At 58.3% G+C, this 132,807-nt stretch overlaps 3 protein-coding genes across 3 annotated transcripts; 1 reads left to right on the top strand and 2 right to left on the bottom strand.

Annotated features, from left to right (window-relative positions):
- Window positions 1-25,585: 25,585 nt before the first annotated feature.
- PTGIR (prostaglandin I2 receptor) lies at window positions 25,586-40,226 on the top strand. Its single transcript, XM_054009628.1, has 3 exons — window positions 25,586-25,689; window positions 26,248-27,122; window positions 39,332-40,226. Exons 2-3 carry the CDS (start codon window positions 26,277-26,279, stop codon window positions 39,560-39,562), a joined length of 1,077 nt encoding a protein of 358 aa, XP_053865603.1. The 5' UTR covers window positions 25,586-25,689; window positions 26,248-26,276; the 3' UTR covers window positions 39,563-40,226.
- Window positions 40,227-62,168: 21,942 nt separating this feature from the next.
- On the bottom strand, window positions 62,169-73,506 carry CALM3 (calmodulin 3). The gene is made up of 6 exons (XM_054009802.1): window positions 73,403-73,506; window positions 67,331-67,361; window positions 65,991-66,134; window positions 65,381-65,487; window positions 65,115-65,250; window positions 62,169-63,506 (listed from the first exon to the last, which is right to left on the bottom strand). Exons 1-6 carry the CDS (start codon window positions 73,403-73,405, stop codon window positions 63,478-63,480), a joined length of 450 nt encoding a protein of 149 aa, XP_053865777.1. The 5' UTR covers window positions 73,406-73,506; the 3' UTR covers window positions 62,169-63,477.
- A 4,133-nt stretch (window positions 73,507-77,639) lies between these two features.
- LOC128826382 (protein jagged-2-like) lies at window positions 77,640-98,167 on the bottom strand. Its single transcript, XM_054009636.1, has 13 exons — window positions 98,086-98,167; window positions 95,535-95,837; window positions 87,501-87,564; window positions 86,973-87,227; window positions 86,679-86,739; window positions 85,495-85,625; window positions 85,057-85,176; window positions 84,014-84,127; window positions 83,002-83,115; window positions 82,156-82,202; window positions 81,132-81,308; window positions 80,530-80,632; window positions 77,640-79,875 (listed from the first exon to the last, which is right to left on the bottom strand). Exons 1-13 carry the CDS (start codon window positions 98,143-98,145, stop codon window positions 79,562-79,564), a joined length of 1,863 nt encoding a protein of 620 aa, XP_053865611.1. The 5' UTR covers window positions 98,146-98,167; the 3' UTR covers window positions 77,640-79,561.
- Between the last annotated feature and the right edge of the window lie 34,640 nt (window positions 98,168-132,807).

Here is a 132,807-nt window from a genome sequence, read left to right as displayed (position 1 = left end):
AAATGGGGTTCCTTGGTCGGTTAATATCTCCTTCAGTAGCCCCATTCAGGCAAAGATCCCCACCAGCTCTTTGGCTATAGTTTTAGAGGCCGTGTTCCGCAGAGGGACAGCTTCTGGGTAGCGAGTAGCATAGTCCAAAACAACAAGTATATGTTGGTGGCCCCGAGCCGTCTTCTCCAGGGGTCCCACTAGGTCCATGGCTATTCTCTCGAAGGGGACCTCTATGATGGGAAGGGGTACTAAAGGTGCCCTCAAGTGGGGATGGGGACTGTGCAGCTGACACTCCGGGCAGGAGGCACAGTACCTCCGCACTTCATGTACTCCGGGCCAGAAGAACCGTCGTAGGACTCGTGCCAGGGTCTTCTCTACCCCCAAATGCCCCCCAAAAAGATGACTATGAGCAAGACTTAATACAGCGTTCTGGTGTTTTTGAGGTACTAAGATCTGCTGTACCTTCTGCCCCTGTACTGGTGCAACCCGGTATAAGAGATCCTTCTTCATTATGAAGTACGGTCCTGGTCCCTGGGTTTTCCCTTCCACGGGGACCCCATCTACTTCAGTCACCTCCTTCCTAATGTTGTCATACCTTGGGTCTTCTGCCTGGTCCTGTCCAAAATTTCCTCTCCCGGGGCTAATCTGCCCAAGATCTAGGGGGCCAGTCTCTGTTGCCTCTACTGGTTCAGAAGCATTAGGGTGGGGGTCAGACTCAGGTGCTTCTCCCTCCTGTGTGGCCTCCTTTTCAGCTACGCGGGTCCGCCTACCTACAAGAGCGACCCTCTGGCTTTGGGTCAGTATTCGGGTTCCCAAGGCCTTAGCTGCCCTTCTTTCCCTTTTTGTCTTTCTACCCTGTCTGGGAGTGGAGAACACATCTGGGGATATTTCAGAGAAGATTGGGGGTTGACAATCTGCTGTGGATGCCTCACCAATTTTAGGGTCCCCATCTTTCTCCAATCCCCCTACTGGGAGTAAGTTTCCAAACCCTGGGAAGTCCCTCCCTGTGAGCACCGGCTATGGGAGTTTAGGGGCTACACCTCAGTAGTGTTCCCTTGGATCTCGATTTTTACTGGGATGGTGGGGTAGTAACTAACTGTCCCATGGACGCATGTTATCCCCGTACGTTTAGCCTGCAGCAGCTGACTTCGCTTCACGAGCTTCCCTGAGATAAGCGTGATAGCACTCCCTGAATCAACCCATGCCGTGGTCCCTACCCCATTTAGTTTCACTGGTCTGGTATACATATGTGGGGTTAGTGAGACCCCCACAAGGTGGATTAGGGAGCATGGATCTGCCCAGTTCCCCAGGTTACACTGCATAGGCTCCTCAGCATTGGGACACCGTGCAGCTATGTGTCCCCACTCCCCGCAGGCATAACATCTGTATGGAGCCCTAGGCGTTCCCCGGTCTCTTGGTTTGGGCAGTCTAACATCCCGATCCTCTTCTCCCTCAGTGCTCCGACTCTTTGTGGCCTCTGATGGGCCTTCAGCCTCTCTCTTTTTCCACCTGGGCCCTCCTGGTGGCCCAGTCACCCGAACTTTAGGGCTTGGTGCTGCTAGTTTAACCCGGGGTGCCTCTTCCTTAACTGGTCGGGTCAGCTCCCTTGCTGTCCTTCGCCTCTCTACCAGGGCGACAACCTCGTCATAGGTGGAAGGTTCGTTCTGGCTTATCCAGGCACGAGGTCTGGTGGCAGTCCCCTCATGTATCGGTCGATGACCAGAACCGCTAGTATCTCTTCTGGACTCCGGGACTCTGTTTGCAACCACTTTCGTGCGAGATGGATGAGGTCATACAATTGGGACCGCGGGGTTTTGTCTTCCTGGTACCTCCAACCGTGATACTGCGGGGCCCGCACTGCTGTCGTTACCCCAGATCTGGCCAGGATCTCTGCTTTCAGCTGGGGGTAGTCTGCTGCAGCCTCTTCAGGCAGATCATGGTAGGCCTTCTGGGCCTCCCCACACAGGAATGGGGCAAGGATACCAGACCACTGATCTCGAGGCCAGGCCTCCTGTAGGGCTGTCCTCTCAAAGGCCAGAAGGGATGCCTCTACATCATCCTCCCATGTCATTTTCTGCAGCCAACGGCTGGCCCATATGAGACACGTCCCAACATGGCCGCAATTCAGCTCTGTAAGGGACTTTACCTGGTTTACCAGTTCCCGCAACATAGCTTGGTCTTGAGCAGCCTGGTCCACCAGCAGCGATTAGTCTCTTGCTGCAGCCACACTGCCTCCTGTTGGGCGGCTGCCTGGACACGGGTAGCCTCCTGCTGGGCCACCATGGCTTGTATCAGTGCCCGCACTACGTCCTCCATTGTGGTGGGGAAAAAATAAACTCTCTCCCTTTTTTTTGTTATTTTTGTTTATTTTTTTTTTTAAATCACCCTCCTTCTTCCACCACGCTGTGCACCCCAAGATCCCACCCCTGACACCAGTGTGACAAAGTTCCTCCTCCATCTTGGTGGGTCCTGCACTTATTGGCGGATTTTCTTGCCTCAGAGATTCACCATGTGGGTTGGGGAACAGCCCAGAGACCTTCCCCTCTGGAAGAACCCACAGTCCAGGCCAATTGGGAGGTTTGGGGGGAACCCGGGCCCACCTCTACTCCGGGTTCCAGCCCAGGGCCCTGTGGACTGCAGCTGTCTCTAGTGCCTCCTGTAACAGCTGCATGACAGTTACAACTCCCTGGGCCACTTCCCCATGGCCTCCTCCAAACACCTTCCTTATTCTCACCACAGGCCCTTCCTCCTGGTGTCTGATAACGCTTGTGCTCCTCAGTCCTCCAGCAGCACAGCACAGCACTCGCTCTCCCTCTCAGCTCCTTGCACCTCTTGCTCCCAGCTCCTCACACTCGCACCACAAACTGAACTGAGCTCCTTTTAAAACCCAGGTGTCCTGATTAGCCTGCCTTATTTGATTCTAGAAGCTTCCTCTTAATTGGCTCCAGGTGTCCTAATTAGCCTGCCTGCCTTAACTGGTTCTAGCAGGTTCCTGATTACTCTAGTGCAGCCCCTGCCCTGGTCACTCAGGGAACAGAAAACTACTCATCCAGTGACCAGTATATTTGCCCTCTACCTGACTCCTATACCCCACTGGTCTGGGTCTGTCACAATAGATAGATAGATAGATAGATAGATAGATAGATAGAGGGGGTGTATGGGGATAGATAGATAGATAGATAGGGGGGTGTATGTAGATAGATGATAGAGGGGGTGTATGGGGATAGATAGATAGAGGGAGTGTACGGGGATAGGTAGATAGAGGGGGGTGTATGGGGATAGATAGATAGAGGGGGTGTATGGGGATAGATAGATGCGGGGTGGGTATGGGGGTAGATAGATAGATAGATGTGGGGTGGGTATGGGGGTAGATAGATAGATAGATGATGGGGTGTATGGGGGTAGATAGATGCGGGGTGGGTATGGGGGTAGATAGATAGATAGAGGGGGGTATATGGGGATAGATAGATGCGGGGTGGGTATGGGGATAGATAGATAGATAGATGATGGGGTATATGGGGATAGATAGATGCGGGGTGGGTATGGGGGTAGATAGATAGATAGATGGGTATATGGGGATAGATAGATGATGGGATATATGGGGATAGATAGATGCGGGGTGGGTATGGGGGTAGATAGATAGATAGATGATGGGGTATATGGGGATAGATAGATGCGGGGTGGGTATGGGGATAGATAGATAGATAGATGATGGGATATATGGGGATAGATAGATGCGGGGTGGGTATGGGGCTAGATAGATAGATGATGGGGTATATGGGGATAGATAGATGCGGGGTGGGTATGGGGGTAGATAGATAGATAGATGATGAGGTATATGGGGATAGATAGATGCGGGGTGGGTATGGGGGTAGATAGATAGATGATGGGGTGTATGGGGATAGATAGATGCGGGGTGGGTATGGGGGTAGATAGATAGATAGATGATGGGGTATATGGGGATAGATAGATGCGGGGTGGGTATGGGGGTAGATAGATAGATGATGGGGTATATGGGGGTAGATAGATGCGGGGTGGGTATGGGGGTAGATAGATAGATAGATGATGGGGTATATGGGGATAGATAGATGCGGGGTGGGTATGGGGGTAGATAGATAGATGATGGGGTATATGGGGGTAGATAGATGCGGGGTGGGTATGGGGGTAGATAGATAGATGGGTGTATGGGGATAGATAGATAGATAGAGGGGGTGTATGGGGATAGATAGATGCGGGGTGGGTATGGGGGTAGATAGATAGATAGATGGGTATATGGGGATAGATAGATGATGGGGTGTATGGGGATAGATAGATGCGGGGTGGGTATGGGGGTAGATAGAGAGATAGATGTGGGGTGGGTATGGGAGTAGATAGATAGATAGAGGGGGGTATATGGGGATAGATAGATGCGGGGTGGGTATGGGGATAGATAGATAGATAGATGATGGGGTATATGGGGATAGATAGATGCGGGGTGGGTATGGGGGTAGATAGATAGATAGATGATGAGGTATATGGGGATAGATAGATGATGGGATATATGGGGATAGATAGATGCGGGGTGGGTATGGGGCTAGATAGATAGATGATGGGGTATATGGGGATAGATAGATGCGGGGTGGGTATGGGGGTAGATAGATAGATAGATGATGAGGTATATGGGGATAGATAGATGCGGGGTGGGTATGGGGGTAGATAGATAGATGATGGGGTGTATGGGGATAGATAGATGCGGGGTGGGTATGGGGGTAGATAGATAGATAGATGATGGGGTATATGGGGATAGATAGATGCGGGGTGGGTATGGGGGTAGATAGATAGATAGATGATGGGGTATATGGGGATAGATAGATGCGAGGTGGGTATGGGGGTAGATAGATAGATAGATGGGTATATGGGGATAGATAGATGATGGGGTATATGGGGATAGATAGATGCGGGGTGGGTATGGGGGTAGATAGATAGATAGATGGGTAGATGATAGAGGGGGTGTATGGGGATAGATAGATAGAGGGAGTGTACGGGGATAGGTAGATAGAGGGGGGTGTATGGGGATAGATAGATAGAGGGGGTGTATGGGGATAGATAGATGCGGGGTGGGTATGGGGGTAGATAGATAGATAGATGTGGGGTGGGTATGGGGGTAGATAGATAGATAGATGATGGGGTGTATGGGGGTAGATAGATGCGGGGTGGGTATGGGGGTAGATAGATAGATAGAGGGGGGTATATGGGGATAGATAGATGCGGGGTGGGTATGGGGATAGATAGATAGATAGATGATGGGGTATATGGGGATAGATAGATGCGGGGTGGGTATGGGGATAGATAGATAGATAGAGGGGGGTGTATGGGGATAGATAGATGCGGGGTGGGTATGGGGGTAGATAGATAGATAGATGGGTATATGGGGATAGATAGATGATGGGATATATGGGGATAGATAGATGCGGGGTGGGTATGGGGGTAGATAGATAGATAGATGATGGGGTATATGGGGATAGATAGATGCGGGGTGGGTATGGGGGTAGATAGATAGATGATGGGGTATATGGGGGTAGATAGATGCGGGGTGGGTATGGGGGTAGATAGATAGATGGGTGTATGGGGATAGATAGATAGATAGAGGGGGTGTATGGGGATAGATAGATGCGGGGTGGGTATGGGGGTAGATAGATAGATAGATGGGTATATGGGGATAGATAGATGATGGGGTGTATGGGGATAGATAGATGCGGGGTGGGTATGGGGGTAGATAGATAGATAGATGATGGGGTATATGGGAATAGATAGATGCGGGGTGGGTATGGGGGTAGATAGAGAGATAGATGTGGGGTGGGTATGGGGGTAGATAGATAGATAGAGGGGGGTATATGGGGATAGATAGATGCGGGGTGGGTATGGGGATAGATAGATAGATAGATGATGGGGTATATGGGGATAGATAGATGCGGGGTGGGTATGGGGGTAGATAGATAGATGATGGGGTATATGGGGATAGATAGATGCGGGGTGGGTATGGGGGTAGATAGATAGATGATGGGGTATATGGGGATAGATAGATGCGGGGTGGGTATGGGGGTAGATAGATAGATAGATGATGAGGTATATGGGGATAGATAGATGATGGGATATATGGGGATAGATAGATGCGGGGTGGGTATGGGGCTAGATAGATAGATGATGGGGTATATGGGGATAGATAGATGCGGGGTGGGTATGGGGGTAGATAGATAGATGATGGGGTGTATGGGGATAGATAGATGCGGGGTGGGTATGGGGATAGATAGATAGATGATGGGGTATATGGGGATAGATAGATGCGGGGTGGGTATGGGGATAGATAGATAGATAGATGATGAGGTATATGGGGATAGATAGATGCGGGGTGGGTATGGGGGTAGATAGATAGATGATGGGGTATATGGGGATAGATAGATGCGGGGTGGGTATGGGGGTAGATAGATAGATGATGGGGTGTATGGGGATAGATAGATGTGGGGTGGGTATGGGGGTAGATAGATAGATAGATGATGGGGTATATGGGGGTAGATAGATGCGGGGTGGGTATGGGGGTAGATAGATAGATAGATGGGTATATGGGGATAGATAGATGATGGGGTATATGGGGATAGATAGATGCGGGGTGGGTATGGGGGTAGATAGATAGATAGATGATGGGGTATATGGGGATAGATAGATGCGGGGTGGGTATGGGGGTAGATAGATAGATGATGGGGTATATGGGGGTAGATAGATGCGGGGTGGGTATGGGGGTAGATAGATAGATGATAGGGTGTATGGGGATAGATAGATGCGGGGTGGGTATGGGGGTAGATAGATAGATAGATGATGTGGTATATGGGGATAGATAGATGCGGGGTGGGTATGGAGGTAGATAGATAGATAGATGATGGGGTATATGGGGATAGATAGATGCGGGGTGGGTATGGGGGTAGATAGATAGATGATGGGGTATATGGGGGTAGATAGATGCGGGGTGGGTATGGGGGTAGATAGATAGATAGATGGGTATATGGGGATAGATAGATGATGGGGTATATGGGGATAGATAGATGCGGGGTGGGTATGGGGATAGATAGATAGATAGATGATGGGGTGTATGGGGATAGATAGATGCGGGGTGGGTATGGGGGTAGATAGATAGATAGATGTGGGGTGGGTATGGGGGTAGATAGATAGATAGATGATGGGGTGTATGGGGGTAGATAGATGCGGGGTGGGTATGGGGGTAGATAGATAGATAGAGGGGGGTATATGGGGATAGATAGATGCGGGGTGGGTATGGGGATAGATAGATAGATAGATGATGGGGTATATGGGGATAGATAGATGCGGGGTGGGTATGGGGGTAGATAGATAGATAGATGGGTATATGGGGATAGATAGATGATGGGATATATGGGGATAGATAGATGCGGGGTGGGTATGGGGGTAGATAGATAGATAGATGATGGGGTATATGGGGATAGATAGATGCGGGGTGGGTATGGGGGTAGATAGATAGATGATGGGGTATATGGGGGTAGATAGATGCGGGGTGGGTATGGGGGTAGATAGATAGATGGGTGTATGGGGATAGATAGATAGATAGAGGGGGTGTATGGGGATAGATAGATGCGGGGTGGGTATGGGGGTAGATAGATAGATAGATGGGTATATGGGGATAGATAGATGATGGGGTGTATGGGGATAGATAGATGCGGGGTGGGTATGGGGGTAGATAGATAGATAGATGATGGGGTATATGGGAATAGATAGATGCGGGGTGGGTATGGGGGTAGATAGAGAGATAGATGTGGGGTGGGTATGGGGGTAGATAGATAGATAGAGGGGGGTATATGGGGATAGATAGATGCGGGGTGGGTATGGGGATAGATAGATAGATAGATGATGGGGTATATGGGGATAGATAGATGCGGGGTGGGTATGGGGGTAGATAGATAGATAGATGATGGGGTATATGGGGATAGATAGATGCGGGGTGGGTATGGGGGTAGATAGATAGATGATGGGGTATATGGGGATAGATAGATGCGGGGTGGGTATGGGGGTAGATAGATAGATAGATGATGAGGTATATGGGGATAGATAGATGATGGGATATATGGGGATAGATAGATGCGGGGTGGGTATGGGGCTAGATAGATAGATGATGGGGTATATGGGGATAGATAGATGCGGGGTGGGTATGGGGGTAGATAGATAGATGATGGGGTGTATGGGGATAGATAGATGCGGGGTGGGTATGGGGGTAGATAGATAGATGATGGGGTGTATGGGGATAGATAGATGTGGGGTGGGTATGGGGGTAGATAGATAGATAGATGATGGGGTATATGGGGGTAGATAGATGCGGGGTGGGTATGGGGGTAGATAGATAGATAGATGGGTATATGGGGATAGATAGATGATGGGGTATATGGGGATAGATAGATGCGGGGTGGGTATGGGGGTAGATAGATAGATAGATGATGGGGTATATGGGGATAGATAGATGCGGGGTGGGTATGGGGGTAGATAGATAGATGATGGGGTATATGGGGGTAGATAGATGCGGGGTGGGTATGGGGGTAGATAGATAGATGATAGGGTGTATGGGGATAGATAGATGCGGGGTGGGTATGGGGGTAGATAGATAGATAGATGATGTGGTATATGGGGATAGATAGATGCGGGGTGGGTATGGAGGTAGATAGATAGATAGATGATGGGGTATATGGGGATAGATAGATGCAGGGTGGGTATGGGGGTAGATAGATAGATGATGGGGTATATGGGGGTAGATAGATGCGGGGTGGGTATGGGGGTAGATAGATAGATGATGGGGTATATGGGGGTAGATAGATGCGGGGTGGGTATGGGGGTAGATAGATAGATAGATGGGTATATGGGGATAGATAGATGATGGGGTATATGGGGATAGATAGATGCGGGGTGGGTATGGGGGTAGATAGATAGATAGATGGGTATATGGGGATAGATAGATGATGGGGTATATGGGGATAGATAGATGCGGGGTGGGTATGGGGATAGATAGATAGATAGATGATGGGGTATATGGGGATAGATAGATGCGGGGTGGGTATGGGGATAGATAGATAGATGATGGGGTATATGGGGATAGATAGATGCGGGGTGGGTATGGGGGTAGATAGATAGATAGATGATGGGATATATGGGGATAGATAGATGCGGGGTGGGTATGGGGCTAGATAGATAGATGATGGGGTATATGGGGATAGATAGATGCGGGGTGGGTATGGGGGTAGATAGATAGATAGATGATGAGGTATATGGGGATAGATAGATGCGGGGTGGGTATGGGGCTAGATAGATAGATGATGGGGTATATGGGGATAGATAGATGCGGGGTGGGTATGGGGGTAGATAGATAGATGATGGGGTGTATGGGGATAGATAGATGCGGGGTGGGTATGGGGCTAGATAGATAGATGATGGGGTATATGGGGATAGATAGATGCGGGGTGGGTATGGGGGTAGATAGATAGATAGATGATGAGGTATATGGGGATAGATAGATGCGGGGTGGGTATGGGGGTAGATAGATAGATGATGGGGTATATGGGGATAGATAGATGCGGGGTGGGTATGGGGGTAGATAGATAGATGATGGGGTATATGGGGATAGATAGATGCGGGGTGGGTATGGGGGTAGATAGATAGATAGATGGGTAGATGATAGAGGGGGTGTATGGGGATAGATAGATAGAGGGAGTGTACGGGGATAGGTAGATAGAGGGGGGTGTATGGGGATAGATAGATAGAGGGGGTGTATGGGGATAGATAGATGCGGGGTGGGTATGGGGGTAGATAGATAGATGATGGGGTATATGGGGATAGATAGATGCGGGGTGGGTATGGGGGTAGATAGATAGATAGATGGGTAGATGATAGAGGGGGTGTATGGGGATAGATAGATAGAGGGAGTGTACGGGGATAGGTAGATAGAGGGGGGTGTATGGGGATAGATAGATAGAGGGGGTGTATGGGGATAGATAGATGCGGGGTGGGTATGGGGGTAGATAGATAGATAGAGGGGGGTATATGGGGATAGATAGATGCGGGGTGGGTATGGGGATAGATAGATAGATAGATGATGGGGTATATGGGGATAGATAGATGCGGGGTGGGTATGGGGGTAGATAGATAGATAGATGGGTATATGGGGATAGATAGATGATGGGATATATGGGGATAGATAGATGCGGGGTGGGTATGGGGGTAGATAGATAGATAGATGATGGGGTATATGGGGATAGATAGATGCGGGGTGGGTATGGGGGTAGATAGATAGATGATGGGGTATATGGGGGTAGATAGATGCGGGGTGGGTATGGGGGTAGATAGATAGATGGGTGTATGGGGATAGATAGATAGATAGAGGGGGTGTATGGGGATAGATAGATGCGGGGTGGGTATGGGGGTAGATAGATAGATAGATGGGTATATGGGGATAGATAGATGATGGGGTGTATGGGGATAGATAGATGCGGGGTGGGTATGGGGGTAGATAGATAGATAGATGATGGGGTATATGGGAATAGATAGATGCGGGGTGGGTATGGGGGTAGATAGAGAGATAGATGTGGGGTGGGTATGGGGGTAGATAGATAGATAGAGGGGGGTATATGGGGATAGATAGATGCGGGGTGGGTATGGGGATAGATAGATAGATAGATGATGGGGTATATGGGGATAGATAGATGCGGGGTGGGTATGGGGGTAGATAGATAGATGATGGGGTATATGGGGATAGATAGATGCGGGGCGGGTATGGGGGTAGATAGATAGATAGATGATGGGGTGTATGGGGGTAGATAGATGCGGGGTGGGTATGGGGGTAGATAGATAGATAGAGGGGGGTATATGGGGATAGATAGATGCGGGGTGGGTATGGGGGTAGATAGATAGATAGATGATGAGGTATATGGGGATAGATAGATGATGGGATATATGGGGATAGATAGATGCGGGGTGGGTATGGGGCTAGATAGATAGATGATGGGGTATATGGGGATAGATAGATGCGGGGTGGGTATGGGGGTAGATAGATAGATAGATGATGAGGTATATGGGGATAGATAGATGCGGGGTGGGTATGGGGGTAGATAGATAGATGATGGGGTGTATGGGGATAGATAGATGCGGGGTGGGTATGGGGGTAGATAGATAGATAGATGATGGGGTATATGGGGATAGATAGATGCGGGGTGGGTATGGGGGTAGATAGATAGATAGATGATGGGGTATATGGGGGTAGATAGATGCGGGGTGGGTATGGGGGTAGATAGATAGATAGAGGGGGGTATATGGGGATAGATAGATGCGGGGTGGGTATGGGGGTAGATAGATAGATAGATGGGTATATGGGGATAGATAGATGCGGGGTGGGTATGGGGATAGATAGATAGATAGAGGGGGGTATATGGGGGTAGATAGATGATAGGGTGTATGGGGGTAGATAGATAGATGATGGGGTATATGGGGATAGATAGATGCGGGGTGGGTATGGGGGTAGATAGATAGATAGATAGATGATGGGGTATATGGGGATAGATAGATGCGGGGTGGGTATGGGGATAGATAGATAGATAGAGGGGGGTATATGGGGATAGATAGATGCGGGGTGGGTATGGGGGTAGATAGATAGATAGATGGGTATATGGGGATAGATAGATGCGGGGTGGGTATGGGGATAGATAGATAGATAGAGGGGGGTATATGGGGGTAGATAGATGATAGGGTGTATGGGGGTAGATAGATAGATGATGGGGTATATGGGGATAGATAGATGCGGGGTGGGTATGGGGGTAGATAGATAGATAGATAGATGATGGGGTATATGGGGATAGATAGATGCGGGGTGGGTATGGGGGTAGATAGATAGATGATGGGGTATATGGGGGTAGATAGATGCGGGGTGGGTATGGGGGTAGATAGATAGATAGATGGGTATATGGGGATAGATAGATGATGGGGTATATGGGGATAGATAGATGCGGGGTGGGTATGGGGGTAGATAGATAGATAGATGATGTGGTATATGGGGATAGATAGATGTGGGGTGGGTATGGGGGTAGATAGATAGATAGAGGGGGGTATATGGGGGTAGATAGATGCGGGGTGGGTATGGGGGTAGATAGATAGATAGATGATGGAGTATATGGGGGTAGATAGATGATGGGGTATATGGGGATAGATAGATGCGGGGTGGGTATGGGGGTAGATAGATAGATGATGGGGTATATGGGGATAGATAGATGCGGGGTGGGTATGGGGGTAGATAGATAGATAGATGATGGGGTATATGGGGATAGATAGATGCGGGGTGGGTATGGGGATAGATAGATAGATAGAGGGGGGTATATGGGGATAGATAGATGCGGGGTGGGTATGGGGGTAGATAGATAGATAGATGGGTATATGGGGATAGATAGATGATGGGGTATATGGGGATAGATAGATGCGGGGTGGGTATGGGGGTAGATAGATAGATAGATGATGTGGTATATGGGGATAGATAGATGCGGGGTGGGTATGGGGGTAGATAGATAGATGATGGGGTATATGGGGGTAGATAGATGCGGGGTGGGTATGGGGGTAGATAGATAGATAGATGATGGGGTATATGGGGATAGATAGATGCGGGGTGGGTATGGGGGTAGATAGATAGATAGATGATGGGGTATATGGGGATAGATAGATGCGGGGTGGGTATGGGGGTAGATAGATAGATGATGGGGTATATGGGGGTAGATAGATGCGGGGTGGGTATGGGGGTAGATAGATAGATAGATGGGTATATGGGGATAGATAGATGATGGGGTATATGGGGATAGATAGATGCGGGGTGGGTATGGGGATAGATAGATAGATAGATGATGGGGTATATGGGGATAGATAGATGCGGGGTGGGTATGGGGATAGATAGATAGATAGATGATGGGGTATATGGGGATAGATAGATGCGGGGTGGGTATGGGGGTAGATAGATAGATGATGTGGTATATGGGGATAGATAGATGCGGGGTGGGTATGGGGGTAGATAGATAGATGATGGGGTATATGGGGGTAGATAGATGCGAGGTGGGTATGGGGGTAGATAGATAGATAGATGGGTATATGGGGATAGATAGATGATGGGGTTTATGGGGATAGATAGATGCGGGATGGGTATGGGGGTAGATAGATAGATAGATGATGTGGTATATGGGGATAGATAGATGCGGGGTGGGTATGGGGGTAGATAGGTCCCACCAGCCCTGTGTTTCGTCCCACTGAAGGGCAGCTGACACAGGGCTAGCGGCCGGGTGCTCAGCCCAGCCCAGCCCCGCTCTCCAGGAAGGCCCCCCCAGATTGAGCCAGGACGGCTGGTTAATAACACTGCCCATTTCCCAGCTGTGCTGAGACGCTCCTGTGGGTGGCGGGAGCTGATGCCTTTAAAGGGCAAGTGGTGCCAAGTACTCTGCTGTTTAGCTCACGTCCTGAGGCCTCGGAAATGACTGTGCTGCTGGCTGGGGTGAGGGGGAGGCTCCCTGCAGGGCAGGGCAGGATGGTGATGTGGCGGCGTTGGGACTGAAAGTACAATGGTGTGTGGAGGGGGCGTGTGTACGTGCGTCTGCGTGTGCATGTGCGGGTGTGTCTCTGCATGTGCATGTCTGCGTGTGTCTATGCGTGTGCATGTATGTGTGTGTCTGTGCATGTGTGTCTGTGTGCGCACGGGTACATGTGTGTGTGCATGTCTGCGTGTGTGCATATGTATGTGTGTGTGCATCTGCGTGTCTGTGAGTGTGCATGTGCGAGTGCACACACGCGTCTGTGCACATGCATGTGTGGGTGTGCTTGTGTGTGTCTGCAGTGTGGGTGTGTCTGTGTGTGCATGTATCTGTAAGTGTGTCTGTGTGTGTGTGTGTGTCTGTGCATGTGTGTGTGTGTGTGTCTGTGTATGTGCATGTATCTGTAAGTATGTGTGTGTGTCTGTATGTGTTTCTGTAACTGGGAGTGCACGTCTCTGTGTGTGTGTGGAGGGCTGAACACGACTGGTCCGTCAGAGAAGTGGTGACAGTCACTAGCTAAGAACTAAAAGGGACAGGCTCCCCATTGACCGTGGGGGGATGAGGAGGGGCTCAGAGCCAGCGGGGTGGGCGGCAGCGCGGTGGAGGCGTCTAGCCGTGGCGATAGGGCCTGGGGGCTCAGATCTAGAGCCCAGCACTTCTATCCTATGGCTGAGGTGCCAACCCAGCCCCATTGGGGGATGCGTCCGATGGCGGGGACCCGGAGCGGAGCCGGGTGGGTTCGCAGAACTCTGGAGCGGGTGGAATCCAGCCCCTCCATTAACCGGGGCACGGCACCTCTGGGTTTATTCACTATCTGTCTCAGGCCTATTTGCCTTGTTATTCCATGTGGACTCACCCGGCCCCAGTGCCCTGGGTCAGAGCCCCTGGCTACAGCTCTGGAGACGCTAACTGCTCTGTGGGCAAACAGCTTGCAGTCAGGAGCTGGCCTGGGTCATCAGCAACTGGAAACGGGGTGCCCACCCTCCCAAAGGCCTCTGATCCCGGACCCCCTTCATTCTCCCGGCCTTGGGCCGCTCTGCTCTGGAGCTCACCCCAACCCCAAGCCTTCCCAGGCCCCTTTCTCTGCTCCAGACCCCCCCCGCATTTCTCCCTCTCCCCTAGATTCCCGCTCGTTAGCGCTAATCGCCGTTGGCTCTCTGCCCACACCTTGCACCCCGCTCTCGAGAGCCCTCCCCACAGAATCCCAGCTCTGCCCCACATACTCTGGCGGCTCTAAACTGGGCAGCGCCCTCCCCTGTCCTCTGGGCGCCTCGTCGTCTGCCCAATTCAGCACTTCTAAGTGATCCACAGGGACCTAGGGCTTCACGCGATGCCGCTATGCCACGCACACACAGAGGCTAAGGTAGACCCCCCCACCTGATCCAAAGGCCCAGCCCCTGGAGGTTGAGAAGAATCCCCATTAGCTGCTGGCAGTATAGAGTCTCTGACCCATGGATGAATGTATCTGATCCCAGGTGGTAGAGGGCTGTGATGTGCTGGGGCCACGCGTGCTGGCTGAAGGCTGGCTCGCCCTGGGCTGTAGCCCGAACGCAGCACCGCCACGGGGTTGGGCTCCTGGCCGAGGTTACTGTTGTACCAATGCAATGGAGGTGATAATTTTTAGGCAAATAAAGAGAAGTTAAAGCCAATGGGGGCAGGAGACTGGGGGCGGGGGGGGGTGAGGAAGGGGGAGGTGTCGGAATCTCACTGCTGGGAGGGTGCGGTGGGAAAGAAGTCAGGAGAGATAAGGGGGCTGTTTACACGGCCCTGAACGGCTCTATTCTGGTACATTGTGCCAGCCTGCAGCATGCAGATTCAACCACTGGACGAATCCTGTGCCCGCCGGCTAATGTGGGGGGGCATGGAGGGATCGCCAGCTGCCGTGACAGGGTGTTGCGGGAAGCCAGGAGGGGAAAAGAAAGGGGCTTTTTTCGCTGTTTTTTTTTTTAAACATTACTGATTCAGGGCTCGGCTGTTGCTATGGGCAGATAAGGACCAGGTAGGAAATACCAAAGAACTGAAATCAGAGTGGCAGGGGGTTTTCCTCCCCACTGTTCAAATCGCTTCCTTTTTGTTAATGCTGATTTCACTCAAATGCTCAAAGCCATTGGGAGAAAAGCTCTCATCGTTAAAGATAGGCGGAGTTGCCATGAAGTCATGCCCAGTTCGCACTGGGTTTGAGTTTCAGTGGAGCTACTCGTGGTTCACACTGGGTTTGAGTTTCCATGAAGCTACTCCTGGTTCACACTGAGTTTGAGTTTCCATGAAGCTACTCCTGGTTTACTCTGGGGTGAGTTTCCATGAAGCTACTCCTGGTTCACACTGAGTTTGAGTTTCCATGAAGCTACTCCTGGTTTACTCTGGGGTGAGTTTCCATGAAGCTACTCCTGGTTCACACTGGGATGAGTTTCCAGTGAGTTACTCCTGGTTTACTCCAGCGTGAGAGGAGAATGGGTCTCTGGGTCATAGAATGCTGTCCCTCCTCCCGACCTGGGTGTCTGTGGTGTGCGTAGTTACATGTGGCAAACGGGTTGCATCATATTTCCATCCCCCTCCGCCCTCCCTGCCCCCAGCAATTGGGCTATCGCTGTTAAACAGCTGCTGGGCTCCACCCCAGAGGTGTTGTAGCTCTGTAAGAAGCAAAGCTCTGTGGGGATGTATTAGGCCAGATCCCCAGTTGGATTAAATCAGCCATTGCTGCATTGGGGCCAAAGGGGTCAGATCCCCGGCTGGTGTGAACGGGCGTCTTTCCGTTGGACATACTGGTCTAGCCCCCCCACAGCTGGGGCACGTCGACACAGTTGCACGGGGGTCAATAGCGCTATCCAGATTTTTACCAGCTGAAGAACTGATCTACCGTCTGCAAAGCACTTGGCGGTTTCTTCCGCTGGGGCTGTGCTGCAAGCATACGAGATGGCATGGTCATAAATCTGAATACATAAATGATATTGTCAGGAGTGACTCAACACACTCTGGGGCCCCAAGCCCTCTGACTGTGTGGGGGGCAGAGAACTGGCCAGGACTCCTGGGTCCCATCCCTGCCTGGAAAGGGGGCTGGGGACTGAACGGTATGAGCAGGAGACTGAGATCCAGGACTCCTGGGTTGTGCTCCATGCTCTGGGAGGGGAGTTCGGTCTAGTGATGAGAGGGGGTGGCTGGGAGCCAGGATTTCTGGGTTCTAGCCTCTGGGAGGGGAGTGGGGTCTAGTGGTTAGAGCGGGGGGGGCTGGGAGCCAGGATTCCTGGGTTCTGTTCCCAGCTCTGGGAGGGGAGTGGGGTCTAGTGGTTAGAGCAGGAGACAGATCCAGGACTCCTGGTTTCTATCCCTAGCTTGGGGAGTGGGGTCTAGTGGTTAGAGCGGGGAGGGGGGGCTGGGAGCCAGGATTCCTGGGTTCTGTTCCCAGCTCTGGGAGGGGAGTGGGGTCTAGTGGTTAGAGCGGGGGGGCTGGGAGCCAGGACTCCTGGGTTCTGTCCCCAGCTCTGGGAGGGGAGTGGGGTCTAGTGGTTAGAGCAGGAGACTGAGATCCAGGACTCCTGGGTTCTATCCCTAGCTCTGGGAGGGCAGTGGGGTCTACTGGTTAGAGCAGGGGGGGCTGGGATCCAGGATTCCTGGGTTCTATCCCCTGCTCTGGGAGGGGAGTGGGGTCTAGTGGTTAGAGCAGGGGGGGCTGGGAGCCAGGATTCCTGGGTTCTAGCCGAGGGGAGTGGGGTCTAGTGGTTAGAGCAGAGGGGCTGGGAGCCAGGACTCCCAGGTTCTAATCTCAGCTCTGCCGTGAGATCATGGGCAAGTCCATTTCCACGACTGTAAATGAAACTATTGTTATATCTCCTGGGGGGGAGTGGGAAGGAACTTGCTGCTTAATTATTTAGTGCCCATAAACATCCAGCTTCAAGCCACGTAACACGAGGCCAGATTCCCCCTCCCCTCAGCCCAGCCCCAGCTGGTGTCAAGCGTGCTGCCCTGCGGAGCTGGGTGGGTTTACATCAGTGGGGGATTTGGCCCCGTCGCTGGAGGGGAGAGCAGCTGGGTGGCTGCAAGCCAGCTTTGGCGGTTCCAGGGGCAGCGGCTGGCTCCGGGAGATAGGCCTGGGAGCGAGCGTGCCTGGCTCAGCCGCCCACGCCATGGGCAGAAGGAGGCTGCGGCTTTTATCCAGGCTTTTGGGGGGGTGGAGGGGAAGAGTGATGGCCCCCACCAGCTCTGGGCAGAGGGAGTTTCTGCTCCCCTGCCACAATACAGCTCCATCTGGGTCTGCTGGGTTCAGGGCTTCCCCGTCTGCACCTCGGCACCAAGAGGCAGGGATCTGGTGCTGTCTGCCTGCTTGTCCCTCGTCAGGTTAGGGAGGGGCTGGGGGGGAGGACTCCTGGGACCTAGCCCCACCTCTGGGAGGGGTGTGAGGTCTAGTGGTTCGAGTGGGTGGGGGGACTTGGAGTCAGGACTCCTGGATCTATCACCAGCCCTGGGAGGAGAGTGGGGTGCAGCGGTTAGAACCCACCGACTGGGAGTCAGGACTCCTGGGTTCTTTTCCTGACTCTGCCCCAGTGTCCCCAGGTGTATGGATGATCTTCAGCATACTCGTGGGGAGCAGATCTTCGGCTGGTGGAGGGTTCACACTGGCTGAGGGTCTGGCCCATCAGTGCTGGCTTCTGGGGTGCTATATTCCAGCACTGCGCGCGGGCACAAACTGGACACATAAATCACCTGGACAACATGTACGTGGGGCTTCCTTTCTGCGGAGCTGGGTCAGCACGGTTCTGCTGCATTACTAGGTTTGTCTCTGCTGAGCCGGGAGTTTCCACCCTGATTCCCCATCTCGCCATCAGGGTGTTTTTTCTGCTACTCAGCCAGAACTTTCTTGGGCTTCCTTGGCTGGGGTGTGGAGCTGTGGGATAAGAACATAAGAACGGCCAGACTGGCTCAGACCAAGGGTCTGTCTATTCAAGTAGCCTGTCTCTGGCAGTGGCTGGTGCCAGATGCTTCAGAGGGAATGACCAGAATAGTGGCAATTATGGAGTGATCCATCCCTTGTTGTACAGTCCCAACTTCTGGCAGTCAGAAGTTTAGGGACACCCAGAGCATGGGGTTGCGTCCCTGACCATCTTGGCTAATAGCCACTGATGGACCCGTCCTCCAGGAGCCTAGCTCATTCTTGTTTTGAGCCCAGTTATACTTCCTTCACAACATCCCCTGGCAAGGAGTTCCACAGGTTGACAGTGCGTTGGGTGAAGAAACACTTCCTTTTGTTTGTTTTAAACCTGCTGCCTATTATGTTTTGGGGGTGACCCCTCGTTTGTGTGTAATATGAAGAGGTAAATAACTCTTCCCACTTCATTTTCTCCACACCAGTCATAGTTTTATAGACTTTGTTCATATCTCCCCCTCGATTGTCTCTTTTCCAAGCTAAACAGTCCCCGTTTTTTTAATCTCTCCTCACATTGATCATTTAATCATTTTTGTTGCCCGTCTCCGTACTTTTCCCAGTTCTATCATCTCTTTGCTGACATGGGGGTGACCAGAACGGCACGCAGTATCCCAGGTGTGGGCACACCCTGGATAGCAAAGGGATGGATCCAGGACCTGATCATGCCCTGGACAAAAGCAGTGCGGAGACCAGGCTCTGGCCCTGTAAAGGGGTTGTAAATTCTGCTCAATTTAAGGCCTCTTCATGCAGCCCAGGAGGCCAGAGCCTGAATGAGAATCGAGCGCCAAATTCTTTTCATGTCTCTCCATCAATCAATCCAGCTCTTGGCATGCCTTGACTGGAGGGATAGCTCAGTGGTTTGAGCATTGGCTTATTAAACCCAGAATTGTAAGTTCAATCCTTGAGGGGGCTATTTAAGGATCTGGGGCAAAAATCTGTCTGGGGATTGGTCCTGCTTTGAGCAAGGGCTCCCAAACAGCATCAACATTTTCTGTCACTGGATGACATCCAAACGGCCGCCCACTCCCCCCACGGTGGCTTTTTCTGGGCCAGGGCTCCTGGGGGATGTCCCCTCCCACAGAGCAGGCTGCGTCTAAGACTATTTTCCCTTTGACTCTAGTTTACTAAGAGGAAACTCATTTTGGAATTTTTCATTCGTCCAACCAAAGTTGGTGCCTTGGTTTTCCCCAGTTGGTCAGCTCTGACACTGACCTTGGCAGGTCTCCCCTAACTCTGGGCCTGTTTCCACTCCCACCCTTTGTCGATGTTGACTGTGAGATCTTTGGAGCTGTCTATGTGTGTGCAGACGCGGAGCAGCAGGGCCCCAGATCTGAAAGTGTGTACATATGTGTGTACACACCCGCGTGTGCAGAGCCCAGCACGACGGGTCCCTGATCTCAGTCACTGTGTGTCCGGGCAGCATTCGGCACAACGCGGCCCCGATCTCGATCACTGTGTGTCTGGGCAGGACCCACCAGGATGGGACCCCGATCTCAGCTGGGGGCTTTCAGTGTTACCGTAATCCACTTAATAAATAAGACTCATATTTCTGGATCTCTCTATTTTACCGTATATGTCAGATGGTCCAATGAATCCATTAAATCTGACTATAAAAACTGTCTGGAGCCCATGGAAGCACCACACCATGGCTGCTGGGAATCTGTCTCCAGACCAGGGCAGGTATTTGCTGACTCACCCTCTTCCCCCATGGCTGAATGGGGAGATGCTCTCTGGGTCCCTGGGTACCACAGGAACCCCGCCCCTCCCATGATTAGGCACAGCTGAGCCTGGCACAAAGAGTGCTTAATCTGGATTCCCAGGCACCTTCCTCCCGCCACCATCAAAGAGCGGGGTGCTGGGAGCCTCCTCTGTGACTTCGTTGGAAAGATGCCATGGGCGGGCTCTGGGGAATGGGCCCTCTAGAGGGTGCTGGCTCTGATCCAGCCCCTGGGTGGTTGGACGAGGGCTGCGGGGAGGGAGAACTGGCTGGCTCTGTTGGCTGTGGGGGAAGGGTGGAGAATTGAATCTGGCGCATTTGATGTTTCCATGGAATCTGCTGATAAAAACCAGGCTCTGGAATATTGGCAGGGCATGGGCGCAGAAGGGGGTCCTGGGCCAAAACCTCAGCTGATGTCAATCGATGTTAATCTATTCAAGGGACTGCAGAGGGGCTGGGGATTTGGGTCGTTGACTGCAACGGCGTGACACCCCTTTGCACTAGCTGGAGATCTGGCCTCGCAGATTCCAGCGGAACCGGATTGATCTACATCAGCTGGGGCTCAGGTTTATTGGGGTGCGGGGATGTACTCCAGGGTCAAATGAAGCCTGGCTCCGAAGAGACATCAAAAATACCAAATGCTTGAAAAATGCTCAGGGTTTCCCTTGGATGAATCTTGAACGGATGGCATTTCTCATTTTGAAAACACACCGTAAATTAAGTATGGAACGGCATTAACAAGTGCACCAGGCTTAAGGTAGCATTCAGTATTTTGCAACACACCATGTCTTATTTACCATACATCAAACTTGATATACAGCTTTGATAACGAAGGTGAAAAATTGTTCCCTTAAACACAAAATATATCTACAGGAAGCACAAATTCCCACTATGTATGTTTACAAGTATGGTTTTGGGTAGTAGACGATAACTATAAATAACCCCATGAGCATGTTTTTGATATTAATAACCAACTTTTCAGTTTCTTTGGAATAAATGTGGATGGGGGAAGGATTTGACTGGTCTGAACCACCCCGTTTTTAAACTTTAAATGGTCAGCCTATGGATGCAAACAGAGATATTACAATGAGATGGGTATATCTCTTGGATCTATAAAAGCCTTCCTCTTTTATAGGTGGGGCATGGGTCACTTGCTGGACGATTCTCTGCACCTTGAAGTCGTTAAACCACAATTTGAGGACTTCTATGGCTCAGACATAGGTTAGGGGTTTGTTACAGGAGTGGGTGGGTGAGATTCTGTGGCCTGCGTTGTGCAGGAGGTCGGACTAGATGATCGTAATGGTCCCTTCTGACCTTAAAGTCTATGATTGCGACATCAAAATAGAAAATGTGGAGTCCAGAAAGCCACGACCTCCCCCCGCGCGCAGTTGTCTGGAGTCAGAAGGGATCTGATGGTGAATGCAAGAAACTGACGAGGATGCTGCCTCTCCCTTTCCACAGTCTCCGCTTTCCATCCATCCTCCCTCTCCGGCGTTATCCACCTATCCTCCACTCTGAGCTGCGGCTCTGGGCACACGGTTCCTTCCAAGTCGCCCACGCCGCGTTCCCTCCGGGCGGCTGGTTACGGCCCTGCGATCCTGCGGCGGGAACGTGGCTGGGATGCCGGAGACCTTGGCTTTCTTTATATCTTGGCCACTGGCCTGCGGGGTGACCTTGGGCAGGTCCCGTCCCTGCTCTGTGCCTCAGTTTCCCCATTTTACAGATGAGACCTCCTTTGAAAAGTGCTTTGAGACCCAGTGGTGAAAAGAGCCAGGGATTGTTATTAGCTAACCCTCCATCCACATACCCCCCGTCTCTCCCTCCCCATATACACCCATCCATCGAGCTCTCCCCTCATACACACCCTCTGTCTCTCTCCCCCATACACCCCCTCTACCCCCGCATGCACCCCTCTCGATCCCTCTCTCCCCCCTCCACCCCTGCACACACCCCTCTCGATCCCTCTCTCCCCCCCTCCACCCCTGCACACACCCCTCTCGATCCCTCCCCCATGCACCCCCTCCACCCCTGCACACACCCCTCTCGATCCCTCTCTCCCCCCATGCACCCCCTCCAACCCCGCACACACCCCTCTCGATCCCTCTCTCCCCCATGCACCCCCTCCAACTCCGCACACACCCCTCTCGATCCCTCTCGCCCCATGCACTCCCTCCACCCCCGCACACACCCCTCTCGATCCCTCTCTCCCCCCTCCACCCCTGCACACACCCCTCTCGATCCCTCTCTCCCCCCTCTACCCCCGCATGCACCCCTCTCGATCCCTCCCCCATGCACCCCCTCCAACCCCGCACACACCCCTCTCGATCCCTCTCTCCCCCCATGCACCCCCTCCAACCCCGCACACACCCCTCTCGATCCCTCTCTCCCCCCATGCACCCCCTCCAACCCCGCACACACCCCTCTCGATCCCTCTCTCCCCCCCTCCACCCCTGCACACACCCCTCTCGATCCCTCCCCCATGCACCCCCTCCACCCCCGCACACACCCCTCTCGATCCCTCTCTCCCCCCATGCACCCCCTCCACCCCTGCACACACCCCTCTCGATCCCTCTCTCCCCCCATGCACCCCCTCCACCCCCGCACACACCCCTCTCGATCCCTCTCTCCCCCCATGCACCCTCTCCACCCCGCACACACCCCTCTCGATCCCTCTCTCCCCCCATGCACCCCCTCCACCCCGCACACACCCCTCTCGATCCCTCTATCCCCCCATGCACCCCCTCCACCCCGCACACACCCCTCTCGATCCCTCTCTCCCCCCATGCACCCCCTCCACCCACCACACACCCCTCTCGATCCCTCTCTCCCCCCATGGACCCCCTCCACCCCCGCACACACCCCTCTCGATCCCTCTCTCCCCCCATGCACCCCCTCCACCCCCGCACACACCCCTCTCGATCCCTCTCGCCCCCCATGCACCCCCTCCACCCCTGCACACACCCCTCTCGATCCCTCTCGCCCCCCATGCACCCCCTCCACCCCTGCACACACCCCTCTCGATCCCTCTCGCCCCCCATGCACCCCCTCCACCCCCGCACACACCCCTCTCGATCCCTCTCTCCCCCCATGCATCCCCTCCAACCCCGCACACACCCCTCTCGATCCCTCTCGCCCCATGCACCCCCTCCACCCCCGCACACACCCCTCTCGATCCCTCTCTCCCCTCATGCACCCCCTCCACCCCCGCACAAACCCCTCTCGATCCCTCTCTCCCCCCATGCACCCCCTCCAACCCCGCACACACCCCTCTCGATCCCTCTCGCCCCATGCACTCCCTCCACCCCCGCACACACCCCTCTCGATCCCTCTCTCCCCCCATGCACCCCCTCCACCCCCGCACACACCCCTCTCGATCCCTCTCTCCCTCCTCCACCCCCGCACACACCCCTCTCGATCCCTCTCTCCCCCCATGCACCCCCTCCAACCCCGCACACACCCCTCTCGATCCCTCTCTCCCCCCATGGACCCCCTCCACCCCTGCACACACCCCTCTCGATCCCTCTCTCCCCCCATGCACCCCCTCCAACCCTGCACACACCCCTCTCGATCCCTCTCTCCCCCCATGCACCCCCTCCACCCCCGCACACACCCCTCTCGATCCCTCTCTCCCCTCATGCACCCCCTCCACCCCCGCACACACCCCTCTCGATCCCTCTCTCCCCCCATGCACCCCCTCCAACCCCGCACACACCCCTCTCGATCCCTCTCGCCCCATGCACTCCCTCCACCCCTGCACACACCCCTCTCGATCCCTCTCTCCCCCCATGCACCCCCTCCACCCCCGCACACACCCCTCTCGATCCCTCTCTCCCTCCTCCACCCCCGCACACACCCCTCTCGATCCCTCTCTCCCCCCATGCACTCCCTCCACCCCTGCACACACCCCTCTCGATCCCTCTCTCCCCCCATGCAACCCCTCCACCCCCGCACACACCCCTCTCGATCCCTCTCTCCCCCCATGCACCCCCTCCAACTCCGCACACACCCCTCTCGATCCCTCTCTCCCCCCATGCACCCCCTCCACCCCCGCACACACCCCTCTCGATCCCTCTCTCCCCCATGCACCCCCTCCAACTCCGCACACACCCCTCTCGATCCCTCTCTCCCCCCATGCACCCCCTCCAACCCTGCACACACCCCTCTCGATCCCTCTCTCCCCCCATGCACCCCCTCCAACCCTGCACACACCCCTCTCGATCCCTCTCTCCCCCCATGTACCCCCTCCACCCCCGCACACACCCCTCTCGATCCCTCTCTCCCCCCATGCACCCCCTCCAACCCCGCACACACCCCTCTCGATCCCTCTCTCCCCCCATGGACCCCCTCCACCCCTGCACACACCCCTCTCGATCCCTCTCTCCCCCCATGCACCCCCTCCAACCCTGCACACACCCCTCTCGATCCCTCTCTCCCCCCATGCACCCCCTCCACCCCCGCACACACCCCTCTCGATCCCTCTCTCCCCCCATGCACCCCCTCCAACCCCGCACACACCCCTCTCGATCCCTCTCTCCCCCCATGCACCCCCTCCACCCCCGCACACACCCCTCTCGATCCCTCTCGCCCCATGCACCCCCTCCAACCCCGCACACACCCCTCTCGATCCCTCTCCCCCCATGCACCCCCTCCAACCCCGCACACACCCCTCTCGATCCCTCCCCCCATGCACCCCCTCCACCCCCGCACACACCCCTCTCGATCCCTCTCTCCCCCCATGCACCCCCTCCACCCCCGCACACACCCCTCTCGATCCCTCTCCCCCCATGCACCCCCTCCAACCCCGCACACACCCCTCTCGATCCCTCCCCCCATGCACCCCCTCCACCCCCGCACACACCCCTCTCGATCCCTCCCCCCATGCACCCCCTCCAACCCCGCACACACCCCTCTCGATCCCTCTCCCCCCATGCACCCCCTCCACCCCTGCACACACCCCTCTCGATCCCTCTCTCCCCCCATGCACCCCCTCCAACCCCGCACACACCCCTCTCGATCCCTCTCTCCCCCCATGCACCCCCTCCAACCCCGCACACACCCCTCTCGATCCCTCTCCCCCCATGCACCCCCTCCAACCCCGCACACACCCCTCTCGATCCCTCTCTCCCCCCATGCACCCCCTCCACCCCGCTCTGGGGGCCCCCTCCCTGGCTGCGCGGCAGTTCGAGCCCCCGCGCCCGGGCCAGGATGCGCTGGGGGCCAAGGGCCGCTGCCCCGAGGCTGATGTTGGCAGCTGGTCCCCGCCCCCCCCCCCAGCTTCAAGAAAAGGAAACAAGTGGGCAGTGGCTGCCCCGCCCCGGGCCGGCTCCTCCCCGCCCCGCAGCCGGGACAGGAGCAGAAGCCGCTTCCCAGCCGCCGCAGGAGAGTCCCGGGCTGAGCCGAGCCGGCGGCGTCTGCAGGACGCGGATCTCTGGGGATCCCACGCGGACGCGTCTCATCCACAGGTGCCCTACAGCCTGGGACAGAACCCAGGCGTCCTGGCTCCCATCCCCCCACCCTGATCTAACCACTAGACCCTGCTCCCTTCCCAGAGCCAGGGACAGAACCCAGGAGTCCTGGCTCCCGGCCCCCCCACCCTGCTCTAACCACTAGACCCTGCTCCCTTCCCAGAGCCAGGGACAGAACCCAGGCGTCCTGGCTCCCAGCCCCCCACCCTGCTCTAACCACTAGACCCTGCTCCCTTCCCAGAGCCAGGGACAGAACCCAGGTGTCCTGGCTCCCAGCCCCCCACCCTGCTCTAACCACTAGACCCTGCTCCCTTCCCAGAGCCAGGGATAGAACCCAGGTGTCCTGGCTCCCAGCCCCCCACCCTGCTCTAACCACTAGACCGTGCTCCCTTCCCAGAGCCAGGGACAGAACCCAGGAGTCCTGGCTCCCATTGCCCCCTGCTCTAACTGCTCCACCCCGCTCCCCTCCCACACTTGGGATAGAACCCAGGAGTCCTGACTCCCAGACACCCCCCCGCTCTAACCCATTAGACCCCACTCCTCTCCCTGTGCTAGAAACTGAACCCGGGAGTCCTGCCCCGCCGATGCTCTTCCTGCAGAAGCGCTCGGAGCTGTCCTCCCTGGAACCCCTGGCCGACCTGTGCGCCAACACCACCCAGCTGCAGGAGGACGGCAGCCCGGTGATGAGCTCCCTGATGTTCTCCGCCGGCGTGGCCGGCAACGTGGTGGCGCTGGCCATCCTGGGCGTGCACCGCAAGGAGCTGCGTACCAAGTCCTCGGCCTTCTGCATCCTGGTGACCGGCCTGGCCGCCACCGACCTGCTGGGCACCTGCTTCCTCAGCCCCGTGGTCTTCGTCAGCTATGCCCGCAATGCCTCCCTGCTGGGCCTGGTGGAGGGCGGGCGGGGCCTGTGCCAGCTCTTCGCCTTTGCCATGACCTTCTTCGGCCTCGCCTCCATGCTCATCCTCTGCGCCATGGCGGTGGAGCGGTGCCTGGCCATCAGCCACCCCTACTTCTACTCCCAGCATAATGGGCGCGGCTGGGCCAAGCTGGCGCTGCCGGCCATCTACGTCTTCAGCGCCCTCTTCTGCTGCTTGCCCTTCCTGGGCGTGGGACAGCACAAGCAATACTGCCCCGGCACCTGGTGCTTCGTGGCGATGGCGACCAGCCATCCGGGCACCACCGCCGCCTTCTCGCTCACCTACGCCACCCTCATGGCCTTCCTCATCCTCGCCATCTTCCTCTGCAACGGCTCCGTCATCGTCAGCCTCTGCCAGATGTACCGCAAGCAGCGGGCCCGGCGCGGGTCCCTGGGGCCGGCCCAGCGCCGCCGGAAAAGCTGGTTCAGCCAAGGCGAGGAAGAGGTGGATCACCTGGTCCTGCTGGCCCTCATGACTATCATCTTCGTCATCTGCTCCCTGCCCCTCACGGTAAGTGCCGGCTCTGGGAGGAGAGCGGGTTCTAGTGGTTAGAGCAGGGGGCTGGGAGCCAGGACTCCTGGGTTCTATCCCCTGCTCTGGGAGGAGAGCAGGGTCTAGTGGGTTGAGTAGGGTGGGGGGCTGGGAGCCAGGACTCCTGGGTTCTATCCCCTGCTCTGGGAGGAGAGCAGGGTCTAGTGGTTAGAGCAGGGGCTGGGAGCCAGGACTCCTGGGTTCTATCCCCTGCTCTGGGAGGAGAGCAGGGTCTAGTGGGTTGAGTAGGGTGGGGGGCTGGGAGCCAGGACTCCTGGGTTCTATCCCCTGCTCTGGGAAGGGACTGCGGTCTAGTGGTTAGAGCAGGGTGGAAGGGGACTGTGAATCCTTGGGACCCTGGAGGGCACTGGGGAGTCTGACCCCCTGGGTTGGGGAGGCTGTGGGTCATTAGGCTGAGGATGCTCCTAGGGAAGGTTGGGCGTGTGGGGAGATTGTGAGCCCGTTGGGGAGAGCTCCTGGGCTGGGGTCCGGGGAGTGGGCTTGGGGAGGCCATGAGTGCCCCAGTATTTGCGGTGGCACTCGCTGGGATCAAAGCGGCGGAGGCCCCTCGTCCCACCAGGCCCCAGATCTGTCGAACGCTCGATCGCTTCCGGTCGGGCTGCCTGGGCCAGGCTCCGAGCTGCTCTGGGCATCCCTGGGCTCCCGTCCCCAGGGATGGGACACGGGGCCAAGACAAACACAGCTGGGCTCAGTTCCCAGGCTCTGTTTGCCCACAGGCCCAAGGTGCTGCTTGCCCCCTCTCTCCCCTGGCTTTCCGACATCACACTCCCTAGATAGGGACACTGCCCTGCTGGCACCCCCAGGCTTACCTGGGGGGAGGTTCTCAGGGATGTTATAGGCTCCTGCGGCGGGCGGGGGGGATGGTCAGGGTAGGTTCCTGAGGGGGTGGATCCATTGGGGAAGGGGGTTGTGACTCTTGTGAGGTGTTCTGTAGGCTCCTGGGGGTGTGTGTGGATCCACTGGGAGGTGGGGTTGTCAGGGATGCTGTAGGCTCCTGCGGGTGTATCCATCGGGGAGGTGGGCGGGGGGTGTGAGGCAGTCTATAGGCCTCTAGGCTGAGTGTAGATCCGTTGTGGGGGTTGTCAGGGATACTATAGACTCCTGGGAGGGTGGGTCCCTCATGTCTGTGTCTGTGTCTGTGTGTGTCAGGGATGATGTAAATTCCTGGAGGGGACAGTGGGATTCTATCAGGAGGAGGGCTGTCAGAAAAGGACGGAAGAATCCCATGCAGTGCTACAGACTAGGGACCGAGTGGCTAGGCAACAGTTCTGCAGAAAAGGACCTAGGGTAACAGTGGACAAGAAGCTGGATATGAGTCAGCAGTGTGCCCTTGTTGCCAAGAAGGCTAACTGCATTTTGGGCTGTATAAGTAGGGGCATTGCCAGCAGATCGAGGGACGTGATCATTCCCCTCTATTCAACATAGGTGAGGCCTCATCTGGAGTACTGTGTCCAGTTTTGGGCCCCACACTACAAGAAGGATGTGGAAAAATTGGAGAGTCCAGTGGAGGGCAACAAAAACGATTAGGGATCTGGAGCACATGACTTATGAGGAGAAGCTGAAGGAACTGGGATTGTTTAGTCTGCAGAAGAGAAGAGTGAGGGGGGATTTGATAGCAGCCTTCACCTACCTGAGGGGGGGTTCCAAAGAGGATGGAGCTCGGCTGTTCTCAGTGGTGGCAGATGACAGAACAAGGAGCAATGGTCTCACGTTGCAGTGGGGGCGGTTTAGGTTGGATATTAGGAAACACTGTTTCACCAGGAGGGTGGTGAAGCACTGGAATGGGTTCCCTAGGGAGGTGGTGGAATCTCCATCCTTGGAGGTTTTTAAGGTCAGGCTTGACAAAGCCCTGGCTGGGATGATTTACTTGGGGTTGGTCCTGCTTTGAGCAGGGGGTTGGACTAGATACCTCCTGAGGTCTCTTCTAACCCTGATATTCTATGAAAGCTGTAGACTTTTGGTGGGGTGAATCCATTGTGTGGGGGTTGTCAGGGTGTGTGCGTGTGTGTGACAGGGACGCTGTAGGCTCCTGGGGGGAAGGGGGTCTGTCAGGAGGGGGTTTGTCAGGAATTCGATAGGCGCCAGGAGGGGTAGGTCTGTCGGGGAGGGGTTGTCAGGGAAGTTATAGATGCTGGGGAGGGGCCTAGAGAAGGAGCAGCAGGTGCTGTGGACAGCAGGAGACTGGGGAAGGGCCCTCATGGGCTCTTCATAAACCCAGGAATCCACTACCCCAGCACTGCAATGCAGCCACTTCTGGGGCGGGCCATGGTAGCCAATTAACACTGTCATCTATCCCCCTGCACACCCATCCATCCCTCATTCATTTATCTAGCTGCCTAGGTATATCCACCCCCATACACACCTCTCCGTCTGTCTCTTGCTAAGTGTATTTGTCCACCAAGGTACAAACAGAGGGGATATGATGGATGGGTGATTGATAATACTGCAGATGGATGGATGCCTCGAATTAAGATTTTTCACATGTGTCTGCAGTTGAGGAGCTGTGTGAGAAGGCAGACTCATAAATGGAGACAGCCCAGGTTGCTTGAGGCAGGGAGCGTCAGACCCATTGGAGTGTCCTCCTTAGACTCCAGGGTTAACACTCAATGAGCAAATTGATACTAGAGACGTTCACCCCTTGTGGAGCCAGAGGCTCAGGCTGCCTGCAGACTCAGGCAGGCCTCGCAGCCTCAAGTCACGCATGGGAAGTTTTCTTTGTCACCCTGCAGGCGAGGGGTGGCTGGGCTGTGATCCTTCTAAGCGGCATGCAGATGCTGTGGTTCTCTGCCATGTGAGGCCCTTAAGACGCAGCCGACTGCACTGACAGCTTTGCTTCTGCTCCTTCTCTTTCCTGGGAATACAGGGGCGGGGGCGGCCGGGGGGGGCAGATTCCGGGCAGCTGAGACTCCCTGCTGCGTATCCGCAAATGACCGGAAATCAGGATTTACATCTTGGCATGAGCCTTTTCTGGGGAGGTGGGGGCGATTCTGTGATCCGCAGGGGAAAGGATCAGAGATTTCAGGTTCAAAATGGGGATGGGACTTGTTTAAAATCCAGCAGAGGGAAGGGGAGATCTGGAGTATTTTCCTGATCTGTTCTGTTGAAATCTTTCAGCAAACAGCTGTGGGTTGGGGGAGGCAAGTCCCATCTCCACTAAGAACCAAGCGGTTGCAACAGGAAGTTTCCAGGGGCGCCGGGATCCTGTGGCGCCAGGTGTCCCAGGCGCTGGGGACCAGGTCTTAGGTCGGGTCCAGCTGAGTTCACACCACCTGCCGGGGTTTCCCTAGTGTGACTGGGTTCTCCCACAATGCAATGAGTCTCTCCGGGGCTACTACCCCCAAATCTCTTGGGCCTAGGTGCAGCTGGGATCCCAGAATGCACCAGTGCAGCCCCTGGTGAGAAGGCCTCTGTGCTGATTTGAGGGATGAGAGTCAGGGTCGGGAATCTGAAAGCGGGGGGGTTGGGGGTGCTGTCCCCCTCCCAGCTCTTGCGGGGAGCATACGGGCCTGATCCCCTCCATAACTCCACCGACTTCAGTGGGGTGCTGAGGGGGCCGATATCAGGGTCATGCTCATGGGGGAGGCCCCAGTGCACATCGGATCCAGGAGCGAGTGCAGGTGCCAGTGCCCTGGCATAGGCCCTCATTGCCCACCGGATCCAGGGCTTCGAATCCTGCTGTGCTCCTGGTCTAACAATCAGAAAAGCAAACCCTGGGGGTGATTGCCAGGCAAACAAGCCGCTTATTGTTCCCTGATTGTTAAACCAACAGCGGGGCAGGAAGGCGCCGGGACTGGTTTGCAGGGAGCTCCGGGCTGCGGGGGAGCAGCGTGCAGGTTAGAACGGCGGTTCCCAACCTCGCTGACCTGTCGCGACCCAGTAAATCGCTTTAGTGCAAAAATCACCTGGCAAAATATTTCTTGCGTATACACGCAGTGCACTGTGCAGACCGCAGCAGCATCTCCTGCGGCTCCCGGCCCATGGGGCGGGCTGGCGTGGCAATCTCTGGGGCGGCTGCGCTGCTCAGGTTTGGCCCAGCGGGCCCCCCCCCCATGGGGCCAGGTGGGTAAAGTTTGTGTGAGTGGCATCGTGAGCTGGCACATGGGGCCACAGTACCACTGGCTGCCCCCTGCCATCATGACGGAGTGGGTGGCTGGGCCATCCTTCAGTGGCCCTGTGCACCAGGCTGGAGCAAGGAGCCGAACCTAGCCAGCCTGCGGGTGGGGTGAGCTCTGCAAACAGTCCCACAGGGCCTCCTGACTTGACACCCCTCCCTTGCGACCTTTGATATGTTCTGGGTCGCGACCCACAGGTTGGGTTCTGTCCCTAGCTCTGGGAGGGGAGTGGGGTCAAGGGTTAGAGCAGGGAGGGCCAGGAGCCAGGACTCCTGGGTTCTATCCCCAGCTCAAGGAAAGAGTGAGGGTCTAGTGGTTAGAGCGGGGGAGACTGAGAGCCAGGACTCCTGGGTTCTGTTCCCGGCTCTGTTGGGTGGCTTTCGGCAGGTCACTTCCCCATGCCTCCCCCCCCCCCCCCATTTATGAAACAGAGATGGCAAAGGCGTGGGGGCCCCTGACGTTTACAAAGTGAGCGAGGGCTCTGGGCTGAGAGATGGCACGTTAGTACAGAGTATTGTCCAACCCCATCCGCGTGTGTGTGTGTGATATCACTGTTGCTTCCTAGTGGATGAAATCAGAACTATTCATCCATGTGTCGTAGCCCCTGTACTGCTCCCAGCTGATGGTGATTTCCCTGTAGCTCAGGCACTGGACATTTGGGCTTTAGAAGCTGGTCTGATCAACTGCAGTGGCTCTGTAGCCAGGAAGGGCTGTGGGCTTGTTGCAGTGTTTGCTGTGGTCCCGGTGGCTCATGGGACTCCGTGGCCTTCCCTGAGGCCCTTTGAGCAAATGCTGCCATGGGGCATCTCGCAGAACGCGGCTCCTAACACATTCCTCGTCCTTCCAAACCCTCCCTGCTCTACCGTGCTTATCAGCCGCCCGGCGCTGATAGCGTGCATTGGCCGGCCCCACCCCATGTTTTCTTCACCTGTTTCAATATTGCCTTTCTGTCCTATCGCTTCCCCCGGCTAGCTTCCAGCACTCCGGCAACACGCAACAACTCCACGGCAGGCCCGATTCCCAGCCTGAGCGCCTCTGGAGTCCTCTGAGCGATGCAGATTTACTCCAATCTGGCCCGAGAACTAATGGGATTGGGGCCTCTGCTCCCCCATTGCCTGGGCATGTCCAGAATCCCCAACGTGCACAGATCTGCCTGTCTCTGCCGTCTCTCCCAATGTGATTCATCCTTTCCTCGTTGGGTTCAGTTTTCCTCCTCAGTCTGTAAATTACAGCCAGGCCTCGGTTTTCACCGTTCGTTTTCTTGCCTTTCCAGGCTGAGCCTTTAAATAGAGAGGGCGAGGATCACAGGGCCTGAGGCCGGTCTCCTCTACGCCATCTGGGCCCCACTTCCACGCCTGTGGGGCGAGCAACGGGGGAGCTGCGTGTGTAAGGTGCAGGGCAGAGAAGAAATACGCCCCCCCCCCCGTGTGAGTGTGTGGGAGCATGCCTGTGTGTGTTCGTGCACCCCCGTGCGCGCGCGCATCTGGACGGGCGGGGGTTTACGTGTGTGCGTGCGTGCACGTGTGTGTACGTGCACCCCCGTGCGCGCGCGCATCTGGACGGGCGGGGGTGTACGTGTGTGCGTGCGTGCACGTGTGTGTACGTGCACCCCCATGCGCGCGTGCATCTGGACGGGTGGGGGTGTAGAGTGCACATGCGGGCATCTGTGTGCGTGTGACTTAATTTGATTCCTTCCTTTCTGGTGGTTGTCCTGGTTTCGCTTCCGCCCCCTAGTGTGCACATTGCGCTCCCCTTGCACACTCATGTTGGTGCAAGTGACACTTCTTGGCCACATGCACTGGCTTCCTCTCCCGTTCCGCAGCCTCTGGGCTTGATTCTGATCTTACGCCCCCTTCTTCCTTATCACTCGAGCGTCACTGATTTCCTTGGGGTTCTGCGTGTTTTCCCCCGGGGCGACTGAGGTCAGCAGCTGACGGAGGGAGCTGAGATACCAATTCCTTTGCAGCCACGTTCTGCTCTGTTTCTCTTTCCCCATCGATCACGTGTGGTGTGCGTCTGGGCTCTCCCTGGGGTATGAATCACTCTCTTCCTTAAACGAGCTGGTTACAGAGCAGGCATCGAGAGACGTGAACCTGCAACTCTGCTGATTTGAGTGGAGTCACTCCTGGCCTGCGCCGCCGGGAGGTGAGAATTAGGCCCCCGGGTTTCCGTGCCGTTATTTCTGATTTACACTGGTCTATGTCCTCTGTGGAGCCGTTCTGGATTTACATGGGGCCTGCTGATTCCCATGGAGTTACTGCTCATTCACACCCTGTTGTGCGATCCGGATTGTGGCCCCGTCCCTAAAAAAAAAAAAAAAAAAAAAAGAAAGAAAGAAACGAACAAAAGTCACACGATTAAAAGTCATGAAACTTTCACAGTTAGAAACCTTAACCCCCCTCCGCCTCCCTGACCAACCGCCCTGTTCTCACCACTTCTGCTCTTTCCTTGATGGATTTTCTTCTCGTTTTTCCTCAGCCAGTGCCATGAGAATCGGTCAGTTTCGGGTCTCTCGAGTCCATTTCTGGCCGGTTTCATTTCAGACCCGCTGGGCCCTCTGCTCTCCTTTCAAAGAAGGGAATGTTTATTTACAATCGGCTCCTGCTTAAGAAGGGAACTTGGCTGGGGACTGATGGGAGCTGTCCGCCCAGCTAGCAGCCGTGCGGCATTGAATTTAACGAGGCGTCTGGCATTAAATTTAACAAGGCTGCGTTATTAAGGAGGCAGCAGGCGAGGGGGTATATGGGGCAGTGGAGTCCTAGAGTTCAAGGCCAGAAGGGACTGTGACTAGAAGATCTAGGGTCTCTTCTGGACTTGAATGCTATGAAAGTCCCATTCAGACTCCCATCACCTGCGAGTCTTGCTCAGCCCTTTCTTCCAGGCAGCCCATATCTGGTGGTCGAGCTAGAGCGGAGCTTTTAGTCCGCTGATCTCGAGGGCACAACTCCAAGTGATGGAGACGCTGCCCTGTCCCTTGGGGATGATTCCCCTCCCTTGTTGTGGAGGCGCACCTTATCTCCAGTCTGAATTTGTCTCGCTTCGGCTCCAGCCACCTCACTTGGTTCGGGGTGTTCGACTAAAGAAATCTCCCCGTGGAGGCATTTATAGCCTGTAATCAACCCTCTCTCAACCTTCTCTTTGCTGAGCTAAATAGACTGAGCTCCTCTTATGTATCCGTTGTGTCCTTCTGCTCCCTCCTCTGTCTGCTCCGCCTGGTGTCTCCAGCATTATTTGTAGATTATGGTGTAAATCTGGAATCAATGGGCCAGATCCCCAACTGGGGTAAAGCAAGGCACCCTGGTGGTGAACCCCCCTGGAAGCCTTTCTGTCTCCCTTCCCCGCGAGCGGGGGAAGCTGCTGCCATCCTGGGAGCGTGTGTGAAAGGACCTGTAGATAAGGGCTGAGCTCTCCATTATGGTTTATGGTTAAAGGGCAGTAATCTCCTTCCTCCCATGCCCCGGCCCCTCTCGCCCCTTTGATGAGGCTGTTTCCTCTCCTAGGATGTTGCATCCGTATCACTCAGGGCTTGCGTCTGCTAGCTGTTTGGTGCTCAGGGCTGTTCCCAGCGGGCCGGGATCTGGGACTGCCCCCCCCCCGCCACCCACTCAACCCCCTCCCCCCCCTTTGAGTTGGGCAGCATTTTTTGAAGACTAGTCAGTTACCTCTCCGGGGAACACGCTCCGGGCTGCCTGGGATCAAATGTATCCTGCGTCCGCCCCGATGCCGCTCCATGGAGTGACTCCGGATTCACACCAGGGTGGGCGAGAGGCGCTCTCTGCAGCTGGGTCGGCCTTCCCGGGCAGTCTGACAATAACCAGGGCCTGTAAAAGGGATGATTTTCAAAGGCGCCCTTTGATTCAAAAAGTGTCGTTAACAAGTGCCGGGGATCGTTTCCACTTGCGTCAGCTGTAGGTTCTAGATTTCCCCTGGCGATAGCCACCAGCCCCATAGCGACCCCGGCTACCCCCTCGCCTCCAGTGGCCGGGTCCTTGTCACTGGGGAGGGCCCCGATCGATAGGAGGAGACGGTAGAGTCTTTGGGGCACTCCCTGGATGGGCCTGGGGGGAGCGTGGCGCAGCTGGGCGGGCGCTGGGGAACCACGGCATGGCACAGCCCCAGTTTGTGTGGGTGATCTGGGCCGGCACCCAGGGGGCTGGGCCTGGGAACAAGTCCTCACGGTGGAGTGGAGGGGCCCAGCAGGGGGTGATCCTGCCAAGGCTGGGGGGGGCACTGACAGCACAGGGGCGCAGAGGATCCCCAGTGTGTTCCTCCCCTTCTTGCTGGATGCTGGCTGCCCAGCGGGGGAGCAGCCCTGGGCACTCTCATGGGGGCTCTCGCCCAGCGCCGGGGCATGGCTGCCAGCACACCTGGGAGATGCGCCTGGCTCTGGGGAGGAGGTGGGGGGATGCTGCTTTCCATCCTTCTGTCCCTGCACCCCACCACCAGCAGTCCAGCTGAATTAATACGCACCTGGGAGAGGCCATGAATAAAGAGGGGGGAGGGGAAGGTGCAAGGGGACGAGGGGTAACTTCCCCTGGGCTTAGGTTATCCCATTGTTGCCTGCTAGGGGGCTGTCTGCACCCCATCTTCCCCCCAAAGTAGCTAGTGTCGGGGACGGGATACTGAGTTCCGTGAGCCCCTGGCCTGATCCAGCTAGGGGGGGAGCACAAAAGTGTGTAGCCTCGGGAGGCAGCCCCACCACTGGCCTGGGCGGGGGTGCGTGTGTGTGTTACTGTTCCCCGTGCCTCAGTTTCCCTGCCTGCCTTGTCTAATTTAGACTGAGCTCTGTTGAGCCTGGATGGTCTCGCTGGTGCTTTGTGGACACAGATGCTGCCCACATCTGTCCCCCTCACTGACCTTATCTGCTTTCGCTCTTGGGGGCCCCTGGGCCCCAGCCCCCCCCCCTCAGCTCACCCTGTTGCCATTAATCCTGGCTAACCCAGAATGTTCATCACCGTTATCTACTAACAGCCGCCCAAGGCCCCCCTGACCGGGTCACACGTGAGGATCTCTCCACCACCAGCGAGGGCAACTGTTGCCCAGTGTGTGTGTGGGGGGGTGGTATTTATCATAGAATCACAGAATATCAGGGTTGGAAGGGACCTCAGGAGGTCATCTAGTGCAACCCCCTGCTCAAAGCAGGACCAACCCCAACTAAATCATCCCAGCCAGGGCTTTGTCAAGCCGGGCCTTAAAAACCTCTAAGGATGGAGATTCCCCCACCTCCCTAGGGAACCCATTCCAGTGTTTCACCACCCTCCTAGTGAAATAGTGTTTCCTGATATCCAACCTAGACCTCCCCCATATGGGGTTATCCAGACAGAGCCCAGGTCTCCTGGCCCCCCTCCAAGGGCAGAGCCTGACATGTCGTCCCCCCTTCGCATCTGCTGGAAGGAAGATAATGTAGGGAGCTGGGCTGAGGGCTGAATGGGCCCCCTGGGGCTGGACCCTGCTCTGGGAGGTGCCGTGGGTGAGGCGCCTGCGTGTACTCCAGCACCGGGAGGCTGGGAAGGGCCAGAAATAGCCTCCAGTGTAGGGGTGGGGTATCACAGCCCAGCAAGGCCCATTAACAGCAGCCAAGCCCCGGGCACAAGGGTGGGGCAGGATAGTGGGCTCATTGGACCCTGATCATTGACAGACCCAAAACAGCAGACCCCGTCTGTGACTTGGTGCTACACGACACACAGGCCCACGTTCAACGGATTCAAAGCCGGCAGACGGGTCTCCAGATGGGCCGTTTCCAGTGGGGTCCCACAGGGATCGGTTCCTGGCCCCTCGCTGCTTAACTTTGTTATCGATGGCCTGAACGAAACCATGAAATCCTCCCTGATAAAGTTTGCAGAGGACACCCAGATGGGGGTCACTGGCACAGAGCGATCTGGGTCGCTGGGTAAACTGGGCGCAGGCCAATACGTGTTTTAACCCGGCTAAATGTGAATGTATCGATCTGGAAACGGAGATTGTCGGCGGCACTTACGGGGGGCGGGGAGGGAGCCTCTCTCCTGGGAAGCAGCGACTCTGAACAACATTTGGGGGTCGTGGTGGATAAAAAGCGGAACAGGAACCCCCAGTGCGATGTTGGAGCCAAAAGAGCTAATGCAATCCTGGGATGTCGTGGGTAGGAGCAGAGAGGTTATTTTCCCTCTGTGTTTGGCCCTGGTGTGACCACTGCTGGGATCCTGTGTCCAGTTCTGGTGGCCACAATTCAAGAAGGATGTTGATAAATTGGAGAGGGGTCAGAGAAGAGCCACGAGAATGATCAGAGGGTGAGAAAACCTGCCTGGTAGCGAGAGACTCAAGGAGCTCGATGTATTTAGTTTAACAATGAGAAGGCGAAGAGGAGGGACTTGGCCCCCATCTAACAGTACCAACATAGGGAATAACATTGCATAACGAGCTCTTCAGTCTAGCAGAGGAAGGTCAAACACGATCCGATGGTTGGGAGTTGAAGTGGGACAAATTCAGACGGGAAATACGGGGTCAGTTTTCAATGGTGAGCGTCATTAACCCTGGGAACAGGTTGCCGAGGGTTGTGGTGGATTCTCCAATGCTGGCAAGGTTTAAATCAAGGTGGGCTGGATGTCGACGAGATCGGCTCTAGGGATTATTGTTTGGCCGTTCCCTGGCCTGTGTCATACAGGGGGTCGTGCTAGATAATCACAATGGTCCCTTCTGGCCTTGGAATCTATGAATCCCTCCTTGAGATTGGCCAGTGAGCCTGGCTTGGGTCTCTGGGGAGTTTGAAGCCAGGGCCAGATAAGGCTATGCCCGGGGCCCCAGCTCCTTGATGCTCCTGATCCCAGCGCCAATACAAATAGTTAAACAGGTGTTTCCAGCCCGTGGGGTTGGCGAGAAAAGCTCTGCAACGCGACGCGGGTGTAACTGGTGCCGCGACGCTGCCGGGGTTTGCAGAGAGCCTGAGCCGATTGCTCCGAGGGGGAGCTGCCCTGTGCAGCCCGGGTGCTAATTCCCAGCCCCACTGCTCTGTGTGGGGCAGGAGGAGAGGCGCGCACTGGGCCCAGCCCCCTCTCCTTGCAAGCAGAGACACCCCAGCTGCTGGGGTGAGCACTGGGAGGGGTGGGGAGCCCCCTGCCTCTGCCAGGAGGAGCCAGAAGGCGGAGCCTTGGGCTCGGGGGGGTGGTAAAACCAGTCTTGTTTGAGCCTGGGGCTTTCAACAGATGCTCTGCTACTTGAGATAAAGGAGCAGCTCCCCCAGCAAGCAGCGGTAGCAGGCTCTTTTCCTCAGGCAGACCAGTCATTGGAGGGTGACATGGCCCCAGTTTTTTGGGAGAGCGGTTGTAACCCCCCGTCACACACAGCTAGAGAACAGAGACCCTAAGCACATAGGCACCCATGGGGGGGAGGGGCAGCAGCTGGGCACCCTCCTGACACTGGCCCCTGATGGCTCTGGGAAGACTGGGGGCTACTGGTTAGAGTTGGGGAGCTGGGAGCCAGGACTCCTGCGTTCTGTCCCTGGCTCAGGGAGGGGAGTGGGGTCTAGTGGTTAGAGCTGGGGAGCTGGGAGCCAGGACTCCTGGGTTCTGTCCCTGGCTCAGGGAGGGGAGTGGGGTCTAGTGGTTAGAGCTGGGGAGCTGGGAGCCAGGACTCCTGGGTTCTGTCCCTGGCTCAGGGAGGGGAGTGGGGTCTAGTGGTTAGAGCTGGGGAGCTGGGAGTCAGGACTCCTGGGTTCTGTCCCTGGCTCAGGGAGGGGAATGGGGTCTAGTGGTTAGAGCTGGGGAGCTGGGAGCCAGGACTCCTGGGTTCTATCCCCAACTCCAGAGTTTGGCTCATACGGGGGCATCCCAGGTAGGTGGGTTCCCAACACTCTATGGGTTTTTCCCAGCACTGGGGGCAGCCGCTGTGTGTAAGAGCTTGTGGGGTGGGATCAATAAGTAGAACCTTCGGGGGAGGGGGTGGTTTAAAAGGTCCCAGAGCTGAACACCCCCCCGACCCCTCCCGCTCTGCATCCCCTCCCCAGCTCCATCCCTCCTTGTAGCCTCTTCTAACATCACCCCCCGCCCCGGGCAGTGGCTGTAACCTCCCCTCTCCCCCCAGATCCGTGCCTACATCGGCGGCCTGGCCCCGGACAATTCTGAGAAGTATGACATGGTAGCCTTTCGCTTCAGCGCCTTCAACCCCATCCTGGACCCCTGGATCTTCATCCTGTTCCGGAAAGCCGTCTTCCGCAGCCTGCGCACGCTGCTCTGCTGGCCCTGGGCCGGGCGCCGGAGCCCGGAGCCCCGCAGGCTGGACAGCGTCCCCTTCCAGGCCAACTTCTCCTGCTGAGACGGGGGCCCCGGGCACCGCCAGGCCCTGCTGCAGGAACCACGGGCACTGAGCACCAGCCACGGGCCCCGCCGCGGGCACCACGGACATCTCCAGGAGCCCTGCCACGGGCACTACGACATCTCCAGGCACGGGGCCCAATTGGGCACCTGGGACTCTCCGCTCCCAACCCCACCCACCGGCTACAGAGGATGAAGAAGAGACCCAGGGCTCATGGCTGGGTGGGGGTGACAGTGCGAGCCTGGACAGAGCATGAGCTAAGGGGGCCAAGCCGGGGAGACGCCCCTCCCAGTGTGGGCCAGAGGGACCTGGGGGGGAGGGGCATGGATGTCTCCCAGGTGGGGTATAAGGGACGTTTCATACCCCCCCCACTCCCCAGCGGCTAGAAGGTGGAAGCCGGTGCCGGAGGCCAAGCACCCTGGGGGAGGGGGGAAAGGCAGGGGGACACCAGGTCAAGGGGAAAAGGGGCAACTTTGGTCCCAACACTGATTCGCCCCCATACCCTGGGCATGATCCAAATGGGGGGTGGAGAGGGGCATAGGGATTACGTGACTGGGCTATATGCACCCCCCCGACTTGTGGAAATGGCACAGTCCAGCCTCTGGCTTGTTAATGGAACTTGCAATTAAATGCCTCCGTCCTCCTTATTAAAGATAATTTAACAGAGTCGCTTCCCAATCATTGATTTGTATTAGAGTGGGGGGGGGGGAGCAGAGGGCTGCGGGTCGGGAGTGAGGGGCGTTGGCAGAGCTGTGGGGGGAGGGGGAGCCCAGGGCTGGGATAACATGGGGGGGCTGCGGGTCGGGAGTGAGGGGTGTTGGCAGAGCTGTGGGGGGAGGGGGAGCCCAGGGCTGGGATAACATGGGGGGGCTGCGGGTCGGGAGTGAGGGGCGTTGGCAGAGCTGGGGGGAGCCCAGGGCTGGGATAACATGGGGGGGCTGCGGGTCGGGAGTGAGGGGCATTGGCAGAGCTGGGGGGGGGGAGCCCAGGGCTGGGATAACATGGGGGGGCTGTGGGTCGGGAGTGAGGGGCGTTGGCAGAGCTGTGGCGGGGGGAGCCCAGGGCTGGGATAACATGGGGGGGCTGCGGGTCAGGAGTGAGGGGCATCGGCAGAGCTGTAGGGGGGACCCAGGGCTGGGATAACATGGGGGGGGGTTGCAGGTCAGGAGTGAGGGGCGTTGGCAGAGCTGTAGGGGGGACCCAGGGCTGGGATAACATGGGGGGGTTGCGGGTCGGGAGTGAGGGGTGTTGGCAGAGCTGTAGGGGTGGGGGGAGCCCAGGGCTGGGATAACATGGGGGGGGTTTGCGGGTCAGGAGTGAGGGGCGTCGGCAGAGCTGGTGCCTGGATGCCATGGGGTGGCCTGGGGGTTGTTTGTGCCCCCAATTGCCTCAGTCTCCCTGCCCAGATCCTCCCCTTCCTCTGCCTCCATGCCCACTCTGCCCTCCAGCTGGTGCCGCGACGCCCCGGCATGTCCCTGTTCTGAGCGGCTCTGCCCGCCGCTGGGATCCCGGTGCCGGAGCTGATGCCACAGCCAGCACTGAGCCCAATGTAAATATTTCCTTTGCCAAATTAACCCCCCTCTAGCCTCCCCCACGCAGCCGCCAGCTAATCCCCCCCTGTCTAAATATTTGCAGCGCTGTCCTACGGCGGGCAGAGTCCCAAAACCTACTAGCCCATGGCCCCCTCCCACTCCCTGTGGCGGAGGCTGTCCCCAGGGCTGGTGGGGGGGCTGATCCTTGGGCTGGGGGTCTGACTTACCGAGTGTGGTCACAGGGAACTGCCCTGTGGCACCTGTGCCTTTTGCCCCCACCCCCACCCCCCGGAGAACGCAGAACCCATCAGCCTCCCCCTTTCCCCTGGGCGGTGGGCTCAGGCTGGTGCAAAGATCTGCCACGCCCAGACACTGCCCACCTCGCCTCCTCTGGGCTGCTCATCCCCTGCACCAGCAGCTTCCTTCCCCCCCCAACCCGCCCCTGGCCTGCGGCTTGGCTTGTCTCACTGAGAGCTCAAGTCACTTGTTCAGGAATGAGATGGAGGGGGCCGTGCTTTTATCCGTGTTTGAACAAGAGCCGTGCAAATGTGAGGTCACCGGATGGAGCAAATCACTGCCTAGGAATTCGGCTGGGTCACTGCATCACTCAGCATGGCCAGAACCCAGCCTCTGTCCCCCTTCCGCCCCCCTGGAGGCAAAGGGGAATCTCTGTTAACAGAAAGCGGTAGAGGGGTCTGTGACACACAGGAGCAGTTCTGACTGTGTCCTGGAAAGGGCAGAGGCACACATGCAACCACCCCCAATACACTGCAGTAATCAATAAAGGAAATAATAACACATGGCTAATTAACACCTTCCCTCCCCACCTCCCACTTGCTCTGCCTCAGTTACCACGCAGCACCTGGCGCGACGGGACCCCGATCTCGGTCGTTGTGTGTCTGGGTGGCGCCCGGCGCGACGGGACCCCAATCTCAGTTGCTGTGTGTCTGGGCAGCGCCCGGTGCCACGGGGCCCCGATCTCGGTCGCTGTGTGTCTGGGCAGCACCCGGCCCGACGGGACCCCGATCTCAGTCTCTGTGTGTCTGGGCGGCGCCCGGCCCGACGGGGCCCTGATCTCGGTCACTGTGTGTCTGGGCAGCGCCCGGCGCGACGAGACCCTGATCTCGGTTGCTGTGTGTCTGGGCGGCACCCGGCGCGACAGGGCCCTGATCTCGGTTGCTGTGTATCTGGGCAGCACCTGGCGCGACGGGACCCCGATCTCGGTCGTTGTGTGTCTGGATGGTGCCCGGCCCGACGGGACCCCAATCTCAGTCGCTGTGTGTCTGGGCAGCGCCCAGCGCAATGGGGCCCTGATCTCAGTCCATTTGTGTCTCTGCAGCGCCCGGCACAAATCAGCGCCTTTTTTTCTGACTGTAATAAATAAATAAATAACTAAAATGAATTAAAGGCATGGTATCAGATGCTTCAAATATCAAGTCTATACATTTACGAGGACTCCAGTTTTTGGCCTGTGTTGTATTTGGAAAAATGAATTAAAACTATAAATAATAAGAAGAAAAATGTCTCTAAAGCGTGTGACAGCCAGAGTACATTTCCCAAGGCTGGAAGGGCTCATTGTATCCCTGACATTGAAGTGGCTCCACCCAATCGACTTGCCCCCCCCACACTGGTAGCTTAAAAACCCTCACTCTTGGTGGTAGAACTTCCTGGGAGAGAGAGCTCTGTGGTTTGAGCATTGGCCTGCTAAACCCAGGGCTGCGAGTTCTGAGGTCCCTTCCAATCCTGAGATTCTATGAAACCAGAACAGGGGTGGTCCGATCATGATGGAGTTGAGGGTCATAGTGTTGAAGGCCAGGAGTGACCACTGATTGTTGGGTGCGTACAAGGGCATGAAATGCCACCCAAATATCAAACCCAACCACTTTCGTTAGAGCAAAACGTTTCAGTCCTCAGAGCCATAGAAAGCCGCCGCCTCTGAATACCTCCGCGGATCCAGGCCACAGACAGAGGCCGAGGTGGACGCTGGGCTCTGTGAACAGGTGAAGGCTGGTTAAAAGGTTTCCAGTTTAACGGAGTTAGATCTGGTTGCCAAGTGCCATGTATAGGAGTGGGCACATAGAAATTAGGTGGGATCCTTTTTAAATAGTGTGTGAGCCTTCCGGTGGCGCTCACCGGCTTGCATGCTGCCGAAGCCGCCAGAGGCTAGCTAGAGCGGCCGTGTGGGTGTGGATGTGCCGGGCAGGTTGTTACATTATTCAGTAGACAGGCTGGCTCATTGTTTTCCCCCCAGCAAAACACCTGCCGATTTAGGTTGGCTGAAAGAGTCAGTTCTTTCTTTCTTTCTTGCCAAGTTGTGTTGTTTGGCTGAATTGTTCCGGGCGAAAAAAACTCTTTAGCCCAAATGAGCACAGCGGAAAAAAATCAAACTGTTTGGCGGTTGCTTTTTTTTTAAAAAAATGTTGCTTTTAAATGACATTTTGGTTCCGAATGGCCGTTCGTTTTAGTTAGAAACTGTAACGAAAAATATTTTTGTAAAAAACGCTCAAAATCCAAAATCGTTTGAGCCCAAAGCCGACCACCGATAAAGTTTGAGGATGACACAAAAATCGGGGACGTGGCAAACAATGAAGAGGACAGGTCACGGATATAGAGGGATTCGGATCGCTGGCGAAGCCGGGCTCAAGCCAACAATGTGTGTTTAATGTCGCTAAATGTAGACATCTAGGAGCAAAGAACACAGGCTGTACTTAGTGTTCGGGGGACTGTCTCCTGAGAAGCAGTGAGGCTGAAAAACATTTGGGGGGTCGTGGTGGATAATCAGCTGAACGTAAGCTCCCAGTGCAACGGTGGGGCCAAAAGAGCCTATGTGCTCCTGGGCTGTATAAAGAGGGGACTCTCAAGTAGGAGCAGAGAAGTTATTTCCCCTCTGTGTTTGTTGCTGGTGTGACCGTTGCTGGAATCCTGTGTCCAGTTCTGGTGCCCACCATTCAGGAAGGGCGTTGATCAATTGAAGAGGGGTCAGAGAAGTGCCACAAAGAGTCAAGTTAGGGGTGACTGGATCCTCATTGATCAGTACCGCCACAGGGAACAAATATTGAATAACGGGCTCTTCAGCCTACCAGAGGAAGGTCGAATACGATCTGATGGCTGGAAGTGGAAGCTGGACAAATTCAGACCGGAAATATTTCATGGTGAGAGTCTTAACTGTTGGAACAATTGACCAAGGGTCATGATAGATTCTCCAGCACGGACAGTTTTTCAGTCCCGGTTGGCTGTGTGGCGTAGAATCATAGAAGATGAGGGTTAGAAGAGACCTCAGGAGGTTCTAGTCCAACCCCCTGCTCAAAGCAGGACCAACCCCAACTAAATCATCCCAGCCAGGGCTTTGTCAAGCTGGGCCTTAAAAACCTCCAAGGATGGAGATTCCCTAGGGAACCCATTCCAGTGCTTCACCACCCTCCTAGTGAAATAGTGTGACGAACTGGGCCTGTTCTCACGGTGGTCTGTGAATGCTGACAGGGGAGTGTGCTGGGATAGTCTGCATTGCAGGATGGGATCTGCCCGAGGGCGCCCGAGGGCGCATACCTGAGTGTGTAACATGAGAACCCAGGAAGGGGTTGAAGGTGAGGTGACTCCTTAGCCCGGGAAACTGAACAAAGGCTGTGGGAGGGGTCGCAAAAGGAGAGTGCTGGAAGCAGGCTAGAAGGAGGCTGGAGAGATGGCTGGGAGGCAGAGATGGCTCTGACCCCCCAAAGGGGGGTGGGCTGGCATGCCCTGGGACCCCAAGCTGGACCTAACTGAGGGGGGCCCTGTTGTCTGTGCCTGCAAGACCTGTCTTGGACTGTATTCCTGTCATCCAAATAAACCTTCTGCTTTACTGGCTGGCTGAGAGTCATGGTGAATCGCAGGAAGCCGGGGGTGCAGGGCCCTGAGTCCCCCAATACTCCGCAACAACTGGTGGCAGCGGCGGGATCTACTGCACCCCGTGGACGGCGCTTCCTGCAGTAAGTGACTGGGGAGCAGTAAAACGAAGGGGGATTGACGGGGACCAGGCGCGCTGAAGAGTGAGAGAGAGACGGTTATTACCCCTGGGAGTGTGTGACCAGCGAGAAGGACTTTTGCAGTAACAGGGTCCCCCGAGGGGATCGCAGCGAGTGGTCCCAGGGGCGGAGGAGTCTGCAGCTCGACCCTGGCAGAGAGGTGGTGACCTCGAGAAGGGCTGGCACACTAGGGGGCCCCCTGGGAACTGTGGGGAGCTGTGAGCACACAGGCCGGTGAGTGGCCAGCAGGAAGATGTATGCCAAGCGGCTTAAGAGCGACCTGGTGGAGCTGTGCAAGCAGAGGCGGCTGCGCATTGGGAGGCTCACCAAAGAACAGCTCATTGCCCAGCTGGAGGCAGAAGATCGCGCGAATGAACTGATCCCTGTGTCTCAGGGAAGCAGCCTGGCAAATGCAGCGCAGGCACCAGTGTCTGTCCCAGCTGGGAGTGGTCAGCCGGCTGCTGAGGGCGTCCCGAGACCCCTCCTTCCTATGCCTAGGGGAAGGGTGGGGAGGAGCCCAGCAAATACCGAAGGCGCCGTGGCCCCCCCGGCCAGCAGGGGGTCCCCCCGGCGAAGCTCGCCGGCCAGCAGAGGATCCTCCCGGCGACGTTCGGCATCCGGGGAGCGGAATTGGCTGGAATGGGAGAAAGAGCTAAAACTGAGAGAGCTGGAGGATCGTGAACAACAGAGACAGCATGAACGGGAGGAGAAAGAGAGACAGAGACAGCATGAACGGGAGGAGAAAGAGAGACAGCATCAGCGTGAACGGGAGGAGAAAGAGAGACAGCATCAGCGTGAAGAGAGAGAGCGTCAGCAGGAACGGGAGGAGAATGAGAGACAGAGACAGGAGAATGAGAGACAGCGTCAGCATGACCTGGAACTGGCGAGATTGAAGGGCAGCGAACCCCCGGCTGCGGTGAGTGAGGGGGGACCCAGGACTGCACGGAGCTTTGATAAGTGCATCATGGCCCCATACAAGGAGGGGGAGGACATGGATGACTTCCTGGAGGCCTTTGAGACGGCCTGCGAGCTGCACCGGGTGGATCCCGCGGACAGACTCCGGGTCCTTACCCCCTTACTGGACCCCAAATCCGTGGCATTGTACCGCCAACTGGGAGAGGCAGAGAAAGGGGACTACGAACTATTCAAAAAGGCCCTGCTACGAGAGTTTGGGCTGACTCCTGAGATGTACCGGGAAAGGTTCCGGAGTCAAGATAAAACCCCTGAGATCTCATATCTGCAACTAGCCGCCCGCATGGAAAGATACGCCAGCAAGTGGGCTGGTGGGGCCCAGACGAAGGAGGACCTGATTAAACTGCTGGTACTGGAGCAACTGTATGAGCGGTGCCCATCCGACCTGAGGCTGTGGTTGGTGGACAGAAAGCCAGAGAACCCGCGACACGCCGGGCAGCTGGCTGATGAGTTTGTAAAGAGCCGGTCAGGGGGTGGCAGGGAGGAGTCCCAAAGGAGCAATCCCACCACAACGCAGAGAGAGAGAGTCACCATGGGACCTCCCCGTGGGAAAATACAGAAAGACCCCATCAGAGGGGAACATCCGGCATCAGGACCATCCGACCCACTCAAGGGGACCCATGGGACATGGGCTGCTACCACTGTGGCCAAAAGGGCCACATACGGGCCCAGTGCCCCAGGCTCAGGGACAGACTGAGCAGGCCGAACCCACAGAGGGTTGACTGGGTAGAGACCCAGCCCGGCGAGAGGCAGCATTCCCAGGGAAGGGGGGCTGGCAGAGTACCACCTGCTAAGGAGGGAGGAGAGCCCCAGGCCAGCTTCTCTGGGGGGCCAGATGCTCCGGATTCAAAGTTCTCCGTTTACAGGGTTGGCGCGGGGCTGTCCCTGCGGAGCGAGTGCCTTGTTCCCCTGGAGGTGGATGGGAAGGAAGTTTATGGTTACTGGGACACGGGCGCAGAGGTGACACTGGCCTGGCCCGAGGTGGTGGCCCCAGATCGGGTGGTGCCCAACACCTTCCTGACCCTGACCGGGGTGGGCGGGACCCCATTCAAGGTTCCCGTAGCGAGGGTACACCTGAAATGGGGGGCCAAGGAGGGCCCCAAGGACGTGGGAGTGCACCACCATTTGCCCACTGAGGTGTTGATGGGGGGGGACCTAGAGGACTGGCCCAGCAGCCCCCAGACCGCCTTAGTTGTGACCCGCGGTCAGAGCCGGCGAGGGGCACTGCGCCCTGGCCTTGGGGGGGGTGCCTTGCCTGAGGCGCGGGACTCTAACCTGGTGGGGAGGGAACGCCCAGGGACGCGGCTCAGGGAGGCTGCAGCTTCGGACCCAGCGGGCGAGAAAGAGCAGGTGGCCATCCCCGTCCCAGCTGCTGAGTTCCAGGCCGAGTTGCAGAGAGATCCCTCCTTGCGGAAGATAAGGGACCTGGCCGACCTCAATGCGGTACAGACCATGGGACGAGGTGGCCGGAAAAGGTTCCTGTGGGAGAAGGGGTTCCTGTACCGAGAATGGGCTCCCCCAGGGAAAATGGAGTCAGGGGGGATCAGGAGGCAGCTGGTGGTACCCCAGAAGTATCGCCGCCAGCTGCTGTGCCGGGCCCATGACATTCCCCTCTCAGGGCACCAGGGAACCTGGCGTACCCAGCAGAGGCTGCTACGGAGCTTTTACTGGCCTGGGGTCTTTGTTACTGTCCGACAGTACTGCGGATCCTGTGACCCCTGTCAGAGGGGGAGGAAGGCCTGGGACAAGGGGAAAACAGCTTTAGGACCCTTGCCCAGCATAGAGGAGCCTTTTCGGAGGGTGGCCAAGGTAAAAAGGGCGGCTCTAAACCAAGAGAGCCCAAAGCACAGACCTCCAGACTGGAGCGCTGGGAGAAGACCACAGCCCAGTTGGAGCCCCAGAGGTATGGGGGTGGGAAAAGGGCGCAGGATGCATAAACCTTCCCACATGCGAACTGCAAGTGCCATCAAGCAACCCCAACCTAAGGGGGAGCGTGAAACTGGAGGGGCCTGGTGTAATTCTCACCAAGGAATGGGAGGGATGCGGGGGCATCCATGGGAACGGGGGTAGGTTCGAACTTCCCCGGGTCACTGGCTAAAGTGACCCTGCTCAGTTCGGTCTCGAAGGGGGGAGAGATGTGACGAACTGGGCCTGTTCTCACGGTGGTCTGTGAATGCTGACAGGGGAGTGTGCTGGGATAGTCTGCATTGCAGGATGGGATCTGCCCGAGGGCGCCCGAGGGCGCATACCTGAGTGTGTAACATGAGAACCCAGGAAGGGGTTGAAGGTGAGGTGACTCCTTAGCCCGGGAAACTGAACAAAGGCTGTGGGAGGGGTCGCAAAAGGAGAGTGCTGGAAGCAGGCTAGAAGGAGGCTGGAGAGATGGCTGGGAGGCAGAGATGGCTCTGACCCCCCAAAGGGGGGTGGGCTGGCATGCCCTGGGACCCCAAGCTGGACCTAACTGAGGGGGGCCCTGTTGTCTGTGCCTGCAAGACCTGTCTTGGACTGTATTCCTGTCATCCAAATAAACCTTCTGCTTTACTGGCTGGCTGAGAGTCATGGTGAATCGCAGGAAGCCGGGGGTGCAGGGCCCTGAGTCCCCCAATACTCCGCAACAAATAGTGTTTCCTAATATCCAACCTAGACCTCCCCCACTGCAACTTGAGACCATTACTCCTTGTTCTGTCATCTGCCACCACTGAGAACAGCCTAGATCCATCCTCTTTGGAGCCCCCCTGCAGGTAGTTGAAGGCTGCTATCAAATCCCCCCTCACTCTTCTCTTCTGCAGACTAAATAACCCCAGTTCCCTCAGCCTCTCCTCGTAAGTCATGTGCCCCAGCCCCCAATCAGGCAGGGAACAGGTGCGGCGAGCCAGCCTGCCTTGCACCAGCACCATCCGAGCGTGCAGCAGGCCCTGGGCCACTGTTTTCACAAATGGCTAGTGATTGGGGGTGCCCGAATTCCGCTCCCTTAAAGGCAAGCTGATCGGAGGGAGACAGTGAAATTGACCAGGGCTGTTCTGCGGCTCGAGCCGAGCGCAGACACAAATCCAGTCCAAGGGGATGTGGGGTGAGATCGTACACGGGACCTGACATTCTTTCCGAGTTAATAATCGAAGGAGCTATTATTAGGAAGGCAGATAAAGACGTCGGCCACGTAGCTTTAACACCGATTGCAGCCCCTGGAACGGGACCGACTGGGACTGACTGGGGTTTGGGAACTGTTCCCTGGCATCCTAACCTGGGGCTTCTCCCCGGGAAGGGTTTAATCCTTTCCACGCCGCTGGGCCGAGATGGGGGTCATGCTGCTTCCCAGCCCCGCTCATCCCAACAGCCCCGGGGCTGTTCAATCCTCACTCCCGAGAGGGATGAGCCAGACTTCCAGGGAGGGAGAGGAGGCAACAGACATGGTGACCCAGGAGCGGATGCAGTGTCCCAGGGGAGCAGAGAATCTCTCTCTCTCTATATATATACCATTGCCCTCTACTAGAGGGACTCAGAACTGTGTGTCATATGCCCTATAATGCTAATAGCGGGTGGGGATTTTCCTTTAGCTCAGGTGCTGGTGGATTTTTGGAGCAGGGGGAGGGGGTCTGAGCTCTGCCTCTACCCACTGACAAAGGCAGCTGATCAGAGCTCCTCTCCCGGCTCAGCGAGTGTAGCACAAGGCTCCCTGCTGCCCCCGAGCTACTCTAAACCGGGCGACGTGCGTAGCCTCTCAGGGCCACCAGAGTCTGCCCAGGGAGGGTCCTGTGTCACTAAACCCAGCTGGGCTCTCATGTCGGGGAGCAAGTGCCATCCCGGGAGGCATCTAGAAGGGGCAGCATGGGGGGAACAGACTGTGGGCATCGGCGGTGTCTGGGGGCTGGGGCGGGCAGGACGGACAGGAAAGGTTTGCTCTGGAGAATAACCCCCCAACCCCCAGCACACCTGCACTGTGCACGACATCAGGTCTGGAGGGGAGGAGGGGAAAAACCCTGCGCCCTGCGCATGGCACCTTCCATCTCTCAGCTGGGCCCAAGGGGGTGTCAAGCCCTGCTCAAAGGGGCTTTGTGCTGGAGTGTTCCTGCCTCACCCCTAGAAGGCAGATGGGTTCCCCAAAGTGCAGGGGCTCTGCGATCCCGGCCGTGCCCCCTGGCGATGCCTGCTTCAGGGAAAGGCCAGGTGGGAATGACAGGGAGGTGGGGAGGGGCTGCTGTCCCTCCCCCTTCAAGAGCGGGGAGTGGGTGGGAAGGGATGGACTGGTACAGATCCCAGAAGGCAGGGAGAGAGAGAGAGAAAAGGCACCATGCATTCTGCATTGTGTGCACACACACGTGCACACACACACACACACACACACACACGTACGTGTGCATGCACACACACGTGCATGCACACACGTTTGTGCACACACATTTGCACACATACGTATGTGCGTGCACGCGTACATGCACACACACCTATGTCCACACACACACCTATGTCCACACACACACACGTGCTGTTACCAGATCTGCCCGTTACTTTGGGGTATGCGCATTTATTCGAGTTACTCTTCTGGCGCGGGGGGGGGGGGGGTCTGTAATTCTATCAATGTACTGCTTGTGTCACGTGTGTTTTCATATGGAGTTCTACTTCTCCCTTCTGCACGTCCCCTCCCAATGGAGCTATCCTGCAGGACCTAGGTTCTCTAGGGCTGGGTTTCTCCAGCCCCAAAACCGGATGAACACCCACACATACACATTAACAGAGCAAGTCTGAGCAGACCGGGTCAATCAGCACTGTCAAGCTGACCCCTTATATGTCTCTGGACTCAATGGGCTGGAGGAAGCAGCACTTTCAAGCTGCCCCCACCTTATGTGTCCCAGATTCAGCACGTCCCTATCCCCACTCTCACATCACAATTGTACTGGCAGTAACCTACTCAATGAGCAAACCCCACAGGGATCTTTAGCTTAGGTACAAGAAGCGTCGCTGTAGAGTGAATGGGGGAAGTTAAAACACAAACGAGTAAAGTGCAGCGAGAGAGAGAGAAGCAACCATAGAAGTTATTTATTGAATACTAGTGATCACTACACAAGGAGCTAAACCACCATAACATACATTATTAAAGGTTAATACCTAAGGTAGAAAGGAAAACAGAGAGAGAGAAAGAGGGGTGATCTCACCCACTCCATGAGGCTTGAACTGGTCGGGGTTCCCAGATGATGGTGGTAGCGGAGAGTCCTGAGTGCTGGAGACAGGCAGAGCCCCCAGCACGGTCAGTCAGGAGAAGAAGGAGTCCCAGTGGAACTGATGCATAGTTTGGATCAGTGACTAGAGGGTGAGCAGGGATTTTTGCAGAGAAATTACAATGGTTGAAGGGAGAACACTAGATTTGTTTATAGGTAAGCTGATGACTCAAGGGTTTTCTTTAGACTAGACAATAGGAGCTGATCACTCTTGGCTATGGGTGGGGTTTTCTTCCAGGGAGCTCCCAATGCAACTAGGCTGCTTCCGTATTTGGATATCTAGAATTGGTCTGATAACTGCTGAGCTGGGTGCGGGCAGGCATAGGTTCATTAGCATCTGGAGCAGAGATTCCCATGATGCAGTGCGTCCCTGCTTTTCTGGTCCCAGAGTTCAGTGCGGTTCTCTGTTCTCCATTCTGTGTGCTAATCCCTGTCCCATCTTTCATGGGGATGAGGCGAGGGGAGTTGTCTCTGCTCTCCATTCTGTATGCTAATGGAGATGTCTTCATCTTGTCACCCTTGTCAGGAGGGGTCTAGGTGTGTCTCCCAACGCCCTTCACTGCTCTCTGCAAGTCTTTTCTCTGATCTGGCTTGGTTCAAGCAGAGACCTGCGTGGGGGTGTGTCCCTCATGAGTCAGACAGGCCAGACACTGCGCCCTGGTTCCCCATAAACACAGATCTGACTGGTATCGGTGCACACACACAGACACCCGCCACACCCCCCCCCCCAGCAGTAACATAGCCCTGTGCCAGGTGCTTCCCAGTGACACCCTCCCCCAGCTGCCGTTTCCACCTGCCCCCTCCGGCCACAGGGACCAGATGCTGGAGGCCCAGGGACCAGTCGAGCTGCAAGCCAAGCCCCAAGCAGGTACCAGAAAATGCTTCCGGGGGGCTCCTTTGTCTTTTGCAGCCAGGAGCCACGAATCCAACCAGGGCAAAACGTTTGTGAAAGAGCCAAAAACCCCAGCGGCGGGGGGAAGATTGTCAGCTGGGGAAATCGGCGCAGCATCCTCAGCTCCAGCAGGGCAACGCCCATTGACAACAGCTGGGATCTGCCCCATTGACTCCAATGGAGCTACGGCCCATTGACACCAGCTGGGGATCTGGCCCCATTGATTCCAATGACGCTACGGCCCATTGACACCAGCTGGGATCTGGCCCCATTGACTCCAGTGGAGCTACGGCCCATTGACCCCAGCTGGGATCTGGCCCATTGACACCAGTGGAGCTACAGCCCATTGACCCCAGCTGGGATCTGGCCCGTTGACTCCAATGGAGCGATGCCCATTGACCCGAGCTGGGATCTGGCCCATTGACTCCAGTGGAGCTATGGCCCATTGACCCCAGCTGGGATCTGGCCCATTGACCCCAGCTGGGATCTGGCCCATTGACTCCAATGGAGCTACGGCCCATTGACCCCAGCTGGGATCTGGCCCCATTGACTCCAGTGGAGCTACGGCCCATTGACCCCAGCTGGGATCTGGCCCATTGACTCCAGTGGAGCTACGGCCCATTGACCCCAGCTGGGATCTGGCCCATTGACACCAGCTGGGATCTGGCCCATTGACTCCAATGGAGCGATGCCCATTGACCCGAGCTGGGATTTGGCCCCATTGACTCCAATGGAGCTACGGCCCATTGACCCCAGCTGGGATCTGGCCCATTGACTCCAGTGGAGCTACGGCCCATTGACCCCAGCTGGGATCTGGCCCGTTGACTCCAGTGGAGCTACGGCCCATTGACCCCAGCTGGGATCTGGCCCATTGACACCAGCTGGGATCTGGCCCGTTGACTCCAATGGAGCGATGCCCATTGACCCGAGCTGGGATCTGGCCCATTGACTCCAATGGAGCTACGGCCCATTGACCCCAGCTGGGATCTGGCCCATTGACTCCAATGGAGCTACGGCCCATTGACCCCAGCTGGGATCTGGCCCATTGACTCCAATGGAGCTACGGCCCATTGACCCCAGCTGGGATCTGGCCCGTTGACTCCAATGGAGCTACGGCCCATTGACCCCAGCTGGGATCTGGCCCATTGACTCCAATGGAGCTACGGCCCATTGACCCCAGCTGGGATCTGGCCCACTGACTCCAGTGGAGGGACGCCCATTGACACCAGCCGGGACCCTTGGGTGCACACACAGGCTTTGTTATTTTCTGCAGGAAGCAGCAGCCCAGACCAGACGTGTGTGATCCCCAGGCCGGGAAGCCCAGGGGAAATGATGATGCAGTAACTGGGCTGTGTGAGGCCCGGATGTTGCTTCCACAGCAGCGTGGAGCTGAATGCTCCTTTCATAACCGGTTGCATAACCCCTTCCTGTTTACGTTTCCTTTGTTACTAGAACGGCAGAGACTAGTGGTCCCAGATGAGATCGGGTCTCACATTTTGCTGGGCGCTGCACAGACCCCAGCCAAAATCAGGGCCCCCGTTGTGCCAGGCACGACACAGACCCCACCCCGGCCGAGATCAGGGCCCCGTCATGCCGGGCGCTGCACAGACCCCGGCCGAGATCAGGGCCCCGTCATGCCGGGCGCTGCGCAGACCCTGGCTGAGATCAGGGCCCTGTTGTGCTGGGCACCGTGCGGACACACAGTAACCAAGACTGGGGCCCCATTGTGCCGGGCGCTGCACAGACACCAGAGAGACAGCCCCTGCCCCAAAGCATGTCCACCCCAAACAGCCAGCGGGACCATGCCCCTAAGAGCCCCTCATGCCAACAGCCAGAGGGCACGCTGCCTTCTAACCCCTGTCAGGCCTGACACACTCATCACACCTAACACGCTGCTGTCATAATATTTATCCAAAAAGTAGCTTGTAAGATCTCAGCAGAAAACTGGTGGCTGTCTGGGCCTTGATGCTGGTGCGGGCTGCGTTTGAACCATTCAATACAGTGTCGTGGGGAATCTCACTCCCCCGAGTCATTGCCACCGGCTCTGATATCAAAGGGGAGACGTCAGCGCTGGCTAGGGGGCCATCAGCAAAGGGGATAGGGTGACCAGACAGCAAATGTGAAAAATCAGGAGGGGGGTGGGGGGAAATAGGAGCCTATATAAGAAAAAGACCCCAAATTCGGGACTGTCCCTATAAAATCGGGACATCTGGTCACCCTAAAAGGGGGGCAGGCTGCGACGAGGGGAGAGGGACCATAGGAAGTGTGTGTGGAGGGAGCATGGGGGACAGAGCCCCCAGATCTTCTAGCCGCCTGATTGCCGCCCCCAGCAGCCACGTAGCTGTGGGGGAGATCTCAGCAAGGAGGGAACCAGTTCACATTTCATGCTAGACACACCTTGGGGCCTAATGCCCAGCTCCCCCAGCCGAGGGATTTAAACCCCCTTAGTCCTCCAGGTATTCTGGGCCCTGCCTGGCCCCCAGGCAAACACACGTTGCCCCCTATGGGCCCTGGGGAGGGGGCAGAGAAAAGCCACAGCACGGTGTTCTCCGGCCACGCCCCTGATCTGCCCCCATGCCTGGGGCTGGGGGCAGGACCTTTAAGCCAGCTCCGCACTGGCTGGGCAGGCCCCTGCATGGGGTGAGGGTTGCCAGGTGTCCGGTTTTTGACTGGGCCGTTAAAAGTCCGGTTGGTGCGGGGCTGGCAGGCTCCCTACCCAGCTCACACGGCTCCCGGGAAGCAGCCAGCATGCCCCACGGAAGGCCAATAGCTTGTGTGGTGGGTCACAGCTCGACTCCTCCAACTGGGGGAGGCGGGAGGCAGAAGGCCTGTGGACCCCAATTGGCTCCAGGTGTCCCCAGCAGCAGGGGAGTTTGGAGAAGAACCGCCTGGGGGGAGATATAGGGGCTGGGTCCCGGGGAGGGGTTGGGACAGCTGAGGGAGATAGGCAGGGCCCTGGCAGCCACACGCAGGAAGGGGAGTTTGAGGGGGGGGCACAGGCCTGGGGGTTCTGGGGAGGGGGCAGAGGGGGCAGTTAAATGCTGCCCAGCCAGCGGGGGCTACTCACCACGGTGGGCCACCAGAAGGACGCAAGGTCCTTTACAGTCAGGCCCGCCGTGATTAGGGGATGGTGCCCCCATCGAGGGTCACTGCAGCCATTGAAAACTGGACGTGGGGCTGGGACTCAGGACTCCTGGGTTCTCTCCCCAGCTCTGGGTTGGGGAGTGGGGTCTAGTAGTGAGAGCCGGGGAGGGGGCTGGGAGCCAGGACTCCTGGGTTCTATTTCCAACTATGAGAGGGGAGTGGGGTCCAATGGTTAGATCAGGGGAGCCAGGACTCCTGGGTTCTATCCCCAGCTCTGGGAGGGGAGTGGGGTCCAATGGTTAGAGCAGGGGGCTGGGAGTCAGGACGCCTGGGTTCTATCCCCAGCTCTGGGAGGGGAGTGGGGTCCAGTGGTTAGAGCAGGGGGCTGGGAGTCAGGACGCCTGGGTTCTATCCCCAGCTCTGGGAGGGGAGTGGGGTCCAATGGTTTGGAGTAAGCGGGGAATGAGAGGGTGGACTCCTGGGTTCAAGACCTGGAGCGGGAATGAGGGTGGGAAGGGATCTGGTGATTCCAAAGTCTAAGGCCGGAAGAACCCCCCCGGCGCATCCAGTCTGATCTCCTGTTGATCGCAGGCTGCCCGCACATGAGCTGAAATGAGACCAAAGGGATGGAGAGCCAGGACTCCTGGGTTCTTTTTCTGACTCCTTGCAGCAGTTCACACTGGGGCGGGGAGGCGAGGGGGGAGGGTCCGTTGATTAGCTCCCCGGCCCCTTTGCAGGTGGACAGGAGCCTGCCCATGCACAGGGCAGAATCCACCCCCCTGAGCCAGACCCATGCCCCACCCCCTCAGCCCGGCGGAGAGCAACCAGTCTGTGGTGCCCTCCTGCTTTGTGGGCTACAGATACAGGCACGTTTTGGGGCAGGAAGTGGCGGCAAAGCGAACGCGGGGCTGGCAGGGGGGGAAGAGAAAACTGATGTTTCAAACAAAATGATTCCTATCGCTGTGCGGCGGGGGAAGGGGAGGAGCTGAACACCCCAGCCCAGAGATGGGGAAACTGAGGCATGGACTGGGGAACTGAGTGAGCCCCAGGGTCCCACAGCAAGTCTGTGGCAAAGCTGGGAATGGAAGCCAGGAGCCCTGGCTCCCAGCCCCCACTACCCACTAGATCCAACTCCCCTCCCAGAGCTGGGGATAGAACCCAGGAGTCCTGACTCCCCTCCCCCCCCAGAATCCATCAAGCAAAGACACAGGATTCCAGCCCCCGTCCCCATTTCGATGCACAGCAGAGAACGAGCCCTCGCACGCCCCCTACTCGCAGCCCCTCGCCTAACCCCGGGCTGCGCCGTGGGGCTGGCGCTACGGGCCCTTCCCTGCGCACCTGGTAGGCCCAGCCGAGAGCAGCTGTGTCAGGGGTGGACATCCCTGCAAGTGGCAGGACACCAAGTATATAGACCGTCCACCCTCCAGCCCCAGGCAGGTTGCCTTGTCTCCAGCCCACCCCACTACTCCACCTGCTGGGTTTGTCTCCTCCAAATGTTTGGCTGGGCAAGAGGTTAGGGGTCAGCTGTTAGAGCAAGTGGCACCAGGACTCCTGGGTTCTATCCCTGGCTCTGAGGGAAGTGGGATCTAGTGGTTAGAGTGTGGGGGGGGGGCGTCAGGACGCCTGGCTGTTCCCACTCTCCAATCACCTTGCCGCCCCGGGCCTGTTTCCCCATGTGATTGTAGATGTTTGTCCCACACTGTCAGTGCCAAGGCTGGGTGTTTTCTATTAAGGGACAGGGTGGCTCAGGGTCACCCTGCCTGGGGCGGGGGAGGGGAGCGCCTGCCCCATATCATGTTCTGCACGTTGCTCAGCCGTCCTGTACCAGAAATCATAAACAGCCGTCGAGCCCGGTATGGCAGAAATGTACGAGCCGGCAGACGAGAGCCAGGCACAGGGCAGGTAGTGACTGGAAGCTTCACGGAGCGGCGCTGCCGCTGCCCCCTGCGATCCCAGCCCTGGGCTCCCCCTTCCCCCTCCCCCTGCCAGTGCCCCTCAGTCCCGACCTGCTGCCCCCTGCGATCCCAGCCCTGGGCTCCCCCTTCCCCCTCCTCCTGCCAGCACCCCTCAATCCCGACCCGCAGCCCCCTGTGATCCCAACCCTGGGCTCCCCACCCCCCCTGCCCCCTGCCAGTGCCCCTCAATCCCGACCCGCAGCCCCCTGCGATCCCAGCCCTGGGCTCCCCACCCCCCTCCTCCTGCCAGTGCCCCTCAATCCCGACCCACAGCCCCCTGTGATCCCAACCCTGGGCTCCCCCCTCCCCCTCCTCCTGCCAGTGCCCCTCAATCCCGACCCGCAGCCCCCTGTGATCCCAACCCTGGGCTCCCCACCCCCCCTGCCAGTGCCCCTCAATCCCAACCCGCAGCCCCCTGCGATCCCAGCCCTGGGCGCCCCCTCCCCCTCCTCCTGCCAGTGCCCCTCAATCCCGACCCACAGCCCCCTGCGATCCCAGCCCTGGCTCCCCCCTCCCCCTCCTCCTGCCAGTGCCCCTCAATCTCGACCCGCAGCCCCCTGCGATCCCAGCCCTGGGCTCCCCCCTCCCCCTCTCCCTGCCAGTGCCCCTCAATCCCGACCCACAGCCCCCTGCGATCCCAGCCCTGGGCTCCCCCCTCCCCCTCTCCCTCCCAGTGCCCCTCAATCCCGACCCGCAGCCCCTGTGATCCCAACCCTGGGCTCCCCACCCCCCCTGCCCCCTGCCAGTGCCCCTCAATCCCGACCCACAGCCCCCTGCGATCCCAGCCCTGGGCTCCCCCTTCCCCCTCCTCCTGCCAGTGCCCCTCAATCCCGACCCACAGCCCCCTGCGATCCCAGCCCTGGGCTTCCCCCTCCCCCTGTCCCTGCCAGTGCCCCTCAGTCCCGACCTGCTGCCCCCTGCGATCCCAGCCCTGGCTCCCCCATCCCCCTCCTCCTGCCAGTGCCCCTCAATCCCGACCCACAGCCCCCTGCGATCCCAGCCCTGGGCTCCCCCCTCCCCCTCTCCCTCCCAGTGCCCCTCAATCCCGACCCGCAGCCCCCTGCGATCTCAGTCCTGGGATCCCCCCGGGGGCCGTGCTGCCTTGCGGGAAGGGGCTGGCCGCTGGCCTGAAAAGGCAGGAAGTGGCGTCTGATCCCCGGGTGCACCGACGGGTCGCCCCGGCTTGACGAGGCGCAGAACGCTCCCTTGACTGTGTTTATGCAGCCAGAGCCAGGTCGCCGCAGGCACATTTTCCATTCTGCCAGGTGTCTTGGCACCCGCCGGGCACTGGGGCTTAAAGAGACACTGGCCCTTTTCCTTCCACCCCATCAGCTGGCCCAGCTCCCAAACTGATCAAGTCAGGGTGTCTGCCCCCCATGGGCTCCCCGTTCCAGCCCAGCAGCCCTGCCTGCCCTGGGAATGGGGACGCTGGGAACGTCCTCGGAGACTTTCCCGGGGGCCTACGTTTGATGGGGCTCTGCTGATGAGGGGAGCCTGACTCCACAGGGGTGTGGGGTGGGGCTCGAGTCTGAGTGGCGCTTGAGCCCCTCGGTGCAGCATGGATAGGACCAAAAAAAACCCCACTCCCCCACAGAATCAGGGTCACCTAGGGTTACCAACTTTCTAATTGCACAAAACCGAACACCCTTGCCCCGCCCACTTCCCCAAGCCCCCGCCCCCTGCTCCACCTCTTCTCTGAGGCTCCACCCCCGCTCACTCCAGCCCCTCTCCCTCTGTCGCTCGCTCTCCCCCACCCCTCACTCACTCGCTCATTTTCACTGGGCTGGGATGGGGGTTGGAGGGCAGAGGGGTGAGGGCATCGGTTGGGGGTGAGGGCTCTGGCCTGGGGCCAGGGATGAGGGTTTCGGGTGCAGGAGGGGGCTCTGGGCTGGGGCTGAAGGGTTCGGAGTGTGGGAGGGGGCTCTGGGCTGAAGCAGGCGGTTGGGGTGCAGGAGGGGATACAGGCTCTGGGCTAGCAGTGTGGGTTCCAGGGTGGGGCCAGAAATGAGGGGTTCAGGGTGTGGGAGGGAGAGGCGGGTTGGGGCAAGAGGTGTGTGGTGGAGTGGGAGTGAGGACTTCAGCTGGGGGTGCAAACTCTGGGGTGGGGCCAGGGATGAGGGATTTGGGGAGGGGGTTCTGAGCTGGGGAAGGGGGCTGGGGTGTCAGAGGGGATCTGGGGTGCGTGCTCCTGGAGGGAGTTTGGGAGCAGGAAGGGGCTCAGGGCTGGGGCAGGGGAGGGGTTTTGGGGGGCAGGCTCTGGGCAGCGCTTACCTCAGGCGGCTCCCCACAATTGGTGACATGTCCCACCGGCTCCTAGGTGGAGGCGTGGCCAGGTGGCTCTGCGCACTGCCTCCGCCCACAGGCACCACCCCCATAGCTCTCATTAGCCGTGATTCCTGGCCACTGGGAGCGGCAGAGCCAGCACTTGGGGCAGGGGCAGCTTGCGGACGGCTACAGATTCACATCTTCCCCCTGGCACGCTGGCCTTTGGACCTGCCTCGCCCCCTGTGACCCACCAGCCAGAACAAAAACCGTGGGCCAGCACCGGCCTGCAGTTACCACGGGGTAAATCAGGAGCAACGGGAGCCGGGGGGGGGGGGGGGGGGGGGGGGCTGATCCCAGCATCACACAACCCAGCGCAGGTCAGGGGAGAGGGGAACCCAGGGCCTTTCCTCTGCCAAGGGCACTAACTCTGATCCGGCCCCAGAGCAGGGGGACCGGCTGGCTCAGGGGGTGGCCTCCAACTCCCCCATACCCACTCCAGCAGCAGAGGGCACCTGCCTTCCCTGACCCACCCACCTTGCTGGTCTCCCTTAGCCAGCTGGGTCCCTTTCTGTGGTGACTGCCTCCCTCCAGCGTCCTCCCCTTGCAACTGCAGCCCCGGGGGCCTCTTTCCCAGCATCATAGCAACTAGCTGCTAGATCCAACCCTTCCCCAGTGCAGGGAGATTCCCAGGGGAGATTTTCCAAGTCCCCAAACTCAGGCCAGCTCCCAGGGCCTAGCAGAGCCCACTAACAGGCCAGTTCCCCCCCGGTCCCTGCTCTAGGGCCTTTACCTCCCTCCGCACCCCCTAAGAGCTGGGGCTGCTTGCCAAGACTGGCTCCTGGGCATCGCCCTGCCCGCAGCTCGGGGCCTAGGAATTGGGATGCAGTTTTGTTTTGTTTTTTTAAACGTAAGCCCAGCCCTAGTACCTGCCGATTCCAACCCCGCAGGCCTGAGCAGCCTGGAGGCCAGATCCGGCAGCAAGGCAGCGCTGGGGCCACCCGGGGAGACTAGGCCCCAAACTGCAGCTTGGCAGAGATTTGTCCCTTTCACACAAGCTCCTAGCGGCACGTTTTTACTTTTGCTGGCACCCGGGGCCAAAGCCGGCTCTTCGCCATGGGCAAGTTTCCTGCCCAGCACTGGGACTTGGAGACTTCCAGGCCAGAAGGGACCAGGGTGATGATCTAGTCTCATCTTACACACACAGCAGGCCACAGAACCTCACCCACCCACTCCCCTAAGCTCTGGCTGAGTTACCGGTGTCCTCACCTCAGGGTTTAAAGCCAGTGCTCGCTTGCCAAGCTAAAGGGGACAGACGTGGTCCAAGTCCCCTTGTTGGCCTCTCCCGCATGGCTGGAAGGTGCAGTGGGTTTTTCAAGGCAGCTGGGATCTTAGCACACCACAAAGGCAACAGAACGAGGCCCTGCCCAGGTGCTGTTTTGGGTCTGCCGCTGGGTTGGATGCCGGGGAGATGAAGCAGGAAGCCGTGGGCGCGGAGCTTGAGTCCGGTTACAGGTGATCGATAGGGGAAAGCGGGGATCCCACCAAGGAATGCAGGGGGCTGGTAGGTTGTGGCACAGACCTTGCAGCATCGAGGTTAGAAAAAACCCTCGCTGTGACAGTAGCACCGAGAGGGCCCGCAGCGAGCAGAGGCCGTCCCAGGGCCAGGCGCTCCCAGTCCCCCCAGCACTCAGAGCGCAGGTGCAGCAGACACATGGTACAGAACAGCCCCACACACACATCTGCACAGGGAAGCTAGAGGGAAATGGACACAGGTCACCCAGCAGCTCAGGGGGAGCTGGGCTTTGAGCCCCAGTCCAGAGGCCCCCACTGCCTGCCTCACGTGAGGACTTCCTACACGGTGACACACACCAGAGCAGCAGTTTTCTAACTGGGGGAGGCGAGCTCTCGGCAGGGGGAGTACGCAAGAAAAATCCTGAGGCATCAGACAACACATTTCATGTACTGCACAAGTTATCAAAATGGGGGGCATAGATTAATATTTTTTTGCGGGGGAGAGAAAGCAGCAATGCCAGCTGGGCTCAGGCCAGGGCCTGGCAGCTGGGCTCAGGGTGGGAGCGGCCAGTCCACCCCCCTGACTCACCTCAGGGGGCTACGTGGCTGGGTTGGTGAGGTGCCACCAAAAATTGTAACTCAAAGGGACATGCTTAGCTCACCTCTGCAAACATTCCTCCATGGCCTCCTGGAGGGGTACCTCCCACCATTTGCAAACCTCTAGAAGCCGTTGCTAAATGGAAGACAAATCTTGGGGGGGGGGGGGGGGGGGGGGGGGGCGCATGCCGGGATTGTACCCCCCTCCCCCCACATCACCTCTGGCGAAGTCAGAGTTGACATGCCCAGCCTTAGAGAAGAGAGGGACCTGTTGTCCAACAGCCCTCACGGCTTCACCGAAACCTCTCACCAAGAGTTTCTCTCCCCCCCCCCCCCCCCCCAGGCTCAAAGCATGAGAGTTATAGGCATAAAAAAAGGGAGCAAAGAGTCGCTCCTGTCAGGCCTCAGCGGTTGTACGCTTGATATCTGCTTTCCTAGCTCTCCAGGCGGCCAGGGAGTCTGCCGGGAAGCACAGGCAGCTAGGAAGGGAATTTCTGCGGGCAGGAGAGAAGCTGAATTAAATCCAGGCCATCTGGCTGAGGCAAGATGAAGACAGGATTGGGGGAGAGATGATTCAGCAGCATCAGGTAGTCACTGTATTTTATTGGAAAACATTGATATAGTTTTATTTTCACAGCTTGAACTGAACACAACATCGCCCGCTTTCAGACAGCCTCGCTCCCATCAGCCCCGCGCCCCGGCTCTCAAAACAGGCTCCCCCTCTCCCTGGTTCCGCTCACAGCCCAGGGGCGCTGGCGGTTCCGCCACGGGGCACGCTCAAGCGCCTGCCTCCCGGGGCGGCGGGAAAAAAATTCTGGTTTTTCTGAGCGCCCAGCCGCCGCCCCCAACTTTTACAAAATTAAAAATAAAGAGAAGCAAGTTGACGGCTCATGCTCTCCGCGGCGGGTTGGCCAGGCAAGGGGGGGGCTTAGCAACAAGAGCACAGACATCAAGAAAGCAAAGGCAGGTCACTAGGTAGAACAGGGGCCGCGCCGGTGAAGCCCACCCAGCCAATGGCAGCTGACGCTCGCCGCGGGTCTTCGCCAATCCCCTCCCGCCCGCTAGCGCTCGCCCGTCAAAAAGCAGCCATGCCTTGCGCAGGGCGGGGACTGGATGGGTTAGCACCAGTATTTACACAGCAGCTCAGAGGTGGACAGTGCTTAAGAATCATCGCATGGACATTTACAGTTTGTACAGGGCTACGAGCAAGGAGAAACTAGTCCTGGTTTTAGGATCACGTGTCAAGAGCCAATTTCTTTAAGCTTTTTTTTTTTGGGCTGTTCAACCCCCCCATCCCCTTTTCCCCCGGATGGCGTGACAAGGTCTCTGGAACCCACACTCCAGTCTCTGGGATCGTTCGCCGCCCCCTTTCTTAAAAAAAAAAAAAAAAAGACGAGACAAGAGGCTTCCCTTCCTGCCGACCCCCTGTCGTTTCCAGGGGCGAGACGCTCTGAGGCCGCGGGGTGAATGCACAGACCCACAGTGCCAGACGCATGCAACACGGTTTAAGTTTGCTCTCTCCACGGCGTGCTGGGACACCGGCCAGCTCCGTCCGCAGAACAAAGAACCCCCCAAAGGAACTAAAGACATCTGCAAGGCTGAGATTTCCGGCGGGGGGGGGGGGGGGGGGGGGGGCTGGGAGGGGAGGTTGGATTAGGGCCAGAGGGATGGGCTGGGTGGGGGAGGAGAGAAAGGGAAGAAGGGGAAAGGGGCAGGAGGGACAGGGCACAATCATGCAGTTTGGGGCAAGTACATTTTTTTGTTGTTTAGTCAGATTTCTTCCACAGCCGATTGGAGTTTGCTGAAAGAACCAGGTTACTTAAGTAGAGAGAGAGTGTTGAAGAAAAGTATTGAAGGAGAATGGGCATCGCCAGCCGCCCGTCCCGGAGCCTTCACTTTGCGGTCATCATCTGCACGAACTCTGTGAGAGAGAGAGATGCAAGGGTACAGGATCAGCGAGCCGGGATCGCATCCCCACTCCGCCCTTCTCCAGGGTGTGTTGCGAATAAAACACGAGAAGTCATCCTTCTGCTCTACTCTGCGCTGGTTAGGCCTCAACTGGAGTACTGTGTCCAGTTCTAGGCACCACATTTCAAGAAAGATGTGGAGAAATTGGAGAGGGTCCAGAGAAGAGCAACAAGAATGATTAAAGGTCTAGAGAACATGACCTATGAAGGAAGGCTGAAAGAATTGGGTTTGTTTAGTTTGGAAAAGAGAAGACTGAGAGGGGACATGATAGCAGTTTTCAGGTATCTAAAAGGGTGTCATAAGGAGGAGGGAGAGAACTTGTTCACCTTAGCCTCTAAGGATAGAACCAGAAACAATGGGTTTAAACTGCAGCAAGGGAGGTCTAGGTTGGACATTAGGAAAAAGTTCCTAACTGTCAGGGTGGTTAAACACTGGAATAAATTGCCTAGGGAGGTTGTGGAATCTCCATCTCTGGAGAGATTTAAGAGTAGGTTAGATAAATGTCTATCAGGGATGGTCTAGACCAGGGGTCGGCAACCTTTCAGAAGTGGTGTGCCGAGTCTTCATTTATTCACTCTAAGGTTTCGCGTGCCAGTAATACATGTTAACGTTTTTAGAAGGTCTCTTTCTAGAAGTCTTTAATATATAACTAAACTATTTATTTAGTTAAGTAAATAAGGTTTTTAAAATGTTTAAGAAGCTTCATTTAAAATTAAATTAAAATGCAGAGCCCCCCGGACCGGTGGCCAGGACCTGGGCAGTGTGAATGCCACTGAAAATCAGCTTGTGCGCCACCTTTGGCACGCGTGCCATAGGTTGCCTACCCCTGGTCTAGACAGTATTGGTCCTGCCATGAGGGCAGGGGACTGGACTCGATGGCCTCTCGAGGTCCCTTCCAGTCCTAGAATCTATGAATGGGGAGGAAAGGGTGGACTCTCAGCTACCGGAACAGCCCATTAGCCTCGTTCCCCAAAGGGCTCGGGGAGACCCCGTGCTCAGAGTGGTCTGAAAGTGGAGGACGGAGAGCTAAGCACCCCCCCAGGTACGAGGGGAATGGGGTACCCCTCTCGGCCAGTCAGATCTCACAGCTCTTACACAGCACTTCAAAAAGGTCAGCCTCGGCCCCATCATGGAGGAGGAGAAGTAACATGCCCAAGGTCACCCAGCAAGCCAGTGGCTGAGCTGGGACTAGCACCCAGCTCTCCCAAGCTCCAGTTCAGTGCTCAGGTTCTCTGGCACCTTCACCCAATGCAGAAATGCAGCCACCTCTGGGGTGGAACTCAGCAGCTGGAACCGTTGTACAGCAGTGCCAGCAGCTGAGAGCTACAAGAGTCCTCCCATTCTGGACTTGCATTTGCATGATAAGTTTGGGATCGCAGACCTCTTGGGGCATTTTTCAGGCAGCAGGACCGTACCATCCAGGGCCAGGTCAGGTCAATGGTGCTCAACTGCAGGGGACCGTTGGGTTGCCGGCCCCTTGAGGACAATAGCCTGGTGGCTGGTTACACAGGACAGGTGAGGCGTAAAGGGTCGGGCGTCTCAGCATCCCTCTCCGACTCACCTTCATAATTGACCTGCCCGTCTCCGTCGATGTCAGCCTCTCGGATCATCTCGTCTACCTCCTCGTCGGTCAGCTTCTCTCCCAGGTTCGTCATCACGTGGCGCAGCTCTGCCGCACTAATGTAGCCATTCCCATCCTGCGAAGCGGGGGAAACGAAGCGAGGATTTAGCTCAGTACAGCTGCTCCTTCCCTCCCCCCCCCATATACATGTACCACAGCCTGGCACCCACAACACCCTGCCCCTCACCTCCCAGATGGGTGCTCACCTTATCAAAGACCCGGAATGCCTCCCTGATCTCTTCCTCGCTGTCCGTATCCTTCATCTTCCTCGCCATCATAGTCAGGAATTCTGGGAAGTCGATGGTGCCGTTCCCTGGAAAGGAAGTGCTGCCGTTGAGTGAAGGGGACTAGCCGGGGGCCAATTTGCTGAGCTGGGCCAGGGGATAAGGGAGAGGCGGTGCCAGGCCCGGCTTGGAGCCTGAAGGCCTGTTTGTCTGCAGAGCGGGCAGCACAGGCGACATGCTCTGGTGGGACCCGCCCTTAGGGAGTTCTAGGCCCATGGGCTGTTCAAGCCGGGGCCTCTCAGCTGAAGCGACCAGCGTGGTGGCACCAATCGCTGTGGAACCGGACTGAGGTCCCAAGGAACGGCTGCGAGCAGCAGGCACCGGCCTTGGGACAAGCTACCTCTGGAAGCCTGCCAGGCCAGGGCAACGGGCACCCGAGAACAGCTGCCCACAGAGCCCCACTGGGACAAGCCAGGATACCTCGTCCAGCATCTCAGGTGGTGGGATGGGATTGCTCCTGGCCACCGCCCCCTCCCATTCCGCTCCCCGCCAGGCAGACCACCCTCGGCCGCTCAACGCCCTTCCAGCTCACCGTCCGCATCCACCTCGTTAATCATGTCCTGCAGCTCTGCTTCGGTGGGGTTCTGGCCCAGGGACCTCATCACCGTCCCCAGCTCCTTGGTGGTGATGGTGCCGTCCCCATCCTTGTCGAACAGGGAGAAAGCCTCCTTGAACTCTGCGGGAGGGAGAGAGCCGCCGCCCGTCAGTGCTTCGGTTAACAAGGCTTCTCCACAGCAGAGGTGGCTAGCGAGGAGCAGCCAAGCGGCTCATGAGACAGGCCCAGTAGAGCGGCTGTTCAGAGGCAAAATCCCCAGCGCACCTTAATCCTGAATTCCCCACCCCCTCACCACTGCTTTCCACGCCAAGTCTGACCCTAGGGTGAATCTGCGTCGCCCCGGGTATAGGCCAGCAATCAGAAACGTGGCCCATTGCAAGAGCTGAGCGGTCTCCGATCCCAGTCTGCAGGCTGACAAAAACCCTAAGACGTGCTTCTCTCTGTGACCGCCACAAAGAGGGGGAACCGCAAAGCCAGCTACGCACCGAGCCCAGGGAAACAGACTGTCATTAACGAAAGACTAGAACCAACCTTCCGTGCTGCTCATAGCAGGGACAGTATTTTAAATCAGCTGACTGTCTTTAAGCGTTTAATGGGTTTCCAGCTAGCCGGGGACACAGTCCTCCAGGTAGTGCTTGGTGGAAAATCTCATCTACTGTCTTGCCTATTCGTGCCCTGGCCCCAGCAGCAGAACCCCCTTGTGCCTACCATCAGTGACTCCTTAGCTCCCTGTCACGAGGTGAGCTCCAGGAGGGGGCTGTAAACGCTGCAGCCATGGGCGTGAAGACTTGGCAGAGTTACATAGCATCGCTACACCTGCAAGTCCTACACACAGCAGAGAACCTAGCCTCCGCCCTGAAGCATGCTCCGTCCTGCATTGTGGGGAGCATGGCCAGTCATGGGGCCCACCCCACTCCCCCAAAAGTCATCTTCATGCCCCACTGGGCAGCATCTGCAGCAAGACCAGAGACTCCTCCCTTTCCCCTGTTCACTCAGGGCACAGATGGAGGGAGAGGGGAAAAGGGGTCACTACAGCGACATTGATTTTGCACTGAAGTGGTGATCTGGGAGACGATCACCCCACTTCATTCTATGTGGGCTCCCCCGTATTTAGACTGAACAGCTAAAACCCTGGATCAGTTCTTCCGGCCCTACACGCCCGTGTCCCTGGTGGGTACGACAGACGAGAGCTGCACCCGGGGACGCTGTGGGTACTGGGTTCCCTCCCCATTCTTCTGAGCCCTGGGGGCGATCACCACAACACGACACGGTTATAGCAGACACTCAGCTAGGTGGAAGGGGGGTTTAGGACTCACCTGCTATCTGCTCCTCGGTCAGCTGGTCGGCCTAGAAGGAGCAGAGAGAAGTTAGTCACCAGGGCATGGAAACAGTCGGTTGTTACTACATCGAGAAGGCAGCTCTTGGCAAAGGGGGCTGGATTGACAGGCCTGACCGGTGCCCTCCGCTCGGATTCAGGCGGTGGCAACAAAACCACCCCCACCACCTCTAGGATAAGGACAGCACTAGCTCCCCACAGCCCAGCCACTCCTTGATCTCCGTACCGGAAACGGATCACCAGGGCCGTTCCTGACAGGCTGCTGCCTCCCAGGGCCCACGTACGCTGCCCCAACCCCTCAGCATGGAAGTCAAGGGGGCAGGTGCCACTCGAGGGTGGTAGCTGAACCCCCAGCCACTGTCACAGCCAATACCGCCAGTGTATTTCCAGTTCCACTACAGACCGCACGAGCCTCTGGCCCCATGTGTGAGATGGAGCCAAGATCTGCCTCACAGGGGCCTTAGTTCACTAGGGTTTATACCAGGGGTCGGCAAACCTTTCAGAAGTGGTGTGCCGAGTCTTCATTTATTCACTCTGATTTAAGGTTTCGCGTGCCAGTCATACATGTTAACGTTTTTAGAAGGTCTCTTTCTATAAGTCAATAATATAGAACTAAACTATTGTTGTATGTAAAGTAAATAACGTTTTAAAAATGTTTAAGCAGCTTCATTTAAAATTAAATTCAAATGCAGAGCCCCCCGGACCGCTGGCCAGGACCCGGGCAGTGAGGGCGTCACTGAAAATCAGCACACATGCCATAGGTTGCCTACCCCGGAGTTTATACGGAGCACTGAGTCGAGACATCAGGGAAGGGCAGCGTATTAACAGACAGTCTAGCCAAGCTTCCCGAGCCTGGCAGGATGCCATCAGTCCCAAGCACCCATGAGCTCTCCGCCAGAGACAATCACACCGTGGCAGTAACACCAGCGGCGCAGCTCTTTGCTGATCCACACGTGCCCGCATCCGGATTAAGGAGAACTCCAAAGTTGCTGGAGCCCCGAAACGTAGAGTTTGTAAAAAAAGCTCCTGACATGAGGCTGGGGGAATAGGATTTCAGCACACAGGCCTTTGTCTGCAGTTTTGGAAACTGCAGCACCCGGAGGCAACCACATGAAACCGACTAGAAACGGTGAAATTAACGAGGCTCCATTGTGAATGCGATCTAATCCCTGGCACCAAGGAAGGGAGAACGGTGCAGTGCCTGGGGGCTTTCAGCACCAAGGCTGGGGCAGTGCAGCGATGAAGGCTTCATACTGCAGCCTATCACCATAGCCTTTCGTGTCAAATCAATAGAGCGAGGTCCCTAGTCGCCTTGCGCCCTTTGGGACAGCGACGCCCTGCTCCAGAGAATAGCTCACCACAGAAAGCCTCAGGGTAACGTTTGGGGAGCAGCACCCGCTAGAAATGCAGCGGGCTCGCAGCCAGCCAGGGCGGGAATCAAGACAATAGAGCAATTCTAAAATTGAGCGACAGGAGGGTGCGAACCAGTAGTTTTCCCAGCTATAGGGGGTGACGGGGGTGGGGTCAGCTCCCCACAGTGGGTCAAATGAGGGCATTCATGCTTGAGGCAGAGAATCAACTACAGGACCAAGCTGCTCCAATCGCTATCCAATTCCATCTGCTTCCGGCACTGGCATGAGCGCACGCCAGGGGACTGGCAAGGGGCATTGGACATTTTCATCTTTGCTCGTTAGCTTGGGTACTGTCGCTCCCCAAAGCTAGATCGAATTCTGCAGCCACCCAAGCTCGAGCCGAAAGCAGGATCAGGCCGTGAAAACCCTCCAGGGAAGATACAGAGCAGCAATGGAGATTTCCGACATCAGGCAGGCATCGAGGTGGCAAAGGTATCTTCAACTGCGGGGTGAAACCAATGCCCATAAAGTCACTAAAAATCCCAAGGCACTTTCCACAAGAGATCTGCACGTTAGCCCCAACATCCTGGCCCAATTCCAACCAGGCAGATCCATTCAGCCTCCCTAAACTCCCCTGCAGGTTCAGTAGGAGAGAGTTCTCATCTTTCTAGCCTGACCTACTGCGTAAGCATTGCTGAGACAGTGATGAGACAGGCACATCTTGTAAGACACAGCTCACTTGAAAAGCGCTCCAGAAACATAGGTTGATAAGGATAGAGCAGTGAGCAAAGATTAATTCGTTAGGCAGGAAGTTCTACCAGTCAACGGAGAAAGGGAAAGGCAGCCACAGGTGATGGCAGTTTGTGGGGGAGAAAACTCCCTCCGCATGGCTTGGTGTGAATGAGGTGACTCCATCCACAGAGGTGGAAGGTCATTACACTGCTCTCCAGTACTGGAAGCAGCATTCTGTCCTGCTGCAGCGGGGAGAGATTGGAGAATTGGGAGGGCTTCGGGGAAAGGAAGAGATCCTGCATCGCCCCATCAGAAATAAGAAAGGGCTGATCAGTCAACATTACTTCTGTAAAGGGAAATCACGCCTCCCCAATCTATTAGAATTCTTTGAGGGGGTCAACAAACAGGTAGACAAGAGTGATCCAGTAGATAGAGTCCATGTGGACTTTCAGAAAGTCTTTGACAAGGTCCCTCACCAAAGACTCTTAAGCAAAGCAAGCCGTCATGGGATAAGAGGGAAGGGCCTCTCATGGATCAATAACTGGTTAAAAGACATGAAACAACGGGTAGGAAAAATGGTCTGTTTTCACAGTGGAGAGAGGGAATTAGTGGCGTTCCCCAGAGGGGTCTGTACTAGGACCTGTGCTGTTCAACATATTCATGAATGATCTGGAAAATGGGATGAGGTGAGGTGGCAAAGTTTGCAGATGATACAAAATTACTCAAGATAGTTAAGTTCAAAGCAGACTACAACGAGACAAAGGGATCTCACCAAACTGGGTAACAAAATGGCAGATAAATGCAATGCTGATTAATGCAAAGTAATGCATATAAATGCACATAATTCCAACATTACGTACAAAATGATGGGGATCTAAATTAGCTATCATCACTCGAGAAAGATCTTGGAGTCATTGTGGCTAGTTCTCTAAAAACATCCACTCAGTGTGCAGCAGCCGTCACAAAAGCAAACAATGTTAGAAACGGGAAGGATGAGACAGTAAACATCACAATATAAAGCCATGGTACGCCCACACCTTGAACACTATGTGCAGTTCTGGTCGCCCCATCTCAAAAAAGATACAATTGGAAAAGATACAGAGATGGGCAACAAAAATGATTAAGTGTATGGAACAGCTTCCATATGAGGAGAGATTAATACGACTGGGACCGTTCAGCTTGGAAAAGAGACGACCAAGGGGGGATACGATACAGATATATAAAACAACTGGCGTGGAGAAAGTGACAAGGGAAGTGTTATTTACCCCTTCACATAACAAGAACTAGGGGTCACCCAATGAAATCAATAGGCATCAGGTTTAAAAACAAACAAAAGGAAGTACTTCACACAAAGCACAGTCAACCTGTGGAACTTGTCGTCTCGGGACGTTGTGAAGGCCAAAAGTATAACTGAGTTCAAAAAAGAATGAGATGAGTTAATGGAAGACAGGCCCATTAAGGCCGTTAGCCAGGATGCTCCAGGACACCACCACATCTCCTGGGGGGGCCTTAAGTCTCTGACTGCCAGACGCTGGGACTGGATGACGGGATGGATCACTCAGTGATTGCCGGGTTCTGTTCATTCCCTCTGAAGCACCTGGCACCGGCCACTGTCAGACAGGATACCGGGCTAGATGGACTATTCCTCTGACCCAGTATGGCCGTTCTTTTCACAGTTCTGATCCTGGCAGGGCCTGTAACCTCACAAGGCAAAAGACCAAAGCTCAGTGTGGCACAAGGATCTGCCGCCCAGCAGGAGCTCAGCATCCTATCCATACTCCTCCCCAAAGAGGAGCCTCCATCCCTTGGACATGAAGTTTAACGTCCTCCTGGCATGCCCATCTGGGTGCTTGCTCAGTGGGTTTCCCTTCCAAGATCCTGTTCAGGTAGGACTCTCTCTCCTCTGCAGCCTAGCTCCACTCCTTACTCATGCTGAATCACCCACTGCAGCTTCCTGTTCTCCACTCAGCACTCCCACGGCCAACAAGTCTCCCCTCTTTTAGGGACTACCCATTTCGTTTCTTGTACCCTGCTCTGGCCACTATCAGGGACAGGATACTGGAGCCCCTGGTCTGATCCAGCCTGGCGAGCCCTAGGTTACCAAGGTCCTAAGCGCGTTCTCCAGCACACGCCAAGGTCACATTCCCTCAGGACAGCGTTCCAGGGCGCTTCAACCAAAACCCTGATCAGCTGCTCCCTGTAACTGACGCACCAGCTCCCAACCTCAGTGATTCTCGTCCCTCCCCTTCACGAGGCACCCTCCCCCAACCTTGAAAACCCCAGCAAGGTCCTCCTGCACCCTCATACCAGCCATCCTCCAGGCCATCTCCATCCAACCACACCAGCCACCCCCCACCCGCACTCCCAGCCAATCCCTCTCCCTAGGGATCACAGAACTCCCCAAAGTCGTCTCCCACTCAGACTTCATTGCCAACCCCACGATCCTCCTCCCATCAGCTCTGGGAGTTCCTCCACCAACCCCCTAGCGCATCTAACCCACACCAAGATGGTCCCAATCCACACACCCCAAAGTCCCATCTCCCCTGTAAACACCCACAACCTCTAGTTCCTACATCCCCAACCCCATTCCCTCTGAGCTCCTTCCCACCCCCCACTTACCTCCAAACCCTCAGAGCTCCAATTACTCCAGGCCCTTCACTCCCCCCTCGCCTACCATAACCTCAAGCCATCCTAGCCTCACACGCTCCGGCTAATCCCCCCAAAACCTCCAAACCTTTCCCCCTTGAGCCAGAGAGCTTCCATCAGGTCACTGCACCCCTACTATATCCCCAAGCTGCACAGATCCAGACCCCTAAGCTTGTCACCCACACTTGCCTATCAGCAGCGCAGCCACCAACCCACCCTGTACAAACCCTGCTAAACCCCCAGATCTTCCCCCTCCACACCCCCACCCACACTACAACTCTTCAGTCTCCTTGTGACACCCCTTAAGTGCTGCCCGCCAACCCACCAACCCTCCCACGCCCCAACTCATCTGCCAGACTCTCCACACCCCCAATCTCTCTCCATGTACCCCCTAACACACAGCCCAGCCTGCCCACCCCCTTCCCATCCCACCCTCCAACACCTAACCCACCCCAGCCCCTCCTCCTCACACCCCAACCCCTCTCACTGTACCATCCAACCCCTAGCTCAACTGGCCCACCCCCAAGACACGATCCCCCCCCACCCTCCAGACACAGCCTGAAACTGCCAGCCCACCTCTCCGACACCCACAGCCCCCCAAGCCATACACACCACCGTAGACCCCCCACCCCCATCAGACACCCACCCCCTCCCCCACAACACCCCCCACCCCCCTCCTTACAACCCCCACAGCCCTTCCTCCCCTAGGACTAGCCCCCTTCCTAACACCCCCCACTCAACCGAGCTCCCAAACCCCTCCCACCCCCCAGCAGACAGCCCCCACCTCGCCCGACACCCCCAGATCCCTCCAAATCCAGAGCCCCCCCAGCAGACAGCTCCCACCCCCAGCCCCCTTCCTAACACCCCCCAACTCAACCCAGAGCCCAAACCCCTCCCACCCCCAGGGCCCCCAAACCCCTCCATGCCCTAAGCCCTGCACCCCGCTTCCTGGCACCCCCACTCCCCCTTCCTGGTGCCCCCACGCCCTGAGCCCTGCACCCCCTGCACCCCCACTCCCCCTTCCTGGCGCCCCCACCCCCTGAGCCCTGCACCCCCACTCCCCCTTCCTGGTGCCCCCACCCCCTGAGCCCTGCACCCCCTGCACCCCCACTCCCCCTTCCTGGTGCCCCCACCCCCTGAGCCCTGCACCCCCTGAGCCCTGCACCCCCTGCACCCCCCTTCCTGGTGCCCCCTGCACCCCCACTCCCCCTTCCTGGTGCCCCCCCCGAGCCCTGCACCCCCCTTCCTGGCACCCCCCCTTTCCCCTCCTAGGCGCCCCCTCCCGGGCGCCCCCACCCCCGCTCCCTGCCCCCTCCCCTCACCATGGCGGGGTCCGGCTCGCGGCGGCAGGAGGCTCCAGGCGGCGGCGGCAGCAGCGGGTGGGGGAGGGAGGCAGCACCAGCACCAGCCGGGACTCGCTAACCGCTTCACAGTCACCCCCCCTCCGAGATCCCTCCGCCAGCCACTCGCTGCCCTGGCCCCGCCCCCGGGCCCGCCGCAGCAGAACGGGGAGCGGGAGGCGCCCGCAGTGGAGGCCGGACGCCGCCGTCACGCCCCGTCCCGGGGACTATTTTCTCTCTCCGCGCAGGAACACACGGTATGGTCGCGTTACCCCATGTGTAGCGCCTTCCCATTGGCCCGGAGGCGGCGGCGGGATGAGAGCGCGGCGCTGATTGGACGCTGCTCACCTGCAATGCGTAAAAATTGGACCGGGCCATGTTAGGGGGAGGGCGGGGGGACGGAGATGCAACCAAGCGCGGGAGGGGGATCATGGGACTGGCACAGCCAGACCAGGGTAGCTGGGGGGAGGAGAGGGGCATGGACACTCCCTTTCCCGGAATGGAACGGCCCGGAGCAGCCCACCCCAGCAGACAGATGGACCAACCCAGGGGAGTGGGCGGAGCCCTGGAGATCACGTGACACACTAGACCCTGCCCCTAACATAAAGCCACGCCCTTATTAGCAAAGCAATAGGCCCTCCCATTTGGCCACGCCCCTGAATCTTTTGGCCACGCCCATTCATCTCTATTATATTAGCTCACGCCCTATGGCTGGGGCCGCGAATCAATCAGCTCTGGCCACGCCTCCTCTTAGTACGTCTATAGCATCATCGGCCACGCCCCCAGCTCATAGGACCACGCCCCATCAATTATGGCCACGCCCCCACTCCTAATGCCACGCCCATATTATCATTGACCAAATCTCCTATTCTCAGGGTCACGCCTCCATCGTGTCTGGCCACGACCCTATGCTAATACCATGTGTGTATTATCATTGAACTATTTTGTGGTCCCCACCCCCTGTGCTCAGGTCACAAGCTGTAGCTTTGTCCCCAGTCGCCTGGGTTCCTGGGTCTGCCCCCAGCACTGGGGTGGCGCGTCTACACCGGGGCGGGCAAACTTTTTGGCCTGAGGGCCACATCGGGTTTCCAAAATTGTATGGAGGGCCGGATAGGGGAAGCTATGCCTCCCCAAACAGCTTGGTGTGGCCCAGCCCCCACCCACTATCCGACCCCCCTGCTTCTCGCCCCCTGACGGCCCCCCCGGGACTCCTTCCCCATCCAACTCCCCTGTTCCCTGTCCCCTGACCGCCCCCGGTCCCCCCGCTGCCCCATCCAACCCCTCCTCTCATTACTGACTGCCCCCCCCGGGACCCCTGCCCCATCCAACCACCCCTTCTCCCTGTCCCCTGACTGCCCCCCACCACCCCATCAAACCCCCCTCTCCTTCCTGACGGCCCCCCTGTTCCCCGCCCTCTGACCACCCCGCCCCTATCCACACCCCTGCCCCCTGACCTCCACCCCAAACTCCCCTGCCCTCTATCCAACCCCCCCGCTCCCTGCCCCCTTACCGTGCTGCCTGGAGCACTGGTGGCTGGCGGCGCGGGCACCAGGATAGGCAACCATGCTGCCCGGCTGGAGCCAGCCACGCCACCATGCAGCACAGAGCACCAGGTCAGGCCACGGGTCAGCAGCTGCGCTGCCCGGACGCCCAGAGCATTGCGCCCGCAGTAGGGTGACCAGACAGCAAGTGTGAAAAATCGGGACGGGGGTGGGGAGGAATAGGAGCCCATATAAAAAAGAAAGCCCCAAATATCGGGACTCCCTCTGAAATATCTAAGGATCCACTCCGTCCCCCACCCTGACTCTCCCTCCTCAACATCCCCAGCACCCCCAAACACCGCCACCTCCCCACGGCACCCTTCCACCCAGCAGCCAGCCGCTGACTGCAACCCAACGCCCCACTTGTGCTCCCTCCACCCCCCGTTCCTGACAGCCCCCACTCCACCATCCCCGGCGCCACCAAACACCTCCAGCCACTAGTATCCCCCACCCCACCCCCTACCCCCAAACCCCTTCCCAAACCCCTGCTTAGTCTCCCTGCTTCTCTGCAGCCCCTTCTCGGCCGCTAGGTGGCAGCCAAAGCCTGTGGGGCCTGCATTGACTTCCCAAACCTGCAACCTAATATGGGGGTGCCGGGTAAGAGCTCCCCTGCCTCCCCCTCCACCTTTCCATCCGCAGGCTCTGTCTACCTCTCTCTCTCCCTCCCCCCCATCCACGGGATCTATCTGCCCCTTTGCAGTACGTATCTCATCTGCTCCTTTATTTGTCTACTCTCTATCTGTTTGTTCTTCCTGTCCTCTGCAGCCAATCTATCCATCCTTCCCTCCATATCTATCTGCCATCCTTCCTTCTCTCTGCTGTATCCATCCATCCTTCCTGCCCCAGTATAGGGTGACCAGATGTCCTAATTTTATAGGGACAGTCCCGATTTTGGGGTCTTTTTCTTACATAGGCTCCTATTACCTCCCACCCCGTCCCGATTTTTCACATTTGCTGTCTGGTCACCCTACCCCAGTATATCTATTTATCTATCCACCCATCCCTCCCTCCCCAGTATCTCTCTCTCTCCATCCATCCTTCCTTCCCCCATATCTATCCATCCACCCACCCCCTGATCCCTCTACTATCTTTCTAACCCAGCTTTTCTCTCTCCAGCACTTCCCCCTCCCACCACCATACCGGCCCCATCCACATCCCAAATGTCACAGGTAGCTCTGGGGGCCTCGTCCCTCTCAGCAGCACCGGTGGTCACTTCCTTCATCCCGTTCACCAGGCGGGGCCGCGGCCTCTAAAACAAGCCCTGGGCAATAGCTCGGCCACCGCCTTGGCCAATGCTGGGGATCGAACCGGGGACATGAGGTCCTGGCATCTGTTGAAATTGCCAACCCAGGGAAGGGGCCAGCTGTGCTGATGGTTTCTGGGATGTAGATACCTGGCCAGGTGGGATCGGGATCAAACCCTCCCCCCCCGGCTTATTAGCCATGGTGGGAACCAGACAGTGGTGACTTGTGACTGATCTCCGATTCCCCACCCGTTGCTTCCCTATAGATCCTGCCTCCGCTAGGACCCCTGGCACCTTCCCCCTCGTGCCAGCGCTACAGGCAGGGCAGGTCTCATCCTGCTGGCAGCCAGGGATCCGGTCCAGGTGCCGGTGCTTCAGTTGGCTGGACACCAGCCGCTCCTCCAGCTGCAGCTGGGTGGGGCCGGGGGCGTTAGAACAGGGAACGGCTGCCAAGGGCGGTGCCGCCGCCCTACGGCCTCGCGTCCATGAAACCCTGCAGGAGTTTCGCTGTGAATCAGCAGGAAACACAGCATCGCCAACCTGAATTCCCCAGGGTCTGGGATGTGGGCAAGGAGAGCACAGAATGTGTGTGGCCGCCGCTGCCCTCTGCTGGCTGCAATCAGAACTACCTAGCTGCGTGTCATAGGCCGCATACTGCGGATAGCCAGTGGAGATTCTCCATCAGCCCACGTAGTTTCAGAGGAGAAGGCCCGCAGTTCTCCCTTCCCCCTCTTACCACTAACGCTCCAGTGGGGTTTAAATGGGAAGGGCATGGAGAGGAGCAAGGCCCAGCTGCCTTGCTAGCCCCAAGCGCATCCCTCTGACAAGCAGGGACACGACACAGGCTCCGCTCTCCTCCTGCTGCCTCCCTGCCTTTCCCCTGTGCCTCTGTTCCCCCCGTCCTCATCTCTGCTCCCTCCTCTCACCCTTTACCCTCGGGGTTCCCTGACTCTCCTGCTGTACCATGAGGCAGTGCTTTCCTCAGCATCGCAGGCCATCTCTGCCCACGTTGGGCCTTGTGGTGCTTCATGTGCCATGGCTGCAGCTGGGTTAGAGCCCAGCTCCCTCAGCTCGGAAAAACCTCTCGAGCCACTGGCGAATCCCCATTTGCAGTACAGGGGCTATGACACGCAGCTCAGCAGTTCTGATGCTAACCAGCAGAGGTCAGTGGGGTACCATGCTGGACCAAGCTATCAGCAAGACAGGCCCTTGGCTGAGGCTGCAGCTTGTGGTACAGTTGAATCTCAGCCTTCATTTAAAAAAAAAATGTTTTCTAGCCACAACAGTTGGGATGAAAAGCCAGGAGTCCTGACTCTCGGGGTCTAATCCTCTTCTCTCTCCTTTTCCATTGTGCTCAGCCATCTCTCAATCTTCCTCCTGTTTGAGTGTCCCCCTCCCCTCCCCGCCTCAAGACAAAAAGTCTCACAGCCTTGGGGTGAGGCTTGGAAAATATTTATTCGTGGTTCACACAGTTCACCCTGAGCGAGCTCGTCTCACGCCGGGGGGCGGGATAGAACCTGGTACAAAAAAGCAAAGAGGTCACAAAAACTCTACGAAGGAATCTGTACATATCATACAACATAGATACATTCAGCACATGCACACACCTGCCACCAGGGGGTGCTGCAGTACACACCCCCTCCCCTCAATGCTGGGGGATGCGCCTTGACTCTGGCACAGAATAATTTATTTTTCCTAATCACAGGCCCGGTAGGAAGGCAAGGGAGGCCGTGAGTGTGTATGTCGGGGTGGGGCTGGGGAATCTCCAAGGGGTCCCCTAGATAAAGAGCTGATTGAAAATGGGGTGGGGGGTGTTTCCCATGGAAAATGTTGATTTCTGGCAGAAACTCCAAATACTGCAAAAGCGTGATTTGGAATTGTTGCTGCGGTGCATCATGGGAGATGTAGTTCTGTTGCTACATACTCCTATTTACCTCTATGGCCTGGGCTCCCCAACTGGACTATATCTCCCATGATGCATCATGGCAACAGATTCCCCATGATGCAACCACCTGGCCAAGAGGAGAGGTCATGGTGCATCATGGGAGATGTAGTCCAAGTGCCATAAGCTCTCAATCTGTATTCTCCAGGCTCCCCAGCCAGACTCCATCTCCCATGACACACCATAGCCAGGGACTCCTCAGATGCAACTGCCTCTCCATGAAGGGACTCTGTGGTGCATCATGGGAGATGTAGTTCCCCTTGCCTCATGCTCCCTTGTACTACCTCTCCTATGATGCACTAGGGGAGTCCCTGGCCATGGTGCATCATGGGAAATATATTCCAATCGCAAAGCCCAGCCCATAGAGAAGAGAGGCATAAGGCAACTGAACTACGACTCCCATGGGGAACTGGGGTGTCACATCTAAATTGAAATATTTTGGTGTCTGGGTGTTTAATTTTTGTGGCATCTTCCCTGGGGAGCAGGTGCTTTTCAAGACAAATTTCCTTTGGTCGAAAATCCAATTTCCTCTAGAGAAAAACGGTTTAGATGGAAATTTTCCCTCCAGCCCCAGCTACTCCTTCCCAGGTGGGTGGCTCGAAGACAGAGGGGTCTAGCGCGGGACCAACGCACTTCTCAGAACAGAAGCAGATGGGGCTGGGCTGGGTGATGGGCGAGGGTGGATGGTGTGGCTCGGAGTTCCTGGGAGTGGGCAGATCTGGTCTCCGTTCATGGAGCACGGACACCGGAGTGAGGGCTGAACAGGAGGGATGCGGAGACTGGTCCCGCTAGGAACAGGGCTGAGTCCTGCCAACTTGCTTCACGCTGACAATGGGAATGAATTTCAGGGGGAACGGAGCTGGCGCCTCTAGAGGGGAAAGGCCCCGTGTCCCGTCCCCCAAGCCAGCCAGTTGCCCACAATATACCAGTTGAGTTTCCCTTGTGCCCATTCCACTTCCATCGTGCAGCTCACTGGCCAACGCAGGGAATCCTCGCCAGCCAGCCTGTTACCTTGCGCTGGAGCAGCTGGCAGGGGGACAGCGCCCACCCCTGGCTGCAGATCGCTGGCAGGCCAGGCTCCTTCGAGGTGGTGACCTAGCTACCACGGGCATCCGGTTCCCCTCCCCGGGCGAGCTTCCACCTGTGTGATGAACTGGGGCAGCCTCAGACGGCTGATCTGAATTACCCCCCCCTCCAGGGGGCGCCCCTCTGGGTTTGACCCACGCTGGCCTGGTGGGGCGAGGAGAGCGAATGTGCCCCCCTGGCACGGAGGGGCGGTTAAGGTGCTTTAGCAGAGCTGGGGGGAATCAGGGGGCATGAGGGTCCCCAGTGCAGGGCCGAGCCCCACCCCGGTCCCCTTATACCGCGGCCTGGGGGGGCAACGTGGGTCCAGCCCGCTCTCCCCCCACGCTGGATCAGAGCTTGGGCTCCAGGCCGGCCGGCACGTTGAGTCCGTTGAGCTTGGCTCTCTCCAGGTTGGAGATGTCCGTCTTGGGGAGGCCGCGGGGCGGGGGGAAAGGCAGCCCCCCCTTGTCCAGGGGCTGGCCGTGGTCCCCCCGGGTGGCATTGTGGATGAGGTGGGGGGCGTTGTTGGCCAGCAGCTCCTGCGGGGGCAGCGCCCGGCCTTTCCGGCGGGTCCACAGTGCCAGGGGGGCGCAGAGCAGGGCCGCCAGGAGAGGCAACAGCACCAGGGGCAGCAAGGCATAGAGCAGGGTCTGGCCGGCGGCCTCTGCGGGAGGAGAGAGCGGTGAGCAGGGAATGCCAGGCCCACAGTGCCAGCCGCCCCCTGTAACCACACCCCCGGGCCTTTGCCCCATGCCCAGCCTTCCCCCCCCCCAAGATAGCTCCTCGATCCATCCCTCCCTGCCACGGCACCAGCCGGGTCCTGTCGTCCCCTCCCCAGCCCCCACCCCCCAGGGCTGGCTCCAGGGTTTTGGCCGCCCCAAACAGCCCCCCCCCCCCCAAAAGCCGCGATCGCGATCTGCAGCGGCAATTCGGCGGAAGGTCTTTCGCTCCCAGCGGGAGAGAGGGACCGTCCGCCGAATTGCCGCCGAATAGCTGGACCTGCCGCCCCTCTCCGGAGTGGCCGCCCCAAGCCCCTGCTTGCCAAGCTGGTGCCTTGAGCTGGCCCTGCCACCCCTGGCACCAGCCTGGAGCTCCCTGCCCCTCTGCCTGGCATGGTGCCCGCCCTCCTCCCCCTGCCCTGGGATGTGCCCTGGCACCATTCCCAAAATTCCCTGCCCCCTCCCACATCCGAACCTCCCTTCCCCTCCCCCACCTGTCACGAACCAGAGCTGCCCCTCCCCCCCCCCCCTGCACCTATCCCCATAGTAGCTGCCAATAAGGAGCAGGTTAAACCCCCACTTCCCACGCCCGGCCATACCTGTGCAGCCCCCCTCCGGGCAGGAGCACACGTAGCTGCCTGCCCCACCCATGCATGAAGCCCCTCTGGGGCAGGGGTTCGGGGAGCAGACATCCAGCCAGACCTAGGGACAGGGAGAGCAGAGCTAGCACGACCTGGCTGGCACCACGCTGCGGGGTGGGGGTGGGCAGGGAGATTGCCAGGCCAGGGGGCCTGTGGTCGGTGCAGTGGCCTGATCCAGTTTCCCTCCCCCCACCCCAGACTGGATTTGGCCCACTGAAGCCGTACAGCCTGCGTGGGACCAGATCACGGTCCCCGATTTGTAGAGGGGGGAAACAGAGGCACAAAGGCGGGTTTTTTGGGGATGGGAAGTGACTTGCAGAGGGTCAAGTGGGGAAACCAGCGGCAGAGCAATAGAACCCAGGAGTCCTGGCTCCCAGCCCACGCCCCCACACATTAACCCACCAGACCCCACTCCCCTCCTAGAGCTGGGAATGGAACCCAGGAGTCCTGGCTCCCAGCCCCTCCCCCTGGCTCTAACCTCTAGTCCCCACTCCCCTCCCATCTCTGACATGGCTCCTGCCTCTCCTCACGGCACCCCCGCGGATCCCGACGGCCCTCACCTCGCAGAAGGGCCCGCTGAGGCCAGGCGGGCAGCTACACGCCACCCCCTGCCCCGGCGTCTCCTGGCAGCGGGCTCCATGCTGGCAGGGGGTGCTGGCGCAGCCGCCCAGCTCCGTCTCGCAGGCCGTGCCCGTGTAGCCAGTGGGGCAGGAGCACACGTGCCCGGTACCCACCGCCTGGGGGGGACAGTGGAGAGGGGGGAGGAGGAGCATTGGCATAGCAGAGACCAGCTCCCCATGGCGACGTGACCCCCTCAGCGACATGGCAACGGAGCCTCCTAGGCCCCAAAGGGCAACCGGACAGTCACGGGCCACTAGGGCAGGAGGGGACTCGGGGCGGTGGCAACACCCCGACCTCAGGGGCTGGAGGGTGGCCAGTTCAGGGCAATGCACATTCACGTTCCCACCCCGTAGCAGCGGGGGATGGGGCACCATGAGTATCCACGGCCATCAGCCTTTGGGGTCCCCCCAAATCCATCCCCTCTCCCCCCAGCCTTTGGGGTCCCCCAATATCCATCCCAACCCCCCACCAGCATTTGGGGTCCCCCCGTGTCCATCCCCTTCCCACGCCCAGCCTATGAGGTCCTTCATGTGTCTGTGCCCTCTCCCCCCAGCCTTTGGGTTCCCCCAGGTGTCTATCCTCTCTCCACACCAGCCTCTGGGGTCCCCCCAAATCCATCACCTCTCCCCACCAGCCTTTGGGGTCACCCCCAATATCTTTGCCCACCCCCCACCAGCCTTTGGGGTTGCCCCTGTGTCCATCCCCACCCCCCACCAGCCTTTGAGGGGCCCCCAGTATCCATGCCCCTCCCCCATCACTGTTTGCGGGCTCCCCGTGTCTGTCCCCTATCCCATGGGGGCTCTGCCCATTCTCTGGGGACCCTCCGTTTCCCTGGCCCAGGCTGCAGTGGGAACATCACTGTTCTGCTCTTGGGGTGGGGAGCTAAGGGGGGAGGTGCTGCCTCCAGACTGGGAGGGGAGGGGTGAGTCCTGCGGCCGGCGCGTCCGAGGGGCGCACACCCACCTGGCACTGCCCCCCATTGCGGCACCGCCCCTGGCAGCCGTCGTCTCCTGCAGGTGGAGAGGAGCCGGGGGTCATGGAGAGACAAGGCAGTGCTGGGGGGGGGCATCCTGGAGAGCACCCCATCTGCCTTGCAGCCCCAGCTCACCATGGCAGGGGTATCAGCTGCAAGCCATCATCATGGGGCCCCGGGACCCACTCCCCTGGTCCCCAGGCTTCCGGCAGGGCTCTCCCACTGCATCCCAGCCGGGGGCGGGGGGTACGGACCAGCCGGCAGCTTTGGGCCCCTACCGGCTAGGGCAGGATTCAAACCAGCAACTCACATGCCCCATCCAATCCCGTGTGTGTGTGTTGCTCTCTAGTGGTGGGATCGATTAGCACCAGCCAGGGGCAACGGCCTGGGGGCTTGGGAACAAGGGGCCCGATTCTCGGTCACGCTCAGGCCCCCTCCCATAGCGGAAAGGAGGTGGGAGCGGCCCCCTGGAGCCCCCTGAGCTGGTGAGGAGTGGGTGTAATGGCTCTGATCCTAGCACCCTGGTGCAGGGGGGTGGTTGCGGCGCACGGCGCTGGGGCTATTCCCTGCCCCCCAGGGCCCATAGGGGCTGCTCCAAATAACCCTGGGGGCCAGGCAGGATCCAGAATACGGGGAGAGCAAAGAGGGAGTAAAGCCCTCTGCACTTTCATGGCCCGGTCCTGCCCCCTCCTGGCCACAGCACAGCTCTGCCCTCTCTTGGCCACGGCCAAGTCCCAGCCACCCTCTCCTGGCCACACCTAGGCTGTGCCCGCCCCCCGGCTCGGCCCCTGCCCCCCGCCCCCACTGCAGCCAGGGCCCACTGGTCGCTCTCTTACTGGTCTCGCAGTTGGGGCCAGCCCAGCCCTCCAGGCAGTCACAGAAGTAGCCCCCGATGAGGTTTTTGCAGCCCCGGGCGTGCACGCAGGGCTCCCGCTCACATTCGTTGGCATCTGTGGTCAGGGGGCTGGGGTCAGGGCAGAGCGCGGTCGAGAGGGGGCTGCTGGCCCCTCGTGGGATCGGCGTGGGAAGGCGGGATCAGTGGGTCGGGCCAGACGTGTCCCTCCCCCCCGCCCCCACTCCTGTCCAGTCCTTGGCTCGGGGATTGGGGATCGTGGGTCCTTGTCCTGCTGGGACCCCCCGACTCAGTGGGCATTGGCTTTCAGCCCCCCAGGGCCCGGCGCCCGGCTCAGACTGGCCACCATGAAGTGAGCAGCCCCGTGTGCCAGCCACGCGGCTCGTCTCCCGCCACAAGGCTGCTGCGGCTTCCCCTAACCCCCCCCACCCGCGCCTCTATGGCCCTGGGCAGGGTCAGAGCTGCCAGTGGTCGTGGGTCCTTGGATCTGCATGGCTGGGGGCAGGGGGATGGGCACATCCAGCCCTGGGTCCCGTTTCTGGGGAGAGTTCACTGCGCCCTGCTGCACATTCACAGGAAAGGGGGCAGTACTCACAGCACAAGGGTATGGGGGGCAGAGGGGAGGTGACTGGGGGTGGAGGGCTGTGTCAGGGTGTGGGGGCAGGAAGGGGTCCAATGGGGCAAGGGACAGTGTCAGGGCATGGGAAGCAAGAGGGGGTGCCATGGGGCAGTGTCAGGGTGTGGGGGGCAGGAGGGGGTGCCATGGGGCAGTGTCAGGGTGTGGGGGGCAGGAGGGGGTGCCATGGGGCTGTGTCAGGATGTGGGGAGCAGGAGGGGGTGCCATGGGGCAGTGTCAGGGTGTGGGGAGCAGGAGGAGGAGGTGCCAGAGGGCAGTGTCAGAGCATGGGGGGCAGGAGGGAGGTGCCATGGGGCAATGTCAGGGCATGGAGGGCAGGAGGGGGTGCCCGAGCTCAGTGCCCTGGGCTCAGCCTCACCCAGCTGGCAGGTTTTACCGGTCCATTGGGGCGGGCAGGTGCAGCTGAACCCGTCCGGGAGGGGGTGGCAGGTTCCGCCGTGGGCGCAGGGCTCCGGCAGACACTCGTCCAGCCCTGCCAGGGAAGGAGCGGTTAGGGAGGGCGGGACCCCGGGCACCCCCGCAGTGAGTGGGGCGGGGCCAGGCCCACAGGGCCCCCCGCCGGGCCAGTGCCCTCCCTCCAGCCATGGCATCATGCCAAGCGATGCTGCATGTCTGGCTGGGCGGGGGGCCCCTGGGAGCAAGGCCCGGTCCTGAGGCAGGAGCCCCTTCCGTCCCAAGGCCGGTCAGGGACAGGCTGGTCAGGGATCCTGCCCCACGGTGCTTTGGGGCAACCTGAGCTTTGGGGGGATCCAGCGGGGTCAGCCCTGGCCCCCAGCCCCCCAAGAGCCTCCTCCACCCCACCCCCACAGCTTCCTCTGCTCCACTCACCCCCAGTCCCTCTTCCTGGTCCCCTGCCCCCTAACTGAGCCCATCACTTCCCCCTCTCCCCAGCCACTTGACTCCCCACAGCACCCCAGGACCCCAACAGGACCTCAACCCTTTCCCCTAGGGCACCCCCAAATCCCTAGCAGCATCCCCGGCCCCCATCTCCCTTCCCCCATGGCCTATAACAAGGCCTCTTTAGCCCCCAATATGACCCCCATGCCCCTTGTCTCCCTCCCCCTGGCCTCCCTACCTCTGTAGCTCCATCCCCCCCAAGCCTCTTTTAAGCCCCTATCTCCCTCTCCCCTGGTCCCCACCAGGGGCCCCTCACCATCCCCCCATTCCCAAGAGGAGCCCAAACCCCAAATCTTTCCCCTGCAGGCTGCCAGCCACTGCTGCTGGGCCCTAGAGCCTTCCTCTCAATGGGGCGCCCAGGGACCAGCTCCCCGCACCCCGTGGGTGCCCCAAAGCTCACGAGAGCAGCCGAGGGGACAGGTGGAGAAGCCGGGGTCCTCCCCAAGCCATTCCCCTCCCCCTCACCTCATCCCACCCCCTGTCCAGCACCCGCTGCCCCCTCACCCCTCTCGCAGTCCCGGCCCCGGAAGCCCGCGGGGCACAGGCACTGGTACTCGTCCGGCTCCGCGTTGGTGCAGGTGCCGCCGTTCCGGCAGGGCCGGTGGGAGCCGCAGTAGTTCAGGTCTGCGGGGGGAGAAGGGTTTGGCTCAACTCCAACCAAACTCCACTGACCCCAGGGCTGCCCCGCCATCCTGCCAGGGAGAGAGAACCCAGCCAACCCGCCACAGGGGGCGCTGTGGGGAGCGGGGCAGGAGCCGGCTATGGGGGGAGCTCCTGGCTACTCCAGCCCCGGCCTCTCCCAGCAGGGGGCGCTGTGGGGAGCAGGGCAGGAGCCGGCTATGGGGGGAGCTCCTGGCTACTCCAGCCCCGGCCTCTCCCAGCAGGGGGCGCTGTGGGGCGGGGGCTGTGGGGCAGGGCACACCCAGTCACCCAGCTGCTCACCCTTGTCACACAGCAGCCCTCCCCAGTTGGTGTCGCAGTCGCACTTCCAGGGCTCGGTGCAGGTCCCATGCAGGCAGCCGGGGAAGGGGATGCACTCGTCGCAGTTGGAGCCCGTCCAGCCGTAGTGACACCTGGGCAGACAGACCCGGGGTGGGGAGAGATGGACGCACATCGGGGGCGGGGGGAGGGGGGCAGCCTGGCACGGAGCCACCTTCAGCAACAGCCACAGGTGTCTGGTCCTCTGGGGACCCCGGGGACGTCTGCGTGGGGGGAGGCTGCCTCTGCTCATGACCAACCCCCTCCAGCAATCTCCGGCCCTGGGAGTTCCTGGGGTTTGGGATGGGCGGAGCAGGGGGCAGCTGGAGCCCCAAGGGGGCAGCAGAGAGTCAGACGATGCCATATGGGGGGTTGTTGGGGAGGGAGCTGGGCCGGGAGACAAGGGTAGCTCGCTGAGTGGAGTTGAGTGGTTAAATGGCAGGGGCTGGGAGCCAGGACTCCTGGGTTCTATCCCCGGCTCTGGGAGGGGAGTGGGGTCAAGTGGTTAGAGCAGGAGGGCTGGGAGCCAGGACTCCTGGGTTCTATCCCCGGTTCTGGGAGGGGAGTGGGGTCAAGTGGTTAGAGCAGGAGGGCTGGGAGCCAGGACTCCTGGGTTCTATCCCCGGTTCTGGGAGGGGAGTGGGGTCAAGTGGTTAGAGCAGGAGGGCTGGGAGCCAGGACTCCTGGGTTCTATCCCCGGTTCTGGGAGGGGAGTGGGGTCAAGTGGTTAGAGCAGGAGGGCTGGGAGCCAGGACTCCTGGGTTCTATCCCTGGCTCTGCATGGGGTGGGGTGGGTTTGCCTGGGCTGTTTCCCTGCCCTGCAAAGCCCCCAGGCCTTGTCAGCGAAGGAAAAATGCCTTCCCTGACCTGACGCGAGCGCTTCCCCCCTCCTGGGCCCGGCCTAGACGACTGCTCCCCTCCCCAAAGGGCAGGAGGCAGCGGGCAGCCCTGGCCGCTAGTGCTTCCTCCAGTCCTGCCCAGGGGAGAGTCTGCCTGGCAGACCTGGGCTGGGAGGGGACCCCAGCAGCCTGCCAGGGAAGCCACACAATCAGCCCTCCCATCCCTCTCCACTCTCCCTCCATCCCATCGCTGGGGTCATGGGGGGGGGGTCTGGGGAAGGGGGCAGATGGGGGCCCCCTCTCACTCACTTGCATTCTCCAGGCTCCTCGCAGAAGCCGTGTAGCTCGTGGCAGCCCTGGTGGCAAACGGCTGTGATAGAAATGACGGGGGTGGGGGGGTTAGGGGCAGGGAATGCCCCCTGTCACCTCCCCCTTCCTCTGTCTGTGGGCACCATGCCCCCCTCCTTGGCCCCCTCCCATTCCCCTGGGCACCGTGCCCCCCTAAGCGCCCCCTTCTGTTCCACCTCCCTCCCATTTTCATGTGCCTCCCATCTCCTGCCCTTCCCCGTGGGCACCGTGCCCCCCACCTGCCCTGGCACGTACCCCGAGTGCACTCCTCTCCCGTCCAGCCGTCCAGGCAGACCTTACTGCCAGCGGCGTCGCAGCCGTGGTGGCCGAAGAAGTCGTCGCGGGGCCGGCACAGGCGGTTGCAGGCGGGGCCGTAGTAGTGGTGGGCGCAGCGCACCCGCAGCCGGTACTCCAGCGCCGTGCCCCGCCCGTGGTGCCGGAAATCCTGCCAGCCCTCGCCCGGGTTCAGCATCCCCGACCGCGTCACCCGCTCCACCAGGGACCCCCCGCCTGCCAGAGAGGGGAGCCTGTCACTGCCCTGCCCCAGCCTAATGCACCCTGCACCCCTCCCGGGCGGGGAGCTCCAACCCAGGCTGGCTCAGAGAGCCCAGGGGCATTTCCTCTCTAGGGGGCGCTGGCTCCGATCTGGCCCCAGAGTGGGGGACTGGCTGGCTCAGGGAGGTGGGGAATGGGACACGGGGCCTTTCTCCTCTAGGGGCGCTGGCTCTGATCTGGCCCTAGGACAGGGAGGTGGGGGGAGCTGGCCAACTTGGGGTGCCTCACCCGGGGTGCCAGGGCCGGTGATGTTGTCAGCATCCCAGGCTTCCAGGATCAGTGAGTACGAACGCTGGGGGATCAAAGCACAGGGTTAGAGGTGCCAGGTGTCACTGACCGACCCCCACCCCCCAACTTGTGACCCGATTGTTCCAGGGCTGGGGAAGTGGGTAGGGGGTGAGACTGACCAGCTCTGCAACCTAATGCCTCCTGTTTCAGGGTCTATGAGCTCTCATGGGTGGGGAGCCTTAACCCCACTGCACTGTTGGGGAAACGGAGGCACACAGAGCTGGCATCCTGACTCCCAGCCCCGGCCCCCCAGCTCTAACCACTACTAGACCCCACTCATCTCCCAGAGATGGGGATACAACCCAGGAGTCCTGACTCCCAGCCCCCCTGCTCTAATCTGCTAGCTCCCCACTGTCCCACCCCTGAGCTACGGCTACCACCCAGGAGTTCTGCCTCCCATTTGCTGCAGGGAGGCCATGCCGATGAATTCCTGTCCACTGTGGGAGGAGACTGACGATTGCTGGGCATTTTCAGAGTCCCTTCCCCCAATCCTTTGTTGTATGGCAATTGTCTCCTCTCCTCCCCAGAGGTGGCTGCACTGTTACTTAGGTGCTGTGTGCGGCATGGGAGCGCAAGGTGCTGCACGAACGGAGGACAGCATGGGAGACAGCCAATAAACCACAACAGTCCCCAGGGGGTCAGCGTCATCATCCCCATTTCACTGGTGGGGAAATTGAGGCACGGGAGGGGGGGAATGGGACATGACCAAGCTCTCCCAGCAGGCCAGCAGCAGAGTTGGGAGCAGAGCCCGGGTCTATTCATGCCAAGTGGGGGGTGGAGGGGTGGGTTAGCAGATGGAGGTTGCCATTCAGGTCCGGCATCCGGGAGATGTCTCAAAGGGGCGGATCCTGGAGTTCAGGGCGCTGGCGAGGTCCGTCTTGGCTCTCCCATGCCACGCCCTGGTGCCAGCGCTTGGGCCCAGAGGGGCGGCTTGAAGGCGTCTGGCTGGGGCCCGGGCACTGAGAGGAGATGGGCAAAGAGGAGGGTCCCCCTCGCCACCCCAGTCTGGTCTGGAGTCGCTCTGGGGGCTTTTATTCGAAGAAATCCCCGGCTGCCTCCTGCCGCTGCTGTCGCCTGCACCAAAACATTCCTTCTGCCCACGTAATGTTCCAGGCGTGGCCCACGCCGGGGGGCTCCCTGCCCCCACCCCTGCCAATGCCCCCCGGGGCCCAGTGAGGGCGTCAGCCAGAGACGCTGCCTCCTTTAGCCAAACTGACTAAGCGGATTTCCCTTCTCACAGGCGGCTGGGCACCGAGCCACCACCCCCTCCCGTGGACACTGCATGTTCCCAGCCCGACCCACCCTATGGCCCCATCTATGCTTACGCTCAGAGGCTGGGGTGGGGGGGGGTCCCCCGTCCCCTTGGGGCTTCTGTAACACTTGGGGGAACAACCACACTGGGGACAGAGGTCAGCTGCTGCATATGCCATCCAACTACAGGAGACTCCCCGCGAGCTGCTAGCAGTGTAGGGGCTGTGACACGCAGAGCAGCGGGTCTGATTGAACCCAGGAGAGGGCAGTGACGCATGCGCACGCACAGGCGGTCTCCCTGGTGTGCCAGATCAGAGCAATGGGTCCATCCAGCCTGGTATCCCCTCCCCCCACTCTCTGAGAGTAGAAGGGGTGGGAGCACCATGCTCCCTTCCCCTCACCCATACCCCAGGGACCCCTGGACCAGTCCCCTCCCCCCACAAACATCCCCTTCCAACAGCATCCTGGCCCTGTAGCAATCCTGCCTGACTCCCTGGTCAGTGCCTGGTGGAAGGGGGGAGCCCTGTGTATGGGGGGGCTGCAGCAGACCCCCCCCCCAGGCTCTTCCCATGCCCAGCAGCCTCGCCCCAGACAACTCCCCTGTGGATCCAGTCCAGCCTCTTCCACCCTGGAAGGAAAGGGGGCTGCCCCATATGTGATCGCCCCTCGCACCAGCTGCTGCCAACCCTCCTCCCTGGGGTTCCACCCCCCCCACCTCCCCATGGATGTGGGGAGACCTGGGATGTGCCTGTCCCTGGCTGGAGGCTGGCAGGGGCATGATGGGGGCAGCCGTGAAACCCCTGCTGGGGCAGGGCTGGGGCGGGGAGGCGGCTCCCAGGCCTGAGGGCTGCCTGAAGGGAAGGCAGGGGTCAGGCAACCCAGGGGCACAAGTGAGACGAGCTGTCAGGGCTCAGCTCCAGCACAGCAGGGAGCAAGAGCCCCCCCTCCCCTTCCCTGGAGCCGGGACTATTGGCCCGATGGCGGCAAGATGCCAGCGCAACTGGGTCTGTGCGGCCCAGCCTCAGGGAGAGCCGCAGGCGGAAGGATACAAATGGGGGGAGGGGGCAGTGAAAGGCCCCTAGAGGAGGACGGATATGAGTGAGGTGAGTAAAGGGGTCCCTAGAGGTGGAAGGATACAAGTGGGGGGCAGTGAAGGGTCCCTAGAGGTGGAAGGATACAAGGGGGGGCAGTGAAGGGTCCCTAGAGGTGCAAGGATATGAGGTGGGTGGGTGATATGGTCAACATGTAGGGCCAAAGCGGGTGCAGTTTGTCCTGGGCCCCTCCCCCAGATGAGCCCCCTTCCCCCCACGTCAATTCTCCAAACACCCCTGCAGCTGAGGCAGCCCCTGCCCGTACTGGCAGAGACCCCCACCCCCGCAAAGGGGCCATGTGACAGCAACCAGCAGGGTCCCCACCACCGCTCCAGGCATACCAGATGGGGGCCCAGGGAAGGCTGGAGCAGAGGATGATGGGTAGCTGTAACCCACTGCCCTGTCAGCGCCAAACTGGGGGCTCCGGTGCTGTGAGCTTCCCCACAGCAATGCCCTGTCCATGCCCAACCAGGGACTCTGGTAGTGTGAGCTTGTTTCCAGTGAGTCTTATCTGGCATTTACCAGGGCACCGCTGCGGGACAGCTCACCGCACCTGAGGCTCGGGCAGGGGCACTGCTGCGGGGAAGCTCGCCACACATACTCCGCTAGCCCGGCCTATAACAGCTGGTACATCCGCGCCCCTGCCGGCTGGCTCGAGGGTGCGGGATGGGTGCAGGGTTAAGTGTCTTCCTCGTAATTAGGGAAGTTATTTAATTAAGTTATTTACCTTCTGCTTCCCCCCTGGGTGTGGGCGAGGGATGGGGGCGGGGCCACAGCCCCACACTTCCCGGGCAGCACCTGGCACACAGGCCCCGTGGGCTAGGCGTGACGGGCTCCACTTCCCACTGCTGGCATCTGCCAGAAATCCTGTTCCATGCAGGGCCGGGCCTGCCTGGCGCTGCAGAGGGCCCCGGGCTCCAGCCCCACCCAAGGTCCATCAGCAGCCCCCGCCACAGTGGGGTGGCTTAGAGGCTGGGGGTGGGGTGAGGGGCATCATTCTATGGGCCGGGAGGGTCTTCTGCTCCCCCAGGGCAGGCAGATCTTGCAGCTTCTGTCCTCCCAAGGGATACCCCTCCTAGCCTGCTGCGTCCTCCCCCAGCTCTGCCTAAGCCCCCCAATCCCGACCTGCAGCCCCCTGCTAGCCCAGCCCCGGGCTCCCCTCCTCCAAGCTCTGCTGGTGCCCCTCGGTCGTGATGCAGAGAGGACCCTGCCTCTGGGAATGAGAGGGGAAGTCCGTCTCCCCAGCCCAATGAATCCCTGGCCCCTGCTAAGTCTGCCAGCGGCGTAACCCCCGTTACCCCAGCTGAGACACCCGCTGGGAGCCCCGTCGACTGGCAGAGTCAAGGAGGGGCCCTCGCTCCGGATGAGCCCCACCCCCTCCCCGTGGGGCGTGGGCAGCCTTGGCCTGTCTCACACGCGTGTGCGCTGACATGCGTGTGCTCACAGGCTGGCCCTGCACTGAGCCGTCACAAAGGGACACTGTCCTACGGTGAGGTAGCAGTTACTACTATAAAGGCAACCTCCAGCCGGGCACTAGGGGGCGCTGTCCCCCCTCACCTGGCCACACCCCATGTCTCAGCACCTCAGCCGGGCACTAGGGGGCGCTGTTCCCCCTCACCTGGCCACACCCCATGTCTCAGCACCTCAGCCGGGCACTAGGGGGCGCTGTCCCCCCTCACCTGGCCACACCCCATGTCTCAGCACCTCAGCCGGGCACTAGGGGGCGCTGTCCCCCTCACCTGGCCACACCCCATGTCTCAGCACCTCAGCAGGGCACTAGGGGGCGCTGTGCTTCTAGGCCCCATCTCCGGCTCTTCTCCGCGGCCCCCTCCAGCCCATGCCCCCATCTCAGCCTGTAAACATCCGTGACTCAGCGCTGGGACCCGTGGCATGAGGGCGCCGGGCAGCGCCGCCAGCCAGTATCTCGGGCACGGGCTAAGGGAGGTTGGGGCCCCGCGCTAAGCAGCGGCCATGGCCAAGTAGACGGCGACGAACTCAAACCCGCGCCGGGGGCAGGAACCCGGGGCGCAGCTAGGGCTGGGTGCCAGAAGTGGGATGCAGAGGAGGGTTCTTTGGGGAGGGGGTATTGGGAGTGGGGTGGGGGGGGAGCTCCTGGCTACTGCAGTCCCAGCCTCTCCCAGCAGGCGGCGCCGTGGGGGAGTCCCTGGCCTCTCCCTGTGGCGGTGGGGAATGGTGGGGAATGGGGATGGCACGTGGGTGCTGCGGGAGCCCGGGACCCCTTCCTGGCACGCTGGGATCGGCGAGCGTCGTTGGATCCCAGCCCTGGGAAAGGTCACGCAGGGCGGGCCGCTGACCCGCTGGGGCCGAAGCCCGGCCAAGGCTCCAGGAAATCCCATGCCACCAGGGCGGGTCACGGGCTCCCAGAGTCCCTCGGCCGGAGGTGCCTGGGCCAAGTGAGTGGGCAGAATGGGCCTCTCTGCATACAGATCAGCTGGGCCCTTTGTGTGCATTCATCTCTACCCGGCCCTCTGCCCACAGCTCCACCGAGGGTATCTGAGAGAGCCAGATGGAGATACCAACTCGGGGTCAGGGGGGAGTGGGGTGTAGTGGTTAGAACAGGGGGAGCCGGGAGCCAGGTTCTATTCTCAGCTCTGGGAGGGGAGTGGGGTCTAGTGGTTAGAATGGGGGGGGCGGGAGGGAGCTAGGACTCCTGGGTTCTATCCTTAGCTCTGGGAGGGGAATGGGGTCTAGTGGTTAGAGCAGGGGTGGGGGTGGGGGCTGGGAGCCAGGACGCCTGGGTTCTGTTGCCACATTTGCAAGTACAGGATGGTGTCAGTGGCTCCCCTAGCACAGTGCGAGGAGGATGCAGAGAGCTGGGGCGGGCGGAGGGTGTGTGTGTGTGTTCATAGTCTGTTCCTTTGGCAGCTGCAAGGGTCTGGGGGGAGAGGCTGAGGGGAGTCCCAAAGAAAGGGTAGTAGGGAACCCCCCCAGCTTCCCCAGAGAAGGGGTGAGGGCAGGCAACGCACAAGCAGAGAGATCGATCCAGCCCCTGTGATGGGGTTCAGCTTCTCTTGGCCCAGGGAATGGGCAGTGGGCTGGGAGCCCTGGGTTCTGAGCCACTGCCCTGCTGTGCCTCAGTTTCCCCTCCTCACTCTTTGTGCATTCAGCCTGCGAGCTGTGCAAGGCAGGGACTGTCTCGGGCTCTGTGCCGGGGGCTGCGTGCGACACCTGATAACGCTGCCCGACGGAAGTGGTTTTGGAATGGAAGCGGGAGAGCGAAGGGCTGGGATGCCCAGGGAGGCGGGAGCTGGATGGAGCCCAGGATCGATAAATCACAGAGCAGACGGGGCCACCCGCTAATTCATACAGATGGAGAGAGATTTAGCATCTGTCACAGTCTCCCGGGGAGCCGGGCGAGACGAGAGACCAGACACAGCACCGTCCGCAGCTCCACCCCACCCTCTTCCTGGGGCCTCCTCGCACCATTGCCTGAGAGCTGAGCGACATGGCTCCGCAGTCCTGATACCCAGCGCTAACCACTAGCCCCCACTCCCCTTCCAGAGTGGGGATAGAACCCAGGAGTCCTGGCTTCCAGCCCCCCTGCTCTAACCACTAGACCCCACTCCCCTCTCCACATCTGTTGCTCCCAGCTGGCATGACACCTCAACAGGCACCTTCTGTGAGCCCTGGTTGGCTTACAGCAAGGATCACTCTCCCAACCTGTCCTTGTTCTGAATGGAGCCTCTGGAGGGGACCCCAGGCCTAGGCATGATGGGTGGATTGGGGCTGGCAGGATGGCAGCCCAGGTGGAGAGCTTGGGAGAACCCCAGGGGCTGTCTGCATCCAGCCGCCTGGATAAACCCCGCCCCTTCACACCCAGGCCAGATAAACCCCGCCCCTTCACACCCAGACCAGATACCACCCTCAGCACACCCAGGCCAGATAAACCCCACCCCTTCACACCCAGGCCAGATAAACCCCGCCCCTTCACACCCAGACCAGATACCACCCCCAGCACACCCAGGCCAGATAAACCCCGCCCCTTCACACCCAGACCAGATACCACCCTCAGCACACCCAGGCCAGATAAACCCCGCCCCTTCACACCCAGACCAGATACCACCCCCAGCACACCCAGGCCAGATAAACCCCGCCCCTTCACACCCAGACCAGATACCACCCTCGGCACACCCAGGCCAGATAAACCCCGCCCCTTCACACCCAGACCAGATACCACCCTCAGCACACCCAGGCCAGATAAACCCCGCCCCTTCACACCCAGGCCAGATACCACCCCAGCACACCCAGGCCAGATAAACCCCGCCCCTTCACACCCAGGCCAGATACCACCCTCAGCACACCCAGGCCAGATAAACCCCGCCCCTTCACACCCAGACCAGATACCACCCTCAGCACACCCAGGCCAGATAAACCCCGCCCCTTCACACCCAGGCCAGATACCACCCTCAGCACACCCAGGCCAGATAAACCCTTCCCCCTTGCACACCCAGGCCAGATAAAGCCCACTCCTTGTACACCTAGGCCAAATAAACCCCGCCCCTTGCACACCGAGGCTAGACAAACCCTTGCCCCTTGCACACCCAGACCAGATAAAACCCACCCCTTGCACACCCAGGCCAGACAAACCCTTCCCCCTTGCACACCAAGGCCAGATAAACATTGCCCCTTGCACACCCAGGCCAGATAAAGCCCACCCCTTGCACACCCAGGCCAGATAAACCTTCCTCCTTGTACACCTAGGCCAGATAAACCCCACCCCTTGCATATCTAGGCCAGATAAACCTTGCCCCTTGCACACCCAGGCCAGATAAAGCCCACCCTTCACACCCCAGCCAGATAAACCCTTCCCCCTTGCACACCCAGGCCAGATAAACCTTGCCCCTTGCACACCCAGACCAGATAAACCCTCCCCCTTGCACACCCAGACCAGATAAACCTCACCCCTTGCACACCCAGGCCAGATAAAACCCATCCCTTGCACACCCAGGCCAGATAAACCTTCCTCCTTGTACACCCAGGCCAGATAAACCCCACCCCTTGCACACCCAGACCAGATAAACCTTCCTCCTTGTACACCCAGGCCAGATAAACCTTGCCCCTTGCACACCAAGGCCAGATAAACATTGCCCCTTGCACACCCAGGCCAGATAAACCCCACCCTTCACACCCCAGCCAGATAAACCCTTCCTCCTTGCACACCCAGGCCAGATAAACCCCACCCTTGCACACCCAGGCCAGATAAACCTTCCTCCTTGTACACCCAGGCCAGATAAACCCCACCCCTTGCATATCTAGGCCAGATAAACCTTGCCCCTTGCACACCCAGGCCAGACAAACCCCACTCCTTGCACACCCACACCAGATAAATCCATCCCCCTTGAACACCCAGATCAGATAAACCCTTACCCCTTGCACACCTAGACCAGATAAAACCCATCCCTTGCACACTCAGACCAGATAAACCCTTCCCCCTTGCACACCCAGGCCAGATAAACCCTCCCCCTTGCACACCCAGGCCAGATAAACCCTCCCCCTTGCACACTCAGACCAGATAAACCCCGCCCCTTGCACACCCAGCAGCCCAGAGCTGCTGCTGCCTAGCCTGAGACCACAGCCCCCCGCCCACCAGTGGAGGAGCTCAGGGCCCTACCGGCCAGGCGAACTGGAATGGCATGGTGATCCTGCCCGCATGCTCTGCGCCCCTCCTGGGCTTGGCCGTGAAGGTGTTGCCCCCCAGCACGGGAGTGACGCCGGCCCCCAGCACGCAGGGCCCCCCAGGGAGGACACGCAGCTGATACTCCTTCAGACAGGCCCGGAAGTAAGTCCGACATTGCTCCCCACCGGGACACGGCGGCTCTGCCCCGCCCCGGCAGCAGCGCCCGTCTGCCAGCACCCCCTGCTCGTTGTGCATCAGCCGGATCTGCAGCTCGAAGGTGCCAGCTGCTTCGGGGACCTGGAAGTGGAGAGGAGCCAGTTACAGTGGGTCAGAGTCCCCCGCACCGCCGCATCTCACCTCCTGCTCGCCGTGAGTGCAGAACCCCCCCGGCTCTGAAAGCCCACTGTGCTGCAGGCGCGAAGGGAGAATCCCTTGCCAGCTCTGAGCAGTACAGGGCCCATGACACACAGTGGTGCTGATTCCATCCAGCAGAGGGCAGTGGCACGTCCATGCCCTTTGCAGTAACAGCGGCAGCCCCTTGCCTGTTGCCAGCCCCTGCTGTCGTCCAGGGTGAATTAAGCCTGTGATCCGGGGGGCGGGGAGGGGGGGGTGTCACGATGATCTCGGACCCCCAAGCAAACAGCAGTGAGGGGCGAACTCCCGCTGGGCATCACTACTAGGGATTGAGGCTGAGGGCTGGGAGCTGGACCCAGCCCAGGGAATTCAGAGAGACGGCTGCCAAGTTCTCTCCCGGACCTGGCTTCACCCCACAGTTCTGGGGCTTTGCGACAGCTCCATGGGGATGCAGCCACCTCTGGGGCGGAGGGCAGCATCCAGGCAGCACGTAACGCTGGGGGGAGCACCGACCCTGACACTCAGGCAGCTCACGCAGTACCTAAGGACCCCGCCCCAGGACAGTGAACACCCGGAGCACCCCCCAGAGAGCCCCCTTCCTCAAGGTTTGGGTTGTGGGTCTAGGCATTCTGCACCCACAGCTGCGCCCCTCACGTCAGCCCCTCCAGCTCTGATCCCAGGCAAGCCCCGAGCTGAGTGTGAGGAAAGGGGGGGGGGCAGGGAATGTTCCCACCCCTCCAGATCTTGCCCAGGGCCCCACCACGTTGCTGCCGGGAGGAAAACAACCTCCCCGGGAATAGCAGGGCGTTGCTGGTGTATTATGAGCCTGGTTTACCTCTGCTCTGCTTTCCTCTGAGGGAGGGGCACCTGGGCCTTTGATGGAGTCTCAGCAGCTCCACCCCCGGGTGTCTCCCATCCCCCCGCAGACCCACCTGGCAGGTCCCCGGCCTGTGCAGGAGCCGGGGCTCAAACCCTGATCTCCCAGGGAGATTGGCTCAGAGGAAGGGGGGATTGGGACCAGGGACCATTTCCGGCTCAGGCCAGGGAGATGCCAAACCCAAGATCCAGATTCCAGTGGTGCCCCCCCCCCCCCCCCCGCCCCAGCTCAGCCTCCAAGCCCAGCCCGAGGAAACAGAATCCACCGTTAGATGGAGTAGCAGGCCCAAGGCAGCAAATATCCAGAGAACCTTCACCCATGCAGCCACCTCTGGGGTGGGGTGCAGCCACTGTCTAACAGCACTGGACTGCCCAGAAGACGCCTCCATCCAACTGAATCCACAGCGGGAACGGGGGGAGGAAGTCGAATGGAATCACTGACAGTGGATTTAGCCAGCGGGACGCCTGGGGTCACATTTGCAATGGGCAGGGCGCTTAGGTCACTAAGATCTTGGTTGATCATCTCATTCGAAAGCCAGCACCCTCCAGGAGCCCAGCCCGACTCCCTGCAGCACCCCGCGTTTCCTCGGACGTCTCCCATCCAAGCACTGAGCTAGCCCAGGTGTGGCGGACAGATGCCGGCTGGAATGTGCCAGAAGAACTGTCCAGGCAGGGCCCAGACCCATGGGCAAGGAGCGGCCTGGACACGGAGGCGTTGGCCCAGCCCCCCCCGCCGCCCCCCCGCTCTAGGCAGAAACAAGAATTCAGGGGCCCCCTTTCCCCAGCACCGAATTCCCTTCAGCGTCCCGAGGGCGAGGCAGGGCCCAGGTGCCCCACGGAGGGCTGGGCCCACTGGGTAGGATGGGTGTGGACGGACCGAAGGGGAGCGGGGAGGGGAGACTGACCCATTGGATGGGCTCCAGCAGCCGGGGTTCCCAGCATTCGCCGTCATGTCAACTTTAAATCCCACCACTGCAACTTACGCCACACCCCATCTGGGGGGGGGCACAGGATTGGGGGGGACGAACCTCAGCTGCCCCTGCCTGGAGGCCACCCACTGGGGTGCCCGCCCGGGCCAGCGACCCCCTTGCTCCTCGCCAATTCCAAGCGCCCCATGGGCAGGGGGGGCGGCCTTCCCAGGGACCCCCGCTGGGCTGTGGGGGATGTGGGCTCCCTCTGCCAGGGGGATCAGCCCCCCAGGGTACCCCCCAAGCCAGGGAAGGGCTGCCCCATGGACCCAGGCTTCCGAAGAGTGGCAAGTTCCCAGACAAAGGGCAGCCCCGGAGGGGGGGTGGGGTTGGGGGGGGGGACTCACCTGGGGCCGCATCTGAAGCAAGAGGAGGACGCAGACGACCCAGCAGTTTCCCAGCCTCATTGTCTCTGGCTGGCTGCCTCCAGGCGCGCTCGCCCCCCCGCCACACCTGCCCCTCCGGCCGGCCCCCCCGCCGCCGCCCGCCCCCCCAGGACCGGGGCGTCCCAAGCGCGCTGCTTGCGGGGCATAAAGGAGCCACTGGCCGCCTCCCCAGCCGGGTCCCCGCGGCGCTGAGCGGCTCCCAGCCGGGTGCGTTCGCCGGGAGCCGCCTGACATCATGCAGGATGGGGTGGGGCCAGCCCAGCCCCCGGCCAAGTCATTAAGAACTTTCCCTGCTAATGAAAGGAGGAAACCGGTTTCCTCCCCTCGCCCGCCCGCCCTCGCTGGCAGGAGCGGGCCGGGGCGGAGCGGGGGGGGCGGGGGTTAGGGGTTCTTCGGGAAACTGCAGGAACAATCCACGCCCCCCCCCCCCCACATCGATCCATCCATCCCCTAACGCATCCATCCATCCATCCCTCTACCCATCCATCCATCCATCCATCTCCCCAACGCATCCATCCATCCCCCCATGCATCGGTCCATCCATCCATCCATCCCCCAACGCATCCATCCATCCATCCCTCTACGCATCCATCCATCACCCCATGCATCCGTCCATCCATCCATCCCCCCTACGCATCCATCCATCCATCCATCCATCCATCCATCCATCCATCCATCCCCCAACGCATCCATCCATCCATCCATCCATCCATCCATCCATCCATCCCCCTATGCATCCATCCATCCATCCAGGCATTCAACCCCCCATGCATCCATCCATCCCCCTACGCATCCATCCACCCATCCATCCATCCCCCAACGCATCCATCCATCCATCCATCCATCCCCCCAACGCATCCATCCATCCCCCCACTAGGCATCCATCCATGCCCCCTATGCATCAGTCCATCCATCCGTCCATCCATCCCCCTACACATCCATCCATCCCCCTCATGTATTCGTCCATTGCCCTCCACGCATCGGTCCATCCATCCATCCCCCCTACGCATCAATCCATCCCCCTCTTACACATTGGTCAATCCATCCCCCCATATGCAAAGGTCCATCCATCCCCCCCCACTATGCATTTGTCCGTTCATCCATCCCCCATATGCATCAGTCCATTCCCCCTATGCATTGGTCCATCCATCCATCCATCTCCCCCCAATACACACTGGTCCATCCATCCCCCCAATACACATTGTTCCATCCATCCATCCATCCCCCCTATGTATCAGTCCATCCATCCACCCCCCAATATGCATCGGTCCACCTATCCATCCATCCATACACACCCCCTCCCACACGTATCAGTCCATCCTTCCATCACCCTTCCCATCCCCATCCATCCATCCATCCATCCATCCATCCATCCATCCATCCCCCATAGGCATCAGGAATCTTCTTCATTTCCTGTCCTAAACTTTCATGCAGGGGAAGAGGTGTCAAACAGCTGCCCCCCCCCCCCCCGCCCTAGAGGTGACTGTGTTTTAACGCTGGGTGAGCAGTCTTGGTCGAAACAGCTGCCCTCTCTCAGCCCAAAGAAATGAGGACAATAGGTGTGCGGTTGAAGAATAAATAGCTGCCACATCTCACCCCAGAGGTGGCTGCATCTCAGTCCTGGGTCAGGGATCTTTTGGTGTCCCTGGTTAGGTGCACTGGGATCCTGAGAAAAACACAGCTTTTCCCCGAGCAGTATCCTGTCAGTGGTGCCCGGGTGAAGACTCCAGCGCTGCGAGCTTCCCCACAGCAGTGTCCTGTCAGTGCCCAGCTGAGAACTCTAATGCTGTGAATTTGGTGGCCAAGTGGGGACTCGGCTGCTGTGAACTTCCCCACAACAGTGCCCGGCCAGGGAGCAGAAACTGCGGCAGCTGGTGCCCCCGGCCAGTAGGATTGTCTTCCCAGCCCCTCCCCCGCCCCTACAGCCATCCCCGCCCCCTTCTGCGCCTTCCCAGCCCCTCGGGAAGGATTTCACAGCTCAGCATCTGTCCCCCCATTTCTCCCCCCCAACCCGGCCTCACGCAGCCAATTCCCTGACGCATCCCCCAGCGCCCTGCAGAGACAGAGCTTTGCTCCTGGCTCCCCCTGCTGGTCATGTGTGGCATGGACCGCGCCAGAGCAGTCTCCCCATCGCTGTCCTAGAGGGGAAAGGCCCCATATCCCATTTGCTGCCCCCCTGGCCAGCCAGTCCCCCACCCTGGGGCCGGATCAGAGCCGGAGCCCCGTAGAGGGGAAAAGCCCCGTGTCCCATTCCCTGTCCCCCCACCCCAAGCCAGCCAGTCCCCCACCCCGGCACCTTTCTAGTAGCATTCCCCAATCCGAATGCCACTCACGGCCCCTGATCCCGCTGTTACGATGTCACTGACATTGCCATGGGGCTCTTGTTGCTAGGCTCCCGCTGGGTTCCCCTTCCCACAATGCAATGCCTCGCGGTAGGACATTACCCCAAATCCCCTGCTCTCAGCATTGGCGCTGGGCAGTATGGCTGGGATGCCCCAGAATTCACTGGGGCGACCATGGCGGTGGGCCCCTGTGACACAGAGCCCATGGGTGCCAACTGGCAACTCAGACCTGACAAACTTGCTACACCTAATACACTGTTTTCACGGTATTCATGCACAAGGGGCAGCAATTGGGGTCTCAGCTGGAAGCCGGTGACTTACCCACGCTCATAGTTAGGGCCCTACCAAATTCATGGGCATGAAAAACGCATCGTGGACCGTGAAATCTGGCCTTTTGTGTGCTTTTATCCTTCAGATCTGGGCGGCCGGAGAGTGGCAGCTGCTGAGTGAGGGCCCAGCAATGCAGGTGGCACGGAAGGAGTAAGGGTGGCAATCCTATACCAGGCCATCCTTACTTCTGCGCTGCTGCTGGCAAAGGCTCTGCCTTCAGAGCTGGGCTCCCGGCCAGCAGCCGCTGCTCGCCAGCCGCCCAGCTCTGAAGGCAGCGTTGCCACCAGCAGCAGCACAGAAGTAAGGGTAGCAGTACCACCACCCTCCTCCAATAACCTTGCAACCGACCTCCCCCACCCACAACTCCTTTTGGGATCACGACCCTACAATTACAACATCGTGAGATTTCAGATTGAAATAGCTGAAATCATAGAATCATCGAATCTCAGGGTTGGAAGGGGCCTCAGGAGGGCATCTAGTCCAACCCCCCTGCTCAAAGCAGGACCAATCCCCAACTAAATCATCCTGAAATTTACGATTTTTAAAAATCCTATGACCGTGAAATTGATGTGAATTTGGTAGGGCCCCACTCATAGTCATTGTGAGATGTGCATGCGGATGATAGTTAAGGAATAATGTAATTGTACAGGAAATTATGCCCTGCGAATGAAAGTGTGTCACCAGGGGATGAGAGGTCTCGGGGAGGGCCCAGTCGAGCGGGAGGGAATTGCCCCCCCGTCGCTGGCTAGCCCGTTACAGAATGTATCGCTCAACTGTCCACCCTTGAAAAGTCAACAGAAAACCATCAAAGACAGACTACGAACATGGCAACCGCTTGGAAGTGAAAAGGAAGGAAAGGACAGGGAGGGGATCGCCCCGGCTGTGAATAAAGACGAAAGAGACCAGATCGGGAGAGGGAATATCTTTTACTGGCCCAGTCTCTGGTGGTGAGAGAGACCAGCTTTCGTGCTTTTCTCCAGGGCTAGGAAAAGGGGCTCGGAGCGGCACAGCCGAATAACAGACAGAACCGATTGTTTAGTGTAAGGAGTGTTGCAAGGGACCAGGCCAGGGGAAGGAGGCAGCTAACATCTTAGCAATCGTAGGACAAAGGGGGGTTAGTGGGTTACCGACTGTTGTTCTGAGCCACAGACCCAGTCCATGATTATGTCAGTGCATAGGGCTCGACCAACACTCCCATCAACCCGTTTGTCTCTCTAGGGAAAGGCCGACCTTGGGGTTCAGCTGCTGGAGAGAGGCCAGACTCCTGGGACGTAGGTCCAGCTCTGCTGGTACCCGTGGGTGAATCATGTCCCCGCTCAGTGCCTCAGTTTCCCCCTCCCACCCTTTGCTTGCCAATGCTCCTTGGGGCAGGGACTGTCTCTCATTCTGTTGGTTGACGTTGCTGTAACACAAATGATTTATTCTTGATGGTAAATCAAGGGGCAGACGGGGCCAGAGCCTGGCTTTGAGCCAGCTTCTCCTTACATGTGACTGGGCCCTGTCCCAAGGAGAGCGTTCAGGCTCCGTGGCCCCTTCAGGATGGTTTGTGGCAGGCGACGCGAGGGAGACCCAGCAAACTCGTGACACCGGGGAAACGTCAGACTCCGCCCCTTCCCACTGGATCGGGATGGGAACCAGACCGGACGTCAATTTCACCAGCACGAAATAGACTTGGAAAGAAATGTGATTTCTCCAGAGCAAGGGGGCGCGTTCTCAAGGGAGCTTCGTCTTCCCTGCAGCGGGGTCCCCCCGATCTCCCCCTTATTTTAACTCCTGCATCCTCCTCCCCACACACAGCCCCCCTCCCCCCGCAGCCTGTTTATTTAATGGCAATGTAAACAGAAGCCCTTGGCCCCCTTCCCCTGCCAGAAAGCCGGATAAAGCCTCTTTGTGTTTGCTAACCCCGGGGCGGGGGGCTGTGTCCCATGGGTGGGAGCGGGCCCAAAAGGACAGGAGGAGAGAAGAGAAAAGAACAGCTTTCCCAAGAGGCCGGGGCACGCAGGGCTGAGCAAACTGAAAAGGGCTCATTGCTGGCAAGCCGGGCCGGCTGCTCGGGGTTAACCCCCGCCTCGCGGGAGGCCTGTCTGGGCTAGGGAGGCAGATCAGGCCCCGCTGGCGAGTTGGGTGGGAATGGGGCCCTGCTGCGCTCAGTGCTACACAGACGTGGGGAGGGGCGCTTGCTGCCAAAGGACACAGAGGAGACGGCCGTGCTCCTAGCCAACCTCTGCCCCAATCCCCCCAGTGCCACCCCCCGTGCTCGGCTAGGAATCCAGCCGCTGAAATGATCTACCCTGCCTGGTGAGCCGTCTACATTAGTGTCCGAGCCAGGGACTGATCCCAAGCCGGCCTTTGCTCTAACCGCTAGGCCCCACTCTCCTCCCAGACCTGGGCCGGGAGTCCTGACTCCCAGTGCCCCCAGCTCTAGCCCCCGGACATGCTGCCTCCCTGCTGTATGATGGAGCGGGCCGTTTTCAGCTCAAATTCCCCTGGGACAGACGCAGCCTGCCACCCCCCTCCAGCACCAGCGCCGCCTTCGCCTTCTGCATCAGCAGCCTGCCCAGGGCTGCCCATGCCTTCGGGGTGGCCTCTCCCCTCCCTGGTATTGTGGTGCTGGATTCAGTCACTGCCCCCGGCCAGGGCACCTTGATACGAGCACGGATTGTTAAAATGCAACAGGCGCTGCCTTTAAATCTCTTACTGGCCCCCAGCCATCCCCCTTCCCAGTCCTGCTCCGTGCCCTGCACTTATCTAGTGCTGCCTGCAGGGCACACGCATGGCAGAGCAGCAAGGCAGTGAGAGTGAATGGTTAGAGGGGGGCCGTGAGTCTAGGCTCCTGGGTTCTACACCCAGCTCCATGAAGGGAGTTGTGTCTAGTGGTTATAGCTGGAAAGGCTGGCAATCAGGATTTCTGGGTTGTATTCCTCACTCCGCTGGGTGACCTTGGGCAAGTCACCTACAGTCCTAGTCCCTCAGTTTTCCTATCTTTATAATGGAGGCTTCTGCTGCTGACCTGTTTTGCTGTGAGCTCAATCAGCTAATGTTCACCAAGGGCTTCAAGTCCTCATCTGAAAGGAGCTAGAGCAAGCCAAAAGGTCTGACTCCGCTTTCCCTTAGAGCAGGGCAGATGCGGAGTCACGCCCCTTAACCCTGGTGTAGATGGGAGGAGAACCTGGCCCAGAGGAGTGGTCGCGGCTCGGCTGTAACATTAGCATGAGATCAGGATCAGCGCGTTGGTTATTAGGATTATTTGTATGGGTGCATATGGGACTCAACAGAGCTCGGAGATGGAACCCTGACGCGCCAGGCGCCGCCCAGACACGCAGTGACCGAGATCAGGGCCCCGTTGCACCGGGCACTGCCCAGACACGCAGTGACCGAGATTGGGGCCCCGTCACGCCGGGCGCTGCCCAGACATGCAGTGACCGAGATCAGGGCCCCATCGCGCCGGGCGCTGCCCAGACACGCAGTGACCGAGATCAGGGCCCCGTCACGCCGGGCGCTGCCCAGACATGCAGTGACCGAGATCAGGGCCCCGTCGCACGGGCGCTGCACAGACACAGACTGAGAGCCAAGAGACAATCCCTGCCCCAAAGGCTGTCTGGACAGACAGAAAGCGGGTGGAAAACTGAGGCCTAGAGAGGGGAAGGAACGTGCCCTAGGCCAGCCAGTGGGTCAGGTGGGCAGCCCGGAAAGGAACCCAGCAGTCCTCATTGCCAGTCCAGTGACCTGCCCACTACACCACACCCTTCTGCCCCCTAATTCTGCCATCCCCTTTCCTACAGTCCCCTGCGGATCCCCACCCTAGGGCTTATCTGTGTGTATTTCTCTCCCTTACTGCATCTGGGTCCTATTTCTGTCCATCATCCTTCCTTCCTTCTCTCCCATTCAGCACTCGCCCCCGTCCATCTCTCCAGCTCCCCCTTTCATCTTGCTCTCTGGGACCCGTCCCCCTTTCCAGGGTTTTTCTTCTGCCTGTGACTCCCCTCAGACCCAGCCAGTCCTTTAACCCCAACGGGTTAACATGTGGGACGGCCCCCACTTAGTGAGCTTGCTGGACCAGATAGTTCTGCCCATTCTCCACTGGGTGGCGCCATGCACCGCCACATTCAGAGGGGGAACCCCTGCCCTAAGGATCTGCTTTCACCGGGTGGGTGATGGTGTCAGTGAATTGGGGGCCTGAGTGGAGGGTGTTCGTCCCTTGGCGTCAGGGGAGAAGCTTTTATGCTTCGAGGGCTGGATACCCCCGCGTGACGATGGCTCCGAACCAGCCCTGATTTCCCCCCAGTTCTGGGACGCGCAGAGCATTGGGGACGGGCTTGAAGCCCTGAGCGGTGCCCTCTGGGGTTCCCAGGGCTCAAAGACCCATCCTGGGCACTGTAAGACATGAGGGAGCAGAGCCCCCAGGCTCCCATGGCCAGCGCTCAGCTACCCCCATGCTGCCCTACTCAGCCAGGGCCAATCCCACTCTCTCCCAGCAGGGGGCGCTGTGGGGAGCAGGGGCAGGAGCTGACACTGAGCCTTACCCTTTGCATGCCCGGGATGACGGCTTTTATGGCTGGGATTCCTGTGGGTGCGCTTTCCCGCTTTGGCCAGCAGGGGGCGGTGCACGCCCGCACATGGCAGGAGCCTCCCCTCAGAGAAGAGATGGTTGTAGCCCAGGTACCTGTCTCTGGGGTGCTCTGTGCTCGGGCAGGGCCGAATGGCACCTGATAGAGAGGAGTTCTAAGTCAGGGCCGTAAGGGGAGGGAAAGACAATACAGAGGCCACATTATGTTTAATCTCCATCAGTTACCGTCAAGTTGAATGCACGCAAGTCAGAGCCAGTTGTTTTAGCCGGAACCGCTACTTAGGTTTGTACCGTACCCCCGTGGCTCTCAACCTTCCCAGGCGACCGTAACCCGTTTCAGGAGTTCTGATCTGTCTGGCGTCCCCCAGCGTTTCACCTCACTTAAAAACGACTTGCCGACACAGTCAGACCTAACAATGCAAAAGTGTCACCGCCACACGAGTATGCACCAGTCGCCGACTTCCTCATTTTTACCATCTAATTATAAAATAAATGGGTTGGCATAGAAATCTGGTACTTACGTTTCCGTGTCTAGTACGTAGAGCGGTATAAACCAGTCACCGTCTGCGTGACGAAGTGGGGGTTCTCCCTTGTTATGTTGTGTGTCAGCCTATGAGAGTCTTACCGTTTTGCATGACTGCTGGGTGTGCCTCAGTTTCCCTGTGTATTGCACCAATGTCTAGGTGGTGGGAATCAGGGCGTGTGACTTTTGCGGGGGCCGCTCCAGCTGCCTGCATGGATGCGCTGGCCGCCCCTTAGTAACCTGAGACCCAGGAGGGGGACGTGACCAGGTGACTCTTGGCCCGGGAAGTGAGATAAAGGCCGGAGGAGAAGCAACGGGCAGGGCAGGGGCCAGGCAGCTGGAAGCGAGTCAGTCTCGGCTGGCTTGGGGTGCAAGGGGAGGGCCAGAGCCCTGGCTTTGGGCTTCCCTCCCCCCAAGACGGACTTGGCTGAAAGTCATTGATTTCTGTGCTAACCACTCTGTCCTATGCTGTGTTCCTATCGACTAATAAACCTTCTGTTTTACCCGCTAGCTGAGAGGCACGTCTGACTGCGGAGTTGGGGTACAGGGCCCTCTGGCTTCCCCAGGAGCCCCGCCTGGGCGGACTCGCTGCGGGAAGCGCACGGTGCGGAAGGGGATGCTGAATGCTCCGAGGTCAGAGCTGTGTGAGCTTCTTGCCCTAGAGACAGTCTGCTCAAAAGGGAGGAGGGTCTCCCAGAGTCCTGACTGGCTTCGTAGGGAGTCGTTCCAGAGCATGGCCCGGGGACGCCATGACAGTCTGTATGAAATTGTAGTTTGTACTGGCTTTGCTAGAGCTGTTTATTTAGCCTGTTGTAAAACGAGGCAAATATCCAGAGGAGACGATGTCACCCCTGGAAGGCCTCCGTGTGCCCCCAGGGCTACGGGTGCCCCTGGTAGAGAACCACTGCCGTAAACTGTTCTCTACTGCACATGATCTCCCCTTATCTTAATTAAACTCCCTTGATCGGCACCACTGAGGAAAGCTTCTCACGCTCGCTCGCTTTCCGTTTTCAGCCTCGGTAAGCCCTCTTGTGCAATCCTTGTTTACTGATCTGAGCCAAGCTTAAATGAAGACAGATCGGCCTGGGCGCGATGTGTTGGCTTCTCTACTAGAACAATTCTCCTTTGGCTGGTTTTCCGCTGACAATCCGTTCGCTCGCTGACCATTTCAATAGTCCTGTCTCTGCCTTCAGCCGCTGTCCGGGTTTTGTGTTTTACAGGCCACGCAATTTCCTTACTTTGCTACCGCTTGATTCCACCTGGTGTCTGAAGTCTTTTGCCCTTTAATGGCAGAGACGAGGTGGGGGAAGTAACATCTCGTATTAGACCAACTTCCACTGGTGAGAGAGAGAAGCTTTGGCACTCCCCAGAACTCTTCCTCCGGTCTGGGGACAGCAGGCAGAGGGTCATAGCTAAATACAAGGTGGGACAGATAGTTTAGCATAAGTAGTTAACATATAATACGAGGAACCATTCAAGGGAAGTGACCCACTAACACCCCTGCAGTCAGAGTGGTGGCCCTGTTAGTCTGTATCAGCAAAAAAACCAAGGAGTCCTTGTGGCACCTTAGCCCACAAAAGCTTATACCCAAATAAATGTATTAGTCTCAAAGGGGGTTAGTGGGTACCAGATAGAGCCGGAAATCCAGGTTTATTAAGACAATGATTTTCAGCCAAGCTGAAGTTACAACTGGGAACTCCCAGGCTCGCCTTTTGGAGGAGTGGGGGAGGTTCCTTTGAGCAAGAGGAGGAGGGGTCTTATTAATTACAGTTTATCTTTCATTACAGTTGATTCCCCTCACCTTTCATTCTTGCTGTGCCTTTCTCACAGTTTGCTAATAATTCCCTAGATCCGTGGTGATTTTTCCTCTTGTTGAGTTGCACTGATCTTCCTGAGCATAAAAAAACCCAGGAGTCCTTGTGGCACCTTAGAGACTAACAAATTTATTTGGGCATAAGCTTTCGTGGGCTACAACCCACTTCATCAAATGCATGGAGTGGAAAATGCAGGAGCAGGTATAAATACATGAAAGGCTGGGGGGTGCTTTACCAAGTGTGAGGTCAGTCTAACGAGATAAATCAATTAACAGCAGGATACCAAGGGAGGAGAAATAACTTTTGAAGTGGTAACGAGAGTGGCCCATTACAGACAGTTGACAAGAAGGTGTGAGTAACAGTAGGGAGAAATTAGTATTGGGGAAATTAGGTTTAGGTTTTGTAATGACCCAACCACTCTTTATTCAGGCCTAATCTGATGGTGTCTACTTTGCAAATTAATTACAGTTCTGCAGCTTCACGTTGGAGTCTGTTTTTGAAGTGTTTTTGTTGAAGAATGGCCACTTTGAGGTCTGTTATTGAGTGACCAGAGAGACTGAAGTGGTCTCCGACTGGTTTTTGAATGTGATGATTCCTGATGTCAGATTTGTGTCCATTTATTCTTTTGCGTCGAGACTGTCCGGTTTGGCCAATGTACATGGCAGAGGGGCATTGCTGGCACATGATGGCATATATCACAATGTGGTTTTTACTTCATACATCCGAAGAAGTGGGCTGTAGCCCACGAAAGCTTATGCCCAAATAAATTTGTTAGTCTCTAAGGTGCCACAAGGACTCCTTGTTCTTTTTGCTGATACAGACTAACACGGCTACCACTGAAACCTTCCTAAGCATGACATTGTCTGTCCTCCTTCAAGGCAGCGTCCCTTTCGTGGCTGTCCCTGGCCTGGTCTACACTACCGGGGTAGGTGTAATCTGCTTTGTGTCGACAGAGCTGTGGAGGTGTAGGCACCGATTTTCCCTCTGCCCAGCGGGTGCTTGACCCGCCCCCCCCCGCCCTTGGCCCTGCCCCTGCACCCCCACCCCATTACATCCCTTCCCCAAAGTCCCTGCCCCACCCAGCCTTTTCCCAACCCAGCCCCGCCCCCTTCCCCCAGCCACTCCACCCCCTTCCCCCAAGTCCCCGTCCCACCCCGCCTTTTCCCAACCCAGCCCCGCCCCCTTCCCCCAGCCATTCCACCCGCTTCCCCCAAGTCCCCGCCCCACCCCGCCTTTTCCCAACCCAGCCCCGCCCCCTTCCCCCAGCTATTCCGCCCCCTTCCCCCAAGTCCCCGCCCCACCCCGCCTCTTCTCCGCCTCCTCCCCTGAGCACACAGCGTCCCCACTCTTCCCCCTCTCTCCCGGAAAGTCCTAAGTGCTCCCAAACAACTGCTAGGCGGTGGTGATGGGGGGGGGGGGGGCGGGGGAAGCACTGGGAGGGAGGGGGAGGAGCAGGGATGCAGCACGCTCGGGGGCGGGTGGAGGGGGGAGCTTGGCTGCTGGTGGTTGCAGAGCACCCGCTAATTTTTCCCCGTGGATGCTCCAGCTCCGGATTACCCACGGAGTCAGTACCTCGGTAGGTCTTTCTTTAAGTTGGGCTCTCACCGACATAAGTGTCCCTCTTTGCTGATTTTGTAACGCCCCATCTCCGAGCGACGGAGAGTCCCGGGCGATGTCGTGAGCTCAGCACTGATGCTGCCTGCTTCCGCCGACTGTTGCTTATGCAGGACCCGTCCCACGATGCCCCATCCTGCCGGTACAGTCAGGACCAGCACTCCTGGTGAGGCCGGCCGACACAAGGTGCCTCGGGCACACACACGCAAGTGCTGTAAGAACCGCCGGGGCCGTGTGCCGACGGAATTGGCGCCACAGAATGTGGTAGCGGAAACATGGCTTATCTCTGCATGCGGCGCAGTGGGTCCCTGGGAAACTACCTCTGAAAGTCCCGTCCCCAACACATTGTTTAACCTAAGGAGTTAGCCCAGATTTCAAGGGCCCATTAACAGGCTGGAAGAAGAGCTCTGGGGAGCTCCAAACCTTGTCTCGCTCACCAACAGAAGCTGGTCCAATAAAAGATAGTCCCGCCCCCACCTTATCTCCCTGCTCTCTCTGTCTTTCCTGCCCTAGACTTTCTCCCTTTCAGCCCTGTGCCTGGCGCCCCCCTGCTGACGTGACTTGGCCACCAGCCAAGCCCCTGGCTCCCCACTGACTGCACCCCATCCTTTCTGGTGCCAGCTGCTGCTTCCCTTGCTACCAGCCCCCCTCTCTCTGCCAGCGCTGGGCAGCCTCGCGCCAGGCTCCACCAGCTGGTTCTGTAGCAGCGCTCGGGGGCAGTGGGGGAACGGGCGCCTGCTCTCCTCTGCTGTTTTTTTCTCCTCCCCTTTCCCGCAGAAAAATCCGGCCTGGGCTGGTTCTCACCCCCACTTCACCTGCCCCGGGATCCTGGCCATTCTCCAGACCCCCAGAGCCGCTGTTGAAAAGAAAGGTGGGAATCAGGCACCTCCACTACAGGGGACGAGGAGTTCCCAGCCATCACTGGCCTGCCAATGGCCATGGGAATTGGCCGTGAACGTGGGCAACGCCCGGGCATTGAAGGTGAAGCCCCCTGCTGCCCAGCAGTGTCCACGCGGTCTGTGCCACAAGGAGGAGCTTAATCTAGCGGGAAGGGAACGCCCGCCGTCCGGCTGCAGCCTCCGGCCGCCGTCACAGCCCCGGAGAGAGATGAGCTCTTCCCCTGCCGGCTCTGCCGATGAGGACGGGTGGGGGTGGGATCGTTGTTGGAGCCTCAGCTTCGTCCTTGCCGCCTTGGGCGACCCTGCCAGGAGGGCGGGCCTCCCGCCGGCGGCGCGCTTGGGATCATGGGAAACACACGAGCCGCTCCGCCGCGGTACGGTCGCGATCCACTGGGGCAGACTGGGGGAATTACAGCTGGGGGAATTACAGCACTGCTGCCCCGCTCCCCACAGCGCCCCCTGCTGGGAGGGGCCAGGACTGGAGGAACTGGGAGCTCCCCCCACAGCCAGCGCCCCTGCCCTGCTCCCCATAGCGCCCCCTGCTGGGAGAGGAGATCCAGGCTTGCAGGGAGGCCCTGAAGTAGCAGGGGATGGCAGGGTGGGGGAATGGAGGGAGGCAAGGAGCCTGGATGGTGGAAGCGACGTTGGGGTTCACCCCGACTGGTAAAAGGGGTTCTCCCCTGTAAGCGTGGGTGCCTTAATCCCAGGCCACTCTGGCTTAGAGCCCTGACTGCAGGCACCACCCTAAATGCATAAAGGTCTTACCCCGGCTGCCACCAGCCCAATCACTAGGGTGACCCCAATAGGCTCCCCAAATCCGACGACCCCCCCCCAGCTTATAACTACGAGGCACTCAGCCCTTTCCCCCTTGGCGTGTCACCCCCGCCGGCGCGAACCCTGCGCTCCACGTGATCAGGTCTCTTTGGAAGCCAGGAGCCCCCAGAGCGCTGGGCTGGCCTGAGGTTTCTGGGGCTTTTTGCATAAAGGAGCCAATGTCACCCCTTTCCTCACCCGCGTCCCCCGACTGACTGCCCCCCAGTCGAGCTGTGCAGGATCGGGCCCTGCAAGGCCGGCCCCTTTTCCGGGGCCAGACAGCCCAACCCAAGCGGGGAGGGGTCGCTGTCTGTTGTTTGTTTTTTCAGCCGACCAAGACACAAATGACAGTGAAAAAGACCCACAAAGTCAGGCCGAGTGCATAGGCGTGGGAAGTAAGGGTTTGGGGGGTGCTGCAGCTTTCATATGGGGCAGCCTGTCCCACGCCATGCTCCCCAGCTGCTGACTCCGACAAAAACGTGGGGGTGCTATGCCCTGGCCCAGGCCTCTGCCCGCACCCCGCTCCCCAATCCCTAACCTCACCCGGGGCTTGGGTCCTGGCTGCCGGTGTCACTCCCCGGCCACTGGCCCTGTGCCTGGCCCCGTGCCGGGCCCTGTGCCAGAGCTCTGCTCCTCGGTCGCCAGCCACCAGTCTCACTCCCTGGCCACTGGCCCTGTGCCCAGAGCTCTGCTCCTGGGGCCCCAGCCACCAGTCTCACTCCCTGGCCACTGGCCCTGTGCCCAGGGCCCTGCGCCAGGCCCCTCACTCCCAGGAGTCCCAGGCTCTGCTCCTGGCCCCACGGCCCCCCAAGCTGTGGCCTCAGCCGCATTATCCCTATCTGGGTCCCCCCTCCCAGAGACACAGCCTCAGTGGGGGGTGAGGGATGGACAGGGGCAAGGGGGCTGGCTTTCAGCGCCCCCGCTACTAAAAATGTTCCAGAACCACTGGCCGATTGCTGGATTTTGCTCCTGATTCCCCCCCCCCTCATTGTATTGACACAGACAGAGGCCAAACCAAACGCGCCCCAACAGGGGAACTCTCACAAGCTTGAGAAAAGCTTCGCCCCTTTGGCGCCGACATCAACACGACAATGAAACTGCCTGAACCCTGGGAGCCCGGAGTCGACTGGCACCATCCAGCCGGAGTTTTTTCTTTACATCTTAGTCATCACCTAAGACTGCTGAAGCATGCGGTGAGAAACTTTGCTTGGAATGGACAGTTTGCTAAGTTAGGCACTAGTGAGCGTTTGAGTTTCGATGTTCTTGGAACCAGTTCTGACTTTTATCTGTCCTCACTTAAAATCTAGCTCTCTGTAATGACTTAACTTCTTTTATCTAATCCAGTGTGTTCAAACCGAAGGGTCCGAATAAGTATTTGAGATCATAACCAGGCATATTGTTCCCTTTAAGGAATGACAGCCTTAAAATATTTCGTACTGACCAGGAGAGGGCTGGGCAGTGCAGGACACACATTTCTGGGGTGAACGCTGAGACTGGGGGTGCGTTGGGGTCACCCTCAGTATAACCCAGGCTGGTGACAGCCAGTGTGTGGCTGGCAGGCTGCAGTTCCATACAGACCCTCCAGGTGGGGTTTGCATGCTGGACGGCTGTTTGCAAGCGGCCCAGGGGGGAGTGACTTTAGCAAAACATTGTAAGGCACCCAAGGTTGCAGGACAGGGGTGACACAGCCCAGCCCCCTACCCAGGTTTGGATTGTGCCCTGGTATGTTCCCCCGGAGAGTTTTGAGTAGAACCCAAGTTCTGCTCCTTTTCCCTGTTCTATGCACATTGCCACAAAGGAAAACAAAAAGGAAGATACGGCTCGTATCATATAGCATCCCAGTTGCTAAATGTACTTTAATAACATTCATTATAGCACAATTAATCTTATTATATTAACTAAACAAGATCCCAAGCACCATGAAATACTAAAAAAATAACCAAATATTAAATCTCAAATAATAATACAAAATACAGAAGAGAGAACAAGCATTTATGGAGCTGAATATCAAGAATTCTTTCTCCCCCAGGGAAATGTTTCCCCCCTAGGAACAATAGGTCATTGAACCGTGAAGCCAATGACTGAGAACCTGCATTATTACACACATCCTGAGGATACGTCTACATATCAAACGCTAGAGAGGTGCAGCTGTAACTGGACCATTGGAGTGCTTCAGTGTAGACGCTACCTAGGCTGACGGGGGGTTCTCCCATCAGCGTAGGTAATCCACCTCCCTGAGAGGTGGGAGCTAAGTCGATGGAAGAATTCTTCTGTTGACCTAGCTCTGGCTACACCGGGAGTTAGGTTGGCTTAACTACGCCACTCAGGGGGTGGATTTTTCACGCCTCAGAGAGACGTAGCTCTACTGATGTAAGTTCCTTGGGGAGACCAGCCCTGAGCATCCTCCCCAGAGGTATACAAGTCTTTCTAATAGCCGAGATGCAAGAAAGGTCCAGAAGTAAATATTGCTCCCCCAGCGATCCAGGCGGGGGGAGCATGTTTTGACTTCATCATCCCATTGGTGCATATGGGTCTAGGCCAACACAGGGCTGGAAGGGAACCCCTGGGTTATGATGTCCAGACCCTGCTAGGGCAGCCATCCCATCCATAAACTTCTCAAGTGCCATCTTCAAACCAGTTTGGTTGTTTGCCCCCCAGTCCTGTTCCAGGCCCTCCTTCCTCTGATGCTCAGAAACCGTCTTTTAGTCTCCAGCTCGCGCTGATCCCTGTTTCGTTTATCCCCAATTGGTCTTGGGTCAACCTTTAGCTTCGATAGCTCTTATCCCTCCCTGGTGCTCCTCGCCCCCAACCAATGTATTCATGTCCCCTCTCGGCCTTCTTTCTGCCGGCCAAGCTCTTCCAGTCGCCTTTCATAAGCCCCCCATACGTTCCCCCCCCGTCTGGCCTGGGAGCTCATCTCCGCACCTGGTCTGGCGTGAATTCAACCATCTTGACCAGAGGTGACCAGAACTGGAAGCAAGACATCAGGCAATTCCTCGTGCCTTGCACTTCCCCGGCTCCTGGAAATGCTTCACCTGGGATCGTGTTGTGCTTGCCACACCTGCATCCCTTGGGTGGCTCATCATCACCCTGCGATTGACTAATCCATCAGATGGGTGCCTGCCCAATCTGATCGGTGCTTCAGAGGTGTGACGAAGTGGGGGATTTTCTTCGAGTTTTGCATGAATACCGTGCAGTGTCAGTTTCCCTGTGTGCTGCGTGTGTAACGAGGTGGTAGGAGAGGGTTTGTTGTTACAGAGAGCCAGGTGACAACTCACCCAGCAGCTGGGACCCCGGGCAACAGCCTCGAGATGGGCGACCCTAGCGACCGGGTGATCGAATGCAGGAGAGACTTAGATGTGCTTTGCTGAGCGAGGCCAGGCCCAAAGACCTCGAGAGTTTCCTGTGCTGGGTTCAGACGCTCAATAAACCCTCCTGTTTTACGCTGGCTGAGAGTCACTCTGGTCTAGAGATCAGGGTGGCATTATTCCCTCTGGTCGTGGAGGCCCCGGGGGTCCAGAGCGCGTGGACTCCCTGAGGGGGCCCACGGGGAGAGGCAGACGTGCTAAGGCTCAGAGATGTGCGGTTCCAGGAGGCAGAGGGGCTTAACCCCCGAGAGAGAATGGACCCCCGAGAAGGGCTGTTGCTCTGAAGGGGGCTCCCCCCCAGGGACCATACGTAGCCGAGAGAGAGCACGAGTCCCATGAGTCCATGACAAGAGGTAAATCCGAGGGAGTTACTTTACGCTGGGTTATTAACTCAAACCGGAAATGATCTGGGGGCAGTTCTCGGGGCTGGTTACACAGGAGGTCGGACTAGATGATCATGGTGGTCCCTTCTGGCCTTGGAATCTAGGAATCTCTGGGGTGCAGCCATTCAAGAGGCAGAAATTTGCATGCGCCCTGGGATTGGCTAACGAGTCACCAGAAGTGCACAGGCGCCACTTACAGCTAAGGCATTCAAGAGCCAGGCTTACCCCAGTTAGCACATGGACCAATGTTCACTCTAATTTTTTACATCCATGTGCAGAGTGAATTTTATTATATGCACCAATATGGAGGGGATGTGTGGCAGGGGTGGGGCCAAGGGGTTCGGAACATGGGAGGGGTCTCAGGGCTGGGATTTGGGGTTGGGGGGGGTGAGGGCTACAGCTGGGGGTGAGGGCTCTGAGGTGGGGCCGGGGCTGAGGGGTTTGGGGTGTGGGAGCGGGTTCAGGGGTGGGGCAGGGGGTTGAGAGGGGTGAGGGCTCTGAGGTGGGGCCGGGGATGAGGGGTTTGGGGTGTGGAAGCGGGTTCAGGGCTGGGGCAGGGGGTTGAGAGGGGTGAGGGCTCTGAGGTGGGGCCGGGGATGAGGGGTTTGGGGTGTGGGAGCAGGCTCAGGGCTGGGGCAGGGGGTTGAGAGGGGTGAGGGCTCTGAGGTGGGGCCGGGGATGAGGGGTTTGGGGTGTGGAAGCGGGTTCAGGGCTGGGGCAGGGGGTTGGGAGGGTTGAGGACTCTGAGGTGGGGCTGGGGATGAGGGGTTTGGGGTGTGGAAGCGGGCTCAGGGCTGGGGCAGGGAGTTGGGAGGGTTCAGGACTCTGAGGTGGGGCCGGGGATGAGGGGTTTGGGAGCGGGTTCAGGGCTGGGGCAGGGGGTTGAGAGGGGTGAGGGCTCTGAGGTGGGGCTGGGGATGAGGGGTGTGGGAGCGGGTTCAGGGCTGGGGCAGCGGGGTTGAGAGGGGTGAGGGCTCTGAGGTGGGGCCGGGGATGAGGCGTGTGGGAACGGGTTCAGGGCTGGGGCAGGGGGTTGGGAGGGGTGAGGGCTCTGAGGTGGGGCCGGGGATGAGGCGTGTGGGAACGGGTTCAGGGCTGGGGCAGGGGGTTGGGAGGGGTGAGGGCTCTGAGGTGGGGCCGGGGATGAGGGGTTTGGGGTGTGGGAGCGGGCTCAGGGCTGGGGCAGGGGGTTGGGAGGGGTGAGGGCTCTGAGGTGGGGCCAGGGATGAGGCGTGTGGGAACGGGTTCAGGGCTGGGGCAGGAGGTTGGGAGGGGTGAGGGCTCTGAGGTGGGGCCGGGGATGAGGGGTGTGGGAGCGGGTTCAGGGCTGGGGCAGGGGGTTGGGAGGGGTGAGGGCTCTGAGGTGGGGCCAGGGATGAGGGGTTTGGGATGTGGAAGCGGGTTCAGGGCTGGGGTAGGGGGTTGGGAGGGGTGAGGGCTCTGAGGTGGGGCCGGGGATGAGGGGTGTGGGAGCGGGTTCAGGGCTGGGGCAGGGGGTTGGGAGGGGTGAGGGCTCTGAGGTGGGGCCAGGGATGAGGGGTTTGGGGTGTGGGAGCAGGTTCAGGGCTGGGGCAGGGGGTTGGGAGGGGTGAGGGCTCTGAGGTGGGGCCAGGGATGAGGGGTTTGGGATGTGGAAGCGGGTTCAGGGCTGGGGTAGGGGGTTGGGAGGGGTGAGGGCTCTGAGGTGGGGCCGGGGATGAGGGGTGTGGGAGCGGGTTCAGGGCTGGGGCAGGGGGTTGGGAGGGGTGAGGGCTCTGAGGTGGGGCCAGGGATGAGGGGTTTGGGGTGTGGGAGCAGGTTCAGGGCTGGGGCAGGGGGTTCGGAGGGGTGAGGGCTCTGAGGTGGGGCCAGGGATGAGGCGTGTGGGAACGGGTTCAGGGCTGGGGCAGGAGGTTGGGAGGGGTGAGGGCTCTGAGGTGGGGCCGGGGATGAGGGGTGTGGGAGCGGGTTCAGGGCTGGGGCAGGGGGTTGGGAGGGGTGAGGGCTCTGAGGTGGGGCCAGGGATGAGGGGTTTGGGATGTGGAAGCGGGTTCAGGGCTGGGGTAGGGGGTTGGGAGGGGTGAGGGCTCTGAGGTGGGGCCGGGGATGAGGGGTGTGGGAGCGGGTTCAGGGCTGGGGCAGGGGGTTGGGAGGGGTGAGGGCTCTGAGGTGGGGCCAGGGATGAGGGGTTTGGGATGTGGAAGCGGGTTCAGGGCTGGGGTAGGGGGTTGGGAGGGGTGAGGGCTCTGAGGTGGGGCCGGGGATGAGGGGTGTGGGAGCGGGTTCAGGGCTGGGGCAGGGGGTTGGGAGGGGTGAGGGCTCTGAGGTGGGGCCAGGGATGAGGGGTTTGGGGTGTGGGAGCAGGTTCAGGGCTGGGGCAGGGGGTTGGGAGGGGTGAGGGCTCTGGCTTGGGCCCCTGCGGGGGCTGAGGGCAGGACCTGTTCCTTCGCTTGTGCCCACACACTTGGTCCCCGTGGCTCCCATGCCCTCTCTGGTGCCCACCTCCAGAGTCCCTGCCTCTCCCAGGCCCCCCACCCGAGGACTCGTCTCCCCTGCACTTCACCCAGCGTACCCAAACTGTGCCCACCCCTCCCTCCATCCCACAGCGCCTCCAGCTCCCTGCTAACCCCACCCCTCCCCCCTGCTGAGGCCTCCTGCCTGGGGGGGCCTTGTCTTCTGATTCATCCGTTTCTTCCTGCGGAGAGACAAAAGGAAAAAGAGATGCCGGTATGATCGAGATTGGGGGGTTCAGACCGGGGGCGCTGTTGGGCTCAGGACTGTAGAACAGGGATGCACGTCCCATGGGGGGGTGCGGGACATGGCAGACCTCCCCCCGCCCCCCCAGCTTTCCCAGCCATCTGCGGTTGGCGGTGGTGCTGGGATACGTGCCGAGAAGTCAGTTGCGCCTGGCGTGCTGGAAGTGGCTGAGACCTCAAGACCATCACAGCCCTCATTAAAGCCAGTGCTGAGCCACACATCCTCCCTCAGGCTCCACTGCAGGAGCAATCAAGCCCCTTTATGTTGGAAAAAGAGCTTCTGACAATGGAGGTGACCGTCCAAGGCAGGGGTCGGCAACCTATGGCACGCGTGTCAAAGGCGGCACGCGAGCTGATTTTCAGTGGCACTCACATTGCCCAGGTCCTGGCCTCCAGTCCGGGGGGCTCTGCATTTTAATTTAATTTTAAATGAAGCTTCTTAAACATTTTAAAAACCTTATTTACTTTACATACAACAATAGTTTAGTTCTATATTATTGACGTATAGAAAGAGACCTTCTAAAAACGTTCAAATGTATGACTGGCACGCGAAACCTTAAATTAGAGTGAAGAAATGAAGACTCGGCACACCACTTCTGAAAGGTTGCCGACCCCTGATCCAAGGCCTCATGATACATCACAACTAGTGGGGCTTGAAAGATTTCCCTGTCTGCAAGTGGTGGGGGTGGGCAGCGAAGAGCCAGGGGGAGAAGCCAGGTGTCTGATCCCGAGAGAGGAAGCAGATGGACAGGGCTTCTTGGGCACAAGCCCACTGGAAAGGGGGGCGTGGGGATTCCTGAGCCTGTGGCTCCCCCTCGATTTCTCGTCTCAAGAGAGGCAGCCCCGTGAGGCCCTGGGTGCCAGAGGCCCTCTGGGGCGACAGGTTGTACAGCGAGTAGCTGACCACGGCTGTGGGGCCCTGGGTCAGCACGTGCCGAGATCAGTGTGGTTGGTGGGCGTCTGGAGGGCAGACACCGGGGAACTAAACCAGGCTCCCCACAGCGCCCCCTGCTGGGAGAGGCTGGGACTGGAGTAACCAAGTTTTCCTCTCTCCGGCAATTCCTACTTACTCTTTCCACCCGGCGCCGCTGAGAGAGAGCCGGATCTCTCCGCAGCTGGGCTGTGGGGACAGGCTTTCTTGCTCTTTCGTTTGTTGTTCCGCTTTGGCTTTATGCTGAGGTCTTCGCAGCACTCCTGCGTTTCCTGATCGTAGACTTTGAACCCGCAGCAGTCGTAAGTCGGGCTGGGTTTTTCCATCACCTTCCAGTATGTCGTGTTGCTCATGCAGCAAACATGGGTCTGGACATTATAGAAGTCAGTCCCGCATAGTTCCTGTTTCACCGCCTCCTGGCACCCAAAGACATGGCACAGATCTGGCAAGAAAAAGACATGGGCAGTGGGTTCTAACCCCCACACACATGGGCACAGAAGAGGGGCCAGTTCTGTGCAGGTGTGGCATAGGACGTGGTTGCCCCATAGTGCCCCCTGCTAGCCGAGTGGGGCACTGCCAGCACACCCTGCCTCAGTTTCCCTTCCTAAGGAAGGGCTCTTACTCCTGGTCTGTACTGGAGATGGTCTTAGCCCCGCTGGCCTAGTCACAACCAATGTCACCCCTTCCCCAGTAACAAACGTCCAACTGAAAAGTCCCCATCACAAAAAGGTTCTGGTGCCCTTCAGGCCAGCCATGGCCTGGGTAAGCTCCTAGTCCCTTCTGGGACACCTTTCACCGGCCCCGCAGCCAGCAGGTCCACACCCAGCCTGAGCGCTCGCAGCCTTTTTATAAGGCCCAGCTGATCTGTCACCTGACCCCCTGAAGTCCCACCCCCTCGGGCTGGGATGCACTTAATTACGGCACAGGTGGGCTAATTGAACAGGGCTGAGCTGGCACCAGGCATCCTAGCCCTTAGGTTACCCCGTTACAGCTCAGATTCCAGACCAGTGATGGATTAGAGCAGCCCAGGGGTCACTCTAATTGACCACCATCTCCCCAGGTAGTCAACAGGCAGGATCACAGCTCAGAAACTCGCTGTGGAAACACCTGTCCCCCCCTTGGCTGCTCCCGGTCCTACACAGTCCCTTTACCCCTATACCTCTTGTTTTGGGGGTATAGGGGTCATCGTTTGTTGAGACAGCATCATTTCCATTGATTTGATTTCAAGTTTTATATTAAACTATTAATTGGATGTGGTATATAATATACAAAGTATCACATTCATATTCACCTAGCGGTCTACATATATAGAACCTCAGAGTGGTCTGCATACAGGAGAACCTCCGAGTGCCCAACACCTCGGGAATGGAGGTCGTTCGTAACTCTGAATTGTTCATAAGTCCGAACGCAACTAGGCTTTCAAAAGTTTACAACTGAACATTGACTTGAATCAGCTTTACAAGGCAGAAGAAACACGCTGCTTTTAACCATCTTCATTTAAATGAAACAAGCCCAGAACCAGCTTCCTGACCTTGTCAAATCTTGTCTTAAACTTTCCCTTGCTGTTTTTAGTAGTTTACGTTTAACACGGCACTGTCCTGTATCTGCCTTTATTTTTATTTTATTTTTTGGTGTCTGCCCCTGCCTGGCTCCGAATGAGGTGTGTAGTTGATCAATCAGTTGGTAACTCTGAGGTTCTACTGTATTTATATACTATTTAGTTCTGGAAGGATTCGAGTTTTATCAGTCAAGGCCAATAAACATCCATTTCACTGTATACACCCAAATCACTGAAAAAAATGTTTCCCTCATGTGTGGAGTGGGGGGTTTTCTTGTTTTTTTCCAATGCTTTGCATGCAAAGGGGGTGGGACTCAGTTTCCCTGGGTGTTACTGGTTTAACAAGGTGATGGGAGAGGGAGTTTGTTGTTACAGAGGACCAGCGACGGAATTTGGGACCCCAGCCAATGGCCTGGAGAATGGAGACCTCAGCGATTGGTGACCTTGTGACCTGGAGGCCCAGCTCGGAATTCACAGCCGGTTCTGGCCAGTGGGAGGACAATGGGCTGCGGAGAGAGGACCCCGGTGACCTGACCAGTCGGTTCCAGCCAGAGGGGGACAAAGGATGGAAGAGAGGAGAGGAGGCCCAGGTGACCCTGTTTACCTGGAGAGAAGACAATGGACAGAGGCAGGGCTTGGGGGAGGTGATCTCAGATGCCCATCTGGGAAGCAGGGGGGCTCTGGGCTGGAGAGAGAGAGCAAGTAGAGCCCACCTGGATGCAGGGGAGACTTGGATGTCCTGTGCTGAGGGAGGCCAGCCCTGAGGCCCTGAGAGTTTCCTGTGCTGTGTTCAGACTCTCAATAAACCCTCCTGTGTTACGCTGGCTGAGATCACTCCGGGCTAGAGAACAGGGTGGCATTATTCCTTCTGGGAGTGGAGGCCCTGGGGGTCCAGAGCGAATGGACTCCCTGAGGGGGCTCACGGCGAGAGGCAGGCGTACTAAGGCTCAGAGAGGTGCAGTTCCAGGAGGCGGAGGGGCTTAACCCCCGAGAGAGAGTGGACCCCCGAGAAGGGCTGTCACACTGAAGGGGGTTCCCCCCAGGGACCGCACGGGGCCAAGAATGGGCCTGTGAGTCCGGGACACCTCAATACTAATCAACACTAACAGATAGGCAAAGTAAGAAAAATTGTTCTTGAGAGATTATTAGAGACCATCCTTAAATAATCGTCTGACCTCCCCGTAATTTCCTGTGAAAATTTAAAGGGATAGAAATCAAAATAAATGCCTAAAAATAAACATTGATATCATCGGTCACAATCATTAAAGAAAACCCACCAAATTCCGCCAAGTCTAATACTATTTAATATTATATTTGGAACTGGCTGGAAAATTGCCAGCGATTTTCCATGGGAAGGTGCCAGTTTCATCGACGTTTTGTTTTGGGGGAAAGAAATGGCCAAAGGCGTATTGTTAAGATTGAAAGACTCCGCGTTTTCCGAATGGAAGCTTTCGGCTATGTCCTGGCCAAACGCCTTTTCCTTTTCCTTTTGAGATGGATCGTGTGCTAGGAAAGCGTTAACGAGCATGACCGTGGCGTTTGGCGGGACATTTCAAACTCGGGCGTTCCCATTCCCATTCCCGCTGGGGGAGTCAGTGATTCTCTGGCTCAGGGGTGGGTCTGAAAACTTGGGGAAAAAAACCAACTCCGGTCGACTCAAGTCTGAATTTTTGGTGAATTGGAAAACTTCATTTGGCATCCGTTCCACACCAGGGATTGGAAACGGGGGCTGCCCCATCATAAGGACAGGTGTTAACCGCTGGGATAAAGGTTAATTCAGAAAAGCGGGCCAGGTGGCACCCCCCCACCACTCCCTAACGCAGTGGTCCCCAAACAGGGCTGGAGCAGAGTTGGGGGCAGAGTAGGGCTGGGTGGCACTCCCTTGTGGGGGCTGTCCCGCCCCCCCACATTCCTCCATGCCCCCTAGGGGGGCACACCAACAGTTTGGGGCTACAGGCTATGTGTGCATGGCCACTCCTTGTCCTCTGGCTGGTTTGTGAATAGCTGAATCTACTTGTGTCAAATTTGCGAACAGCATCGGATTGACGGCGGGTGTATTGTTCATCAAATTTAAACAATCTGTCCGAAAAATCTCACCCTCCTCTAGTTTCTAGATTCTGAACGAACCAGGTTTGGAAGGGCCGGGTCCTGCCCACTCTTAACTCATTAGAGTCTAGACAGAAGGAAGGGAAAAGTCCCTCTCGGAATGAAGAATTTCAGATTGTTCCTTCGGTGGAAAATTTAAAATTTTCAGCTTTTTCACCCCCCGCTTCCCCTCGGAAGTGTCCGAATATCCCTGACACTTGAAATGCATGTTCCGTCCCCACTGGGGTCCCCATTCATTGCCGCGGGAACATCATCTCTCCTTAGCTAAGTTCCGTCCATCTGAGCCGCTCTCCGGGAGCCACAAATTACAGCAGCTAAGAACTGGCAGAAATCAGCCTATATTTCCAGGAATCAGGGATGGGCATGGAGCCCAGCGGGACAGGAGAGGCACTGCAGGGGGCTCACGCTATCTGGGTGACTGCCTCGTTCCTCGCCTCAGTTTCCCAAGCTGTACAATGGGGCTGTTGCCGCTGCCCTCCTTTAGATCTGCTGCTAAGGGCGAAGGCTTGTTGTTACATTTTATATTAATGGTTATTTTTCTTGGATAAACTTTTAAGTAACTTTTCTCCAGCGAGATGGAAATTTTGCAAGAGAAACTGGCTGACCTCTCAGCTGATTCTGCCACATAACGTTTCTCGAGAGTTGTCTGGGGGCCAATAAAAAACAGGCCATCTGCACATATGCTGCACAGAGGCGTGTTTCCCTCGGCGGACACACAAACGCTGAGTGGCTGCTCGTTGCTAAGTGGGTTTCGATTTTCATAAGGATTTGCGGATGGATCTTCCGTAAAGTGGTGGCATTTTTCGTCCGGCCGCCATCGTGGCGGCTTCCTAAAAGGGGGCTCTGCTCTGTATTTTGGAGATATTTTTGGGGGGGTCACCTCGGTGGGAACAAATATTTGCTTTAAATTGCTGGCTTCAGGAGGACTTTCCCCCAAATTCTGTTTTCCACAGCTACGTCTCTGGCACCTGTCAATCTAGCACGCCTCACGATCTTTGTGGTGTTCCTTCTCCCAACATATCAGGAGAAACTGAGGCACGGAAACTTGGCCAAGTTCACAGAGGGAATGGAGCTCAGGTCGACCCCTTCTGTTGGCTCACATCCTAGACCACCGGGCTGACCTGTCTCTCGCTCAAGGGCTGCTCACGATCTATGTCCAAGCCGAGTGGCCCATGTCGCATGGTGCCCCAGCCGCACCCCTGGCTGCACCGAAGGCCTGGACGCGGTGAAGCCAAATGGGAGAACATTGGAGATGGCCTCGCCCGAAGAAAGGGGGTGCCCCAGAGCCCCAAAGCCGGCTGCCTCGGGGAGAGAGAAGCCAACAACTCCAGCAACCAGGCGCCACCAGTCTCCCTGAACCCGACGGGAACCTGCTAGTGAAATTGCACGGCCACGCTAGGGGAGTCCCACGGCCTCAGAGCTAGAGCGAGAACCCTCCCGGCTATTGCAAGTATTGTATCGCCCTGTCCGCTGCTTTCTGTCTGTTGTTTACGTTGGACGACACCATCCCAGCCTTCTTCCTCCCTCCTGCTAGGAGGTGAAAGGGGGTTTAGGGGCCCACCAGGGAAGGCGCCAGAGGGAAAACCCCTGGGTTGAACCAGCCCTCGACCGTCTCAAAGTCGCTGATCCTCCAAGGTAATTAGGGAATTCGGTGCCTAAAATCCCTTTGGGCCAAAGCCAGGGCTTCAGACGAGCTTTGCATTCTGCCTGCCCTACGCAACCAACAGCTGCCCGCAAGCGGGCCGACTTCTGCTCAGCAGAGCCGGGCCCCGATGGCCATCTCTCTGGGGGGCAGGGAAGGGTTAACCACCGCACTGGCCCTACAGTCAAACTGTTTTTCAACTGGCTCAGGGCTGCGGTTTGGACACTGCGCAATAATTTGGTTTCTCCGGCCAAAGAATTCAGCAGCAACCACCCCGGATTCGACTGACTTTGGTGAAGATCGGAGGCTCGGGGCTGCCAACGAAACGGGCAGATGATCTTGGGCTCCTGCCCGCCGTGGTGGAATTCGTTGCATGGATCCGATTTCCTGATTTCGTTCCCATGCAACGGATTTGCCCTGGACTGGCTGGTTGGAGCGCGGGAGTTTTAGCTCAGTGGCTGGTTGGAGCGCGGGAGCTTTAGCTCAGTGGCTGGTTGGAGCGCGGGAGCTTTAGCTCAGTGGCGCTCCGGGCAGCTCAGTTCCGGGGATCGGCTTCCGGGGGTTTCTTTGGGGTCGGTCAATTGTTTTAATACAATTTCTAAAAGTGAGGCGGAGTCATGTTTCTTTCGATAAGTAACACGCGTCCGGAGCCGTGGAGACCCGGGTGAGACCAGCCCATCAGCCTAAACACTCAACCAGGGCCCGAATTAGCCTTTGGGTCTCACAGGGAGTGGTTATTGCAGTACAGAGCTCCTGGTACATAGCTTGGCTGGTGCCCCTCACTCCCAACTTGCAGCCCCCTGCTATCCCAGCCCTGGGCGCCCCCCTAGCTCTGCCGGTGCCCCTCAGCCCTGACCTGCAACCCTCTGCTTATCCCAGCCCTGGGCGCCCCCCAAGCTCTGCCGGTGCCCCTCAGCCCTGACCTGCAACCCTCTGCTTATCCCAGGCCTGGGCGCCCCCCAAGCTCTGCCGGTGCCCCCCTCAGCCCTGACCTGCAACCCTCTGCTTATCCCAGCCCTGGGCGCCCCCCAAGCTCTGCCGGTGCCCCTCAGCCCTGACCTGCAACCCTCTGCTTATCCCAGCCCTGGGCGCCCCTCAAGCTCTGCCGGTGCCCCTCAGCCCTGACCTGCAACCCTCTGCTTATCCCAGCCCTAGGCTCCTCCCAGCACATTTAATTTTTCCAATGTGCCTCAACCCCGACCAGCAGCACCTGCCACTCATGCCTTCCCCAGACACCCCCGGGCCGATACACACCTCCCTCCCCACCTCAGAATGCCCCATCTCCAGCCCTCCATGCAAAGCCATCTAGGGACCATCTAGGGTGACCAGATATCCCGATTTTATAGGGACAGTCCTGAGTTTTTGGGGTCTTTTTCATATACAGGCTCCTATTACCCCCCGATCCCCTGTCCTGATTTTTCATACTTGCTATCTGGTCACCCTAGGACCATCAGCTGGGGTCCTCCCAACAGTGCCTTAGTTTGCTAGAGGCTCAATGAAAGACTGCAGAAATCGAGCCCCTGACCACTGTGGGGCTGGGGACCCCCCCCGGAGATCCTGCCCCAATACGGAAAGGGGGGAGGGAAAGGGACCTGGGAATCTCTTTGCTCCCTGCATCTTACCTGGGTTCCAAGGCCAAGGCAACGGTATGTCCTGGGTCACGTTGGTCAGGACGGTGCCGAGAGCTAAGGGGGGGAGAAGAGAAGAGGGATGAGTGCCACGGCCCCGTTGAACCCTGCTCCCTGGGGCCAGGAAGGCGGGCTCCACCAGCAGTGTTTACCTAGGATCATCAGGACCTGGGCCATGGCTGTGTTCTCCGAGCCAGGCAGGCTCCCTGTGGAGATCTGTAGCTGGCAGGCAGCTCTCTGGCTATATATTGGCAAATGCCGAGGGTGGGTCCTGTATCTCCACCCAGGATGGTCCCTCGTGGTTGGACGTTTTAACTGGTGGTTTCATGACATGACATAATTGCCAAGGAACGATTCATTCCTGGAGACTCCAGGACAATCCTGGAGGGTTGGCAACCAGAGAGCTGAATCTCCCCCCTCTCCCCCCCGTTTTTCCCTTCCCAGTCTCTGTGAGCTCATCCCAGCACTGCCTGCCAGGGATCAGACTGGGGACGCATGGACTGGACCCAGCAGGCTGCTCCCAGAGGCTGGGCTAAGAGGTATCTGGCGACACCATGGGGGGTGGGGAAAGGACAGAGTGTGGTTCGAGGTGGAATGCCAGGGCACAGGTGCCCCAAATCCTGCCCAGCCGGCCCATGGGGGACCCAAGGATTAAGGATGCAGGGAGGGGCCAGAATTGAGGGCCCCTTGCTGCAGGTGCCGCCCACCCCGAAGCTGGCCAGAGAGCTGCGTCTGCGGCGTCAGTCCCCGCTTGGCCGATGGGGAAACTGAGGCAGGCGCGCGGCCAAGATGGCGCTTTGACAGCAGCGTCCCGAGCCCCGGCGGGGCCTGAGGGAAGCAGCCGTTTCGGGGGGAGCGGAGAGGGAAGGGGCTGAACTGGAGCTGAACGGCCAAGAAGGGTCATAGAACCCGGAGTGTCCGACCTTCCCCAGCTGGAGTCAATCGGCATTAGCTCCGATTTACACCCACTGAAGCCCTGGCCCGGGAGATGTTTTGTAGCTGGCTTTAACAGCTGTGGCTGGACTGGACCATACCGGGATCCCGCAGTGCAGGACCTGTTGGATTTCACGTCAGTTTCTGCTCCACCAGCAGGGCTCAGAGGTGGCTGGCGAGTCGGGGTGAGGGGGTGGGAGAGGGGGGGGAATGCACGAGTATATTTAAAGCAGTGAAAGCCCTCGAGAGCGCTGCCCGGCCTCGTGACCCCAGGGGACAGCTCCTTTGTGACAGTAGTGCCCGGATAGCTAGCTGTTGACCGGTACCAATCATAAAATCAGAGAATCTCAGGGTTGGAAGGGACCTCAGGACGTCATCTAGTCCAACCCCCTGCTCAAAGCAGGACCAATCGCCAACTAAATCATCCCAGCCAGGGCTTTGTCAAGCCGGGCCTTAAAAACCTCTAAGAAAGGAGATTCCCCCACCTCCCTAGGGAACCCATTCCAGTGCTTCACCACCATCCTAGTGAAATAGTGTTTCCTAATATCCAACCAAGACCTCCCCCACTGCCACTTGAGACCATTGCTCCTTGTTCTGCCATCTGGTACCACTGAGAACAGTCTAGATCCATCCTCTTTGGAACCCCCCTTCAGGTAGTTGAAAGCAGCTATCAAATCCCCCCTCATTCTTCTCTTCTGCAAACTATAAACAATCCCAGTTCCCTCAGCCTCTCCTTGTACGTCATGTGCTCCAGCCCCCTCATCATTTTTGTTTCCCTCTGCTGGACTCTTTCCAATTTTTCCATATCTTTCTTCTAGTGTGGGGCCCGAAACGGGACACAGTACTCCAGATGAGGCCTCACCAATGCCAAATCCGGGTGGAGAGGGGCGAGCTTCCAGGACTGTGGCACTAGTCAGTCCCAGGGGCCCAGCAGTGGCTCTCCACCGAGGGAAGCTGCCCCAGGAAAAGATGGAGGAGAAGAGGCTGGTTGATTTCATCCCTCCTTCTGCCTTGGCTGCCCGACGTCTGATGCGCTTGCGTCAGCCTGTTTCTACTCATCCTGCCTCGGCGTGGGGTGAAGGGCGCGGCGCCCCCGGGGGGGCCCTCCAAGCCCCCCATTTCCGTGCAGATTGGCCACGCTCCCTCCCCTTCGCGCGGCTGGGCGGAGTTCCTCTGGGCCTTGGCTTCCTTCGCAGCGCAACAGACGTTGTACAAGGTTCTGCGCTCCGTCCCCCATGCTGGAGCCCTGACTTTGAACCTTTGACCCTCACCTGTTTTTTTCCTTTTGCTGCCCCCTACATTCGGTTGACCCCCTGTTTTTGTTTTTTTCTGGCCTTCCTCTGCCCTTTTTCTGTTTTGTACGGCAGGACCAAACAGTTCCAGTGTGGAATTTCTGGCAGGCATCCCACAATGCACAGCATGGGAAATCCCAGAGTGCCCCCAGAGCCCAGCAGCAGCGCAAGGCACCCTAGGAATGTCTGCCTGGAATGCTGAGCGTTTGCTTCGCACCATCGCTGGGCAGCGGGGGCTGCAGTGAGCAGGGGCGGCGCTAGCTTTTTTGCCGCCCCAAGCACGGCAGGCCGGCTGCCTTCGGCGGCATGCCTGCGGGAGGTCCCCGGTCCCGTGGATTCGGCGTACCCGCCGCCGAATTGCCGCCGAATCCGCGGGACCGGCGGCCCTCCCTCAGGCAAGCCGCCGAAGGCAGCCTGACCGCCACCCTCGCAGGGACCGGCAGGGCGCAGCTTGCCGCCCCAGGCACGGGTGTGGTGCGCTGGTGCCTGGAACCGCCGCTGGCCGTGAGCCGGGTGAGAGCAGCTTTGGGGGGGGATAGAATTGCAACGTGGATGCACGGCTCACAGGGCACTTGTTGCAGGTCCCTGTGCACTGAGCCACCCAACCAGCACCGGGTTTCAAGTGTAAACACATCTGGGGCTGGAGCTGGTTTAGTTTTGCAGCTATGCCAACATGTCCCCTCTCCCGGCTCCTCGCGCCAGCGTCTGGCTCAGAAGCAATTCTGTGTGATACGGCTCAGAGAGACGGAACTTGTTTTTCGATGGTAGCTTGGTGTTTGGACTCAGGGGAATAGCACATCTAGCCGCTGGCTGGGCTTCAGCGTGACTCAGAAAAACATTATTTGTGTTTGTATTACGGCAGTGATCCCACATGAGATTAGGGCTCCGTCACTCCGGGTGCTGCCCAGATACACAGTGACCAAGATCAGGGCCCCGTTGGGCCGTGCGCTGCCCACAGTAACCGAGATCAGGGCCCCGTCGCACCAGGCACTGCACAGACACAAAGCGACCGAGATCAGGGTCCCGTCAGGCCGGGCGTTGCCCAGACACACAGTGACCGAGATCAGGGCCCCGTCGGGCCGGGCGTTGCCCAGACACACAGTGACCAAGATCAGGGTCCCGTCGGGCCGGGCGTTGCCCAGACACACAGTGACCGAGATCAGGGCCCCATTGCGCCAGGTGCTGCCCACACAGTGACCGAGATCAGGGCCCTGTCGCGCCAGGCGCCGCCCAGACACACAGTGACCGAGATCAGGGCCCCGTCGGGCCGGGCGCTGCCCACACAGTGACCAAGATCAGGGCCCCGTCGGGCCGGGCGCTGCCCAGACACACAGTGACCGAGATCAGGGCCCTGTCACGCCGGGCGCCGCCCAGACACACAGTGACCGAGATCAGGGCCCCGTCACGCCAGGCGCCGCCCAGACACACAGTGACCGAGATCAGGGCCCCGTCAGGCCGGGCGCTGCCCAGACACACAGTGACCGAGATCAGGGCCCCGTCGCGCCGGGCGCTGCACAGACAAACGGTGACCGAGATCAGGGCCCCATCGAGCCAGGCGCTGCCCAGACACACAGTGATCGAGATCAGGGCCCCGTCGGGCCGGGCGCTGCACAGACAAACGGTGACCGAGATCAGGGCCCCATCGAGCCAGGCGCTGCCCAGACACACAGTGATCGAGATCAGGGCCCCGTCGGGCCGGGCGCTGCACAGACACACAGTGACCGAGATCGGGGCCCTGTCGGGCCGGGCGCTGCCCAGACACACAGCGACCGAGATCAGGGCCCCGTCGGGCCGGGCGCTGCACAGACACACAGTGACCGAGATCAGGGCCCCGTCGGGCCGGGCGCTGCACAGACACACAGTGACCGAGATCAGGGCCCCATCGCGCCGGGCGCTGCCCAAACACACAGTGACCGAGATCAGGGCCCCATCGCTCCGGGCACTGCACAGACACACGGTGACCAAGATCAGGGACCCGTTGCGCCGGGCGCTGCCCAGACACACAGTGCGAGACAGTCCCTCCCCTGAAGAGTTTCCAGTCTGAATAGACAAAGAAAGGCTCCAATGTCCCCATTTTACAGATCAGAGAGAAGGGGTGACTTGCATCACACAAGGCATCTGTGGCAGGGCTGACCCCAGTGCTTCTAAGTCACAGCCCAGAGCCTTCCGCGAATACCTGGAGGATGAAGGGGTAATCACTGGCCGCCAGCATTAATTTACTGTGACATTCCCCAGGCTACTATGTGGACTGGTGAATATCTGTGTCCCCTCAATTCTCCAACCTGGGGTGTCCTTTACACTGTTTCATTGTGAGAACAACCACTCCTGGTCTTCCCATACATAGCCTCCAGCATGTAAATCACCTCCAGCTATACTGTATGAGTGGTATCACCATCCCTCCATCCCTCCATGAATTATATTATAGGACACATTTCAGAGGGATAGCCGTGTTAGTCTGTATCAGTAAAAAGAACGAGGAGTCCTTGTGGCACCTTAGAGATGAACAAATTTACTTGGGCATAAGCTTTCGTGGGCTAAAACCCACTTCATCAGATGCCTGGAGTGGAAAGTACAGAGGCAGTTATAAAGACACAGCACATGAAAAGATGGGGGGGCGGGTCAGTGTTAACGAGGCCAATTCAATTAGGCCAGAAGGGACCCATTCCCAAAAGTTGCTACATCCACCCTAACTGAATTGGCCTCCCCGGGAAGCTAATATGAGGGGGCAAGGAGTCCAGGAGAGCTGGCTGGATTTTAAAGAAGAATTATTGAGGGCACAGGAACAAACCAGCCTGAAGTGCAGAAAGAGTAGCAAATATGGCAGGCGACCAGCTTGGCTTAACAGAGAAATCTTCTGTGAGCTTAAACTCGAAAAGGAAGCTTACAAGAAGTGGAAATTTGGACAGATGACTAGGGAGGAGTATAAAAATATTGCTCGAGCATGCAGGGGTGTAATCAGGAAGGCCAAGGCATGATTGGAATTGCAACTCGCAAGGGATGTTAAGAGTAATAAGAAGGGTTTCTACAGGTACGTTAGCAACAAGAAGAAGTTCATGGAAAGTGTGGGCCCCTTACTGAATGGGGGAGGCAAACTAGTGACAGATGATGTGGAAAAAGCTGAAGTACTCAATGCTTTTTTTGCCTTGGTCTTCACAGACAAGGGCAGCCCCCAAACTGCTGCACTGGGCAACACAGTATGGGGAGGTGAGCAACCCACAGTGGTGAAAGAACAGGTTAAGGACTATTTAGAAAAGCTGGACATGCACAAGTCCATGGGTCCAGATCTAATGCATCCAACGGTTCTGAGGGAGTTGCCTGATGTGATTGCAGGGCCATTGGCCATTCTCTTTGAAAACTTGTAGTTATCGGGGGAGGTCCCGGACGATTGGAAAAAGGCTAATGTAGTGCCCATCTTTAAAAAAGGGAAGAAGAAGAATCCGGGGAACTACAGACCTCACTTCAGTCCCTAGAAAAATCATGGAGCAGGTTCTCAAGGAATCCATTTTGAAGAACCTGGAGGAGAGGAAGGTGATCAGGAACAGTCAGCATGGACTCACCAAGGGCAAGTTATGCCTGACCAACCTGATTGCCTTCTATGATGAGATAACTGACTTTATGGATATGGGGAAAGCAGTGGATGTGATATATCTCGACTTTAGCAAAGCTTTTGATACACAGTATTCTTGCCAGCAAGTTAAAGAAGTATGGGCTGGATGAATGGACTATTAGGTGGCTAGAAAGCTGGCTAGATCGTCGGGCTCAACGGGTAGTGATCAATGGCTCCATGTCTAGTTGGCAGCCGGTATCAAGCGGAGTGCCCCAGGGGTCGGTCCTGGGGCCAGTTTTGTTCAACATCTTTATTAATGATCTGGATGATGGGATGGATTGCACCCTCAGCAAGTTTGCAGATGACACTAAGATGGGGGGAGAGGTAGATACGCTGGAGGGTAGAGATAGGGTGCAGAGTGACCTAGACAAATTGGAGGATTGGGCCAAAAGAAACCTGATGAGGATCAACAAGGACAAGTGCAGAGTCCTGCACTTAGGACAGAAGAATCCCAGGCACCTCTACAGGCTGGGGACCGACTGGCTAAGCAGCAGTTCTGTAGAAAAGGACCTGGGGATTACAGTGGACGAGAAACTGGATATGAGTCAGCAGTGTGTCCTTGTTGCCAAGAAAGCCAATGGCATATTGGGCTGTATTACTAGGAGCATTGCCAGCAGATCGGGGAAAGTGATTATTCCCCTCTATTGGGCACTGGTGAGGCCACACCTGGAGTATTGCGTCCAGTTTTGGTCCCCCCGCTACAGAAGGGATGTGGACAAATTGGAGAGCATCCAGCAGAGGGCAACAAAAATGACTAGGGGCCTGGAGCACATGACTTGCAAGGAGAGGCCGAGGGAACTGGGGTTATTTAGTCTGCAGAAGAGAAGAGTGAAGGGGGATTTGATAGCAGCCTTCAACTACCTGAAGTGGGGTTCCAAAGAGGATGGAGCTCGGCTGTTCTCAGTGGTGGCAGATGACAGAACAAGGAGCAATGGTCTCAAGTTGCAGTGGGGGAGGTCCAGGTTGGATATTAGGAAACACTATTCCACTAGGAGGGTGGTGAAGCACTGGAATAGGTACCTAGGGAGGTGGTCGAATCTCCTTCCTTAGAGGTTTTTAAGGCCCGGCTTGACAAAGCCCTGGCTGGGATGATTCAGTTGGTGTTGGTCCTGCTTTGAGCAGGGGGTTGGACTAGAACCTCCTGAGGTCTCTTCCATGATTCTATGATTCCATCTGGGGTTTAGGTGACAGCAAGTCTGTTTGCATGGAAAGCCTCAGCTGTTCAGTTGCCAAAATGTAAATTTCTCACTCATGCCCTCCTCCCTGCTAAAGAATGGTCATTTAACCAGGTGATGGTCTGTTTGATTATGTTGACACCTGGCTGAGGTGTTGGCTAGCCTTTTGTCTCTGGGGAACTGGTTTAAAGCAGTTTCCCCAGACTTGGAACATGTCTGATACAGTAGAATTTTATAACTTTACATACAATGTTGCCATATGTATTTTACGAGGACAATAATGATCAGCAAATTATGAGGTTTTTAAATGATACCTCACAAGGCATACTTTGTACCAACTTGATCATAGTCTTGTAGAAAGGGTGAACATAAGGGCACAGACTTTCAGTAATCCCTAGTATGGATTTATTAAGAACAAATCAT

This window comes from Malaclemys terrapin, chromosome 20 (genome assembly GCF_027887155.1).
Source record: "Malaclemys terrapin pileata isolate rMalTer1 chromosome 20, rMalTer1.hap1, whole genome shotgun sequence".
In the NCBI taxonomy this organism is placed as follows: Eukaryota; Metazoa; Chordata; order Testudines; family Emydidae; genus Malaclemys; species Malaclemys terrapin.
The sequence above is the reverse complement of the archived record's forward strand: the minus strand, read 5'-3'. Positions and strand labels throughout refer to the sequence as shown.

Excerpts from the sequence above, each read along its gene's own strand:
- PTGIR (XM_054009628.1), top strand. The coding sequence starts at position 26,277 with ATGCTCTTCCTGCAGAAGCGCTCGGAGCTGTCCTCCCTGGAACCCCTG. Across the intron at positions 27,123-39,331 it reads TCTGCTCCCTGCCCCTCACG|ATCCGTGCCTACATCGGCGG; the intron begins GTAAGTGCCGGC and ends CTCTCCCCCCAG.
- CALM3 (XM_054009802.1), bottom strand. Across the intron at positions 65,488-65,990 it reads TAACGAGGTGGATGCGGACG|GGAACGGCACCATCGACTTC; the intron begins GTGAGCTGGAAG and ends CTTCCTTTCCAG. Across the intron at positions 63,507-65,114 it reads CGGGCAGGTCAATTATGAAG|AGTTCGTGCAGATGATGACC; the intron begins GTGAGTCGGAGA and ends TCTCTCTCACAG.
- LOC128826382 (XM_054009636.1), bottom strand. The coding sequence starts at position 98,145 with ATGAGGCTGGGAAACTGCTGGGTCGTCTGCGTCCTCCTCTTGCTTCAG. Across the intron at positions 86,740-86,972 it reads GGGAGAGGAGTGCACTCGGG|CCGTTTGCCACCAGGGCTGC; the intron begins GTACGTGCCAGG and ends TTTCTATCACAG. Across the intron at positions 84,128-85,056 it reads GGGCCGGGACTGCGAGAGGG|GGCTGGACGAGTGTCTGCCG; the intron begins GTGAGGGGGCAG and ends CTTCCCTGGCAG.